The sequence below is a fragment of the Balaenoptera ricei genome, chromosome 16 (genome assembly GCF_028023285.1).
Source record: "Balaenoptera ricei isolate mBalRic1 chromosome 16, mBalRic1.hap2, whole genome shotgun sequence".
NCBI classification, from domain to species: domain Eukaryota; kingdom Metazoa; phylum Chordata; class Mammalia; order Artiodactyla; family Balaenopteridae; genus Balaenoptera; species Balaenoptera ricei.
The window spans coordinates 55,309,047-55,412,903 of NC_082654.1; the positions used below are offsets into that span (position 1 = coordinate 55,309,047).

General features: G+C 46.9%; 1 protein-coding gene and 1 non-coding gene across 6 annotated transcripts; one reads left to right on the plus strand and one right to left on the minus strand.

The window, feature by feature from the left end:
* Window positions 1-13,797: 13,797 nt before the first annotated feature.
* Window positions 13,798-91,521, minus strand: SH2D4B (SH2 domain containing 4B). 5 transcript variants are annotated; one of them, XM_059900288.1, is made up of 9 exons: window positions 91,248-91,521; window positions 89,316-89,702; window positions 67,926-68,085; window positions 66,690-66,837; window positions 52,989-53,136; window positions 39,513-39,729; window positions 35,330-35,454; window positions 17,874-18,094; window positions 13,798-14,279 (listed from the first exon to the last, which is right to left on the minus strand). In XM_059900288.1, the coding sequence occupies exons 2-9, from the start codon at window positions 89,497-89,499 to the stop codon at window positions 14,187-14,189; spliced, it is 1,296 nt and encodes a 431-aa protein (XP_059756271.1). In that variant the 5' UTR covers window positions 89,500-89,702; window positions 91,248-91,521; the 3' UTR covers window positions 13,798-14,186. The 5 variants fall into 5 exon arrangements, 3 of the variants coding, with proteins under 3 accessions (XP_059756271.1, XP_059756269.1, XP_059756270.1); XM_059900286.1 differs by having other exon boundaries at window positions 89,316-91,521; XR_009498006.1 differs by lacking the exon at window positions 13,798-14,279 and adding an exon at window positions 23,425-23,539 and having other exon boundaries at window positions 18,010-18,094; window positions 89,316-91,521.
* Window positions 64,690-64,762, plus strand: TRNAE-CUC (transfer RNA glutamic acid (anticodon CUC)). The gene has a single exon. It is a non-coding gene; the product is annotated as a tRNA-Glu (tRNA).
* Window positions 91,522-103,857: the final 12,336 nt, after the last annotated feature.

The following is a 103,857-nucleotide window of genomic DNA, read 5'->3' on the forward strand; positions in this document are numbered from 1 at the left end:
CCAGCGTTCAGTGGGAGTTCTGTAGGAGCAGTTCCACGTGTAGGTGTATTTCTACTGTATCTGTGGGAAGGAAGGTGATCTCCGCGTCTTACTCTTCCGCCATCTTCTCTCCTCCCCTCACTCCGGCTTCCAAATTTGTGTTTTGTTCTGATTTCTTTTCATATTTTAAATATTCACTTCTGTACCAGAAAAAAAATCTTAGGCAGAATAAAAGTGAAAGTTATAAAATAGATGAATTAAGGAGTGATAATTAGCTTTGCACAGTTTGATTTAACAAAATAATTCTTTTAAATAGAGAGGGTTCTCATGGGGCATTTTAATTATGACTTAACAGAATGTTGCAGCTTGAATTGACGTGAGGTGATCTTACGCACCTTATTCCTCAGATAGCTGAGGGAACTCAGCCTGAGAAAAGGAATCCAGGCCCAAAATCACACTGGGAGTTCGTGGCAAAGGCAGAATTAGAACCCAGACCCCCCCATCCCCTGTCCACATGCTCCTGCGTCCATGCGTAGGTTTACAGGCCGCGGAGAGGTGCGTGGGCTTTTCCAAGCGGTTAGTGCGAAACGCACACGTTGACAAAAGCTCCCTCCACTTCTGGACCACAGAGCTAGGTCCCCCAGGCTAAGCAAGCAGAGAGTAAGGCTTTTTCACCGTAGTATGCCTACATTACACCCTCCCTATTGCCATGGTCTGAGCTTCCCACCTGTTTTTCCTGGTGCAGGGGACGCTGCCTAGGCAGATACTGCAGGTGCCCCCTGCTGGCCAAATCGAATATCACAGGCCAGTCCGCCCTCCCTTTTACAGATTCTGGTGCTGTCTCCAGTGGTTTAAAACCTGTTCATAGATATGGGGCTGAAGCAGAGCAATTCTCCACATAGAGGGGAAGGAAAATGCTCCATGAGACTTTGTCCTGTTCATGCTCAGTTGCGACTATGGCAATCAGAACTGCACCCACAAGATCCTGAAAGTATGAAGCCCAGGTAGTGAAGCCCAGAGCAGTGCCTTGAAATTTAATGTGAACAGACATCACCTGGGAATCTTGTTCAAATGCAAATTCTGATTAGCTGGGTCTAGGATGGAGCCTGGGATGCTGCATTACTAACAAGGTCCCAGGTCATGCCAATGCTGCTGGTCCAAGGACCACACTTTGAGTAGCAAGATTGTAGATGGAAGTGCATGGACTTTGGAGTCAGAATGGTCTGAACCCCAGGTTTTCCACTTACCAGCTGTATGATCTCAGACAAAGATGGTTAAGTCATCTTGAACCTTGAATTCTATGTCTGTAAAATGGGCATGCCCACGCCTACCTCACTGGGTCTTGCGTGGATTGTATAAGTACCATATATACCTACCTAGGATGGTATGCAGTATGTCATGGATGTCCAGTAAATAGTGTCTATTACCATAATGTGAGTTTTCTCCCAATAGGTTCATGTCCTCAGCAGCTTACTGCTCGTGGGTACTGCTAAAAGGCTTTGATTTACGCAAACATGTAAATCATAGCATCTCAAACTTATGGACGTCACAGTTTCATTTATTAGACCCTCACTGCCAAGGTTAGATCTACTTATACTTGTAAACCCTGAGGCTTTTGGTCAGTTAGAGCTGAATCCTTAACAGTCGTCTCAGGCGTCCCTGATGAATGTACATCTCTCACATCCAAACTGGAAAGATACCGAAGAAGTAAGATTGATGCCTCATCGCGACACTGGAGGTGAGCCGTATTTCACATGTGCTCTAGGCAGACACTGGAACGTGACCTGCAGATAAAATCTTCAGAGAAGTGTGTAGGAAGAGACTTAGTGCTGCGAGCTGGAGGGTCTTGGTTCACATACTAGCATCAGTGTTCTGTCACTGAGCCACCTCAAAAAACCCTCTAAGTTATAGGAGCCTTAGTTTCTTCATCTGTAAAATGAGGTGATGAAAATAATGCATCCAGATTAAATGCAGAATGTGAACTGCTTTGAAAAGGATCATCCCCCTTACCTTGGTTCCCCTTATGTGAGGGAAGTTAGAATTCAAGGTAAATTAGGACCCTTTCTCCACAATTAGTTCTGGACCCAAGGACCGAGGAATTTAGAAGCAGCAGATGTTACAGAAATACTTGTTTGTAATTAAAATATACTGTGGTTTATTTTACATCAAAGAGTTTAGGTCACGAAGTGTCAAAAGCCCATTCCCCCCATCTGGGTTACATTTTGAAGCAAAGACTGATTGAACTAATGTAAAGCCATCTCCATAGCAGAGCCTGTAAAAAGCCTTCTGCCCTTGCCCTCTCCATCCCACCCCTGACTCCATCCCCAATAACTCCAAACTCCCAGATCCTGGTGCCCTTTTATACCTCTGCACCTTTTCACGTGCCTCTCCCTTGTCCTTTTCTTCAATCCTCCCCAAACTTCTGACTCAAGAACCAGTCAAGGCTCTTGCTTTCAACAGAATCTTTCCCAGGGTGACGTAAGCAGTAAAATCACATATCAGAGGCTATCAGGGAGCTGACAGAATCAGCTAGAGGCTGGAGAGAGCAGCTGGGCAGGTGGAGGGAAATTGAGGAAATCACAGTCAGAACCACAGCCAAGACTTCAGAGCAAAACAGCCAAGGGACGACCCCTCTGCTGCCACCACCAAGCACTGGAAGCCGTAGGTGTGTGCACCACCCATGCCACCCCCCTGGAAGGCTGGTCCTGCCCCCGCACTGCCGCCATCCCCGACCCAGGAAATGAAACTCAGCAGCTGCAGTGCAAGTCCCAGACAGATCTGTCCAGTTGGGTAAGTCTGGGGGACTTTGCCCTTCTTACCAGGAGGGCAGGAAATGGGGATATTGGGCTTTTCAACTCCTGTGGTGGAATCCTGCATTCCAGCCAGACACACTCAGGTAAAGAGCTCAGAAGCCAGGCAGCCAGATGGATAACAGATACAAGGCTACAAGTCTGGCATCACAGTGGTGCCAAAACTTCCCTGGCACGCTTTTCTCTGTGTCCCCGAGCTGTGCTCCCAGCACCCCTTAAACTTGATTGTGTGGTTTTATGGTTTTCTGACTAGGTTTCTGTGACTGCCTTAGGACAGACTCCCAGAAAAGCAGACCTTGGGAGGAGAAATCACGTACAAGTAATTTAGGAAGGAAGCTCTCCAGGGAAGATATGTGAGGGAGTGGGGAAACGACACAGGAGGAAGAGAAAGCCAAGCAAGGGGGAGATCTTGGGCGAAAGTGAAGCGGATGGTGCCTTCAAGCTGGGACCTCAAGAGCGTAAACTACACCTCAGAATTGGCTCAAACCAAGGCAAGGGGCTGGGTTCCCACACCTGATGCCCAACAGGCATTAGTTAAAGGCAGCCAGGGTTGAAGAAGGAAGGTATAAATATAATCCAAGGCACATCCTTGCAAAGTGGCTTCAGTTGCCCTAGCACAGCCCTCCAAGAAGAGCAGCAGGTGCGAGCTATTGAAAGCATGATGTTGACAGCAGCAACGGTAAAATGGGGTCTGAGGGGATGGGACGGAGCTCCGACGCTGTCTGCTCCAGTGACCCCACTAGACTGGGAGCCCCCTCGACAGCACTGCCTGTGACTGATTTGTCCCTACGTTCCCAGCACCCAACACAGGCAGGAGCTTAGGAGGCACTGAGGAAGTGTTCAAAAAGTGAATAAATGCTGGCTAGAAGGGGCATTTTGCTTTCGGGGTGCAAAATGAAGCAAAGGGATGAATGCAGACCCTGATGGGAGGCAAGAAGGCAAGGGTCCGGGAATTCCAATCTGGGATTTATAATCCCTTCATTATCTTGCAAGTCCTGGCCACACTGTCTCAGACAAAGGAAAGAAAGAATTCATGGAGTTCGCAAGGTCAGAGGGCCTTCGTCGTCAGAAAGGATTCCATGTTGGGTGAGCACTTGTCTCTAGAAGGGGAACAAGCATTTGGAGTTCTCAGACACAGTGGCCCACAGCTACCCATCCCCTTGGGAAGAGGCTAGAAGCTGGAGCTGACACAGATGGCTTCTGAAGTCACGTATGATACCCAGAGGACATGGGCGATTTGCCATAGCAGCTCACTTCTTGTCGCCTACTAGCAGGAGGAAGGCAGGACTGGACAGGCTTGTAAGCCCCTGACGGATGCGCTTTCACAGTAGAGTCCCCAGAAGAATTCATCCAGGCTGGCTCTGGAGAGAGAGCTATTTTTAATCCTATGCCTTTGAATTGTCTAACCTCAGAGAAAGAGCAGCAGAGCCAGTGGGGCGGGGCGGGGGGGGGCAATCTCCCCCTCCCATTTTTGGATAAGAAGAGGGTGCAGTGATTTAGCAAAGGCTTGATTTGGGATGCTAGAGACATCTGAGTCCTTCTAGTCTGAGGCATAGATGGTAGCCCCGGGAATGTGGCAGGGCACCAAGAGAAGGGACCACCAAGTAAGGCCCTCCCTTAGGGTCACCATGGCCCAGGTCATGTCATCAGCAGGCCAGTGCTTAACACCACCATTGGCCTCTGGAGTTAAGGGCCACCGTGATGGTTAATTTTATGTCAACTTGGCTGGGCCACAGTGCCCAGATATGTGGCCAAAGATTATTCTGGACCTTTTTGTCAGGGTGTTTTTGGATGAGATTAACATTTAAATTGGTGGACCTTGAATAAAACTGGTTGTCCTCCATGATGTGGATGGGCCTCACTCAATGAGTTGAAGGCCTGGATCGAATAAAAGACTGACTTCCCCTGAGCAAGAGGGAATTCTGCAGCAGACGGTCTTTGGACTTGAACTGCAATATCAATTCTTCCCTGGGTCTCCAGCCTGATGGCCCACCTTGCAGATTCACATATATAAGTATAAAGGCTACATGGAAATGCCCAGAAGGATGGAGTCAGGCAGTGTCACAGAGTCTCCACCGACCTGGATAGAGAGAGTTCAGAAAGCAGACAAACGTTTTCCTGTGTGGCTTACCTAGAGGTGCTCTGAAGCCAGGGCAAGACTATCAGCAGGTACAGTGTGAATCTTATGGCTGGGAACTCAAAGGAAATTTCTGCCAGGGTCCAGCAGGAAGACAGGACAGACCTCAGAGGTAAGGTAGGTCTAGATGTACCAGTGGGTATTGACTAGGATGGAACATCTCCTGAAAGGTAGACCCCCAGCAGCCCCATCACACACCAGGGTAAGTCACAAATCCCCCAGTGCTGTAAATCCATCCTGGGAAGAAAAGGGATTGTGAAGTGACTGACTTTAACCTGAAATAACCAAATTTTATTCAGAAAATGGGAACTTGATATAAATTAGGTTCAATTACAGAAAATTAAAGTGGCATCTCTTGCACAGCTACCTGAATTATGAAGATTGTAAGTGTCATCCATCATCACAAAGACAGCATGTCCACACTGTCCTGTGCCCCACGGCGGGGGTGGGGGGACACTTAACCTCAGTAACATAGACTCCATTTCCTTAAAATGGACTAATGCAGAGGCCCCAGCCCAGACCCAGGTGTCAGCATCTCTGGAGTAGGAATATTATTGTCTATTTGTTTGTTTGTTTTTAAGATCCCTGGAAACTGCTTTAGATCTTCCTGTTCATTCCCAGCATGTAATTCTGTGCATAGACAATTTACTGGCTGGGCAGACATAAGAAGACAATTGAGGTCCTTTCCCCCTTTGCTAGTTTGTTTCCTTTTTGTTGTTGCAAAGTTTCAGATACAGTCAAATTAGACTCTGCCTCAAGTCCAAACTGTAGTTGGGCTTCACTTCTTCCTTCTAATCTGCCATTCCTTCTAATCTGCCAGAAATTACACTAGAAATGTCATGCCATGCTCAGATTAACCAGTGAGGAAGTGACAGCAGTCATTTTGAATGGCCATCCCCTCGTTCTGCCGAAACCATAAAATAACTACACGGAGAAACTGGACAGAGCTGCCTGGTGGGTGGGACCCAAAGTCTCCACAGTGTCCCAGCAGCAGAGGCCTGGCTTCCAGCCCCAGAAGGACCCGTGCAGGAATGCTGAGCCACAGGTTCCGGTGAAGAGCCCCTAGGGATGCCCAGAGTGCACTGACTGCAAGTGTGTGCTTTCCTGATGAATCGCCCATGTCTCCTACCGTTACTTTGTCTTTGGAGACCCAAAAAAGGAGAAACTCTACACTGTGGGAAAAGCGAAGAAAGTTAGAAGAAGTGAAATAAACCTTTAGCTAGAGACTTCAAATGATCACAGACAGAAATGTACCAAGAATGGGCTCATTGCTAAGAATGAACCTGAGATGCTGGAAAGTCCATCAAAAGCAGCATAACCAAGGAATGTCAGAACGTAGAGGATGTCGAGATCCGCCATCCTGGGGTCCAGTGACCACCACCAGGCTGTCTATCTCCTCAGGCACAGAGGGAAATGTGAGGGTCACCTCGTGATGGAGGCACTGAAACACTACAGCCAAGTTTAAAAGCTGGAGGTTGGGTAATGAGATATGGCTTCTGCCTTCAAAGCGAGAGAAAGAGGTCCATTAACAGACTTTGCAAATGGACCTAGAAAGGTGCCAGTGGTGGACGGAACAGGAGAGCAGGCAGAGACACTATCTCTGAATATGTGAGAGGACCCATGGCTGGCAAGAAGAGCTGGGACACCCTCGGACTAACTTTGCCCCCAACCCAATACACTCTTGGCCCTTCCACCTTGGGGGGCTGACTTGTGTAGATTTCACCAAGAGTTTCAGACCCTCTGGCTGTAGGCTGGTTCAGCCACTGGGGTGCCCAGCAGAGATTAGAAGGAAGGAGGAGGGTGAAGGCAGGGTATTTATTTCTTGCCCCAGCTGCCTCCCTGCAAGGTCACCTGAGGCTGGCTCTGTCCCTGGACACAGTCCTGACCTGCTCACAATGGCCATCTGTATGCGTATCTCCCTCCTCATGCTGTAACTGCTCTCCCCGACAGCCCACCATCCTGAGGGCCTGTGGGGTAACAGCTGGGACGCCACCAAGCCACACACAGGCCACTGCACTTTCCACTGAGTCCCCTACACCCCCACCTTTGTGAATGAAACCTTATCAAATGGCCCTTTGTTGAGGCCCCCTCTTCTTTCCTGTTGGGGCCCCAGCTAATATAGGCACCAACAGCCTCTCGATCTTTTCTTGGCCATTCTCAGGTGTCTGTGGAAAAAGACAAATTACAGATGCAATGGAACAAAAAAGAAAATGATTCCATCTGCAGACGAAAAAGACAAGACAAAAAGCTTGTGAGAACCTATGAAATGTATCTCTAACTTTTTCTCCCTTTTAAGTTATCATTGTACTTGAGTACAATTGGTTAAAAATTAGTGTTCAGAGGCTTTTTAAATTGCTGGAAGAAATGGTACCTCCCTTAAACCAATAATTGAATTGCTTAATTGAGAACATAAATCTCATTGTGAATACTGATCGTTTCTCTTAAGGGCTCTGTGTGCTACACCTACCAGCCTGGGCTCCATTGTTTTATAGACGTGTCAGGTAAGTGCTTTTAACACAAAGTATTCCTCCCTCGGTATTACTAAGTACTAAAAGTTAAGTTGTTCCTAAAATGATTTTTGCGTTTCTGTTTCAGCTATGAGTTAGCGTCTGCTTTCTAAGGTTAAGAATGTTTCTAATGCAGAGCATCATTAACTAGTTTTCCAATGGTGCATATGTTCAGGGAGTCCATGCCTCTTGAACAAATTGCTAAGCGATTAATGGAAAATGATATTTTGTCAGGCAGACTTGGGGAAGTGTCTTGATTTATTCCTAAAGTAATGTGTTAGAGTCAGGCTCCGGGCTACTAAATCACAGACGTTTTTATGGATTTTAGTTATTTGTTTGAATACTAATTTTTGTGTTCAGCATACTATTTTGGTTGTTCTGTTTGCTTTTGTTTGCTTGTAAGCCATAAGTGGTCTTTACTTTTCAAGAGTCCTTAGAAACTGGAAATGAAGAGAGAGGTTCCATTAGCTCAAAGAACTTTCCGTAGTTCTGTTCAACAACCAACTACCAGTAGAAATACGAGGCTGGAAACAATACACATGCCACATATAAGGGGGTGGGCCCCCCACCTTATTAAATTGCCCAGCAGCTGCTCAGGGGGAAAAGAATCACTAAAGAACGGCAAAATGAAAGGCAATAATTACAGCCAGTCAGAGCAAGCCAAATGGAAAAACACACCAAAAATCCATGAAGATGTGAGAATAAAAAAGAAATTAACCAGAGTCATGCCAGCACAAACAGCAAGGTGTAATATCGATTAAGAGAGTCAAGAAAAGATAGATGAGGAACAAAACAAGTTATGGAAGGTCTAGGCAGAATTTTTGGGCAACACCCAAGTTATTGGTACAGATTGCTCTTGCCCCATAGGCTTGCAGGAGTGTCCAAGGCGCTTGGCTGATGACTGAGAATCTGAGCAGAATGTGTCCCTTATGATGAATTTGGCTGTGCAAATGTTCAGTTTGTGTGATAAGGGAGGGGTAGATTACCGTATGCTAAAGAGCCCCCCCATACACACACAGCCCGAGTTTGGTTCTGAAGGACCCCGTGGATCATAGGGGCTTTTAAAGCTTTTTCCCTAGAACATACACACACACACACACACACACACACACACACACACACACTTATGCACTTTCATGCCTCCATACCTTGGCTTGTGCGAATTTTTTCCTCTTCCTGGAAGCCTCTTCTATTCTTCTACAGTTTAAATTCAGATTCCTATTGGTGATCCCCAATGAGTTCCCCTTCCCTCTACACTCTGCTGCCACCTCCTGCCTGGGTGGGGGATGAAAGAGGGGGTGTCCACAGAGGGGAGAAGCCCCTTGGTGAATGGGTTAAGGGTCCACCATAGACCAGCTCGGCTACCTCCTCCTTCTACAGACCGTGGGTGCTCTTGAGGCCTTTTCTCCTTCAGCTCCCCTCTAGGGGGTCCCTTTGATTGCTGGACCTCTGACATTTGTGCCCCCAGGACAACAAATTTCCCTTCAGAAGAGTAGCTGGCACAACCATTTTTGAGTCTGTCTCTGGCTCTGCAACCTCACCTTCCTCCACTTTACACAGTTTCCTGGAGTAAGAGCTCATAGCCCAGCAAGTCCACGAGCTTACCCTGTGGGATGACGTTATAAATGGACATGGAATATTGCCCGCAACAGGTACTCATACAGCTGCTCTCAGCATGGTCAGTGGAAAGGAGACGTTCACCTCTTATTAAGTGTTTATTGTGGACCCCACGCTTTACAGGTATCATCTTTTTAAAGCCTACCAGCTAAAGCCCTCTTGGAACACACATACAACCAAAGTTAGATTTATTAGCTGGTTGAGGCAAGGGGGGGCACATACCAGATAATCGTGGGAGCTAGGAAAGGTCACTTGTTGAGATGGGGGAGCTGAAGTTGATCACAGAATGACCTTGGCAGGGATTGGTCAGAATCTGTAAACTAGGGAGTTGCTGGAACACCCAGGAGTTCTTCAGAACACATGAGTCATGCAGATACGCACCCATGTTCATAGCAGCGTTACTCACAACAGCCAAAAGGTGGAAGTAACCCAGGTGTCCATCAACAGAAGAATGGATAAACAAAATGTTGTATACACATACAATGGAATATTATTCAGCCTTAAACAGGAAAAAATTCTGACACATGCCACAACATGCATGAACCTTGACGAAATTATGCTAAGTGGAATAAGCCAGGGACAAAAAGGCAAATACGATATGATTCCACTTACATGAGGTACCTAGAGTCATCACATTAATTCAGACAGAAAGTAGAATGGCGGTTGCCAGGGGCTGGAGGGAGGGGAGAATGGGGAGTTATTGTTTAATTGGTTCAGCTTATCTGTTTTGCAAGTTACAGAACAGTTTTGCCAAAATGTGATTTTTGTTTAAATTCTCAGTTCCTCCACTTCAGACTAGCTGTTAGCAGAGCTTTTTTGACTTTATCAGTCTTGTTTGTTTGTTTGTTTATTCCTCTTAACAACTGAAAGTAGCAGATTCAGGATTCCAACCCAAAGTAGTCATGATGCTCAGCCTGGGCTTTTCAACCGTGGGGCTCCCCTAAAGGTGAAAGCAGCCCTTTGAAACTCACACAGCCCATTTGTCCCCAACCCATAACAAATGCGATTCGACAACACTGACTATTCCAGGCACCATAAAACACATAGGTAAATGGCATTACCTGGCCTCCAGGACCTCCTCACAGGCTGAAGGGCAAAACAAATACATACACAGTTAAGTGTAGGGAAGTATGGAACATTCTAGAAAGCAAAAGATCCTGCACCCTTGTAAAGTATCTGTATAACCGTGATAGTACTTGCTTACATTTGGTTAAAATTCTTTGACAAAGAAACCAGCCTCCTTTTTAATTACTAGAAATGAGATGAGTTCCATATTTAAAATGGGAACATGTAAAACATTTACTTAGGTTTCTCTGACATATAAATGATGGTGTCAAAATCTTTCCTAAGAGTAGAATTTAGATAAAGCAGAGAAAGAAAGCAAAAGAATCCCTCACCTATGCACCATAATTTAAAGCCAGGGTCGGCAAACTTTTTCTGTAAAGGGCCAGGTAGTAAATATTTTAGGCTTTGCAGGCCATATGCAGCCAAAGACTACGTAAACAAATAGCAAAGCTGTATTCCAATAAAACTTTATTGGTGAACGCTGAAATTTGAATTTAATGTAATTTTCACAGGTCATAAAATATTATTCTTCTTTTTAATTTTTTCCAAACATCTGAAAATGTAAAAACCACTCTTGGCTCTCAGGCTGTAGAAACACAGGCAGAGAGGCCGAATTTGGCCTGCAGCTCTAATTTGCAAGGCTTGCTCCTCGGATTGTAGCTGACAGTCAAGCAGCATCACAGCGCCCAGGAGCTTGTTAGAAATGCACAACTTCAAGCCCCACCCCAGAGCCGCTGAAGGACATTTTAAGAACATCACGTGTGTTCGTTTGCACACCCCGGTTTGAAAAGCACTGGTGTAAGTTCTCTGCAGACTCCAAAGCCAGCCTGATGAATCCCAGTGCTGTAATACAACTTCCCAGAGAATTAAGTGGCCATGGGAAAGTTCTGGACTTCTCCCTGCCTCACTTTCTCCATAGGTAAGATGGAGATGATAGCATTGTCTCCCTCATCATAGTTGTGAGAATTACACATACGCGCTCACGCACACACACACAGAACTTAAACAATATATATTTGTAGTTTAATCTCAGTCTCATGTTATGTTATTTTCCCAGCCACACTCTGAGACAGGCATTGTGGAGAAACTGTGGCCCAGAGAATTGGAGACACTTGCTTAGCGTCACAAAACAAGAGTCATTCTGCCTCCAAATTTATGCTGAGGATAATGAAGGATTTAAGGGTACAGGAGGGGGCATACTCCCCAGGCACTCAGGTCTTCCTGCCCCTGTGTCCCTTCTAAGGATCCCTTCTCAGTAGCCCTTTTCAGCCCGTGCTTCTTAGATATCCCCCCCACTCCCCAAGTGTGCAGGTCCAACTCTACCACACAGGGACCTCCCCGAATCTATACCCCAAGTTATCCTTTCGTCCCTTGAAATTTATCTTCCATTAAGTTGCACAGTGTTTTTTACACCTTCTCTTTCTAGTTATAGATTGTAAATTTTCCCTCTGCTGAGTCTTGTAGCTGGCTGACTGTTTTTCATTATATTTGTAGGGCTCAGGGAAAAAAAAAAAAAAAGACAATTCCTTTATTTGAGAATCCTGACATTTATTAGCATAATAAAACTCTCAAGATGAGATTGCAGTTTTCCAGACAGTAATCTCATTTGCAGGACAACTTACAAGGAATTTATTTTAAAGCCAGGTAAAACCTAAAATCTATGAGACATGCAGAAAGTGCAGGCCCCAAATAAAAGGAAATAAATGTATTAGGCATGGAAAACTCAGCTGTTGTCTCTCACATGTTAATTAGAGGTGACAGGAACAACAGCTTGGGGAATCAGGTTCTCAACCCATCTTGGTCTACTTTCAAAGCTGCTTTGGAGTGAGAACTTTCTTCTTGTTAGTTTCTTCTAACACCTTGAAATTCATCACATCGTATCCCCCTGACACATCCCTGCTAAGCATGAAACTGTTGCTGCTGTTAAAGCGGTTGTCATCAGCGATACCCTCCATTTGACAGAGCTTTCGTATTTATCATTTAACTGACCTGCCAAAAGGCCATCTATAGCGATGGCCATATAGAAAATTCTCTCCTCAGTTATACTGAACTTTAGTGAGGTTAAATAACATGAACAAAGTCACATGGTTGGTAAGTAGCAGCCAAAACTCTAATTTGATTCCTCTGAGTCTAATGGAAAGAAGGTAATTTTAATAATAATAATAACAATCAGATTTTAAAGCACTTTACAGTTCAGAAAGCAGGTTCCCTCCATCACTTTATTGCATTCATTCAGGGGCCTTGTGAGGCAGGTAGATAGGAGGGAGGACATGGAGTCAGCATGCAAATGGGATAGTATTGAGCACGTTTGTATGATGGGTCCTTACCCTGGCTTCCCCAAAAGGCTGAGCCTGCAGCAGATGCTTATGCGCTGCTGCTTCACTCAGGAGCATAGTCCCAGGGGAGCAGGAGAGAGAGAAAGGGGAGTGAAGCAGAGAAGGAGGAAGAACACACAGGAGGGGGTGGTACTGATCTGGCCACTGCTTGGCTTCATCGTGACTAGTTGCTCAGTCTTGCAGGACTGTCTTGATACGTCTTGCATGTGAAGAACTGCCTCTCAGAACAGTCCCTCCAGAAGGGAAGAGGAAGGGAGAAGAATTGATCACCATCCTCTGTCTCCCATTGATCAAAGGTTCCCCTCATGGGGAGTTAACCTCCAGCCTCTCCTTGGCTGCATGGTGTCTTAATGCCTCTGCAGTAACAGAAGAGTGGCCCATAGCACCACACGAGGCAAGGCACCATTGGCCGATCAACACGGTGGGGAAGAGCAGAGCCCATGCAGAACTGGTTTCAGCGGTGGCAACTGGAGTGAAACAAGTGGCCAAGGTGATCTGAGGAACAGGTGAGGCAAGGGGTGGAGTAGAACATAAGAGATGCTTGATACAACTATCAAGTAAGGTAACCAGTTCATTGATGGCCATAGAGTCCATTCATCCTTTTACTCCCACCAAATACAATGCTGCCAGCATTATTATACTAGTCAGTTTCAGGGTGAGATTTGAACCCAAGTCTTCTTGATTCTAGGGCTTAAAATAATCCTATGGTAACATGCCATATACAAATATATATATATATATATAAAATCTGTAAATGTAAAATACGAGTATGCACAAATAGACACCATCGCTGAAAGTTATTGAGTTACTGGGAGAGTCTTCTTGTTAATATGAAGAACATACTCAGTATAAATGGACAGTAGAATCAAAATCAAAAGAAGTAGGAAGGCAGAGGTAATCATTTGAGTAACCTGCATAAACAGGACCACATCCTAGAAAGCAAAGGCCTTATCAGATGTCTACAAGCCATTCTTGAATTTATAATTCCCCCTGGGACTTAGGCATATCTGTAGGAATACGTGAAACCACTGCCTCAGTATTGCAAAACCAGGGCCAAGAAATGATTCCAAGACAGAGGAGGGATGGCAGAAGAAGAGGGAAATACGAAGGCAGGGCAGTATCAGTCATCTCTTCTGGAAGCTGAGGCTCAGAAGCCTTAGGTAATTCCAATGATAATATCAATGAGAGTGACAGTGAATATCATTTAAAACACAGTATCTATGCCTTCCATATAAATCCTTTACAATATTTCTTCTCTAATCTCCATGACTTTATAAACAGTGACAAATAGAAAATAACTTACTAGAAATCGTTGCTGATGAGTGTTGGAAAACTTTCAGAAGAAGTGCAGTCATTCAACAAACATTTATTGAATGTCTACCATATGTTAAATTCAGAGTTCGGCACTGGAATTATTTGTATAATTAAGACATGATCCTTGTATTCTAGGAATTCAGTTTAGGGCAGCCGTGACAAAAAGGCTTCATCTTCTGAGGTTGTATCTAAATTTTTCAGGAAAGAGTTGCATCAGCTATTAGCAATTTCTGTCCTGGGCACTGGGTCAGGAGCCAGCAGCACATACACCATATATTTCATATTCCTTGAAATATACTAATCTACTTGTCCCTCTGGATGGTGGTGGATCTTCCAGAAGGCCATAAGGATTTGAGCTGGGAAGTTCTTGAGTTCAAAAATAGGATGCCCCACGGAGTCCAATTGAGAAGGGGGAAAAAAATCATTCAAACAACAGATGGTAGTCTGGTGGGCTGTCCCTCTGTCCACAGGGTTCCTGCAGCAACTCTCCCCCTGAAACAGTGATAATTTCCTCCTAAAAGGAAAAAAAAAGGAAAATTCACTTATAATCAAAAAAAGGAAATAAAGGTCCACCAGAGCGAGACCAGTTCAAGATAGAAAGACTAAGAATATGTACCTGCCTCCTATGCATTCAAATTTATAGAAATGGCATGGAAAAAATTGCTTTTAAAAAGAAATAAATCCATAAAAGCATGGGAAAATAAGGAGGACCACCAACAGAGCAAAAATGTTGGAGAATACTTGAAAATCAAAGGCAATACAGGATGAGATTGTCAGAGGAGTGAATGTGGGGCAGGGGCAAGAGCAAGTGTCAGTGGGACAGGCTGGGGAACTCCAGGTGGCAGAGGTCTTTGCCTCAGGCAGGTCAGGAAGTGAGGAGAGGCACGCAGTTCCTTGGGAAACCAAAGAGATCCAACTAGTTCAGACATCTCCACGCCCAAAGATGAACTACTCACCATCAACTCCATCCCTCACTTCATGAACAGACTGGATTTGGGAAACAGGGACTATATCCACGGATGGATAAACAGGAATTTCAAAGTTCAAAGATCCCCTCAAAGCCCCAAATTTATAAACATTTAAGGAAGATCATAACCATAAAAGAAAGATGCCAAACTCAACAATTGAAATGACTCCCAAGAAAATATCAGGTTTATAAAACAGAGTCTTTAAGAGATGCGTATTAATCTCCTCACTGGAATAAGAAGATAAATCATCCATGAAACAAGAATGGACTATTATAAAATAAAAGAACCAGTTAAAAAACCTGGAAATGAAAGGGATTTAAGTTAAAAAAATTTTTTCAGTAGAAGACCTGGAGAGCAGAATGGACGTAACTAAAGAGCAATTTAGTCGCCGGAAGAATTGACACATCAATAAGAAAGAGACATCTAAGTAGAAAAATGGACAAAAGACATTAACAGACAATTCACAGAAGAAATCCAATTGGCCATTAAACATATGAAAAAATCCTCAGTATCAGTGGTAATCAGAGGAATGCAAGCTAAACAACAGTGAGATACACTGCCCATCTTATGGGAAAAATTTTAAATGACTGATAATCCCCAGTATTGGCAGCAGTGTGGGGAAACAGCCTCATATAGTTTTGGAAGAAGCATGAATTGGCGCTACATTTCTGGAGGGCAATCTGGCAGATCTTTTCAAAATAAAATGTGCTTAGTCTTCTATCCAGCAATTCCAGTTTGAGGGATCCATCCTAGAGAAAGACTTGCACATGTGCCCAAAGTGACACATGCAAGCAAGTCTCTGCAGCACTGTTTGTGATCACGAAAACCTGGAAGCTACGTAAGTGACAAGCAAGAGGAGGATGGAGAACGAAATTGTAAGATACATCCATACCAAGGATGCGGTGCCTGCATGGACATGGAAAGATCCCACAGACGTATTTCAGTAACAGCCAGCACGTCCTGATAGCTTACACACGTCAGGTATATTGTTTTAGTGCTTTACACAGTGATATCTTATTGAAACCTCCCAGTGACCCTGAGAGGTGAGTACTATTCTTAAACCTACCTTACTGAGGAGGAAACTAAGGTCCCAAATTTGAATAGTTGCCCAAAGTCACACACAGTAATGAAGTTGGGATTTAAAACTTGGCAGCCCGATTTCAGGGACCATGCTTTCAAAAAATACATTCTATGATATATTAAGCAAGTTTTAAAAAATCCAATTGCTAAACTCTTGGTAAAGGATTATCCAATTTGTGTGAAAAATAACAAAACTATGGACATAAATTTTGTTATATACATAACAAAAAAATTCATGTACATAAATTTCTACATTAATGCCCAGGAAATACCTGGATAGGGATACAGCAGACTGGTAATTCAAGATGGAGGATAAAAATGGGGGTTTGAAATGAACAAGACTTTCGCTTTGTATTGTATTTGATTTTTCTTAGAATGTAATCATAAATTAATTGTGTAATTAAAATGTTAATTTATAAAAGCTGACCACCAGATCTCCACAGGGGCATAGACAAGATCTCTCTTTAGTGTTAGAAACTCAGTTGCCAGCCTCAGACCCTACATTTGGGAGAGCGTAAAGACCTCCAAAGACATCTGGTCTAGCCTTCCTATGCAGGAACCTGTCCATAGCATCTCTGAGAGACGGACATTCACCCTTCCAGGGACAAGGAGATCACCACTGCTCAAAGCAGCTTGTATTGGACAGAGAGAGCACACAACGTGGTTTAGAGGAACAAGCATAAGCTTTGGACGCAGACAGCCTGGGGCTTATCTCGTGGATCTAGCTGGTACCAGCCATGAAAACTTAGACAAGTTACTCAAACTCCCTGACCTTGGTTTCCTGATCTATGAAATGGGACTAATATGCCTCCCTCCCAGAGCCATGGTGAAGATTAAATGAGAACATGGATGAGAGCTACAGGCACAGCGATCGACACAGAGAAGGTACCAATATCCACACTCCCCTCCTTCTTCTTTCCTATAGTTGTTAGAAGGCTCTTCCTGATGCAAGTAGAAATCTGCCTTGATCCTGGTTAGCCTAGTTTTCTGAGCAGTCCTCTCCTCCCAGCATCTAGGTATTTATTTGTAATTGGGTGGTTTTCTATGTGCTTTACTTATAAGTTCAAGTTAAGAGCTGCCCTAGAGCCCTGGGGACATCCATGAAGAAAAAGTAATACAAATTCAAGAGTCTCTATTATAGCAAAAGCCCAGTGAGGCGGTCAAGTAATTCTGTGAACATTTCTACGCCTGCAAAGCTCAGGGAGATGGGGGACCCCTGAGCTGCCACAGCTCTGTCTCCCGGGATCCTGAGCCCCACCCTTCCGGGTCACCGAGCTTCACCTCTGGCTTTCTCCCAGTTACTACTAATGCCAACAGCCACGTTAACACAAAAGTGGTTTCTTTCTATATACATCATTTGGAAGAAAACATCTTTCACAATGTGAGGTCCACGACAGGGGAACAAATAACAAAAAGAGTTGTGGGAAACAAGAACATGCATACCACTTCACAGTTACAGGGCGCTGTTGGGTACATCCCCCTGTTTAACACTCCCAGGATCTGAGTTAAGTATTATTTACATCCATTTGCCCGGTTAGCAAACTAAAGCTCAGTGAGACTAAGGAAGCTGCCTGAGGTCACACACACACCAAGTGGCAAAGCTATAGTTGGAACAAGAGGCCTTGTAACTGAAAAGCTTCTCTAATCACAGGGTTGCCTGCCCAGCTTCAGCTAACTCGACGAAGCTGTCGGAGGCCTGCCTAGAATGTCCTCAAGAGGGACACCCTGGAAAAAGCTGGGGGTGAGACATGGGCTTGGACAGAAGGCAGGTCAACCAGCCCCTAAGTGTTGACAGTAGGGAGCTCTCAGGTACTCAAGGTGAGAAGCGGCTTGGAGACGAGGGTTGGAAGTGCCCGCATGAGTAGAGGGTCAGCCAGAGAAGAGCAGTGGCCCCAGAGCCTGGTCTAGACAACCTCTTGTCTCTTCTACCAGCACGGTCTAGATCCCTGTGACCCTAAGGACCTTCTGGGGCTGCTTGCTCACTCTCCATCCCCATCTCTTAGAATGCCCACAGCCTGCCTCTCCCTGCCCACCCCCATCAGCACCCCTAAGAGGGGTACCTTGTGGAAATCAATGAGATCCGTGAGCGTTGCATGGCGATTGGGGTCCACTCCCAAGAAGCTGTAAAAATCCGCAGAGGCATCCACAAGAAAATGCTTGAACCCTTTCTGCAGGCGGTAGGAGAGGGTGTAACCCCAGATTTTCTCACTGACCCGGACCAGAAATGCGCCCTCAGTCATATTCTCAAGGAGATCTTCGGCATCTTCTCGGCTGATAATTCCTGGTTTTAAAAGAAAAAAAGAAAAGTCAGCAAGATTCTGCAACCCCTTCCCCAGCCAGCCACCCTCCCCAGATCATCCCTGCCCCTCAGCCTTGGTCAAAGGTCTAGAGAAGGGAGGGGCCTCAGGAGCTGTCCAGCACTTGACTTATTCTACTGAGGAGACACCTTGGCCCAGAGCAACTAGCAGTAAGCCTGGGGGCAGAGTTGCTACTCAGACCCCAATTTAGCACGCTTTCCCCCAAATTAAGCCACACTAATTTGGATTAATTGGGTAAAATTGGGTAAGCAAAGAATTAGTAATGAGCTGGAATTATAGCATCTATCGATTACAAATACAAGTGAACAAGAATTGCCCTGTGGAGAGCCTTAAGAGTACTGCTTTAATGACCAGACCAGAATGACTTACGATTACTGCCTCGGTTATCTCTCTGGTACACATGAGTGAGCACCTGAAAACAGTATTTCCTCTTAAGAAGTAAAAACACTTCCTCTGTCTACCTGTGACACCAGGCAAACAGTTTCTTAATAGGGGCACATAATTAAGCTTCACTTCAGCTCAAAGAACAAAACCTTTTCAGGTTCTGCAGTCCTACACAATGTGGTTTCACCACAGTATGACAGTCAGGTCTGGCCTTGGAGGTGTTTGTACGTCAGTGTCAATCCCCCAAAAGGCTCTTCAGGAGCCGCTCTCCTCTGGGGAGTGAACGAGAAGCCATGTGCCTGGTAGGTCAGGCTCTGGAGGGGGCGGCGGTGGGAAGAGGAGGGGGAGTCAGGAGACCTAGATGACCTGCCCACCTCTTCACTCACCTACGTATGGGACCTTCAGACAAGCCCTCAACTTCCCCAGTGTACTTTGATGTTTAAGTGACAATCTTAACCTACCTACTTCAAGGGCACATTACGGCTTTCAAGTGAGACCAAGAATTGAAAATAATTTCATAAACAGAAGAGCTATAGAAATGTGGGCTCCTGCTCTCATCTGTTATTTGGGGGAAAGGTAAATTGCAACACAATGTCCTCTTACACACCCACTTGTTTACCATCTACATTCATTCAGCAGGATTATTTATTGCCAGTCACATAGCAGAGGGTAGAAGGTAGATGGGCTGCTCATCACCATGACCCTGAAGGCACTGCACGCTGTGACCTCCCCCCACTGCACCCCTGGTGCCATTGCCATGCTTCACTGTAGGGACACTCCCTTCCCATGTCTTTCCTACTTAACAGGAGGTGTGGCAGGACTTCCTTGTGCCCAAAGTGGAGGACACAGAAGCAACCACACTGTCACATGTCCCCCTTTTAAGACAGCCAACACAAATGGGGGCCACCTCTTTCCTCCTTGCCCAGGACTTATCAAGAGGCAATCAAGCCAGCCACCCCCTCCCCGACCAGGCTGTATAAGCAGAAAACCAGGGAGAGAGAAGGAGAGAAGAGGGTGGGAGGCACTCCCACCGCAGGGTGCCCGAAGAATCACACATACACACCATGCGGGAGGGAGAATCCTCCTTGGATGGCCTTGGTGGGTTCAGCCCGAGAAGCAGGGACAGCCAAAGGAGGACCAACCGAAAGGGCACGCCCAGGATTTGTCAGAAGACTCAGCACTGTCCCTCACCCTCCTCCCGGGCCCAATACCAGAGGACCTAGACCCTAAAGGTGTCCAGGGCAAGGAGGTAAGTAAGGGGAAACAGAGACTGAGCCAAGGGCTGGGAGGAAGAAGGACCAGAAGATGTCACCTCTGTCCCAACTCCAAGTACCTCAAGCTGAAGCCCAGCCTAGACTTGGGAGTTGGAGAGGAGGGGAGTGTTACAATGGGTGGGAGACTGAACAAACTTAAATATGACTTGACTTTTTAATATGCAAAAGTGACCGGTAACCCCAAAATGACAATGCCATGCATCTCTGCCATCTAAAACCCTTGAAGGGCTTCCCACTGACCTCCGTCTGGCAGAGTCTGGCTCAGGAACAATGGACACCAGGCTCTGAATGCCCGATTTGTCCCAGCTGACCCTGAATCCTCATTGAAGGATTCCTCTTTTCTCCCAGGAATCACAGGCTGCTGGTCACCTACACTCTACCTTTGTGTGGGTTAGAAAAAGATGTCCCTCTGGGTGGTTGAACTAGAAAAAGGTGCCTCTCTGGGCCAACATGGCTAAGCTCACTTTTCTGTATTTCAGTCCATTCTCCCCCAAACTAGCCCCCTTGGCTTCCCTTTATTCAGTGTACAACTTGCTTAACCCCATCAGGAAATCATTTTTATCCCAGGAGGCTGCTAGAATGTCCCACCTTTGGACTTTCATAATCATCTGTCCAGACTCTATGGTATATTAGTAAAGTGGCTGGGAATAGCTCAAGGACAGAGCCTGTGATGGCCGTGGGAGTGTTCTACTCAGCCTCCCTTACAGAGAGACCCTGCTTCGAGGAGCAGCAATGCTGGTGAGCTGACAGCCTCCAGCTGCTGGCCCTTCAGGATCCACTGTGCACAGTGGGTACTCTGTGCCTGACTCAGACAAGGGGTACTATGATGGAGCCCAGGGGGTACCAGAGCTGCCACGCCTACCCGACGTGGGACTCCTCTAGCAAGCAGTCTTTCCTCAGGAGCTCCCCATCAGCCTGACCAAGATGTTCTCTGGGCTGCACTCCCATATCAGGCTCTTCCTCCCAATAATCTGTCCGTCCTTCCCTCTCTGCTCCTTCACAGGTATCAGACCTGTGTACCATGTTCAGAAGACTCTCCCCATCTGTCCTGCTCTGTCTCCCCTTTATCCTTCACAGACATTTCCTCCAATAAAGCTCTTGGACTTCTGCTTCTGGAAGACCTGAACAGACACAGAAATCTTATCTTTGTATTCCAAGTGCCTGGAATGTTGGGGGCTTGTTTGGAGCGGTGATCATGCACATGGGCTAAAATCACAGCTCAAGGGCTTGATCAATAGGTGGCCTTGGGCAGGTCACTTAAGCCCCTCTGAAACCCAGTTCAGTGACCTCATCTATTAAGTGGTACTGATTATAACACCTACATCATACGGTTGTTTGAGAATTCATTACGTTAAGGCATGAATGTGCTTATCACACATGTGAATGTGCCTGAGAACATAATGACTACCCGATACAATGTAACTCATTTGCACTGGATACACTGAGTACACTACACACATGCTAGTGTTGGATGTTACCTTGAGCTGGTAGCAGCAATGGTCATAGTACTGCCAAGCTGTGCTACCCACACCCCGCACACACAGTCCTCTCCAACAGAGGCTGCTGAAGGTGACTTCCTCTGAAGGGGACCACTTGGGCCCCTGGGCCCCAGCCTGGGATATTCCTGGGAGACTCTCCAGGTATCTCAAATAGTAAGCATCTGTGAACTCTGCCCCCTCTTCGATACCTACCTGGGAATCAAAATTGTAATTTGGCCCAAGACCAAAGGTGATACAGCCTCATAGTTCAGGATGGCAAAGAATTTCACAGAAAACCTGACTTCTAAGAGAATTAACTGGTAGCTGAGGGCCGTGCAGGATGATTGTGAGGAGAGGCTGTTAGGTTTTCCTGCCCCATTCACTCTGCTCTCCAGCGGTCTCTCTCTCCTGGATCACCTCAAAGCCAAGTGTACTAGGAATTAGCATTAATCATATCCCATCCCATCCCACCTCCTCTCTGAAATACTCTACAACCTCCTGGCCAAGGAAAGAGGGGAGGGCCTCACCTCACCACTTCTGGCTGGGGAGTGAGCTCACCATTGGGATCACAGAAGCTTTCTAACTCTGCTAATGACTAGGATCTTCTGCTGAGGGATATGGCCTTACCAGATGTTCCAGGGTAAGTTGCTCTGGAATGATTACTGGAGTATGCAGCTACACGTTCTTTCTGAGCCAATTCTCACCCCCAGACAATAGGAAATGTAGTTTTTCCTATAGTTTTTCCAGAAACACTTTCTCTCCTTCCTTCCTTCCTTTTTTCCTTGTTCCTTCCTCCCTTCAATAAATATTTATCAAGAACTCTCGGGCTTCCCTGGTGGCGCAGTGGTTGAGAATCTGCCTGCCAATGCAGGGGACACGGGTTCGAGCCCTGGTCTGGGAAGATCCCACATGCCGCGGAGCAACTAGGCCCGTAAGCCACAATTGCTGAGCCTGCGCATCTGGAGCCTGTGCTCCGCAGTAAGAGAGGCCGCGATGGTGAGAGGCCCGCGCACCGCGATGAAGAGTGGCCCCCACTTGCCGCAACTAGAGAAAGCCCTCGCACAGAAACGAAGACCCAACACAGCCAAAAATAAATAAATAAATAAATTAATTAATTAATTAATTAAATTTAAAAAAAAAAGAACTCTCTAGGAACCAGGTCCCATGCTGGGCACCTGGAAGTCAGTATTAAATGAGAAAGAATTCCTGCCTTCCAGAATCTCTGATTCTGGACTGAAATCAAGACTAGCAGAATTTTTTTAAGGGCGGGGTGGGGGGGGGTGGGGGGTGGGGGGAGTGGGGGGGTGGGAGGGGTGGTGCTCCCTGTAACCAGTGGCGATAAAGGCTATAGGGCGTGGGCTCAGGGAGGCGACCCACCCAGCCCTGGAGCCCAGGGATGGAAGCGCCAGTTAGGCTGAAAACAGAAAGGTTAAAACAGAGGCAAGGAAAGGAGGGCAGTTTGCAAAAGGAATGAGCACAGGATTCTTTGTGGCTGGAGGGAGGGCTAAAGTAGGAGCTGGGGGGAATTCCCTGGCGGTCCAGTGGTTAGGTCTCTGCACTTTCACTGCTGAGGGCACCGGTTCAGTCCCTGGTTGGGGAACTAAGATCCCGCAAGCTGCGCAGCGCAGCCAAAAATTAATTAATTAATTAATGTTTTAAAAAAGTAGGAGCTGGGCAGTGGCAAGATGTGTAGAGGCTGGCAGGGGTCAGTCCCCAAAGTGCTCTCCATACCATTAAAAAGGATTATGGACTTAATTCTGAGGGCAATGGGGAGCTACTGATCTTTCCTAAACAGAAGAATGTGAGAATGTTCAAGGGTGGAAAATGGATTGAAAGGTATGGGTTGGAGTCAAACAAGCCAGGGATTTCAACTCACTGAGGGCTTTTTCACCTAAGTGTTGCTTCACACCTCCATTTCCACAGTTGTAACATTGGTATCCAGCTCCCAAGCCACTCGTCTACCAGAAACGGCTTCCGTTTTGAGGCAGAAAGGCAAAAGGATACACCAAGGGTCACATGAGAAGCCTTCTATCAAAGCCAGCACTGGGCAGTATCTGGGGACTCAGTGGCCCTCATCTCATTTAGCCTTCCTAACAGCCCTACCATCGTCAGTTCATAGCTGAGGACACTGAAGGCCAACAAGAGGAAGTGACTTACCCAAGGTCACAGAGCTATTAAGTGGTGGAGCCAGAATTTGAACTCAAGTCCTCGGACTCCAAGTCCAGTGCTCTTTGCTCTACACCAAGTTATCTCATGCAGAGGACAGCAAGTGCTGTGAAAGACACAAGAAGGAAGAAATTAATGAGGCCTGTAGAAGTCAGGGCAGGATTTATAGAGGCAATGAAGGGGGATGGGAAGTGCACCTTGAAGGCTGGGTAGATGCTAGGTGAGCAGAAAGGAGTGACGATGAGGTGAAAGGAGAGAAGAAGGGGTAAGTGAGTGAAGCTTCACAGTGAAGACCAAGAATGACACAACCATGGGACATTTATATAAATGTGACATAAGTTTAATCTATGTCTCAGGAGGTTAAGAGACATGGAGAATGGAATGAAAGGTCTAACACATGTATAAGCTGAATCCCAAAAAAGAGAGGAGAATGAAGAGGAGGGAATATTTCAAGAGTGAATGCTGAGAATTAGTCAAAGACACATAACAGTGAAATGGCACAAAGCTACTCAACGTCTCATTTTGTCAACCAGAGAGAAAAGGCAGATTACCTGCAAAGAATAAAAAATTAAACTGATGGTTGACTTCTCCGTTGCAACAATAGAAGCCAGAGGACAACGAGATAATTTTCAGAGTGCAGAGAAAAAAATAATGGTGTTTAATGAAACTCTTTCAAGATGAAGGGAAAAATAAAGACATCTTCAGAAAAAAAAAATTTGAGATTTGACTACTAAGAAAATTCTAGAGGATATACTTCAATTAGAAGAAATATAATCCTAGACAGAGAATCTGAGATGCTAGAAGGAATGATGAGCATGGCTACTGTAGGTCAATTTAAAAATATATATTGACTTACATTAAAATTGTAAGTTGAACATTAGTGTATCTATAATTATAATTGGTAAAGTCAAGATTATACATGGTGTGAACAGAATGCTGTATAGAAACTATATGTAAATTATTTGTCAGCATTTCATGCAAGTGTGATTATTTTCTAAGGCCCCTCTAGCTCTGGTTTTATGAAATATGTGAATGTAGTATTTTCATCAATAAAGTTTAATGCGCTAAGCATTAGTTTAAAATTTGAATGAGAACAATCTTAGGTAGATATGAAGTTATTTACCACATGTTGTAATGATCATGTTTTGAATTTATTTCAATACGCAGGATTTGAAAAATGTCAATACGTAACGAAAAGGAAATGAGTGCAATTAAGTCAATATATTTTTTAAGCAATTTTTATAATTTAGCAGACATTGCATCTTAATATAAGTAACTATTAAAATCGTGTCCTTGTGAAAAAAATAAATAAAAATAAAAATATATATTGACTTACAAAATAATAATAATAATGGGTAATTTTGAGGGTTTGAATAAGATAGAACTATAATACTGGACAACATCTTATCAGTTGAGAGAAGGGTGCTTGGAGTTTAAAAAATCTGTTTGTTTAGGAAGAGGGTAAAGATATATATTAACTTTATAATATATTAAGTATGCATGTTAAATCACCTGAATTAACCACTAAAAGATAGGCATTGTTGTTCTGTTGTTCTCCAAACAACAGAAGTGGGAAAATGCAATGAGAAAAAAAAATTTTTTTTCAATTAAGTGTGAAACAAGCTAATAACTGAAAAATAAATACACTATAGTTCCATTTATATTAAATTGAAAAACTCACAAAGCTAAACACTCTAGTGTTTGGAGATCAATATATAAACAATACATGAAGCAAGGAAATGAAGGACAAAATACTGAGGATAGGGATCGTATCTGGTGGAAGGAAGAGGGCTGCCCCGGTGAGAAGCACACGGGGGCTTCCAAGGATTGGTGATGTTTCCACTCCTTAAGTTTTCATTCTGCCCTGCTCTTCACCAGGGTCAGCGGCAGAAGCAAACAGAGGTGTAACCTGGAAACTGAGGCAGAATCCCAGCATACAGATGGAGGCCCTTGATGGGGACTAAGGGGAACAGGGCACTGGACCTGAGCGGGCCCACAGGTCCCTGATGTGCCCAAGGCTTCTCGGGAGGTCAGAGGCAATCTGACTAACTGCAGCGCCCTCCGTGGGGACACTGCCCAAAAAGACAGGGCCAAGGTCAGGGGACAGAGGCCCTTCAGGGCAGCAGCCCCCTTCCCCACGGTTGCATCAGGCGAGGGTGAAAAGGTGGGGCAGGCAGAAGGGAACGTGTACGCTGGCACAGCAGAGAAGCCCAGGCTCCCATCAGCCCCGCATTAACATCACAGGCGGGAGTCTGCAGCCAGCACACCTGTGAAGTGAAGCCAGCTGCTCCTGACCCCTGTCTGTTACTGCACCTCGAGCACAGTTCCCGAGCATTCTTCCTGCCGCCTCGCCTAATCATCTCCCTGGATTCCACGCAGATGCTCTCAAACGCCAACTACTCCACGTTCGCTATCAAAATATTCAATATTTGCTCCATCGGTGCTAACCGCTGGCAGCCCCAGGAAAGGAAAGGCACTTTAAGCATACCTGCAAAAGACCCTCTGCTCTAATGGACCCATAAATCCACATGTTAGCAAATCCTAAAGCAGACCCGGGATTCAGTTCCCAACCCCTCCGCCACCTCCGTACCTCCGTCCCTGAAATCGTTAGCTTGGAATTGAACCTCAGTAACCAAATGAGCTCCTTTTATTTCTGTTAGAGCTTCTCCCTGAAAAGAAAGGCAGGCAGGCCAGACAGGACGTTTTACTTTTTATGGGTCTCAATTTATCTGACATGCGTATTTCTTAAAGCTTTCACCAAAGCTACACCTCACCGGCCAACAACTCCTCCATTACCTTTCTCATTCAATTTTGTGACTTTCCTTTCTTATTGCCGTACTTTCCAGACGGTATCATTTAGGGGGCTGGAATTATTAATCGCTTCATTCTGGACAGTTTCTCAGAGCATCCTAAAGCCACAGAGATTGTGATGAATGAGTTCAAATGCCTTCATTTTTTATAACTCCAGATGAAATTTAGCCACAGTTAACTGCTGAGACAAGTGTTTCTCTGGACAAGCATCTTGGTTCCAGATATATTATGCACAAGAGGCCCCATTCCACGCCCATGACTGCCTGCTCCAAGCTGACATGCCAGGTTCAAATCACTGGTGCCATTGTTCATGACATGGTTGCAACCACCCAGCAAAACGACTTCTGAAACTGGCTACACAAGGGTCCTGTGTAGCACTAACCTCAACTGGAAGCATAAATTCATTATTTGATTCATGCCAGTCTCGCTTACTGTGAGTTCCACTAGGCCAGTTATTTTCCTCGATATGGTGGACATCAATTGGTCTTGCCCACTCAGGACCATTTGCCCTTCTTCTGGCAAGAGAATGGTGAGCTTCCTTTGGGAGGCCACACCATCCCACTCGGTCTATACAGTTGCAATGGGATGGACTCTTCCCTGCTCTGGGGATGGTCGTGTGACTCAAGCCTAGCCAATCAGAGAGCTCATCCCTCTGCCCATGGTGATTGGTTCAGGAGTGGGCATGTGACCAAACCAGAGCCAACAAGGCAGAATATTGGGACTAATACCAGAAATTATTTGAGAGAAAAGTATGCCCTATCCTCTGCCGGATTTGAACCTAGGAGAATGAATGCACACATGCAACCACAGGCTGATGCATTGCTTGAGAATAAAAACAACATGGAGAGCAACAGAGTTGAGAGATGGAGAGAGGCCAGTTGCTAAAAACTTAAGCTCCCTGGATCAAGCAAATCCTGAAGCTGGCCTGATGTTTGGGTTTTTCCAGTCACATAAGCCAATAAATTCTCTTTTGAGTATATCAGTACAATTTTTTTTCTGTTAATTGCAAGCGAATGTAAGTGCCATGAGGGGAGGGAAGTTAGTTTTGTTCATCACCACATGCCCTGTACTTAGTACAGTGTCTCACAGACAACAGAAGCTTCATATTAATAATCAACAAATGATTTAACTGCCTTACACAGGGAGCCTGCTCCCTGGTGCCCCTGCCCAGGGAATTCAACAACCCCAAACTCTGACAACTCCCTGTTTTACTCCATTCACTGCATTTACTCCATGAGGACTCCATTTATTGCATTTATTGTGGAGACTGGGATAGCATCCTTCAGGAATTCTATGGGAGGTGGCCCCAGCTGCAGGAGGAGCAGACACTTGCCCCAGCCAAGAATAAGGCATGGCAGCTGAAACAGCTGGCCCCACGGCCCAGAGATGGCTGGATGTCTCCTAAAGGAACAGCCATCTCTTCATCCTCAAGGAGACATCCTGGACTGGAAAGGAACTGACTCTCCTGGGCACTGCGTGCCCCAGGGCAGTTTCTTAACCTTTGGAGCCTCTAGTTCCTTACCTTGAGATGGCAGCAAGGCCACAGTGCGTCACAGGTAGGAGCGTGGACTGTGGAGACAGACCACCAGGGTTTGAATCCCACCACCCCCACTTACTAACAGTGAACCGCAGGCAAGTGGCCTCAGTTCTCTATGCCTCAGTTTCCTCATCTGTGAAATGGGGCTAATGCTAGTAGCAAGCACACAGTGTTATTATGAGCATCAAAGAAGTTAAAGTATGTGATGTGCTTAGAAGAGGGCCCCACATACTGTAAGCACCATGGACCTAACTGCTAGTATTATTACCTCTTCCAGAAAGTTGTGCAAAGGGTAAATGAGATACTGGATGTTCGATATTTACTGGACACAAAGCTAGCACAAAGGAAATGGTCACTAAATTACCAGGTAAAACATAAAAGCCAGTGTGAGCCCACACATGAGGCCAACCAACCACACCTCGGGGATACAGACCAGTGCACACCTGACGGAGGAGTGGTACCAGGTCAGATACCCCCTTCCCAGGGATGCCATCAGTCCAAGTGGTGCCTCTGGGCACCTCCAGATAGACACAGCCCCATGCAGAGGACAGGGCCTGGAAGCAGGGAAGAAGGGGTTGGTGATAACTTCACGAGATCAGAGAAATTATAGAAAAATAAAAGTGCATTTTCTTTGTACACTTAAATAAACTTGAAATGTGGCTACAGAAATGTTGGTAATGCCTTACTGTCTGCAGGGGGTTGACAGTGTATTTGTGATGATTACAGGAGAAAACACACGTTAATTGCAAGCCATGTTGATCCCCTGCAGGAAGTGTTTCCAGGAGGTTGAATCCTAAAGCAGGGGACACCCTCCTGCCTCGTGCACTCCTGGGGGCTGATGTGGGGGACTGTGAATCACAACACCCAAAAGCAGCATCACTATTTTAAACGAAAGCTGTAAGCAAATGATGCTGACATGTGAATGTATGAAGAACTTAATTACTAAACAGAAGGTAATTTGGGTCTAATAAACTTTTAACAATTAAGCATAAGTGTTACATAAGTCATTTCCAGAAAGCTTCTCAACTACTGTAGTGACCGTACTTTATTCTCTAGCAAATGTCAAAGCCGCCATATTTGTTTCTCAGATAAACAGAGAAAGAAGAGCTCACAGTGGGAAGGTGGGGGGAGAAAAGTCATGTAATCTGATCTAATCCCCATCAGACTGGACAACCCATGCTTTCACTGTCTTGACTGAAGAGCCATCTGACCTCTGTTTACACATCCCAGCAGTGGGTGCTCCCAGCTCCTGGAGGTAGTTTATTCCATCTCAGAACAGCTAACTGCTAAAAAGATGATCAGACTGAACCAATGTCAGCACCTTGTGATTTGATTTTCACCAGGTGCTCCATTTCTTGAGGCCACTGACCTTGAGGACATCAGTGGTTTGAAGACAGCAGCTGTGCCACCCACCCCAAGTCTTCCACCTCAACCCCATGCCTGTCATCACAAAAATGTGAGGCCAAGGGCTCTGGCATGAGCTGGAGCCCTGGGTGCCAGGGCTGGGATGAGCTGGGGGCTGGGGATTGGTGGGAAAGTAGCCTACAGGTCCCAGAGCAAAAAAAACCTAGAGGCAGTTTCCTGGGTCTAACCTATGATAGAAACTTCCCAGAGTTAGCAAGGTAGGAGGAACCTCTTGTAACCACCAGAAATATGATGAGACTGTCAGAAGTATATTAAATCAATTACATCAACAGAAATCAAGTTGATTGTCACTCTGTGCTTCTATTTAATCCTGATAGAAAATAAAAAATCACTTCTATCAAATCCAAGCCATCTAGGTCCCCCAACCCCTGTCCCTTCCCACACAGTTTAGTTACCCACACCTGTGCATCAGAAAACAATCTCAGCAAAACATCCAAACTAAAAGTGTTAGGTAGACAAGACACAAAGGGTCTGAAATCAGAAACATGGAATTATAGAGAGCAGAAAGGAAAGAGTTACAATCTTGGGGACACCATTACAGTCAATGCTTTCCTAAAGCAAAAAATAATTTCGCTCTTCTTTGTAATCTTTTTTTGATACCCTATAGCCAGTGCACAATTCTTTTAAAAAAGAAGGAAAAAGATTCCTTTATTTCTTAGTTGGAACAGCTTAAACAAGAACTTAAGAGAAAAGTAGGTCAACTGACCTACTTTTTTTATTCTTTAGAAATGTTTGCATTTGGGATCAGATTTGGTGGAAATTTTCCATTCCAAATTCTGCTCAGGAAAGGAAAATTAGCAATCTGACTTGACGAGATGGATCGTGACATGCTAACCGTCCTTCCAAATGACCCATGTGTTACCCCTCACAGGTTTTAAAAAAATTTCAAGATGGGTATCATATTATAATGAAAAAAATGCAGACTTTTACTTTTTTGTGGGGAAGGCTAAATATGTACCATCTTCCTTTTATGAACAGTCATTTGATGTCATCTTTCTCTTTACTTCCAAGTGATAGCAGTGGCATACCCTAAGGGTATGAAGCCACATTTACATGCTTCAAATCCCAATATGCATCTCCAAAGGCTACCATGTTTATTTATTCCATATAACAAGTGGAAGCATTTACTGCAAGTTCTAAACACTTTATAAATATTATACATGTAATCCTTATAACACCACCACTACTTTCTCTACCCCTGGTTTCTTCAGTCCTTGCTTCACATGGATTTGGTGCCTGGGTCCACACCACCCGGGTCCCCCACTCTGGCTGCCACCTCTCAACAGGTTCCAAAGCCTCACGTAGTTTCCTATCCTTCCACTGATCTTGAAAGCCGAGGACAAGAGCCTAACTGGCTCACTCCCTCCATCTCAGCCCCAGACACTCTAGCTCCTGAGAGTGACCCCAAAGACCAAACAGGGCACTCCCAGATTTTCCCTCAAGCTGGGCCAGGAGACCCGTGGCAGCTCTGCTCTGGAAGGCCCACGGATTGAGGAGGGGTGAGATTTAAAAGAAAGAACTCAGGCCGTGCGTAACAGAAGTTCAAGTGAATATACAGTAAGGGGTTGTGAATCCAGAGGAGGCACTTTTTCGCCCCAATCTCCCTGCCTGGCTAGCGGCATATTCAAGGGGCCACCAGAATGGAGGAAGAAAAACTGGGGTCCAGAAGCCCTGCATTTTGTCCCAGCTCCCGTGCTTCCTGCTGGGTGAATAAGGGTGATTTCTCAAGCTTTCTGGTCATCAGCGCCATCATCTGTAAAGGGCTAACCATGACCAGCTCAAGGAGAAGTTGAGAGTACCTGTGAGATGGTGCATGTCAAACCACTCTGCACGTCTACACAGCCAGGCAAACACGCAAGACTTCACATGTGCTGTCCCAGGGCATGCAGTTGTGGGGGACCGGGGTGGGGGGCGCAGCAAGCGAGACCCCATTCCCACTCAGCCCCGGCCTCCCCAGGCACAATCCTTCCCACCTCCTAGGGGCTGCCACCCTGCAGGACTCCCAGAAGGGTCATCCAGACGGGGTGCCCACTGCTGTGCCTCAGCTCCTGGACCACAAACAACATCACTAACAGAGACACAAATAAGGCGAAGAAGCACAACAGTCACTGGGAGAAGAACACCTCACTCCACAGCCCGCAGACTCCCGCCCGGGCGCCTGCTCTGTGGCCAGTCTCACACCCTGGCCAGCCTTCCCCATTCTCCTGACCGCCTGACAAAACTTTGGAGGTCCTGGGGCAATGCCAGCAGAATCACACTGCATCCCAGATGCTAGGGAGAGAAGGCTCTCAAGGGCCCTCGGGCCACCCATCTGAGGAGTCCAATAGCCATCCTGCTGCCCAACAGTAGCTGCAACCATCTTTCTTCTATTGAAGTGAAATGTGTCTCTTTAGAACTCCCAGCCCCCAAGCCCCTTTAATAATCTCCCTTTCTCCAGACAGAACTCCAGAGATTGGGGAGTAGTGGTTCTGTTCCCCCCTTTTGCAAGACAAACATTTCCCCAAATAATCACTAAAAATGACTGCTATGACTTCTACATCCTCCCCCCCGCCGCCTCATTCAAAGACATTCGGATGCGCTGTGGTCACAAGCAAGGTGGACAAGGAGGCCAAAGGGAGGGACCCGTCCTAGAACCCTGCAGCCCTGGGACCTGCAACACTCATCTCCTCCACGTGTGCCCTGAAGTCGCAGCATGGGAAGGTAGGAAGCAGTGCCCATTCCACTTAAGAGCTCTGCTTTGCACGGAAAGCCACCCCCAGCTGCTGGACCCCCGCAGGCTGCACCATCTACATGGTGCTTGTCAGAAAAGGCGTGATGTGAACACCCCACCTGAATGCAGCACAGGCCATCAGGAGATCCACTCCGGAGCCGCAGCTCCACCATCCACTGCGCCGCCGCAGTCCCCGCCAAGCCTTAAGGGCCAGTCGCAGCCAGCCAGTGGGTTGCTGCCAGGACAATGAACCACGGACCAAGTGTGACTGTTTTCTAGAGTGTTGTCTTTTCTCAGGAAAAGAAATGGGTTCTGACTGAGCCAGTGTTCAGACAGAGGGTATTCTTAATAGTTTTAGATACAGGTTGAAGTCCAAAAATAGATATTTTTTTCCCCCCAAAGCCAAGCTTATATGCACTAGCTTTTCTCAGGAGTATTTTTGTATACCAGAAGTCTCTCTTAGAACCGCTGGAACATAATAATGAACCGAGGAGAAACGAGGAATGACTTTAGCATTTTCTCTCTCTTTTTAACAGTGGGGACTTTATCAAGAACCCCGTGGTCCCAGCGGGAAGCCAGTTCCTCCTTCCCTCCCGCTCTGTGCTCTGAGCCCACTTCCCCAAACTGTCTCCCCAGGGAGGTGGGGTCTCTAGTGGCCCACCTCAGTGCATCAGCACTCATGCCAACGGCTCGTTATGGTGGACAGAGCACATTTGTTGGCTTGATCTTCATACGTATCCTGTGGAGTCAATGTTATCATCACAGATGGGGAATTTAAAGGACATACCCAAGGTCACAGAGCTGCTAGGTTCTAGGGGGGGCCCCAGATCTTCAGACTCCTTGTCTATATCATTCTTTGGATTAGACCTTGACACATCCAAATATGTTTGATAGAAGGGAAGAAAATAGAAGTCACAGTAGTCCTTTTTAACCTGCATCTAAAATCCATCTAAATTAACCAGGAATGCTTTCCCCAAGAAAGAAAAGATTTATATTGGGATTGCGATCGATTGCATTATTGGCTCAAATTCTCCTCCCCTCCCTGTCTTCATACCCTTTGACGCATGGCTTTGCAGTTCCTCACACAAAAGGAGCAGAATATTTTTCCCAGCGCCTCAACTCTGTGACATATTGTGGCCAACGGCACGAGGTGAAAGTGACAGGGTGCTGGTTCGGAGGCTAGACCTCTGGAGCCTAGCGTGCTGCCACGTGCTGTCTGGTTCCTGAGAAGAGCACGCCTGGGCTAGCCTGCCAGTCCCGGGAGAAGCCTGAGAGCTACACGGAGCAGAGCCGCCCCAGCGAAGATGCCCAACCAAGACCAGCTGGGAGCAGAGCCCCAGCCAACTTGCAGCAGACTCCCTGACAATTAGCCTGTGGGGCAGGAGGTTTCTTCTCTTGTACAGATTAACATGGGGGAGTCCCACCAAGGATGCTGTAGGGAATTGCTACGTTGGAAGAGAAGTTGGACCATACCAGGAGTTCCAGACTTTGGGATTTTAGGTATAAGTAAAAAGTGTGGAAACCAACATGGGGCTGCTCCCTTTTTGCTTTTCTGAGCAAAGGCAATATATAAAAAAAAACTACTGCTTACTATCACCATCAATTCATAAGACATAGGACATTTTAACACTAAAACTGAGGAGAGGATATCATCTTCGAGTACAACACAGTCCTTTCCAAGCAAAGATAGTTGGCCACCCTCCACATGTGAGCCTTTTCCTTTCATCTTGTCACAGATCAGTGAAAACTTTGACACACAGCTCTGGTCCGCGGATTAGCAACGTTCCTGCACGCTTTATGGTGGAACTGTCAGAAGAACATGAAACCAGTTACATAAATTTCGAGACTTAAATCATGGCTCTGCTTCTTCTGTGACAATATAAAAATTACATGTCTTTTTCATCAGGATAGAAAATAAAGCTAAAGATAAATGTAAGCACCTCTGCCGTGCCTTCTCCGTTGGCTGCCACAAGTACAGCAGAGCAGCCTGTGGTTCTGACAAACCCCAACCGTGACAGAACTATTAAGGTGCACTACGCAGGTGCCCAAGATGCTAGTTTTGTGCTTCCATGATTATGATAATATACGAATGAAAAGGAAAGCAGTGATGCAAACGGAACCTCTCACAGGGGCTACGGGGACACATAACAGGGACAGAGGTCAGAGGCAGGGAATCCCCGGGACACACAGCTAGGCCACACATGAACGTCGACTGTCGACTTTCTGAGCCATAAAGAGCCACCCCATCCTTCTGTTAGATTTGTGGAGGCCCAGGAGAAGGAAGGGGTCTGAAAGTGGATGGTGGTCCTAACAGGTTCTATTATCATTCCAAACTGTCCATACCACAGATGCCAGGCTGGCTCTGGCCAGAGAAATGTGAGCAAAAATGGCATACGTCAGTTCCAGGCAGAAGCTCCAGGAGCCCGTGTGTCTCTGGCCATGCCCCTCTTTTTCCCTCTGTCATGAGGTCACTGGCGTTTCCAGTAGAGGCAACTCCTTCTGTCTGAGGCCCAGATTAAAGTTCACGACCAACTCCCACTGGGCATGTTACATGGGTAAGAAATGAGTCTTGGCTGGCAGACGTCACTGAGACTTTGGGATCATTTCTCACTGTAGCATAACTAAGCACAATCTGACTGACACAATGGGGATGTTATTGAGGTGAAGAACTCAACATCAGTGGCAACAAAGAGGGTACATTTGTCTTGGATGCGTTTCTCTACCTGATCCCTGAGCAGGTAAGAAGCAGAGGTGAGGGTTGAATACAGAGATGCCTGAGACACAGGGCCCTGGCCCCTTTGAGCCCTCGGCTAACCGGAAAGGCTAGCGTCACCTCTCGTGTGGCGGGGTTTTCTCATTGCTCGCAGGTTAACCTCACTCATCAGGCCCTGAGGGGCCTCACACACCTACCAGGCCCCATGCGGAGACCGGAGATGCCGCTGAGGAGCCCTGGACGGCCAAGGAGGCTGCGCGGTGAGGGCAGTGGGCAAGGGTCATGTTCCTCCCTTCCCAGCAGAGGGCAGTGCACGTCCAGAGCCCTGGGGCCTGCAGTCCCCTGCACTCCCACTCACAGACGTTGTGCTTGGTCCCTGACCATCTCCACAAAGGTCACTCGGTGTTTCAGCACACGCCCTGGGGAAATCAAAGCTTGTGCCTTGAGCTCAACACACTCAATGAGCAAAGACAGGACAGACATGGGACCTCTCTCTACTCCACTCCCAGCAGGTGAGCCAGGAGCGCTGAGCCTTAGCCTTGGGAGACCGGCCAGTCTTTGCGGGGCCGGAGTGGAATTAGCAGAGTCTAAAGTCCTTGACTCCTCTGATTGTGGCGGCCCTTCAGGACCCCGCACCACCCCCAGAGGGAGGCTGAGACGTGGAAATGATCTGCCCCGGGGATCTGGAAAGCCACCCTACCGTGGAACCAGGGGGCGATGGCTTTGGTGCTCCTCTCAAAGCCAGCTCGGCGAGGCAGCTGCTCCTCCTTAAACCAGCGGACGATGACTTCTCTGGAGACAGGACACAGGGGCCGCTCCCAAGTCCTGCGGAGACAGAGACCGAGTGTGGGAGAGTCAGGGAGAGAGCGGAGGGCGAGAGAGGGGAAGGAAGGAGCGGGAGGGAGTGGGGAAGACCGCTGTGAGAGTGAACAATCCCGACGCCCACACTCAGGCCTGTGGAGAGGATTAAATGAGTCCAGGTACTTGAAGGCACTTTGCAGATTATAATGTACCAGCTGTTATTGATTTTCCCAAAAGAAAACTGTTGTCACTTAGCTTGAAAAAAAGCCACGCAGGTGCGAGTGCGAAATAGGATAGGAGGGGATGTCTGAGGGAGGGAAAAGGCATATTTGCCCTCTAGAATGGCCAGGGCATAGACATCAGCATCTATGAAGAAGGATCGTAATGTAATAGGAGCAAAATCATTAATATGTGCGTGTCCTCCGCCCTCCCCAAACCCGCGCTGAAGAGAACTCTGGTTTTGCCCCTCCCCGTCTCACCCACCCCTGCCGTCTAAGGGGACACCTGGCTTGGCCAGCTAGCCTTCCATGTTTTATGAGGCAGAACCAGGACAGTGAAGAGCCTCAATCTGCTCTGGAAACGGCTGAGCTTCACCACCAAGAAGTAAGAGGGAAGAGGACAGAGGAAAGGGAGAGGGGAGGAAAGAGTCGCTGCCCGGGCTGACTTTTGTTGGAGGAGCGGGTGTGGAATTGAAGATCCTGGGAGGGAGATGAACAGGGGCACTTGAAGAAGGTCTGAGTAAGAAATTAGATGCTTTTTGACATTTTCTCATAAGTAAGCCCAGATTTTAATTGTTATACTGTGGCTTCTGAACGTATACAGAGACGGGGCCAAGTGAGACCCCGCTGTACTAGAGCCACACTAACATGAAGCCCAGTAAGGGTTTGACAGCACATGCCCCATAACAACACACACCACTGTGTGTTGAGGTGATATGCAGCAAGATCACACGGCACTGCTGTGTGGGATGAAAATAGAGCTTCAGCAGACTTTGGGCCCAGCTTGAACAACCACAGCTTTTTCACCCTTCCACCTGAGTGACAGCAGCCTGGCAAATTCTCACACTGTCATCGCTGTCTGTCCACCTAATAGCACTGGCATTTAGAATTCACCACCACTGTCATCGTCGCTTATGAAATAAACGTCAGCACGAAGTCACGACGTCTTTGCATTTCCCCTGCACCAACAAACACTTTGATGCTGAGCCCAGCGCTTCCTGGCAAACCCCAGAATGAGCTCCTATTTTTACTTGCCCTAACATGAATCCACATACACACACACACAGTAGTGAACAATGTAGATTTTAGAAAAGATGCAATAAGAAAGACAGAGGGTGAGGTTCCATTGAACAGCTTAAAGCCATCATCAGTGGAACCGGTGCTCCAAATCCCTTGCTTCCCACTGCCACCTCTGCAGGCTTTTTTTAACCCCCCACCAGCCAGCTTTGCTCCTCTGTATCCGCCCTTGAGGGTTTCCCTCTTCTCAGGAACCTCAGGTGCTCTGCCTCTTTATGAAGCAGCACACTGCAGCCCTGCCCCAGCCTCTTCCTTCACACTTGCATTCCCCGATAAACAACTGTGCTCAGGGGGAAAAAAATATCCTCTGGTTTCTAGGACTCATCCTCCTTAGAAGGCAAGAGGAGGTTATAAATAACAGCAAGGAAAATTCGTTCACTCTTGTCCCTCTGTTTCTAAGCAGAGAATCTGATTCCCCAGAATATCAATGCTAGGACCAAGTGCTCCAAGAGGCGACCTGGTCAGAAGCCTCACGCCTGCACCTGGAACTCTCTCCTGGAACTCTCTCCCATCAACAATGTGTCTGCCCCCAGCATAACTGGGCGAGCGTGGGCCGGCCGCCGGTGCCAGCACCACAGTGCTGAAAGCAGTGAGGCCAGGGGGACCTGTTCCATGGGGCAGCCGCAGGAAGGAGGCTGGTGCATGGCTTCTGGTGCCTGGGTCTGCCGCTGCATCTGCATGGTCCCTGGTCCCCCTGCTCCACCCAAGGTGGCACACTGTGGGTGTCACTTCTCCTCTACTGACAGCCACACACAGCGAGCCTGGAGCCAGACTGCAACACAGTTCATGCAGCTCTGTCTTCTGGGCCTGAAGGAAAAATTATATGTCTCCTTTAAAAAAAAAAAAAAGCACAAGAGGAAGAAGGCTTTTCTAACTATGTCTCCAAATCCAGGAAACATAAAAGAAAATCTGACCTCATAAAAATCAAGAACTCCTGCATGACAGAAAACATCATCATAAAAGTCAAAAGACAAATGACAAATTGAGGGGAAAAAATGTTTATCACAAAGAAAAGCATCCCTAATATTTTCCCTAATATTTAAGGAGTTCCTAGAAACAGATGGCGAAAGGACCAATAACACAATGAAGAGGCAGGAAGGGAAATGAACAGACAGATAGAGAAATACCAAAGGCCCTTAAACATATATAGAATACTTCATCTCACACATAAATAGAAATGAAAATTTAAATTTTCACTGAGATATTATTTCTCACACAAAACAACAGTCTGACAACATACTGTTGGCAAGGCTAAAGGATGAGAGTATTCATTGGTACCACCCCTGTGGAGGGCAAGTTGATGGTAACTATCAATACTATAAGTGCACGTAGCCCTTAACCCAGTGGTCCCACTTTTGGGAATCTCTCTTGTGGATAATAGTAGCATGTGTATAAAATTAATGTCTACAAGGTTACTCATTAAGGGCACTGTTGGTAATAACCAAAGATTTCAAACAACACCAGTGTCCATTAATAGAGGTTTTGAAAAATAAATTAGAGCACAGCCATGCAGTGGAATACTATGCAGCTGTAAAAAGAAAACTAAATAAAAATCATCAGGTAAGAATCGATATGTAAAGACCTCCAAAATTTATAGTTAAATGGAAAAAAAATCAAGATGCAGAACCATGTGTATGATAGGCAAACTTTTATGCAAAAAAAAAAAAAAAAAGAGGGAGATACAACTTTTCACCTTGGCAGTTGCGAAAAGGAACTGGGAGGACACACAAACTAAGAACAGTGGTTCCCTGTGCAGGGAAGAGGGAACTGAGTAGATGGACGGCAAGGATGGGAGCCAGCCTTTTCTCCATGTATCTTTTTAAACTTTCTGGTTTGTGAATCATATAAATGACAAGGAAGGAGGGAAGGAAGGGAGGGAAGGAAGGAAGAAACGCAGATGTGGTCAGTTCTCCCTGGGCTGCAGGGAGAGGGAGAGGGGGTTTTATGAATAATCCTAAATCCCAATTAAAGCAAAACCCAGACAACCCTCTATCATCTGGGGCTGAATGGACTCTTCTGCAGGTTTATTGTGGTTCAGGGAGCAGCAGGAACTCACCATCCAGCCTCTGAGCCCTCACTGGGGCAGCAGACAATCAGCAATAATGAGGAGGGGAACCAGCCTTAGGGCTGGCCTGAGGTGGGCACAGGCGGCAGGTGGAGAGGCTCCAGTCAACCTCCTGATCCTCGGTCCCAGCAATCATGGGCAGTCAGTCACCTGAGTGCCCTTGCCAAACCACTCATCAGCCCAGCGTGTAAGGACCCTCCTGCACTCAACTGCGTTCATCTGCAACCGGCTATCAGAACCCGGGATGCACCAGCATTGCCTGTGGTTACAAAAAGCAGCAGCCAGTTCTGGTTCCAGGCTGCTGGGCCACATTTAACCCATTTGAGGTCTTATATTACAAGTTCTTAACCTGGGGTCTACGGATCTTTAAGAGCTGGAAATTATATGCAAACATTTTGGGGTATTTACATATGTGCATTTCGCAGAGAAGAGGGTACACGGCTTTCTTTAGATTCTCAAAGGAATCCTAGACCCCAAAGAGATGAAGCCTCCCAGAGCTCCAGAGTTGGTAGAAATCTCCAACCCCGACTCCTCTCCCCCACTCCTGCCCCATTACACAGACTAGGGCACTGAGGCCAACAGAGGGGAGAAGACTAGCCCCAAATTTCACAGCAAGTCGGAGGCAGAGCCGGACTGGATCCCTGGTGCCCTACGCCCCAGCCGAGGCCCTCCCCCCAGACACATCGCGCATGCGGATGCGGGATGCGAGGTCCGCGACCCACCTGCCAGGCACGGCCAGGGGTGAAGGCGGCCCCGGGCCCAGGAGGTGGTGGCAGAGTCTCGCCTCCTGCTCGTGGCTCTGGCCGAGCTCTCGGAACCTGGAGCTGAGGCCAGCGACCGTGCCCTTCTGGATGGCGCGGAGGGAGTGGCGCTGGTACTCGTCCCGGGCGCGCTGGGCTCGGCGCCTCCTCTCCTCGTCAGCCGCCTTGGACCGACGCACTGGAAAGGAATAGAGAGCGTGTTCACCTAGACCCGCAGCGCAGGCCATGCACTGAGCAAGCCAGTACATGGCCAGGAGCCCTGGGACTCACCCGGAGTCCCAGGATTCATCCGGATGCACCCACGTGCGCTGCGTGGAGGCTTGGCACCCGGCCATGGCAGGCCCGACCTGAGCCAGCAGCCCTGGGTTAGCCTGTCCCTGTGGGGATAAAGACACTCATGACAGTTTGGGGTGGTCCAGCTGTTCCTGTGGCCCTGTTCCAGAATGAGCAAGCAACTTTTGGATGGAAATTTACATCTCCATGGGTAGTTCTTCCTGGAGTGCCCTGCTCAGAGCAGCTTCTCAAACCCCGTGCCCCGCCCCAAGGACACCTGTCGAAGGGGTTAGCATCTCAAATACCACTGCCACCACCCATGCTGATGACAGCTTTCTCTGTGCCAAGCCCTGAGCTCCGGGCCCTCCCTGCAATATCGCATTATAGACACTTCCTCCAGCCACCAAGGGAGGAGGGCACATCACTATGTTTGCACAGAAACCCAGCCTCCGGGAGGTTAAGCAACTTGTCCGAAGTTAAATAGCTAATAAGGCGCAGAGCCAGGGTCGGAACCCAGGTGTGTCTGGCTCTGAAGCCCATGCAGCTCTCTACACCACTCTACCCCACTTCTCAAGCTTCCTTCCATTTTCCAATCAGGTGTATCTGACACCAGAGCCCCTGCTCTTTCCTACAAAAAGCCACAAGAGCATTTAAGAGCATCCCATCCAACCTCCTCATGTTACTCATGTGGAAACTGCTTTCCAAGGAAGGACACCGACTTGACCAGCTGGGTGAGTGGCCAAGCCTGGCCAGGAACCACCCTGTCTGCTACCACAGGATGAGTTGTTGGAAACTCTGGAGTCCCAGTTACGGTGCCCTTTCTCCTTGGTGTCCTGTGGCCTTGACAGCTGGTGGGTGAGTGCGTTGGAGGGAAGGGAGAGGATCCTTGGACAGCTCTGTCACGCCGCAGGTCCCAGAATGCCACGAGGCCCCTCTCTCTAGCCTCTGTCTTTTCATGTTCCCCAAGGCAGGGTGGGCATCTGCAAGTTGCTGCTTCTAAAACTCAAAAGGGAGTCCTGGGGCTGGGAAAGTGCCAAGAGAGGGAACAAAACCTGTTACAGGCACGGTCTAGGATTAAAACCAATTATTTTGCAGTCTGATTGCATCGTGTCAGGCCCCTGTCTGCCTCTAAAATCCAGTCCTTTTGTAGAGAACTCGTGGAGCTGGCCGTGTTCTTCTCGTTGTGCAAGACCGGGGATTGCCCTGGCCCAAGCAGGTCACCCTCCCCCCCACCCCGGGAGTAAAATCTTTCCCATAGTCTAATTCTACTCCAATCTCCATCCAATACCTGTGTAGCAAGCACCTACAACCTACCAGTCAGGGAACTGTATTCTGTTAGCATTTGGAGGATACAAGGCACATGGCCCTCATGCAGAAAGAAAGCGCTTCTCCTTCTCAAGTTGTCAAAGTCCACTCTCGAAACATAACATCCCCCAGATCTGAGGAAGGCAGCAGGAAGTCTTGTCCCTCAGAAGGTATTTATGGATGTGGAAGTCACATGCAGAGGATCTAATAAGCCGAGAGCTCCAGGGCAGGAGGGGAATTTTCTTTGGTCTATTCACTGATGCATTCATATGCATATGAATACATATGTATTCAGTCAGCAGGTGATAATATGCTTGGATGACTGTGCCCAATTAAGTACTTAACTCTGCCAGGCCCTGAGCTGGATATAGAGACAGCAAAGACCAGACGTCTTCCCTCAAGGCACTCAGAGCCTAGCTGGGAAAAGAAGACAAATATATATCTCTAGCGCAAGGAGAACAGGGACTGATGAAGTACTGTCAGAGTTTAGGGGCAGTGGCACTCACATTTCTGTGAGGAAGCCAGGGGCCACCACAGGAAATGGAGCATCCCACTGGGTCTGGAAAGGTCAATAGGAGTTTTTCCAGAAAAAGAAGAGGGAGGAATCCACCCCAGGGGAAAAAAAAACCTATATTTCCACTCCAGGTACTAAGAACACCATAGTGCCTGCTACCACGAGGCTCAAACAAGGCCAGGTTCCCCAGCACAGGCTTTGCGGTCACTAGACTACAAACCAGACACAGAAGCTTGTGCCCTATAAGGGCCAGTGACCTTTGAGTGTTGACAGCCCCTGAGAGACGGTCACACTCAGTGACAGAAGGAAGTCACATGCAAACTAGGAAGACAGATTTTTGGAACTTGGCTAGGAGAGTGCACAAGCTGTGGGTCACAGAGGGACTAAACCCAGCCTCCTAAAACCCAGCTCTAGCTTTGCCACTGTCTTCCTCGGAAGCCTTCAGTGGCTCCCAATGCACACAGGACAAAGGGCAAACCCCTTGGCCCTTAAGGAGCATCCTGCCCGCCCCACTTTCTTTCCCAGCCCAGTGGGCCTCTGAGCTCCTGCCCACGCTCTGCGTTCGGGCGCCACCAAGCTCCCCACCATCCTGCGAACTCTCCTCTGTGCAGCTGTGTCCACCGACTCAGACCAGCTGTGATGCCCAGGCAGCGGCCTGGAGGGCACTCGGAGGTGAGGATGCAGCTGAGGCTGCACCAGGAAGCCAGCCCTGCCGCCCAGCCCCGACTATGGAAAAGGGACTGATGTGGAGTCAGACAGGGTTAACGGCAGCTCCGAGAGGGCTCTCTTGGGTCTTTTTCTTTTCTCGTGTTCTTTTTTTAAGACATAACTGACATATGTAAGCTTAAGGTGTACGATGTGCTGATGTGATACACTTAATATATTACAAAATGATTACCACCATAGCATTAGCTAACACCTCCGTCAGGTCCCATAGTTAATTTTGTGTGGTGAGAACATTTAAGATCTAGTCTCGGCAACTTTGAAGCATGTAACATATTATTGTTGACTGTAATCCCTAGGCTGTGCATTAGCTCCCCAGAATTTATTCATCTTCTAACTGCAAGTTTGTACCCTTTGACCAACATCTCCCTAACTCCTCCCCACCTCCCCCTTCAACCCCCCCCCCCCCGCCCCCTGGCCCCTGGTAACCACCATTCTACTCTGTTTCTGCAAGTTCGGCTTTTTTAGATTTCACATATAAGTAATATCGTGTAGTATTTTTCTCTGTCTGACTTTTTTCAGTTAGCATAATGCCCTGAAGGTCCATGTTTGTTGTTGCAAATGGCAGGATTTCCTTCATTCTCATGGTCTTTATCCAATCATCCGTTGACAGATGTTCATGTTGTTTCTATAGCTTGGCTATTGTGAATAATGTTGCAATAAACATGGGAGTACAGATATCTCTTTAATAGCCTGATTTCATTTCCTTTGGAAATATACCCAGAAGGGGGATTGCTGGGTCATATGGTAGCTTTATTTTTAATTTTTTGAGGAACCTCCATACTGTTTGCCATAGTGGCTGCACCATTTGACATTCCCACCAACAGTGCACAGGGTTCCCTTTTCTCCCATCCTCATCAACACTCCATGCCAGCTTTCTTAAGAAAGTCCCTGAATGCCTCTAGGCCTCACTTTACACCTCTGTCAAAATGAGAAGGACGTGAACGTCTGCCACACTGAGTTATTATGAAGATTAAATGAAACATAAAATTCTATAAACTATGAAGTACTTTTTTTAAAGCAATGTCTTACTAAATCAGGCCTCTGACCTTGATCCTTTCTTCAGATTTCCCAAAGCCTGATTCTGGAACCTAGCTGCCTGGGTTCAGATCTCAACTTCATTTACCAGCTGTGTGACACTGGACAAGTTACTTAATCACCCTGGGCCTCCGTTTCCTCAAAAGTAAAATGGATGTAATAAGAGTCCCTACCTCATAAAGTTGTTATGAAGTTGTTAAGAGAGCTAATAATATAAACCACTTAGACCTGTGTCAGGTACATTTTAAGCACCATGGTAAGTGTTAGCTAAAACTTTTATTTTCATTAGCCCTGGCATTGCCATGTTCAAAATATAGCCATAAACAATTCTTGGCCAGTCCAGGAGCGGGCACCCTTGATGATCGGTCACATGGAATCTGGGTCTGTTTACAAGCAGTGCGGGATCTTAGCTCCCCGACCAGGGATTGAACCCGGGGCCACGGCAGTGAAAGTGCCAAGCCCTAACCACTGGACTGCCAGGTACTTCCAGCTTACCCTAAATTAAGCTTTGAAATCTTAAAAGGTTGCTTCTGTTCCTTCTCTGAATCCGGGATAGATTCGAACTGTATCATATGACTCTGCCATGGAAACCCTCAGCCAGAATTCAAAGTTTTTTCTTCTATCCCATTGAAAACAACCACAAGCATCTTGTGCCCTGAAGTGGCAAGTATCGGACAGTCTTTGTCCCCGGAGGATGCACTGCAGAGACGAGGGCCCCAACCGAGTCACCCGCTTCCTCCCACGGCCCAAGTTTCCAAGGCCTGCATTGCACGCAGAACAAAGCGGGGCCAGGGCCATTCCCACTTCTAAGGTAGGTTCCAGGGTCTCCTTTCTCCATCTGTTAAGAGGGAGAATGAACCTCATCTCTCAGAAATACATAAAGACAGCTGAGCAGCATGAAAACACTGAGGACCAGAAGAAAAGATGAATTTAGAGACTGAAAAAATGGACCAACCACAATGAGATTCCTCTTCACACCTATTTGGATAGCTATTATTTTTTAAATTTTTTAAATTAAAAAAAAAAGTGAAAGTAACAAGTATTGGCAAGGACATGGAGAAATTGGAAGCCTTAGGCATCGTTGGTGGGAATGTGAAATGGTGCAGCTGCTGTGGAAAATAGTACAGCAATTCCATAAAAAATTAAACATACAATTACCGTATGATCCAGCAATGCCAATTCTGGATATATACCCAAAAGAACTGAAAGCAGGAATTCAAACAAATATTTGTACAGCCATGTTCATAACAGCATGATTAACAACAGCCAAAAGGTGAAAATAACCCAAATGTCCATCGATGGATAAGTAAAGAAAATATAGTTTACACATACAAGTAACAGCATCCAGCCTTCAAAAAGGGAGGAAGTTCTGACACATGCTACTACATGGATGAATCTTAAAGACATTATGCTGAGCGACTAAGCCAGCCACAAAAGGATAAACATTGTATGATTTCACTTATATTCCACTTATTGCACTTAGAGTAGTTAAATTCACGGAGTAGAAAGTGGCGGCTGCCAGGGGCTACCGGAAGGGCGAAATGAGTTACAGTTTAATGGGGACAGAGTTTCAGTGTGGGAAGATAACCAATGTTGGAGGTGGGTGGTGGTAATGGTAGCACAACACTATGAATGTACTCAATGCCACTGAACTACACACCTAAAAATGGTTAAAATGGTCAATTTTAAGTTGTATATTTTACCACAATTTATTTGGTTTTTATAACCTTTTTGAGGGGGGAGGGCCGTGCCATACAGGATGCGGGATCTTAGTTCCCTGACCAGGGATCGAACCTGCGCCCCTGCATTGGGAGCATGGAATCTTAACCACTGGACCACCAGGGAAGTCCCCTACCACAATTAAAATGAAAAAGAAAAAAAAAAAAAGGACATTCTGGCTTGGGGAGCAGCGAGCTGAGAATGAAGAGGCCAGAGCACAGCAGGGTGTCACCATTAGCTAGAAATGTCCCCAGCTGTGTCCCTGCTGCCATCCCTCCGTTCTCTCACCTGCAGATCAGGGGGAAAGATCCCTTCCATCTCTGCTCTCCTAGCACGAGGATGCACCCACATCTGCCCAGCGTGGGACCACCTCCCAGAGCTAAGACACCACCCTCCAGGACTGCCTAGCCTGCAGCCCTCCTGCCCAAAAGAAACCAAGTCCCGCAGTCTGCGGAGTCCGGCCACACCCATGCCAGAGCTGGGAGTTTCAGCTGTCCCAGGCTCGGGGGTGGGGAGACAGCTGAGCATCTGCTTGGCTTTGCTCCTAACTCTATCTAGCCCAGGACAAGTTTTCATCTCTCTGGGTCTTAGTGTTCCCTCCATGGAAAATAGAGACCATCCCCCGCTTCGTCCAAGGGCTGCCAAAACTGCCAGGCTGCTCTGGAATCACGACCCTGCCTGTGCCCTAGCCTCCCGCTCAGTTCTCCAGTGCTGAAGAGAAACAGCAGGACTTGGGTTTCCTCTTGGCAGCATCTCTGGGAGCAGTTACAGAGCTCCAGAAGTATGGCCAGGCCAGTCATTGCAAGAGGCAGGGTTCTTAACACTTTAAACAACACATTCGGGCACTAAAAACACATTTATTCAGCACGTGTGTATAGTGCCTCCCTGTGCCAGCTCCGTGCTGTGCAGGCCCGAGCTGTGCATTGCACAACTCCAGGGGGCGCAGTCGCCCATGACCATCATTGATATGTACAGATGTTGTAACAAGTTCCTGGTAGATGGCAGCGTAGCGTCTTAAAGAATCGGCGCCTTTTTCTAATTTTCACAAGGTCACCGTGTCAGCTGGCTGCCTGGCTCCTGCTAGGGGATGTGGATAGAGCAACCAGCAAGACACAGTCCACGCCCTTGGAGAGCTTACTGCCTGGGAGAGGAAACACGCCAGCACATGGTGAATGGAGCTGTGTGGGGTGTGCACAGGGTGCCGCGGGGCCCCGGAGAGGGGGCACTTCATCCGGGCAGAGAAATCCTCTGGAGAAGGACATCTAAGCTGATGCCCGGTGGACACACAGGATTCAACAAAGAGAGGCCAAGGAGAGGCTATTCTAGGCAGAGGAAGCTCAGGGACAGAGGTCCAGAGGCAAGAGGGAGTTGGAGCATCCCTCTTAGAATGGCTGGGGGGGAAGCTCCTGTGGGGAGGGGACAAGAGGTGAAGATGGGGAAACAGAAAAGGCCATTTAGGAGACCAATAAATACCGGCTAATGAATTTTAGTGCTTTACCAAAGGGTGATGGACGCCCCTGAAAGGCTTTAAGCAGGAGAGCAGGATGCCCGTTTGCACTTTTCAAAGACTGACTTGGCTATGGTGTTGGAAATGAATCTAACAGGAACAAGAATAGAGGCTTGGAAACCAGAAACCTAGGCAAAGAGCAATGGGGGTTAATGTCAGGACAATGGGAAGGAGGGGAGTAAATTCAAAGAATATTGAGGAGGTCAAATCTTTACAACTTGGTGGTTTGGGGATTGGTAGTGAGCAAAAAAGAGAGACCAGAATGACAGCCAAGTTTCTGCCTCTGACAGTCAGGTGATGAAGCAGGTGGGGAAAGAGGAGGATGGAGTGTTGGATGTGTGGAGGGAGAGGTGCCTGTGGGATTCAGGGGGGAAGGTCCAGGGGCCACAAGGTTCTGGAAGATCATTAACTGTTGCTCTTCATGAGACCCGTCTCTAGAGCACTTGCCCATGGTTCTCCCTACCTCTGCCCAGATAGAAAAGACTCGGCGCTGAATGGAATTCAGATGAGCCACTGACAGCCTGCCAAGAAACCAAATGCTTCAAAGCAGCATCAATTTGTAGTAACCCCTTGGGTAAATAGCATAATGTCTCTGAAAATTAGTGAATAATCCTATATACAGGAAAAGGCACCAATAAAGATTTAAATCGTGTATGTGTGTAGACATGTTTAAATTCTGCTCCGTTTTCTGATGCATGGGGACCTTGGACAACTTGAATTACTATACCTACACTTTATTTCCTCATCTGTAAAATGAGGGCCTCGTAGGGTTACTTTGAGACATCAGTGAGATTGTACATAGATGGGGCTTGGACAGTTCCAGGCAAATGGAGGAGGCTCATTAAAATATGATCTATTGTTGTTGTTATGATCATGTTGACTGTGAGAGAAGGGGACTGGAATACCACCTTTAGGATGGGTCCAGCCCTGTTAAGGCACAAAGGGGTGAAGGTGGGGAAGTGGTGTAAGAACGGGGGCTGGGTGGAGTCAGGAGCTCTTGTCAGGGAAATGGGAAAAATGAAACTTTGTGAGAAGGGTACGTTTCCTGACCCCTGGGAGAAGGGAAACAGGTGGTCCGGATGCTGAAGGATATACATACAGGCCTCTGGTGACTCAACCTGCTGGAGCAGCCGTCACCTGGGGAGAGGACGGGTTTGGTGCCAAGACAGTGAGCTCTGATGAGCCTCGGGGAAACCCAGTGAGGCTCACCAACAGCTAAACAAGGCCAAAGGAAGGGGCTCTCTCTACCTGGACCCCGAGGCTTCTGAGGTCACCTGCCAACCCTCCTTGTTCTGCTTGCAATCCTGATTGCTGCCAACAGTGACCCCCTGTGGCCACCAGGAGGAACTTCAGGGGTTCCTTAAGACCAGAGTGCTCCCCATGCCAGCGTGAAGCTCAGAAAGACTTCACTTTGGGGACAAAATAAAGCGCCCAGGGATTCCTGAGTAATTCAAGAGGGGAGAGAACCCTAGGCAGGACATGAATCAGGCATGTGGGGACTCACGCTGGCATCATTCTGAGCTGTAAAGCCAAAATTATACGGCACCTGGAGTTTGGGGATCAGTTCAAACTTATGTCCAAGGAGCAACTACACAATTTCCCACCCCATCAGCAGAGAGAAAAAAAATCCTTCCGTGCTATCCTTCAGCTTTCCTTCAAGCCCAAAACTCTTCTTTGCCCACCCCGTCGGCAGACCCATACCCCATCTCCACAGGCCCCTTCAAGCTCTGCCTGTGTCAAGCGCACAGCATTTTAGAATCACTGACTTTAAACCCAGACTCCAGAGCACGTGCCCTTTTAGGAGCGAAGAGAACAGAACCAGCATAACTGGACTCCCTACTGGGCCCGAGCACATATTTTCTCAGCTCTGACCGAAACCCCACAAGGCATGCGACACTAGAGCGCTAGTTATGGGTGGTGGGGGGCCGCAACCGGGATCACACAGCTCAAAGAGGGAGGGGAGGAGTGAACAGTCACACAGATCCAATTTTTGTAAATGATACCGTTAACCAAGTCAGGCCGGCTCGTCTCTAAATCTCAGGGTGACTAAAGGTTACCTAACTCACACTCTTCCAAATTCACAGTTGAGAAATTATTAAGTGAATTTCTGCCTGATATATTCAGAGCTTCTCAGAAGCCAGAGCCTGCTCTGCTGTTTGAACTGAATAACTAACTCTGTAGTCAAGTGATATTAAAGGGAACAATTCCCTTTTTTTCTAACTTGGAGAATTTAATTTAGATGTTTTATCAAAAACTGCTGCTCCCAGTAGATTAATGGCCCACTATATCTTTCATATTAAGTTAATTGAGTGCAGAATGGCTTTCCTGGATTTGAATGACAGCCTCCAGAGTTTAGCTCATCATTCTTTAAGAAAGCATAAAATGAGGAACCAAAATCATGGGCCTGAATGATCACATCTTTTCTCTGTTCAGGGTAGCTTTTTCCATTTTCGGTTCCCACACAGTACATTAATTAGCAATCAGGCAGCACTGGGGCCAAATGATTTCCATCCTCCATCACCAATGAAACGCCAGCCCAGCCCATAACTTTCCATCTCATTGTGTAGCTACAAAAAAGAGGGACAATTCGTGAGTGACAGCCCTTCACAGCTTACAGAGCACCTGTGCTTCCTCCCTCTCATTTCACCCTCAGCTCTCCGTGATTACCCTCATCTTACAAATGAAGAAACTGAGAAACAGTGCAGAGTGAGAACTTGCTCGAGGTCACACACTAGGAAGCGGCAGAGCTAGGACAGGGCTCCCAGCCCGATGCTCCTTCCCCAGACCACAGTAGCCTCGTGTGACTTCACTCTGTGATCCTTCACTATTTTTTTCAGTATAAATTTTGTCCTGCCTTCTTTTTTCACCCATCTCTTCATTCCAAATTTAAACAAATGAATTCTTCGTTAGCTCTTGCCCATCTTATCTTTCTAGCCTCATTTCCATCATTACCCACCATGAACCCCAGGCTGCAACCACATCAAAGCATGTGCCGTGTTCTATGCACATAACGACCTTGCTTTTGCTCAGTACTGTTCCCTCGTCTGCGATGCCCTTGCCCGCCTTATTTACCTCCCCACTTTTCCCAAACCAAATGCCATTTCCTCCATGGGGCCTTTCCGAATGTACAAATATTTTGTAGCAAAATATTACAGGATTCTTGCAGCTATGTTTATCAAGGGTACTGGCTTGTAATTTTCTTTGCTTGTATTGTCTCCATCTGGCTTTGGTATGAGATGATGCTGGCCTCCTAAAATGAGTTTGGAAGTGTTCCCTCCTCTTCAATTTTTTGGAATATTTCGAGAAAGATTTTTACTAATTCCTTTTTAAATGTTCAGTAGAATTCATCAGTGAAGCCATCTGCTCCTGGACTTTTCTTTGTTGGCAGATTTTTTATCACTGATTCAATATTCTTTTTTTGTTTTTTTCCAAGGCCAGTATGTTTCTTTTATTATTATTATTTTTGTTTGACTTAAGATGGTTGAATGATTTCATTTTCATTTATAAGCATTACAATGATTCCCATGCAAAAACCAAGACCGTATATGCCTAATTTCAATCGGCCAAAATCCAACCCGTGAGACTGGACATTCAAGATCAAAATCAAAATGTGGCTTGACCTTTCCAATAGTAGACATCACGGTCATCCTTTGAGAGATCGGCAGGCCCCTGACCTCCCAAACACTACAGTTTGCCATGAGTTCATACCAAAACAGGGAGCCGATGGATGACTTGTAGCACCTAAACCTGGCAAGTAATTTCATTCATGAAGACAGGACACCTCTACACCAAGGCTGCCACCCACAGTTATCTCCTGGTTCCTGCTCTATAGAAAAACCTGCTTTTGAACAGGCATGGTATCTTCTATTTGGGGACTGATATTAATTTTTCCTTCCAGTTTTCCTCAAACCTCTCAGTAGAAGCAAAGAGACTTTACAAAAAAGCTTACCTCTATAATGTCAAAAGAAATACAGTTGACCCACGAATAATGCGGGGTCAGCGGCACCGACCCCTGTAAGGTTGAATATCCATATATAACTTTATGATTCAATATTCTTATTAGTAACTGGACGGTTCAGATTTTCTATTTCTTCATGATTCGGTCTTGGTAGGTTGTATGTTTCTAGAAAGTTATTCATTTCTTCTAGGTTATCTAATTTGTTGGAATATAATTGTTCATAATAGTTTCTTAGGATCCTCAGTATTTTTGTGGCAGTCGTTAGGTAGATGCAAATCAAAATCACGATGAGGTAGCCCTTCATACCCATTAGGATGGCTATAAAGCAAAACACCACGAAAAACAAGTGCTGACAAGGATATGAAGAAATTGGAGCCCTCACACATTGCTTGTAGAAATGTAAAATGGTACAGTCACTTTGGAAAACAGTATGGCAGTTTCTCAAAATGTTAAACATAGAGTTATCATATGACCCAGAAATTCCACATCTATGAACATCTATGTTCACACAAAAACATACTCAAATACTTAGAGGAACATCATCTATAATAGCCAAAGAGTGGAAACAACCCAAATGTCCATCAACTGATAAACGGATAAACAGAAATGTGGTATATGCACACATCAGAATTTTACTCAGTCATAAAAAAAGAATGAATGACTGATCCATGCTACAATGTGGATGGACCTTGAAAACATGCTAAATGAAAGAAGTCAGACACAAAAGGTCACATAATATATGATTCTATTTATATGAAATGTCCATAACAGGCAAATCCATAGGGACAGAAATTAGATCAATGGTTTCCAGGGGTGTGGTGGGGGGAGGAGTAACTGCCAGCGGGCAGAGTTTCTTTCTCTGGTGATGAAAATATTCTAGAATTAGATAGTGGTGATGGCTCCACAACTTTGTGAGTATACTAGAAACCACTGAATTGAGCACTTTAAAAGGATGTATTTTATGGTATGTGAATGATATCTCAATTTTTTTAAGTCTGTCTAATGAAGCTGGCAGATGATTAAGAAGTGCTGAGGACCAGAATGCTGGCCGGCAGAAGGCATCTCACATCTCTGCTCTCCCTGCTGTGGCCCTAGTTCTCTAAAGTGAACCATTGCAGCAGCTTCCTCCTCGCTCTCACTCCCAAACCCAGCCTGAATCATGTCACTCACCTTTAGAAGCTTCCAGTGTCCACCCATATTAATCATGCCTTTTTATTTTCTGTATTTTTCGAAGTTTTGACATCTGGGGCCTTGCTGATTCTTCAGAGGCTGCCCTTCCAAGAGCTAGCCAATTCCTAAAGCTAGTAAAGGACTCACCTGCAAGTGTGCCTTTCAAATGCAAACTAACCCATGCAAAGCCCACATTCCAACCACCTCTTTTATCTAGTTCTTACACACCACAATCTATCCATCTGCCGTAATCACCCCAGGGCCAGGTATCAGAGAACTAGAGACAGCCCCTGTACCCCAGAGCCTGCTGAAATGATTCATACTGGCCAATCCTAAGCCTGTTTACCCTGCCCTACCTTACCTTTTCCAAAGAAACCACAATGAAGGCTCTTGCCCACTTTTTCCCCTTGCTCCCTCTGTCCCCTGACTCACCCTCGTGCTTCCCCATGTGGCCCTGCCTGGCATGTCATGCTCTCCAGGTCTAGGAATCTGTGAGGAAAAACTTCTTCCTGCAAGACAGTCATTTCCATGTCTGAATGTCTAACCATACCTGATTAAAGCAAATCTCAAGAACATACTAAAACACCACCCTTCCTTCAAACCTGGTTCCACCCTCTCTTTCCCACCTAACTTCTTACCACCCCTGACACTCTCCAAGTTTAAGAGCCACCCCGTACATCTCTAACTTCCTAAGCACACCACATTCCTTTGTCACATTCTGGGTGCTCCTTCCCAAGGGCCCTCTCCAGCTTCTTTGTCTGTTATCCCTACGCCGCCACCAAGCCTCACTTTATAACTCCTCAACTGGAACGCCACCAGGATATAGCCACCAAGTGCTCCAACAGAACGTGTGCATTTTCCCTCACAGCCCTTAGCCTGTGTGTCTATCTCCTGTCTGGCCAGTGAGTTCCCCCAAGATAAGGACCGTGATCGCTCATCTCTGGATCCCCAGGGCTTAGCACAGAGTCAGAAAATTATCGGTAACTCAGTAAATGTAGGGTTTTATTCTTTCGTATGAGAAACCTCCCCAACAGGCAAGTAAGTTCCTTGCGGATGGAGCCCTTACCCCCTGGGTCCTTAGCAGGACCACATACATGGTTGACCCCAGGCAAAGGCTGCTGGGCTGACTGAGTGAACTGGAATGATGACTGAGCAGATAGACAGGTGGGAGGAGAGCGGGTGAAGAAGACAGGCCGGCCTCCCGGTCCCCAGGAAACAAGCTGTACTCACGCTGTTCTTCCCACTCGCGCTCCTCCTTCTCGCTGGGGCGGCTCTGCAGCTGGGCCTGCTTCAGGGTCCAGTAGAGTTCCTTCGCCCTCTGCTCTTCCTGGAGGCGAATCTGCTCTTCTCCTCGCTTCCTCTCCTCCTCCTCTTTCCTCTAAGATATCACGGGGACAGGATGATGTTAGGTGACGGTAACAGGGCACGGGCAGGGAAGGGCTGAGCTGTCAGGTGAAGAGGCGGGCCAGTGGTGCCCCTCCAGGCTCTGTCTCTACGCACGTGAAATGGTGATACTTACACCTAATCAGGCCACGGTAAGGATCAAATGGCCTGAAATATGTGAACGATTTGTAGACTCTAAAGCTTTCTGCAATAGTAAGAGGACTTTGGGCCACCCTTGGTCACACTTCCATTCTGGGGCAAGAGGGAGGGTAGGCATGGGGAGGGGCTGGCTCCTGGTCTTCCTGGAGGCCAGTTAAGCAGGATATGATTATATCTTAACCTTATTTTCAGAGAAGATATTTCAGAGAGAGAGCAGGTTTGGGGGCCCCAAATCTCCAATTATTGTCCTGCTTTCAAGCTCCAAAAGGGCCGTGTGTGTATTATCCTCTACCTTTGTTTAATCAAAGCAACATGCACACACATGTCAATCGTGCATTATATGCCAAAAGGCTTGTTATAAAAAAAATCAGTTCTCCAAACCACTTCACCCCAACCTACCCCACCCTCATCTACTGCCCAGAGGTCACCATCCTCAATTATTTTAGCTTTTCTTCATGTGGTTACATCCATGTCTGAATAATGCCGCTAATTCTTGATTTATCAATTCTAGACATTAACTACTACCTTTCTTTTTTGGTACATGAGTATTTAGCACTTATATTTCCCACACAGGTACGTACCCATACTTTTCCTCTCCTTACCCTCACAATAGATTTACATCACAATTTGTGGTTAAATCAAAGATGGATGCAGAACTAAATATAGTTCACTGTAACGCCAAATAGGGTGCGATTTCCACCAATTCTAAGAATTACATTTTTTAACTTTCTTATATCTCTAAAATATGTATGTCTTACAACTTACTACTTGCCTTTTTCATAGCCAACAGTTTTTTTTTTCTTCTTAAAATAATCATAGATTTTACAATTAATGGCATCTGAAATTCAGTAAAACATGGCAGCGTGATGACTTTTTCTTTCGAATAATTTTCTTTCCTGAGTTACTAGTTGCTTTTTCTTGAAGTAAAGTGTTGAATTTTTGCCAAACTTCTCTAAGATCTGCAGTAAATCTTTCTCTGTGTTTAACCAAGTGCTTTTTTTTATAACAGACAATACAGCAGTGATCTTTTCCAAGGGACGCCCGCCCCCCAGATGCATCTCTCCTTCCCCATCTCAGCTGGCTGCCATCTAGGTCTCCTGTCCGTCTGTCCTCTCAGGACTCGCCTCTCAGCCTCCCGTGAGTTGAAGCCCCTGTTTCTTTGTTCCATGTTTTCTTTCTTGTCCACGTCCTCATTTTGCAGCAACATAGTTCACAATACCTCTCAGAAAAGGATGCACAGAGAGACACTTGTCTGAAAATATCTATATTTATATATATATATGTATGTATTTACCTATATCTATATCTATAGATAGATCTATATATAATCTATATATCTATATAGAGTCTTGTCTGAAAATATCTATATGCTACCGTCGCATGTAACTTCTAGCTAAGCATAGAATCTGATTAAAAATAATTTTCCTGCAGAAGTTGGAAGACTTTACTATCTTGTCTTCCAGCATCCAGTACTGCACTCGGATTCTCATTCTTCTGCATAAGGCACTAATTTTTCCCTTTATCACTGAATTCTGAACCTTTTTTTTTTTTTTTGGCTGCGTTGGGTCTTCGTTGCTGTGCGCAGGCTTTCTCTAGTTGTGGCAAGCAGGGGCTACTCTTCATTGCAGTGCGCGGGCTTCTCATTACAGTGGCTTCTCTTGTGGCAGAGCACAGGCTCTAGGTGTGCGGGCTTCAGTAGTTGCAGCGCGTGGGCTCAGTAGTTTTGGCGCACGGGCTCTAGGGCATGCAGGCTTCAGCAACTGTGGCTTGCGGGCTCTAGAGCGCAGGCTCAGTAGTTGTGGTGCATGGGCTTAGTTGCTCCACAGCATGTGGGATCTTCCTGGACCAGAGATCGAACCCATGTCCCCTGCATTGGCAGGCGGATTCTTAACCGCTGCACCACCAGGGAAGTCCCTGAACCTTTTTAATAGATGTGCCTTGGTGTGGATTTTCTTTCATTGATTGTGTTAGGCACTCAGGATGCTTTCGATTGGAGATTCAGGTCCTTCTAGTCTAATACATCTCTGCCTAGAATTTTTGTGATAATTTCTTCTCCTCTCATTTTGCTTTTTTCTTTCTAGAACTCCTATGTGTCAACTGCTGGACTGCCTGATTTGACCCTATAAGTGCCTTATCATTTCTCTTTTATTTTCCGTCTCTTGTCTTTTTGTTCTACTTCCTGGCTGATTTCACTGACTTTATCCCCCAAACCTTCTACTGAATTTTTTATTTCAGCTAGCACATTTGTAATTCCCAAGCCCTCTTATTCTTTGGTTGTTTCTTTTTGCTTCATTGTGCCCTGAAATTGTGTCATGAATGCAATAGCTCATCTCTGAGGATTTTAGAGATTTTTCTCCCCCATATTCTGATTTAGATCTATTTCCTCTGTTCTTTGCTTTTTTGTTTTCTTATAAGTTTGTTTGATTTGGCACCTGTCATTTGTTTTGGAGGCTTTCCTGTGATGTCTGATGTTCCCTGACTGCTCACATTCAAGAGAGAAAGTAAGTATCTGAAACAGAGACTCAGAGTGTGTAGTCAGGGTTTCCTTGAGAGGTGGGCTTAACTCCAGGAAGATTGGATGAAGCATCAGCCATTTCATTGAGGACCCTCAAATGTAAGTATCTGGAGGTCCTTCCTCTGAGATTATTCAGTGTCTTCTCTGTCCTACCTGGGTGGTATGAGACCACCAGCATCCCAGGAGTCTGTGTGGGATGCAGGCTGCAGGTAGAACAGCCCTTAGACTCAAGCAAGCAGGACCCCTAGCCTAAGCCCCACACTTCACGGGAAACCGATGCTTTGAGGTGCCTTTTTGCAAATTTCCCTTTCAAGTTCCCCCGAGACTGGCCAGAAATAGTACCCCCAGGACTGGCAGGGACAGCAATGTGGTGCAGGTGAGATGCCCTAAGCCCAGACCAGGTCCCACATGAGTCCTAGTGCCTGCTTCTCCCCTTCAAGGTGCTCTCTGACCCTCTCCTCCACGCAAGGGATTAACCAAGTGCCCCAAGGAGCTCCAGGATTCATATTTATGGAGTCACCCTGGGGCCCAGTGGCCAGGCCCTGGTTCCAGAAGGGTGGCCCAGCAAGCAGATGAATCCTACTGGCCAACACAATATTTTTATCATAGGATCACTTGAGATTGCGCCACCAGAATAGAGCTAATAGACTGATTTTATGTAGTCCAAATTGTTAATTTGCTATAGACAAAAACACGACCAAAAAAAAAAGTTGCCAGCCCTGTACACCCTACAGGCAACCCTGGCTGCAGGTCCCACTGTTCAGAGTTCAGACCTTTGCTTGCTCCCCGTTTCCCACTTGCCCCCCATCTGCTCTCTCCACTCAGCCTGATACGCTGAGCCCCAACCTTGCCCTTGAAACTCCCCACCTCCTCCTGGTTAGAGGAAGGGATGAAGTAGCCTGGAAGAAACAGGTGAAAGCAGGCACCTGAGGGTCCAGCCACTCCACAGAGAAACTTGCCACCAATCCCACATTCTCAGCGCCATCCTTCATGTATCTGCTGCCCCCAAGTCCCGAGCCTGTGGGAACTCTGGACTGAGTCAGCTCAGTGCCACCAGCCCTCTTCCTGCAGGAGCCCTGCTGACCCCCGCACCACTCTCTCTCTGTCTTCCAGAAACCAAACTTCTGTGGACATTTTCTCATCTGTTCTTCCCTCCTCTCATTTTCTCTGTTTTTGTGGCTTATAACTTTTTCAGTCCATTGATATTTTAATGGATCGAAAAAAAAAAAGAAGACAGTAACTGTGAGTTTTGAGTCCCTCATTAAAATAAAAAAGGCAAGGATTTTGTTGCCTCTGAAATGGCACAGATTGAGGACTTTTCTCCAATTCAATGACCATTTTTTTAAATTCTAAAACATAGACAAAATTCCAACTTCCTATTGACCCACTCTCTAGGAGTCAGGAATTAAGGGCTAAAGAAGTTGAGTGGCTTCATCAGATCATTCACCAAATCCTTACTGAGCATCTAGGAGGCTCGGCCTGCTCCAGGCACTGGGGATGTAGCCATGAACAAGGCAGACACAGCCCCACTCTCTCAGAGCTTGCCTTCCAATGACGGAAAAATACGCATCAAGTAAAATAAAAAATATATCAGAAATAATAAAGCATGCAGAGAATTAAAGCAGGGTAAGTGATAGAGTCTGGGAGGCTACTGTAGGCTGCGTGACCAGAAGTCCTCTCAAAAGGGACTGATCGGAGACCTAAATAATAAGAAGGCTGATGAGTGAGTCTCAGGGAGAAGAAATTTCCAGAGCAAGGGAACCACAGGTGCAGTGGCCCCAGCATTGGAAACAGGTTTGGCATGTTTGAGTAGAGAATTATCCACTGTGGCTGGAAGGAAAACAAACAAAATTCTATCTTCAATGAGTTTGAGACGCCATCTGACATCCAAGAGGCCTGCCGTGGGCAGTGGGTCGCCTGATCCCAGGACTTGAGGGTGAGTGCAGGCTGCAGATGCTGACTGAGAGGTCCTCTGCTCGGGGGTGATGTTTCTCAGTCACGGACTTGATGTTATCAATGCAAGAAAGAATATAGATCAAGAGAAAATAGCCAGGGCGTCTTGGGGCGCTGAGCCATTTAAAAGTTGGGAGAAAGAGCTGGAGCCAGGAAAGGAGACTGAGAAGGCAGACCAAGGGGTAAGATAAAAAACCAGAAGGGGCGACGTCCATGGGGGAAGCCAAGAGAGGAAAGCATTTCAAGTAAAAAGGGAGTCGTAAGCTGAGCTCAGGCTGCTGAGACATCACAAAAGATAAGGACAGAGAAGCAACACGGGACAGCAGGACATGGTCTCAGGACGTGATGGGAGATCTTGTCAACAGCAGCCCTAGTGGCGCGATGGGCAGCCATCCAGGCAGCGTGGCGGAGGCAGGGGAGTGACCGCAGACAACCCTTTCAAGACATTTCCTGTAAAAAAGGAGCAGAGACAGGAAGTGGCAGCCGGAGGGGTACGTGGGGTTAAGATAGAAATGGGGAGGGAGGGTGTGTTGGTTGGCTGGTTTTAAGATGGGAAATACTAGAACAGAGAGTTAATGACTGATGCAAAAGTGGAACCCAGGTCTGTCTGACTCCAAAACAGAAGTTGAATCTTACCCCAAGGCTGTATTTCACCTTCATCAGTCACTAGCATCTCAGAAGCACAAAAATGAAGCGTCGCACTGGCACAGCACTTCACAGTTTACACAGTGGGTTTCTATTCCTCCCCCAGGAATCCCTAACCTGACTGTGGTCACCACACCACGCAATACACAGGGCACCAACCAAGACAGCTTCCACCCGGGGACTCTAGATCCATCATCTGCCCCCAGGAGTCTTCCAGACAGGAGTGGATCTCAGGGAAAATCCAGGCAGTCAAGGCATGTCAAAGCCAGAGGGGCTTCAACCCCCTAGTCCTACTCCCTTGTAAGGATAAGGGGTGTACTAGCTCACCCGGCTGCCATAACGAAGTACCATAACAAAGCTGCCATAACAAAGTACTTGTAGATGGCCATCTTCTCCCTGTGTCTTCACATGGTCTTTCCTCTGTGTTCATACATGTCTGTGTCCAAATTTCCTCTTCTTATAAGGATACCAATCATAGGGAATTAGGGCCCGCCCTAAAGACCTCATTTTAACTTAATTTCCTCTTTAAAGACCTTAGCTCCAGGGGCTTCCCTGGTGGCGCAGTGGTTGAGAATCTGCCTGCCAATGCAAGAGACACGGGTTCGAGCCCTGGTCTGGGAAGATCCCACATGCCGCGGAGCAACTAGGCCCGTGAGCCACAACTACTGAGCCTGCGCGTCTGGAGCCTTTGCTCCACAACAAGAGAGGCCGCGATAGTGAGAGGCCCGCGCACCGCAATGAAGAGTGGCTCCCACTTGCCGCAACTAGAGAAAGCCCTCGCACAGAAACGAAGACCCAACACAGCCATAAATAAATAAACAAAATAAAAATTAAAAAAAAAAAAAGGACCTTAGCTCCAAATATAGTTACATTCTAAGATACCAGAGGTTGGGACTTCAACATATGTATTTTAAGTGGACACAATTTAGCCCATAACAAGGACACTGAAGGGTCATGACTGGCGTACCATAGATAAATAGCATTTGACCAACCACCTCAAATTAAATGCAGTGTTCCTACTCCAACCAGCTGTGGTGACATGAAGCAGCAAGGTAAATGGCAGTGCCCATCCCCCCGACCCCAACCCGGCAACCTCCATTCTACTCTCTGCTTCTACAAGTTCAACTTCGTTAGACTCCACATTTAAGTGAGATCATGCAACATCTGGCTTTCTGTGTCTAGCTTATTTCACTTAGCGTAATGTTCCCCAAGTTCATCCGTGTCGTCACAACTGGCAGGATTTCCTTCTTTTTTAAGACTGAATAATATTCCACTGTACATACATATATACTACTTCTTTTATCTATTCTTCTGTCTATAGATACTTAAGCTGTGTTTGATGAAAAGGCACAAAGTTTCAGTTATGCAGCATGAATAAATTCTGGACATCTAATGTACAGCATGAGGACTATAAATTAACACTGTATTGTATATTTGAAATATTCTCAGGGTAAATCTTAAGTGTTCTCATCACACACACAAAAAGTAACTAGGTGAAGTGATGGATATGTTAATTAGCTTGATTGGGCAATCATTTCACAATGTACATGTATATCAAAACCTCACATTGTACACTTTAAACACATACGATTTTGATTTGTCAATTATACCTCAATAAAGATGGGAAAAAATTACTACCAATAAATAAATAAATAGACAGATAGCTAGACGGATGGTAGAGCCACTGTTCACTCAATCCTTTTCTCCTGAGATTGAGACAACACCTAAGAGCCAGAAACCTGCATCAACCTCCATCTCAAAGGAAAACAACTGGTCACTTACTGTGACAAAGGCAAGCTCTTCACAGGGATGAGTCGACAAAAGAAAACGCTTTCAATTACAAATAAAGAGTACTACCTTATTCTCGCCCTGGTTTTGCTAAAATGCTCAACCTTCACAGCTAAAATTGCCTGAAAACTTTCACTGTTGCTACTTTCAGAGTCATCTGGCCCATCTGTGATGACTGAGGAAAAGGCCATCTTTCTTAGGCTTAGCAGCCAAAGGCCAAGGCAGCCGAAAGGCAGATAGGCAAAAACACTCGCCTTCCACCTTAGGAGTCGATTGCTTTTTTCTGGCAAGCCCAAAGCCCTCTGAGCTGTCCAGCTTATTCAATCCCCCTTCTCCTGGTAACCCATCAGTCACAGCACACCGCAGGAGCCCACAGAGGCCTGGCCCGTCTCACCCCAATGGAAAATGTCACGGAGACAGATGCTTTTTCTGGAAGGCATAGTTGTTTTTGTTTTTAGCCTGGCCCCAATGATACCATTGTGCCTTGTGGGATGATGTACTCCCAAACGACAGGGCCAGGCCTGTGTCATTTATTCCTCCATCGCCAGTTCCCAGCACAGGGCCTAGCAGATACTGGGTGCTCCGTAACACTGACCGAAAGAGTGAGTGAATGAACGAATCGACGACGAGAGGGTTTGTGATGATCCGTGATGGGGAAAGGGTAAACCACACCACGCTGTCTTGTTGATGCCAGCCTTGTCCAAGAGAAACTCAGATAAAGCCTACAATTTTCGAGAGAAAATGGAAAGTGGAAGGTTTTCCCACCGGTTATAACCTGATTGGGAATAAGGCAGCGATAGTTTCTCTAGTTGTGGAGGATGTCATGAGGTGGCCAAAGTGAACTCCAGCCTTAAAGGAGAAAAAGCAAAAAGAGGGTGGCCTTGAATAGAAAACAGAGAAAAATGAGGGACTTCCCTGGTGGTGCAGTGGTTAGGACTCCACGCTCCCAATGCAGGGGCCCCGGGTTCAATCCCTGGTCAGGGAACTAGATCCCACATGCATGCTGCAACTAAGAGTCTGCATGCCACAACTAAGGAGCAGGTGAGCCACAATTAAGGAGCCCACATGTGGCAACTAAGGAGCCAGCAAGCCACAAGTAAGACCTGACACAACCAAATAAAAATAAATAAATAAATATTAAATAGAAAACAGAGAAAAATGAAAGGACAACTTAGCTGTACCATGTCTTCCTCATCAGGGAAACTGGGAGGAGGCGGGAGGGGGCAGGAGACTTGGAGGTGGGGAAAGGAGGTCACAGGCCCTGAGGGAGAGGGAGAGAGCAGGATCCTTAGCCCATGTTCTGTGGTCGGAAGCAGAGGGAGAAGCATCCAAAATCAGTCTTATGAGTTACGAAAGCAGGGGAAAAAATGCAAATTTTATCTGGCCTCATGATCTCCTTTTTTCTAAAAAAAAAAAAAAAAAAAAAACTTCTGTGTAAATCTCATTCAAATGGTGCCAGCCACAACAGAATGGTTTTTAAAAACATGTTTTTAGCTGTCTGTATCTCCTATTTTGAAGTTCCCTCTTTAACCCACACAAGGTTCTGGGATTTTTTTCCCCCCATTTTCTAAAAGGAATTTCCTATGACCAGGAGAATTCGCAGAACGCGCCTACATCCTCAACACAGGCTGCCCAAAGTGAGCCCAGCCAACCTCCCTCCACCACCAGGCTTCTCATCCAGGTTCTCTCCTCTCCTCTAGCCCCCACCCCCTCCCCCTTCTGGGTGGTAAAAAACAAAAATAAAACAAACAAACAACAACCAAAAAAACCCTCAGCACAGCCATTCCAAGCACATTCTCTCTCCTCCAAGTCTGCCCCTCCTTCCCAGGTCCCCACGGTTAGAGGGTGGTGCCCTCTACCCATCCCTCAGCCTGGGGCTCAGACGCTTAGCTCTCTGCTCTCCCTCATCCCGACATCTAATTGATGCCAAGCCTTGTTGATTTCACCACCACCGTTTCTCTCTGTCCATCCCCTTCTATCTCTCCATAGTCACAGACTCTGTCCAGACCCTTATTTCCCACTTTGACCACTGCAAAGATCTCCTAACTGGCCTCTCTCTCCCTGCAAACTTTCATCACTTGAATCACACCCTCCCCACCAGTTATCCTCGTAACACTTGATCCAACCATGGCCCTCTGTATCCTCACAGGTCTGCTTTGCCCACAGAAAACAGTCCACCTCCTTAGCGTAGCATCCAAGGGCTCCACAGCCTACCTTTCCAGGTTTACATCTGGCTCCACCCATCGTGTGCTTTTTTCTCTGCCCCCAGCGGACCATTCATCGTTCCACAGATCTCCTTTCCATTTCCTGTCTTTGCTCATGCAAGACTCCTGGAGGGACCTTTGCCCTCTATGGTCCCCTGGGCGTGGTTAGGGCTGAGGGCTGCTCATAGAGTTGTCTCTCCCCTGGCACCCTGTAAGCTTTTTGAGAGCAGGGAGTTTATTACTACCACCACCACCCTCCCCCAAACAACCTGCACTTAGGTTCTCAGGGGGAAAAAAAAGTATTAAATTAGATGAATGTTATCGCTGCATTGCTGCATGCAAGACTCACATTATGTTAGAATCTTGGTGTTGAAAGACACATAAAAATTATCTAAACCAATTTCTAGCCCGATGCATGAATCCCTTTGGCAAAGCTGTTGCAGTTATCTATTGCTAAGTAACAACAAGCTATCAGCAAATTTAGTGGCTTAAAACACACCGTTATATGTGCTTGTGATTCTGTGGACTATTAATTCGGGCAGGGCTTGGCTGGGTGGCCCTTCAGCCCCACATTGTGTCAGCCAAGGTCAATCACTTGGTTGAGGTCATTGACTGGAAGAACCACGAAGGCTTCACTCACGTGCCTGGTGCCTCGGTGCTCCTCCATGTAGCCTCTGTTTGGCTCTAGCCTGGGTGTCCTTGCAACCTGGGAGTCTAGGGCAAGGAGGGCTTCTCATGAGGCAGCTTCCAAAAGTGAGCATTGCCAGAGGGGCAAAGGTAGAAGCTACAAATCTCTTACAGCCCGTCCTCAGAAGTTACACAGAGTCACTTCCATTGCATCCTACAGACCAAAGCTCGCCACAAGGCCGGCGGAGACTCAGAGTACCGGAAGCAGACCCCACTTCTCAAAGGGAGGTGAGGCCAAAAACTTACCGAGAGGCATATTTAATCCACCACAGAAACCTTTTCAGATACTTTCAGCCTACGCGTAACCATTTCCTGTGATGAAGAGCTCGTCACAATGCAAGGGTAGTTCATTTACGGACAGCTCTGACAGAAAATATCCCAGCTCATAAACATGGACTGTCCAGTGCCAGAGTCTGATCTGATGTTCCTTAATGAGCCCCTCCAGGGCCTCAAAGATGCTACCTGCATTTCTGAGCCTCCTCAAAATGCAGACATATCCATCAGGGTTGCTATGTATATTAAACACATATTAAACACATCCACACTTAGAAAATTAATTTTTAAAACACAAACAAACACGTAATAACGATAATCTTCTTTGGAAATAACACCAAAGCCTGCATTTGGGTCCCTCAGTGAACCTGATGCCTGGTCACATAGCTTTATGATCCTTCCATGAACCCCGACACAGAGCCAGCCCACAATTTATATCCGTCGATCACTGAGGTCCTCAAGGAGAACATCGACCAGAAAATCTCTGCTGGGAACTGAGCCCCAAGACCCCAGCTCCACTGAGCTACCCTCCCAGCATCTGGGACTCAGCTCACCTCTAGGGAGGAGGGAGTCCAGAGATTGGAACAGGTGACTTTCGCTGTTGGAGACATATAAAAAGTATTGTTTTTCTTCCCCAGCAGATTTAAATAATCATATGCAAAATCCAACAATACAAACTAAATACCTCTCCACTGTGGATTAGATGTGAGTTACTATTATGGAATCATAATGTTAATTTCAATCAGTGTGATAATGATTATTGTGGCTATGACAGGAAAGGTCCTTTTTCATGGAAGATCCTAGCTGAAGGATTAGGGTTTGATCAGGAGGCAGCAAACTGAGGCTCCCAGGCCAAACCTGGCTGACATGCATTATTAAAAGTCTCACTGGACCACGCCACACCCTTTTGTTTACATACTGTCTGTGGCTGCTTTTGTGCTACGATGGTCTGGGTGAGTAGTTGTGACAGAGGCAGACTCAAAAAGCCCAAAATATTGATTATCTGGTCCTTTACATAAAATAGTTTGCTAACCCTTGGGTTAGAGTTACTATGTCTGCCACTTTCTCTCAAATTGTTCAGCAAAATGACAGCAACCAAAAAGTGCATACATGTATCTGTATGTGTGTGTGTGCCTGCGCGCATGGAGAGAGAAGGAAAGAGAGTGAAAATGTGGCAAAATATTAATAATTGGTACATTTAAGTGGATAATATGTGAGTATTCATTTTATTATTCTTTCCACTTTTCTTCAAGTTTGAATCTTTTTTTAAATAAAGTGTTTTAGAGTAAATATTGCTTCACTTAAAAACTCAAAAGATGGGAATTCCCTGATGGTCCAGTGGTTAGGACTCCGTGCTCTCACTGCTGAGGGCCCGGGTTCAATCCCTGGTCGGGGAACTAAAATCCCACAAGCCGTATGGTGCAGCCAAAAAAAAAAAAAAAACACTCAAAAGAATCTCCTAGAAAAAAATGCAACTCATAGGAAACTTAACTAAGGAGACCAGTAACAATATAAATATATAACTAGCAATTGCAATAAGTTTAAAAATAATGAGCACAATCACAATAGCAATAAAAAATATTAAACCTAAAGTTTAATCAGAAAAGAAATGTAGAGCACCTAAATAAAACAATAAATTTTACCAAAGTCCAAAAAATAGAAGCCCACAGGTACCTATGTCATTGAGAATGTTTGGGATTGGGTGGCCAGTGTATTTACAGGTGTTAAAAAAAAAACCTATATCAAAGACAAAAAAGAAGCTTTGAATAAAAGGAAGAAAATACCACATTCCTGAACAAGAAGATTTAATTGTTCATATTATAAAAATGTTCATCCTCCACAAATACAGCAATAGCACTGATGCAATTCCAATAAAAACCACCACGTTTTTTTTTGATGTTGGGGGGATAGTGAGAAAATATTTCAAAAGTATCTCTAATAGGAAAAAATGGATGAGATTAGCCAAGGACATTTTAGAAATGAAGAGTAATGATAGACTCTGACTTTAATAGATGGTAAAATTTATGTTAAAGCTGCATATAATTAAACAATTAAATCTGGCTCAGGAATAATCAGTCAAAGAAGAAAAATCCACGAAAAGATCCAAAAGTAAGTAAGAAGTAAGAATCGAGGCAACAAATCCAGTGAGAGGAGAGAGGATGGTTTACATAGTAAGTGATGTTAGGATAACGGGCTAGCCATTTGGAAAAAAATAAAGTGAGAGCCATACATCATACCACACTCCAGAGTGAAGGAAAATTAAGTGCAAAGAAATGAAATAAGGAAAGATATATAAAACAATGTAGATTAGTATTTTTATAAGCTTGTGATGGCACAGATCTTTCTATGCATAAAACAAATAATAAAGAAAATGATTGATATAATTGGCTAATAAAAATTTTAACCTTCTGTACATCTCAAACCACTATAACCAAAATTAAGAAAATAGCAACAACAACACTGAGAAAAAATATTTGCAATAGAAATGATATTAAGGGGTCAATGTCCCCATTATCTAATCATTATGGGGGGAAAAGTTTTTAAAAATTCAAAAATGAGCAAATGCCATTCATATACAATTCACAAAATAATACAATTGTTGAGATTCAGCATGATTATCATTTTTTTCTTTTTGTTTATAGTATTTTCTGAGCTTTCTATCCCCCCAAAATATATTATTCCTGTAGAAAAAAAAAAATCTCAACATAGGAAGCAGGAAAAAATTTTTTTCTGTTTCAGGAAACCTAAGCTTCTTGCCAGAGGACAGTAAAGCTCTCTCAGAATGAGTAGATATGCAAGGTTACAAACAACCTCCTATCCTGGGCAAAAAATATACATTTTTCATGTCCTCGAATCCTCCAAAAATCTCAGGTAGGGTGTTGTTACTACCCTAATATTACAGACAAGAAAGTGAAGACTCAGAGAAGTTCAGCAAGCTTCCTAAGGTCACACAGCAGTAAGCAATAGAGTTGGAACTGGATCCCAGGCTGGTCTGACCACAAACTCAGCTCTTTTCAGGCCTCGTTTCAGGACCCTTGGGTTGGGATGCAGCGGGCTGAGTTCTGATCCTGGCTCTGTCCCCAACCACCAGTACACACAGCCTTGGCAAGTCTCTTCCCCTGTCTGACCCTGATTTCCTCATCTGTTCAAGGGGAAGTGGATTGGCCCAAATGGTGTGTCAAGTTCCTTCCTGCTCAGACATGCCAGATTTTTGTTCTCATAAAGCACTCATTAGCCCAAGGACTGGTCCAAACCAGAGATCAACCCCAGGGGCCTGGGGGCTGGAGCAGGTGGCCTCACACAGATGCCCAGGCACTGGCTCACCTTGAATTCCTCATGGATGCGCTCCTCCAGGACTTTGGCAGCCTTGCGGTCCTCCATCTCCACTTTCCACTTCTCCACCAGGATCCGGGCTTTCTCATTGGCCAGAGCATCCCGGAACTTCTTGGTGATCTCTGCCTCCTTCTGTCTCCTTCCAAGAGAACACCAGCAGGTATCAGGAGGTATGGGAAACTGAAGGACCACATGCCAACAGAACTTCAAATAAAAACCATGCGCAATGATTCTTGGTCTATCAGAACGGCAAATATCTGAGGTTCACAAAACTCAATGTTAGCAAAGGTGGGGAGTATAAATCACCAGAATTGCTCTGGAAGCCAGAAAATAAAACCTCAGAAACCCCATTTCTCACTCAAGTTTACAAAGGTGTAGGGAAAAGCTCATCAGAGGGTTTTTATAACATAAAAAGTGGCAAACAACCCAAATGTCCCTCAACAAGACCAATAAATTGGGTTTCTCACATAATGGGATACTATACAGTAATCTTAAATAACACTGTGGATCTATATTAATCAATTTATGAAGGTGTGAATAAAGCAGTTTACAAAGCATGTATTGCCCAAATGCTCACCATGGTTATCTTAGGTGGTGAGTATTGAGTTGTTATTTAATTGATTCTTTACAGTTTTCAATGTTGTTTACATGTTACAATTTTATGATTAAAACACTGTCATTAAAAATTGGGGGAAAAATGTTGGAGTCGACTTCATACAGATTTCCAAGTCTGGCAAAAAATATGTTAAATGTGGTTTATGAAAGAAGTCTGACACCCCCCAGTATCAGTAGGGGCTCAACTGTCCATCTTGCGTGAGAAATGGAGGTAACACGACGAGGAACAAGCAGATTTTAAAAGTGAATTCAAATGGCTCTGCTGTCCTCGGGACAACTCAGTGAGGAAAGAGGCAAAAGGATACAATATGCATTATCTCAGTAAATCCAACCACATCCATACAGAAAAGGCGTTGTGATACCCAAACCACAGATGTGAAAACTGAGGCCCTGGATCAGCTCACCACGAATTAGTGGAGCCAGGATTTGAACCCACAAGGTCTACCTGATGTAAGACTAGTGCTTTGGTCCCCTAATCTTAGCAGAGCTCCACACAGCCAGCCAGCTGCCTGGCACCTCCTCCCTCCCACCCATAACCTATTGTCCTTAATTTGAACCCACCCCAAGCCTCCGTGTTCAGGACCCGCTCCAGTACCCATTGGCACCTCTCACCAGAGCTCCTCCGCCTCCCTCTGTGCCTGCAGCCGCGCCCTCTCTGCAATCAGCTCCTCAGAAATCTCTTCATAGGGCTTGTCTCCAGGGCCTTCTCCCATGACCCAGACCCAGACTTCGCCATCTGCCCCCAGGAGCCACTGGATGTGCTTGTCACTCGCTGCCTCACAACACAGGAAGAACAAGGAAAGAAGGAAAATCAGGTCTGAGTTGTACTGAGTCAGGAATGACCTGGGCTGGCCAGGGGTGCACAACCATCACGCCACCCTACAAAACGTGGTCATCTGCAAAGAGGATGCCAGAGAGACATTGACCTGAGTGCAGGTCCATGGCCATCTCCCTCTCCCACTCCCTCTAGGGAACAATATGTCAGCTAAGTCAGCCTGCTGGAGCAGGTGTTCAAAGCTGGAACTGGTGTCCAAAGCCCAGAGACCCTGAAATCTTCAGCACAGAAGACATCAGGTGACAGCACTTGCTGAAGGAAGACTTGTGTCGCTCCCAAGCCAAGGCAGTTAGGAGCCCGGAGTCTTCTCTCCTCTCTCTCCTCTCTCTCTCCTCTCTCTCTCTCTCTCTCCCTCCTTCCCTCCATCTCTCTATCTCTATCTCTATCTCTATCTCTATCTCTATCTCTATCTATCTCTATCTCTCCTGTCCATTGGCTGGAAATAAGGAATTGGAGATGGTGGCATTGCAAGATGAAGCAGCTGGCCCCTGAGTCTCCCTGACCCACATCAGCCTGTAACCTGAGCAAGAAATAAACCTGTGTTGGATGAAGTCACTGAGATTTTTCAGTTTGCCTGTTCTAACAGATTCCATTGATAACCATGACTAAAATGGAAATCTAAAGTGGGGTACTGGCTGAAACAGGAATATCAACTAAGTGTCACTGCCTTACCAGTGATGTTTAGCAGGCTGAATGGCTGGAGATCCACGTGATGCAGGAGCAAAGCATCTGGTAAAGTTATCAGACACTATCACTTAAAAGGCAGACCCTCCTGCCTTCTGAACCCGTCCCCCCTAAGGGAAGATATTGGAAAATAGAACTTTGGTAGTGGGTTGGTTGCTAGGAGCTGTGTTTGGCAAGATGTTAAGTTCAAGGAAGAATTGAGCACTTTGCAAGTAGAAATGAAAGGGAATAAAGAGAATATAGAAATCTGGGACTTTGTAGGTTTGGAAGAGCCATCTCTTTCTAGGGCCCAAATTGCAAGAGATGGGATTTTTAAAGGTTTTGCATGACTGGCCCAGTAAAACTTTTAAGGTGAGTAAAGGGCCCTAGGACACAGATCTCTGTGATGGTCATGAGGATGTGCTCCACGGACATCCCACAACAGGGAGCGTAACTGACTGCGCACTCCAGCTCCTATGCCCTTGTGTTTGCCCAAGGCCACGCTTCCAGAGGAGGCGCCCAGCCTTTGACTGAGCACGGCGGGCTGGTTCCTGGGAGACATGGGACTCCTCTGATGGGCAACTTCCCGGAGGCCTTGACAAACCTTCCCTGGACTGCGTGTCTGTCTGGAACACCTCCACCCCACCTGCCCTTCCCCTCTCCTTCACTCAAGGTCACGCCGGCACTGCAGTGTGATGCCTCTCCCAGCCTCCTCCAGCTCTCTGCCCTTCTTCTCTCACAGGCGTTTCCTGAACAAAACCCTTGTGTGATTTTCTCCCAACCTTGTCTCTGCTCCTCACAAGCACACTCAGAGTGCAAGCTCTCACACTTAGTTTTCAAAGAGCCTAACGTAGATGACCTTCAGTCGAAAGGTAGAGGCATCAGGGTAAAGAGGCAAAGAAAAACAGGCAATCTGCGAAATATGTCCAGAGAAGAATCTTAGATGTTGCTCCTGGCACATGGAAGCAAACAGATCAGAAGCCTCCTAAGTCTCTGAGTCTGGACTAAAAAAGCCTCTGATTGTTCAAGACTTAAACAACCGTTGGGCACCCAACCTTGATGACCAGGGGGCAGGTTTCAAAGGCTAGATTGGTCCAAGGAGCGTGCGACCCTCAACACTCACTCTGGATGTGGCCAAGGGGAATCATGAACAAGAGGAGCCTCCAGGGCACAGACAGCACCCATTCAAGGCCATCCCTTCAGCGCCAGGGCAGGGGGACCTCGCAGAGCCTGACCTGGAGGATTTCAGGATGCCATAGACTAGTGATTGAGTGGGGCTCACACATCCCCCTTTTCCGTAGCGGATATTCTGACCCTGCTCCCCCACTGTATATCGTGTCTTAAAGGTGGGCCGTGTTAGGATGACATGTCTTTTTAGCGATATCAGGACCTTAGAGTGCCTAACGCAGAACATGTGCAGACTGCAAACTTTGGGTTGATGCAGTGACCGGGTGAGACGTGCGGGCATCCCCTTAAGGAGGTGGTGAGTGTATTTATGCAGAGAAGAACAACACAAGTGAGTAACCAGAAGGACAGTTTGTGACAGTGACCACGCTATGTCCAGCACCCCAGCTCCACTCCCTGAGCCCACCGGATGACCACTTTTCTCAGGTTCCCTTCAATTCCGCGGGGCCACATGACTGAATTCTAGTCTGTGGAACGTCAGGGGAAGTGATTTGTGCCACTTTCAGGCTGAGGCTGGTTGCAATCTGAGTGCCTTTTCCACATTCTCTCTCCCATCCCTTCAGTGGGAGATAAACGACTCCAAGATGGTGGAGAAAAAAGCAACCTGATCCATGAGTCAGTGTTCGAAAGCAAGCCAGGCAGACAGCTACCTAATCCACATCAAACCGCGACTTAATCAGAAGTAAATCTTCATTATGTTAACCCACTGAAATTCCAGCGTTTACCTATTGCAGAAGGCAGCATTAATTCCCCCGGCATTGGTAAATTTTTAGTATGTTAAAGCAATATAGTAATAGAGGAATATAAGTTTAATTATGACTGATAGAACCAGGGAAGCAACCACTACTAGAATTGTAGACCTTCCAAATTAATAGTGGGCAAAAGTAAATATAAGAGGCTTACCAATCCTGCAAAAATACTTAAAGGGGAAAGAGAAAACAACAGAAAATGTGCAGTTATTATAGCAGGCACTGCCAGTTACCTCATCGCCCATTCCAGCCACCTTCCTGCCTTACTAAAAACCCCAGTTTCTTCTGGGGAGTAACAGAGATCCCTTGGTTTCAGAAGAGGCAGGTCTCTACCCCAGCCTCAAAGGACAAATAAAATTAGTCTAAACCCATCACGTAAATTTATTCTCATTGGCAAGTAATCGATCTAGGATTGACCAGACATCCCCGTTCTTGACAAAGGAGATGCAGGCGGAAGTCCCAATGACGGGGACTCATTCTCTGAACAAAAGGTGAAGACTTCTTAAGGTTGCAGACAAATACTGTTTGATTCCACTCATACAAGGTACCCAGAATAGTCAAATTCATTGAGTCAGAAAGTACATTGGTAGATGCCAGGGGCCGGGGGAGGGGGGGGTAGGAGGAGTGGGGAGTTAGTGTTTAATGGGGACAGAGTTTCAGTTTAGGAAGGTGAAAAATTCAGGAGATGGATGATGATGAGAGTTGCATAACAATGTGAATGTACTTAGTGCCACTGAACTGTACAGTTAAATATGGTTAAAATAGTATGTTTTATATTATGTGACTTTTACCACAATAAAAAAACATTAGGGCTTCCCTGGTGGCGCAGTGGTTGAGAATCTGCCTGCTAATGCAGGGGACATGGGTTCGAGCCCTGGTCTGGGAAGATCCCACATGCCGCGGAGCAACTGGGCCCGTGAGCCACAACTACTGAGCCTGCGCATCTGGAGCCTGTGCTCCACAACAAGAGAGGCCACGACAGTGAGAGGCCCACGCACCGCGATGAAGAGTGGCCCCCACTTGCCACAACTAGATAAAGCCCTCACACAGAAAACGAAGACCCAACACAGCCAAAAATAAAAATTAATTAATTAATTAATTAATTTTTTTAAAAAAAAGGTGAAGACTTCTTAGGAGAAGCCCGTTCACTCTTTACTCGTTTACCTCACCTCCTTCTTCCTGCCTGGAATGAAGATGTGATGCCAGGAGCTGCTGGAGGACTTTTGCAGCCATGAGGAAGAAAGCCACATGCTAAGGATGAGTAAGTGGAAGGATGAAGGAGATGGGGCCTTGATGATCTTGCTGAGCAGCTAAACTAATCTATCCATTGCAGTACACCTCCAGAATTCTTATCATTTGAGAAAAATAAGGAACTCCAAGGAATAAAGTTCTGTAATTATTAAATGAAATGTGGTAATATAAATAAATATGAAAGATTTATTTAATTAGGCAACTATTAATCGTGCATTCTGTTACTTACGGCCAAGCACATCCCTAACTGATACAGATAACAAATGAAAAATAACACAGAAGCCCTAAACCCTAAGTATATTCATTAACACAAAAATGGGAACAGAATTAATTTCCCTATTAAAGATCTGAGACTGTCAGATGTAAATAAAAAGTAAAAGACAAACACTGCTTTGGGAAAGACCCTAGGTGTTCTCCTTACTGGCTGCAAATAATAATAAATCCTTCCTTGGGGGTGGTGGGATGAATTGGGAGATTGGGATTGACATATATACACTAATAAGTATAAAACAAATAACTGATAAGAACCTGCTGTATAAAAAAAATAAAATAAAATAAAATTCAAAAAAAAAAGAAAGGAAAGAAAGAAAAAAACCCACTATTTAATGTCATTAATTAAGTCATCACTTTCTGACCCTACTTCTAACAAGGCATATTTCATTATAGCTTCAGTGTCAATTTTCTCTTCTTTTACTAAATTAAAATTCCACTGGACTGGTCACTAAATTAAATTTCTACTGGTGAACATTCTAACCCTGTAATTCTGGGCATAAGGGTGTTTTACATGAGAGCTGTCCTTAGAAAATGCTGCCAGTTATATTTTTGAATTTAGGTTAGATAAAGTATTCCCAAGTTTTCCCCATCATGGAAAAACAATAATAATAATAATAATAATAAATCCTTCCTTCTGATGGGGAAAAAAAAGTAAAATCCAATTCTGTACTATTTAAATAAAACACACATGTAAAAAAGAAAAAGTTTAAAAATAAAGAGCTGGTTAACAATAGACCATACAAAGGCAAGCAAAAAGAAAGCAGAAGTGGCAATGTCAAACAAAGTAAATTCAAGGACAAATGTGTTAGACAAGACAAAAAAGAATATTATGTAATTATAAAAGATGCAACCCACAAAGAAGACATAACAGTCAAAAAACTTTATACAACAAACAACATAGCAGAAAACTGCATAAAACAAAAACTCCTAACAGCACAATGAGAATTTGAAAATGTATATATACTCATGGTGGAGAGTTTCACTATATTTATTTAAGAAGCTGGTAGACCAAATCGATTTTAAAAATTAATAATATAGAGGATTTGAATAATATAGTAAACAAATTTTACTTAACAACTACAGAACTTTACTCCTTAAACATTGACAATATACTTTTCTTCTTCTGATCTTGCAATTATGAGAAAATTTTATAGACCGCATCCTCAAATAATAATACAAAACTTAGAAATCAATGGGGTAAAATAGCCATCAAGAAAGTATCTCTTAGAGAACCCATGGATCTTAGGGGAAATCAAAACTGAAATTACACATTATCTAGGGGGAAAATTGTAGCAAAAAAAAAAAAAAATATGGGCACAGATAACAGTAAGCTCAAAAGAAAAATTATAAGCTTAAAGGCTTTTCTTTTTGATGTCCCCGTGAAGATAAAATTCTCTTCTCCAAACACAGTATAGATGCCTCCATTGACTCTATTCCAAACAGAAGTGTGAAACAGTGAGCAGGGTGGGTGCTCCCATGTGGGTCCTGAAGCAAATAGTGGTCACCAGAAATGAGACTCCTACAGGGTAGAGGGGAATCAAAGTTCTCCAGGTGAGACTGGGACCTGAGTAGGATTGAGGTCAGATGCTGGTAATGTGCTTGGCAAGTTCATGAAACAGCAAGGAGACCACTGTGGCTGCAGCAGAGGGAGCAAGAAGGGAAACTGGAAATGCAGTTGGAGAAGCAGCAGCTTTAATTCATTCAGTGTGGGAAACAGGGGACAAGAAAACCTGTAGGCCAGTGAGCATTTGTAATAGTCCAGGGGACAGACAATCATTTCTTGGACGAAGATGGTCCTGGTGGAGGAGGTATAAAGTGGTTAAGATTTAGGATATATTCTGAAGGAAAAAGCAATATTTGCTTAAATTTTGGATATGAGTTGTGAAAGAAAAAGAGCAAGAAAACTCTAACTTTTCAGCTTAAGCAATGGAATGGATGGTCATATTACTGAAAAGAGTAACATGAAAGAAACTGCTTGGATAAATCAACATTTCTGTTTGGGCCAAATTAAGTTTGAGACGTCTATTAGACATCCAATAGGCAGTTGAATAAAACAGAGTTCAGAGGAGAGGCTGGAACTAAAATATCATTTTTTGGAGGCATCAGTGTATAGATATTTAAAGCCACAAAACTGGACGAGAGCAGGTAGAGAGTGAGTGTAGAAAGAAAACAGAAGAGGTCGAAGGACTGAAGCCCAGCACACTCCAACACCTAGATAGGAGAAGGACCCCCAAGGAGATGAGGACAAAGAAGGCTTCGAGGCAGGACAACAACCAAAAGAGAGCAGTATCCCAGAAGCCAAGTGGAGAAAGAATTTCAGGAATTAAAGGGAGGTCAACTGTGTCAAAGGCTACTGATGGGTCATTGGGATGAAGACTTGAGAATTGACCATTGGATTCAACAACATGGAAGTCACCAATGACCTTGATAAAGGTGGTTTTATGAGTCTGTGAAAAGGAACATTTGGACGCTTGGAAACTTTTAGAGGAAAATATAAATGCATATCATTATTACTTTGGGGAAGGGAAGAACTTCTTCTATGAGACATAAAAAGAATAAACTATGAGAGACAATGTTGATATATTTGAATACAGATTAAAGCTTAAAATTTCTACACATAAAAAATACCATAAAGACAATTAAAAATCAAGTCACCAACTGAGAGAAGATACTTGAATACACATAACTGTCAAACGACTGCACCAATTAATAAAAGCAATAGTAACAGCTAACATCTACAGAAGGCTTATCTGCTAATCATGGTTCAACATATTTTACATGTATTAACTTATTAATGTCTAGAACAATCTTTCTCTACTAGGGTCCTGTGAGAGAAATAAGCCCTATAAAACATAATTTGAATGGCCATTTTTTTTCTCAGTTCTCCCAAGAATGGTATATAGATAGTACTAGTCTAGATGCATTGTAGAAAAGCTAACTCATTGCATACAATGTATCCTTTAAAGCATCTGTTATCAAATAATTTGCTCTCAAGACCCCTTTATAGTCTTTAAAAATATTGAGTATCTCAAAGAATTTTTGTTTATGTGGGTTATATCTATCAATATTTATCATATTCAAAATTAAAACTGAGAAAATTTTTTATATATATTTATTTAAAATAATAGCAACTTGGGACTTCCCTGGCGGTCCAGTGGTTACAACTCCGCACTTCCACTGAAGGAGACATGGGTTCAATCCCTGGTCGAGGAACTAAGATCTCACATGCCACAGGGCGTGGCCTAAAAAAAAAGTTACTTCAAAGTAAAAAGTTTAACGATCTTTAAGCAAAATAAAATTAAAACCCATTGGTTTATTTTGCATTTTGAATGGATCTTTTACTCATGTGTGATTTTGCACAATTCCTCATTGGTCCTTGGAAAATATTGGTTCACTGATCAAGCAGATCTTCCAAATGTGGACCCATTTTATTTTACAATATCATAAAATTGTTTGTTAATATTACTATGAACCTCAGAGAAAAGCCTTTATGTATTGGGAATCTAATAAGTTCATTGTAGCTGATACAAGTTTTCCAAAAATTCTAATTTTTGCTTGAAACCTGGAATTTTATCACTGGAATAAATTTTATCCGTTGTTTTCCTTTAAGTGACAGATTCACTTTATTCATTTGCAAATACCCAAGTCTGAAAAAAGACATAGTTTGTCAGTCTTCTTTCAAGTAAAAATGGCATTCCATGAATAAAGAGGCTAGTTCAGCACATAACTCAAAAAATCACACAGTGCCTTTCCTCAAGACACCCATCATACTTCAGAAATGCTTTATGCATCCTTCCATTTTGTCAAACAATAAAACGAATAAGGTTTACTGTTTCATCAAGGAGTGAAACCATCATTAATTTTACTGTGAGTGTATGATGATGAAAAAATACAGTCATTTCACTCCTACAAGACTGGAAAGAATAAAAAAGTGTGATGACAAATTCTGATTGTTGAAAAGGATATAGAGCAATGATAATTCTTATAAATTGTTGATGGCTGAAGGCACTGATACAACCACTTTGAAGATATTTGGCAAATATTTAGTAAAGTTGAACATGCTACACATTATTACCAAGGAATAGCACTTCCAAGTACACACGTGCCCAGAGAAACATGAACAAGAAGGTTCATGGAAACATTGTCCAAAATATTAAAAATCAGGAACAACATAAATGACTAATCAAGGAAAACAGATAAATAAATTATAGTATGTTCTTATAATGCAGTACTCTATAGCAAGAAAAATAAATAGGTTTGAACAACACAGACATATCTCCTTAAAAAATGCAGAACCAATAAATTAAATTAAATTCAGATTGCATACAGTATAATGTCATTCATATAATGATTAAGCAACATACTGCTTACAAAACATATATTATAGTATGGAAAAATATAAGGATGATACATGTTGAATTTATAATAGGCTTGCATATGGGGAGGGAGATGGGGAGTGAAATTTTAGAAAGGCATTAAAGTGGGTCTCAACTGTATATGAAGTACTTAAATAAAAACAAAGAAGGCACTAAGTTAACACTTAATAAAGACATGATGGGTCCATAAGTACTTATTATATTATTTTCCATTTTACCTATATGTTTAAATATTTTATAATGAGAAATTTTAAAAGCTTTATTTAAAAAAAGATGTGGGACTTCCCTGGTAGTCCAGTGGTTAAGACTCCATGCTCCCAATGCAGGGGGCCTGGGTTCGATCCCTGGTCAGGGAACTAGATCCTACATGCATGCTGCAACTAAGACCCGGCGCAGCCAAATAAAATAAATAAATAAATAAATTTTTTAAAAATATGAAATAAAAATTTTTAAAAAGATGTAACATGAATAAACTAAGTTCTCAATCTAAGACATAAAAAAAGAACAATAAAATAAAAGCAGGAGAAAATAATTAATGAAAAAAACTAATATTAGTGAATGCAAAGCATATATATTATAAATACAACCAAACATTTGTTCTTTGAAAAATGTAATAAAGTAGGAAACCACCCAGCATGCTTAAATTAAGTTAAAACATATATATATGTTATATGTTATATATATGCCATACATATGTTTTTATATATATATATGGACTATGTATACAGTATATATAATATATATGGCATTAGGAATAAGACAATGTAAAACAAGAACTGATTAAAAGAGAATATCATGTGCTATTCTGTGTTAATAAATTTGAAAATATAGATATAGGTATAAATCTTCATGACCTTAAAGTAGACAATGGTTTCTTAGATATGATACCAAAAGCACAAACAACAAAGAAAATATATATCAATACAATTTGGACTTCATCAAAATTTGAAATTTAAAACTTTTGTGTTTCAAAGGATGCCATCAAGAAAGTAAAAGGGCAATCCAAAGAGTGGGAGTAAATATTTACAGATCATATATCTGATAAGGAACTTGTGCCTGGAGTGTATAAAAATTCTTACAGCTCAATAATAAAAAGACAACTCAGTCAAAAAATGGGCAAAGGATCTAAATATACATTTCTCCAAAGAAGATATATGGATGTCCAATAAGCACAAGAAAAGATGCTCAAAATCTTTACTCATCAGGGAAATGCAAATCAAAACCACAATGACATAACACTTCACGTCTCCCAGGATGGATTTAACCAAAAACATAGATAATAACAAGTACTGATGAGAATGTGGAGAAATTAGAACTCTCATACACTGCTGGTGGGAAGGTAAAATGGTGCAACTGCTTTGGAAAACAATCTGCCAATTCTTCAAGTTATTAAAGTTATCAAATGATCCAGCAATTCCACTCGTAGGTACACACCCAATAGAAATGAAAACATACATCCACACAAAAACTTGTACGTGTGTTTATAGAAGCATTATTCATAATAGCCAAAAGTGAAAACAACCCAAATGTCCATTAAGAGATAAATGGACAACCAAATGTGGTACATCCATATAATGGAATATTATTCGGCCATAAAAAAAGAATGATACTGGTACATGCTACATTGTGGATGGACCTTGAAAACATTATGCTAAGTGCAAGAAGCCAGTCACAAAAGTCTAATATTATATTATTCCACTCATATGAAAGTCCAGAATAGGGAGACCCATAGAGACATAAAGTAGATTAGCAGTGGACTTCCCTGGTGGCGCAGTGGTTAAGAATCCACCTGCCAATGCAGGGGACATGGGTTCAATCCCTGGTCCAGGAAGATCCCATATGCCACGGAGCAACTAAGCCTTGCCTGCCACAGCTACTGAAGCCCACGTGCCACAACTACTGAAGCCCGCACGCCTACAGCCCGTGCTCCACAACAAGAGAAGCCACCATAATGAGAAGCTCACACATCGCAACAAAGAGCAGCCCCCGCTTGACGCAAGTAGAGGAAGCCCACTCGAAGCAATGAAGACCCAGTGCAGAAAAAAAAAAAAGTAGATTAGTGGTTGCTAAGGGCTGGAGCAGGAAGAAAGGGGTCTGGCAGTTACTAGTTAAAGTGTACGGGTTTTCTTGAGGTGATGAAAATATTCCAAAATTGATTGTGGTGATGGCTGCACATCTCTGTGAATATATTAAAAACCATTTAGTTGTACACATTAAATGGGTGACTTGTGTACACTTTAAATGGGTGACTTGTATGGTATATGAATTACATCTCAATAAAGCTGTTTGTGACAACAAAAACTCTCCTGGTAATTTATATGATAAGGTAATTTATAGGGAAAAAAATCAGTTAGGGTATAGAGGTCTAAACAACATATTGACCGACTTAACCTAACTGACGTCTATAGAACACTCCACACTACAGCAGAATACTTTCTTTATCAAGTGCACACAGAAACAAGGTTGACTACATTCTCAGCCATTAACTTTCAAATGTTTGAAATCATTTACGGTATGTATTGAGAACCCAACCGTGGTGGCCAGATAATAAGCACATCTGTGAGATGATAGGATAAAAATAAATGCTCCCTGAGGCCCTGTCATCTTGAAAGGACATGAGGGAAACAGGTGTGGAAATGTACCCAAAGAATTTAAACCCCAAAGTTGAATGCAAACTCTGGTTCCAAATGCAAGAGTCCTAGGAAGCTGTGCTAGTTTTTACGTGAGAAAAACCTGGAAAGCAGCGATGCTACTAGCCACTGGGAGAGATAACAGAGGGGCCGGCAGCCGCCTGCAACCTGCTGCTTCAGCCCGGCTCCCCCGAGTGGGGCTGAGACCTGGCGTCAGGTTACAGGGAGTCAGGAGGTAACCAGCTGGTGGCCTTTCTCAGAAACTGCCCCTGCTGACCTCCTGGTGCAAAGGGAAGCAGTGAGGTGGACAGTTAGGGAAGGAGGGAGGTGGCAGGCATGATCACCTCTGAAGCAAGGGGAGGAAATTACACCCGGCCAGCTCAGCCCAGCATGCCCACCTGGGGCCTTGCAACAGGCAGGAGAAGGGCTTCCCTCCAGCCAGAGCTGAGCAAAACTCCATCTGTTTAAAGAGCCCATGGGCTGTAGAAAACAAACTTACGGTTACTAGGGGGGAAAGGGGGAGAGGAATAAATTGGGAGATTGGGATTGACATATACACACTACTATATATAAAATAGATAACTAATAAGGACCTACTGTATAGCACAGGGAACTCTACTCAATACTCTGTGATGATCTATATGGGAAAAGAATCTAAAAAAGAGTGGATTATAAGTATAACTGATTCACTTTGCTGCACACCTGAAACTAACACAACATTGTAAACCATCCATACTCCAATAAAAAATTTTAAAAAATAATAATACACAGCCCATGGGCTTTTGGCAGCAGCCGGGAGAAAGTTGCAGGGACAGGAGAACCCCATCCCCGTGGGCCCAAGCTCCTCGGGAACCTGCAGAAAATCTGTCCCTCCACAGCCATGCAGGAGAGAGAGTATCTCTTTCTCTGGATCCCCATCAACATTACTACTAGCAAACTTCTTTAACTTTTGCTAGTATTATTGTTTTAATTTGCAGTGATGTACTGGTAGTTCGCTAGTGAGGATGAACACCTTTCCACATGGTCATTGTGACTCGAAGTTGCACTCCTGTGAATGGCTTGTTCATGTCTATTCCCCATTTTTCTACTGTTTGTCTTCTGCTAACTGATTTAGGAAGTTTCTTTATTCTCTGGATACAAGTCCTTTGCCTGTTATAAATGTTGCAGATATTTTTCTCTCATTTATCTCCTGCTTTGTTCTCTTTTTAAACTCCGTTTGGTATCTTTTATCAAGAAGATTTTTTAAATCTAGTCATATTTATCTTTATTTTTCCTTTTATTTTTCTTGTGGTATCTTATTTTAAGAACACCTTCGCTCTCCCCACTATTCTCTCATATTTTCTTTGATTACTTCTATGATTTTGTTTTTGCTTTTTCTGCACTGGTCTTTAATCACCTGGAATATGTCATTTCACCATGGGAGCAGCTGTGAGGAGGAGGAAGACGTGTGCACTGCAGTGGGGGGAACTGGAGCCCCAGCAGGCCTGGACCCGATTCCAACTCCACCTCGACTCAAACGGAGATAATAACATATTTCATTAATTTGAAGACACACACCTTAACATTTCTGAAATCAGGATGTATCTTACAAACAATGGTGTATCGTGGTTTAATTTACAGCTTTCTTAGTAATATATAAAAACAGTGTGTCTTTCAAGCTATGGCATCTTAGATTTCATGAAATACAAAGGACCCAAGCTCAGGTCCCTAAGGGGGTGGGATAAACAGACACTTAAAGGGCCCAGGACAGGTCAGACACACAGGAGGCAAGGCGTTCCATCTGGGTGAGTTCTCCTTCATTCCAAAGAATGCAGCGGCTCTGAGGCTTCATTCTTCCTGCAGCCCTGGCCCTCCCCTTAGCTTCCAGAACCTGAGCCTACTCTCTGGGAACCCCTCCAGGCTCCCCTACCAAAGGCCTTCAGCTGGACAAGGCCACACCTTCAGTTCTCTCCTTCTAGATACAGGATGCTCAGAGCTGACAGTTAAGGCTGATCTCCCTCCACAGCCAAGAAAACGGCACTCTCACCCCTGGGGACACCCACACCTGCTGGGCACCAAGAGCCCCCCCATGCTCTCATGGCAGCTTCTGCTTGGCTCCTCCCACTGCCCGCCTGGTGAGTCTGGGGCTTTGCAGCTTCTGCAAATGCTGGCACTGGAGACGGGGAGCCGTGGATGCTGGCAGAGCTGCCTCGGCCAGAACCACAGCGCCGGCTGGGGGAAGGCAGGGAGGAAAGGGAGTGAGCTGGTGGCCTGCAGAGGCCCCCAGCCAGGGCCAGCGTGGGAACTTTGCACAGTGGCCCCTTCAGCCTTACAGCCACCCAGAAAGCCCTTCCCTCTTCACGGAAGAAGGAACTGAGCTGCAGGGAAGCCGAGTGACGCCCCTCAGCGACGCTGAGACTGTACCACGGAGGACCTCGCTCACCAGCACTGCGGCCCCACCTTTCTGTCCACCGTATGGAGGCCCAACAGGGCTGAGGAGGCAGAAAGTGGGCTCTCCCCCTCAAGGTCAATTCCACACACCTGGGCAGAGCACCAACTGCATGGAAGGCCCACCCTGGGTCTCAGAGTCCAGGCGGGGGTAGTGGTCTGGCCCCTAGCCCCTCTCTCCTCACCCTAAGGGGTCCCACACCCAGCTGCACAGTCACAACCAGGGTGGTCCCAGGCCAGTCCCAGGCCATACACTATGCAATTCCCCACGGACTAGTCCTCCCACCCACCATAATGCCACATCTTTGCTTCACCTGTAGGAAAGCTTACCAGCATCCAAGAACCAAGAGTCTCCTTTTACTGGAATAACTGAATTTCTTCCAATTTACCCTAAGAAGTAACCACACAAGGAATAATGATTTGACAGACACAGGAAAAGTCCCATCCCCACCCTCATCCCTGAGACTACAGAAAAACTGAGGTTGGCCAAGCAGTGGTGGAGCTGGGCCCATAGCCTGGGTCCCATGGGAACATTCAGGAAGAGGCTGAACAAATTCCAAGGGCATCTGCCACCAGAGGCAGACGGAGGCAGTGAGGAAAGGAAGGAGGTGGACATGGCTTGGCTCTTATGTGCCCCACATGGTGGCGGGAGCTTTCCCACTTGTTGAAGAAGCTTTTTGAACCCTGCCAACAACTGCTGGGGAAGGGTTATTATTCCCATTGCACAGGTGATGTTCCAAGGTCAACCCAGTAGACCAAAGATGAAAATCCAGGGGACTTGGTTCTATTCCACCACGCTAGAGACATGTTGAAAATAGCATTAACCCAACCAAAAGGTGGAGAAGTGATCTGTGACACTGTCATTTCCCACCCTTCAGCCCCTCAGGAAATGAGCTAATGGAGCATCCCTTCGGGTGTGGAAGTCTGGAAGAACAGGCAGGATCTGCCTGCCCCCCACATACACCCTGAGAGCTGCAGTGCCTATCTACAGGTGACGGGCGCTAGGACGCCTCTCTGGGGTCAGCTGGATGGCCTGGTGTCACCACAGATACACTTCTCATGACATTCCTCTTGCCTGACTCCAGGGCTCTCGCTGGGAAGCTGGCAGCACCCCCATTGCTCATCTGTTGCCTTCACTGGTCCCTCGGACCCACACTCAGCCCCAATTTACCTATTATCGTGCCACAGGGGACTTTTTACCTCTTGTCTACCTTGCACAGGACTCTGGACACCCTCCCGCACCGCCAGACACCTCTTTTTCTCTCCCCATCACATATACTCTGTGAAAAAGATCATTCTCCCTCCCCACAGAATTGTTCTTTGAATATTTGCATATGGACAGGAAACACCTTCTTAACAGAAGGGATGGGACACGACTGGTGGATAATCCGGCACCGTAAGAAACCAGGGGGGCTAGATTCCCCAGCCCCCTCCCCCATGGCACTGTCCTAGAAGCACTGTCCCACTGTGCCCAGGAAAGGGGCCATGAGCAACAGCTCCAAAGAGCTACAGTCCGGAAACCCAGGGCATCCATGCCCCTGATTCCCCAGTGTTCCTACACAGTCACCACCCTCTAAGTGGATCTACTGGAAAACTGTTGGAACTAACAGAAAAATTCACAAAGGGAGTTGAAGAAAATCAGCATGCCTACCACCATATGACAGCAAGAACAGGGACGGTGCAGGAGACGGCTTCAAATGTGGATTTCCCTTCATGTTTAATAACTTCTGTGTGACGTGCTGAGAATCCGAACAGCAAGGGGTGTGCTGCTGGGTTGGCCAAAGCATTTGTACAAGGGGGCAAAGGGGGAATGCAATGTTCATCACTTTCCCCTCAGAGGGAAAAATGTGGGGTACGAGTAATACAAAGTGGAGTTAGTGTCCAAATAATTATTGTTATTATGATTTGATTATGAAACCACTGTTGGCATAAAAAAATAAGTCTTGAAAGATAAGTAAACAAAAAAATCTAAAATTCTTGATTATGCCAACAAAATCATGGAGATGGATATTAAAATATCCTTAAGTTTCTCATCTTCAGTAGATAATGATTCATTCCTTATAAAGATAAAGAAAATGGGTTCAACTATATCTTTAAAATAAGTTCTAGGGGCTTCCCTGGTGGTGCAATGGTTGGGAGTCTGCCTGCTAATGCGGGGGACGCGGGTTCGATCCCTGGTCTGGGAGGATCCCGCATGCCGCGGAGCAACTAGGCCCGTGAGCCACAGCAGCTGGGCCTGCGCGTCTGGAGCCTGTGCTCCGCAACGGGAGAGGCCGCGGTGGTGGGAGGCCCGCGCACCGCGATGGGGAGTGGCCCCCGCTCGCCGCGGCTGGGGGAGGCCCTCGCGCAGAGGCGGGGACCCAGCGCAGCCAAAAATAAATAAATAAATAAATAATTATTTAAAAAAAAAAAAAGTTCTAAACTAACATATGCCATTTAATATACATGTTTCAATAGACTCCCTTAAAACAAAATGGTATCGAAAGGCGGGAGGGGGGGAAGAAGAGATACAGGGAAATGTACACTAAATGGATGCAAAGGAAAAAAGCAGCATTGGTCAAACTAAAATCTAAGTCAAAATCCTAAAACAAGAAATGAAAAAGAAATGAGTTGTAAGTATGTATGACAAGGTGACAGAATTGCCATTACTTATATATTATAGATTGTAGTTCAGCTTCTACAATATATCCCAAAACACAAGCATACTGGGATTTTTAGACTTTTACTGAAGATTTTCAAGGTCTAGGGAAGGGGTCACACTGCACAGCTCACAGTCTTCTACTCAAAAGGGAAATCCTTTGATACCCGTCTCTTCTATCAAGCCCCACTGACACAACACGCATGCAACGGTTTTAGCAGCTCCCTGCCCACAGCTCCCCCCGACCATATCCCTCAGCCTTGTTCCAGACGCTGGGATGGAGGCAAAGCCGCCACAGCCATGGTGTCATGGCACGTGCAGACTAACAGAGGAGACAGACCATAAACAAGCAAACAGATACATGAAAAAAGAGGAAGATGACGACGACAAAGGCAAATCCATAGAGACAGAAAGCACATCAGTGGTTGCCAGGGGCTGGGGGAGGAGAGGATGCAGAGTGGCCGCTTAAAGGATACGGGCTTTCCTTTTGGGGTGATGGAAATGATAGAGGTGGTGGTTGCACAACATTTTGAATGTACTAAATGTCACTGGATCGCACGCTTTAAAATGGTTAAAATGGTAAATTTTATGTTGTGTTTTCTTACCACAAACAAACAACAACAACAAAAAACCCCCGATACTTTCAGATGTGGTAAGTGCTTTGAAGGAAATCAGGCCAGATGTTGTAAGAGAGAGAGACTGGGGTGGGGTCCTTGAGAGCAGGTAGTCAGTGAAGAGCTCAACATTTCACTGAGAAATGAATGAGGGGGAGGACCCAGCCTCATGAGGATTTGGGAAAAGAGCATTCCACACAGAGGGACCCAAAAGGGTGGAAATTGGGTTGGAAAGTAGGCAGAGGCCCCCGAAAAGCATTCGTGTTTCTTTGAGTGCAATGGAAGCGACGGAGGCAGGGAGATGCCTGAGCTAATCAGTGTGTTAAAAGGACACTTTGGCTGCTCTGGGGAGAAAAGTCGTAGGGCGTGAGCCTGAGGCAGGGGACCACTGAGAACATGGGTGCACTGGGAATGTCTGTAGGCGAGTACTGCTTCCCACGCCCGGAAAGGAAACACACCGAGGCTCGGAGGGCCTGGGCCCAGCAGGCAAGGTTGCCATGGTTACTGGATGGTTCCCAGGAAACAGAGAGAAGGCAGATGCCCAGTGAGAAGGACTGTGTCACACAGCTTTCATTAGAGCGTGGACCAGGCCCACCTGGGCACCCAGTCCAGGGCAGACGCGCAGCGGGAGTGGCTGAGAGCTGAGACAGGATGCTGGATCAGGTGTCTCCCTCCAGCCCCAGGTCAGGGCTGCTTGTGGGAGCGCCACAGGCTGGGCGGGCAGAGAGAGGCGGGCCTAGCAGGTGGGAGCTGCCTCTTGACCCCAGCTGTGGGGAATGGAAGCAGTGAGGGCTGGACAGTTGGACCTAGAGCCCTCCACAGGCTGGACTGGGGCCGGCACAGGGCTGGCTGTGAGGGTGAGAATAAGGCACCTCCATGAGGCTGCAGGTTTGGTTTGTGGCGTGGCCAGTGTCAGGCACGTGAGAGAAGAAAGCAGGAAGGAGGGTGGGGAAAGAGGTCTTGTTCCCAGGCAGATGACGTCCAGATGGATCAGGAGATGGTCACCGAGGAACCAATTTAACACTGACAGAAACTGCCAATCACAGCAGAACCAGCGAAACCAGGTAGGGAAGCTTCCTGGGTCACAACAGCAGTAGAAACACATGTGTCCTGAGTCCTGTGTCCCAGGCGACACCCAGCTCCAGCCCCAAAAAACTGGGATAACTGGGCCAGCCCAGAAGGGGCCAAGGGTTGTAAAGGCTGCAGCTCCTCACACGGGGTGTGGGTTCCTGCGGTGGCAAAAGGGCATGAAAAGGGGAAACGATGTGGAAGGTCATGGTAATGCTGGATGGGCGTGGCTTAAATCTAGCGAGAATGTAACGTGATAACCGCCTTCCCAGAGTCTCAACGAACAACACAAATTCCCGCTGGACCTCAAGATTTGTCAGAAATGTGACAAACAGCAAACATGACGGCAGATGGGAAAACAATGTAAGCTGAGGGTCTGTATCTTCCATGACAGGGCAGAACACCAGAAGCTTCTCAGCAAAATATAAAGTGAAAGCAAAAAGACACACCTGCATGGTCGGGGGAGTGACGTGTGCCCAGCCACGACCGTCATCTTTCACCCCAGCTTACTTCTGTGGACCCCAAATGTGTGTCCCAGGACCAATACAACCCCTGAGGTTCTGTAAACTGGAATAATCCCTATCACCCATGTTTACACCTACCCTCTGCAGGAGAAGCAGAGAAGTTCTCAGGGACAGGGTGCACCTCACCCTGCTGGGCCCTCAGGACAGCAAGGTCAGGCCCGCTGGGGGCTGGGAAGTGTCCTCAGAAGAGAGAGGGTGGGAGGGAGGTCTCGGGGGACAAGCAGGACTGGGGAGATGGATGGGCAGGAGGAGGTGCAAGGTCATTCCAGTCTGACCGCAACCGAGTAAGTTGTGCTCAGGGATGCCAAGGGGCTGGCACATACAACGGGACACAGCAGATGCTTCCTTCAGGACAGATTGGAGGGAGGGAGGCAAAAGCTGGGAAGGAAGTGCCTGTGAAAGGAAGGAAGAGAAAAGATCCAGCCAATGGAGTCCGTCTCCACACACCCTGTCCTGAGCTGCTGTGCGGCTGCTTTGCCCCAGGCCACCTTCCTGGCACTCCCGTTGGCATGTTCCCTGGGATCTGATCTGTCTACCCATGGACTCGAGGGTCAAAGCTCTGTCCAGTTCACCACGGTCAGCGCTTAGTAATGTTGACTAAGGGATTGAATGAATAAATGAATGAATGAACAAATGAACACATGAACAGATCATCCATTGAATGGAAGTCCCAAGTTCAGAAGTGAATGAGTAGAAAAACATCAGCCAGTGGACCAAGGTCAAAGTCACGGGGTGTACATCCCGTCTCCAATCTTAGCAGCTAGGTGACTTTGGATGGATTGTGTCACCTCTGTGAGCAGTGGCTTCCTCATCTGAGATGGGGTCACGGGGCTATGGGGGCATTCAGTGAGGACAGGCACATGGTAAATATTAAAGGTCACAGACCAGGTGGAGGGTTGTTCATTGAGATCCTAGAACAGGAAGCAGGCACTGTGCACCCCAGGCCCACAGTAAGAAGCTCTTCAGCCTCTGGGGCCGCGCCTGCCCCTCAGGGCTTCCCCATCTGCCCAGACAGCTCCACACCAGGACTGAAGCAAAGAGCTGAGATCTGAGCGGGATCCTGACCTGGAGTACACACATTCCTCCTCTCATCCATGCTTTATAAATCAGAAAATTAATTATCTGGAAAAGAGTCTTCTGCACCAGAAACCCAAATGAGTTTAATGTATAATTTATACACGACAATGTAGATGTCAATGTGTGACAACTCGCCGTAAAAACATTTTTGCAGTTAAAGCTTTAGGCGTCTGTCCTCCTCTCGGAGGAGCCACCTTACAGACAACATGAGGCCCCAGGGCTCAGGCCGGGTGCGGCAGGAAAGGCAGCCTGTCATTTTCAGTGATGCCGCTGCCAGGGCAGCCCCACCCTTGGCACCAGCCACATGCAGTCAAGTCATAGCTCTCCCTCCTTGGGGTCCTACTGTGTCTTGTTCAAAAGGGGATGTCACGCTCTGTGCCAGCTCTGTGCTAGACCCAAGGATGGAAGACAGAATGGAGGATGTGCTCACTCCTGTGGCTTTGAGTCCCCTGGGAGAGCCAGGCAAGCAGACGATGAATGACACTGACAGTGTGGCAAGTGCTAGGGCAAAGACGGGTCCTATGTGCCGAGGAGCAGGTACTTCCCTATGCCAGGAGCATTCCCAAGAGACTCCAAGAGGCAGGGGCTAGAACTGAAGGAGTCTGTCAGGAGGATGAAGGCGGGAGAACGTTCCCAATGGGAAGAATCACATGTGTAAAGACAGAGGCTAGAGCAAGACGTCCAGATGGGTGCCAGCGTGGCCTATGGCACGTGGCAGGGGCTGTCTAGCAGTGAGCCTGGAGTAGAGAGAGGGAGCCAGGTCACCAAGGGGCCTGTATGTCCAGTCCAGAAACAGGACTTTGTCCTGGACTGAAAACTTACAAACAGATCAAGTCTGCACTTCACTCTGGTCAACAGTATGGAGACCAAGAGGAGGGCTGTTGTGGGGAGTGAACGAGAGAGAAGATGAATGGGCTTTGCAAACTGTGAAGTGCAGCATCCACGTAAAGTGCCCTCCCCAGCAGGATCTTGAGTCCTGCAACAACTCAGCAGCCTGCCTGCTTCAGGTGCGCCTTCACTCACAGGCGCCCCAGTGACGGCCTTGACTGGCATGTCACTGCAGAGTAACCACCTGAAAGGTGGGTTGAACCCTTGCTTCTTGTCTGCAGTTGCTATTGCCATTGGGCTTGGTCACTCTTAGCGCAGGACATTCCCTGACACCCTCTCTCCAGAGGCCCACTGGGGCTCCAGCACAACCCAAAGCATCCTCTCACACAAGGACAGGGAGGAGGGGCACGGGCACTGTGCTGGAACCACTATGCCGCACACGCAAGTGAGGGAGGGGCAATGTGTCTTTGTTGCACCCTGGCCCTCTGTCCAGAACCACTGGTGAGGTTCAAGAATATGGCCTCTCCCCACCAGGCAGTCACCAACAGGGTCTGAGCACAATCTGAGATCCCAGTGGTGTCTTCCCAGAACCTGGGCCCTCCACAACAAGACAAAGAAGTCCCCATGCCCCAGTGCCATCAGGGTCCCCAGGCAGTTCCCTGTGCAGCCTTGGAGCCCTACAGACCTGGTCAAAAGATAGACGCCCAGGCTAATGGGACAGGATGCTCACAGAACAAGGGTTTCAAGCCCCCAGCCCTCATCACACCAGTGGCCATTTTAAAGAAGAACATAGCCTGACATCGACAACTCTTCTACCTCCCGGGAGGCCAGGGGTCTGCCCCTTGGTGACTCCCACCCACATACCTCGCTTGACCTTGGGGGGCCTGAGGCCCTCGACCTGGGCCAGGGTCTCCCAAGCCTCACGCTCCCTCCAGCGTCTCAGCTGCTCCTCTCGCATTTTGTAGAAGAGGATGTGCTTCTGCACATCACTGAGCTCGGCCAGGAGCTCGGGGTCGATGTACATGTCGTGCAGGATCTGCTGCAGCATGGTGTCACCTGGGGTGCACACGTCAGGAGGGACACTCCAGGCCACTCCTCGCCCCTGGCTCCTCACGCCAGGGTCACTCCCAGAGCCCCTTCTCCGTGAAGCACCATCGCTCTGCCTCAGCTCCCAGCCAGCAACGAATTCATCTCCTCTGTCCAGGACAGCCACAGGGACCAGGCAGCAGGAAGCAAAGAGGCAGCCAGGACCTGCAAGGGGGATCCAGCACCAGGAGCTGTCCAGTCCTTCTACTGGGTCACCAAGAGCCACATCCCAGCAAAGCCTGTGTCTTGACCTCCCCTGGGCTCTGGGACAATGGAAGAGTGAAAGCCTCCAGCTCTGCGGGCAAAGCCCAGGCCTGGCCCTTCCTGGCCCTGGCAGGTGTCGAGTGATCTGTTCGTGGAAGGTAACGATGACACCAGCTATATCAATGACACTGCCCCAGCCAACCGGGAACTGATCTCTCCTCCACAGGTAAGAGGAGGAGGAGGAGGCAGCTTTGCCTATTAATTCCATGTCTTTTGAGCCAACGTCAAACAGGCCAGAGGAGCCAGCCAGGAGCTTCTAGGCTGCCCGGCCTCTCGCTCTACCTGCTCCGTCATTGCCAATCTTCCTCTTTTCCAGGACGTTGGGCTACTGAGGTAATGCTTCTAACACTCGGCCTTGGAGGAGAAAAGAGCTGTCCTTCTTTCTGTGTTGCAGCCAAGGAAGAAAGCAAAATAGAATCAGTAGGGACACCTGAGGGGCTTGATCGTGGAATTCAAGGACATGAAGGAGGCAGGCATCCTCTGCCTTTTCCCTATAATGAGGTTCTAAGGCTATGCATGTGCTGACAGATTAACCCTCAATTTGGGGTCAATTTTGGTCGTTGCTTATCTTTTTTGTTGTTGTTGCAAGTACGTGGAGAAGATCACAAACAAAGAATGCAAGTGTGTCTTCTCTGTCCTCTCCATGCCCTGAATGTGAAGCACCCTGGACAGAGCAGGATGTTGCTTTCCGCTTGGAGGGAACCCACCTGTCTTTGGCCGTGAGGATGGGTAGGTGCTGCTCATGCTGAGACCCAAAGTTCACCCTAACAGCTGCTCAGAGCTACTTCCAGCTGCCCCTGTACTCAAACTGGGGTTCAGAGAAGGTAAGCAACTTGCCTATGGCTACCCACCCTGGGACTCCATCCAGCTTTCAAATATGACAACCACTGGATACTGTGAATCTTTTGATGGTTTGTAGCACTGTGGCCTAGTTGGGCTGGTGACCTTCATGTCCCCTTGCCTCCCCGTGAGGACTAAAGGTGGATCAGGCACCCAAAAGTGATGGAACCCAGGTGTGAGTGGGCGGCGGTCTTCTCCTGCAAGGTTGACCCACAACAGTAAGGATTAAGCGGGTTCAGGTGAGCTTTAATCCCACGGGGTCACAAGAAGTGCGAAGGGCCAGGCTGCCCCTCCCCCGGGTCTGGCTGGCTTGTCCCCGTGTGACCCAGACCTTGGAGGCTCCACGCAGAGGCTCTTGCCATGCAGCGCTGTGGCCCTGGACCCCACCCGCCCTCTTCTCTCTCCTCCCCACCGAAGACCTTTCAGGGCTCGGCGTCCCGGCTCGCGCAGTTTCTTAGACTGAGGCCATCCCAGCCTCCGGCACAGCTCTTATCTCCCTTGTCCTAACTGTGGCTGGGTGGGAGCACGGCGTCCAGAGAGGAAACAAGGGGAGGAAGGGCACGAAGGGCACGAAGGGAGTCTAGCCTCCCGCTGGCAGCTTCTTACTTTCTGGGTCCACCAGACGCCTACAAGAAGAGGGGAGAGACAGCACAGTACGGGGCCGTGGGGATGGGCTGGCTGCTGTGGGCGTGAGGTCCAGTCCTCTGGCTGAGCGGTGATGGTGTCATCCTTGCGGTGGTGACACCGTTGAGAGAGGGTGGGTGGCGGCCGGATGGGAAGAGCCCCGCTAGCTGCCCGTTTTCTGCAGCAGCCGGCGGAGCGCTCCCTGGCAATCCCAGGTCAGTGGGGCAGGAGGCCGAGCGCGCTGCGCAGCCGCGGGGCGGGCTAGATCCGGTTTCCGGAAAGACGCTCTCGAGCCGGCGCGGGTGGGAGCTGCCTGGCCCTGATTGGCGCCACCTCTGGGCTGGTGTCCGCCCACCCATCGCCCTCCCCCGGCGGAGGAGGCCGCTCAGCCGGGCCTGTGGCACCCCCTGGCGGCCGATCCGAGCGGGAGCGGCAGCACGTGGGAGAGGCGGGCGCCGGGAGCAGCACAAGGGCGGCTACGCCCGCCGGGATGCGCTGGGATCCGGGTGCGGGAGGACCCGTTCCCGCCATCCCCGCGGTGCGGCGGGTACACGATGGCAGTCCAGGGCCCGGACCCCAGCCCGGGAGCCGCGCAGAGCAAAGGAGCGGAACCGCGGCGGTTCCGGCCCAGGCAGCTTCCGGCGACTGGAAACGAACGAGATGAGGGGGCCCCGGGGTATTCACACACGGATTTCTGCCGCCTTCCAACTGATTTTATTTTGTTTTCATTTTTTATTGGCCGATGTGATGTGTTTAACTTTATATGCTAACGCAGTTCCCTCTGGGGGCGGGGTACACGCACGCAATGTTGTTATGAAAGTGACTGGAAACCACCTGAATGTCCCTCAGTGGGGTGGGGCGGGGAGGGCGCCTGGGGAGGAACAGTAACGTTTGTCACAGAGAATGAAGTCCATCTGTCTGCTTTGGCCGGGGGAAATGTCCAGGGCAGAAAAATGAAAAGGCGACACGCAGAATATTGTGCACGGTGTAACCCATTTTTTAAATTCTATGTTTGATTATTTTTGTATGGGCAAAGGAAAACATATGAAAGAACACACACATGGTTTCTTCCTTCTTGGAAGGGGGAGGAAACCCACTTTAGACAATTCTGTATTGCTTTATGCAGTGACTAAGATACATAATTCATGTGGCTGAAATAAATGTATTTCAGAAGTTCTAAAATGTGACCCAAGAAAATTGGCCTCTGGAGTTCAGTACTCGTGGGGCAGGATGTGCACAGCCTTGTCCACACTGGCACCCACCCCCAGAGAGGGACGCACAGACAAAGCCAGACCTCCGTAGCCTGGGAGACTAGAAGGCTGGCAGGGATAAACCGTTCATGTTGCCAGAGTTCCTAAGCTGGAGAAGGACTTGGAGACATTTCTCCGAGACAAAGGAGCAGGAGGCGGGGAGAAGAGTCAGCAGAGTTTGGCCAGAGGCTAGGAGGGAGGTGATGAGGACTGTAGCGGCATTGCCAGTGGGGACCGAGAGGGCAGAATTGGGGGACATTTCCTTATCCCAGAGCCTCCTATCAGGTGTCTCTGCTTCCATCTAAAATCATTTTAAAACTTAGATCATGTTATTCCTCTGCTTAAAACCCTACAGTGGCTCCCATTTTACTCAGAGAAGCCCAAGGCTCACAGGATCTGCCTTCCACCCTCCCTCCCACCCCCTCAGATAGCCCCTGGCACCACCACTCCCGCTTCCTTGTGCCGGCTGTCCCTCGGCCCAGAACCCGGCTAGCTCATTCACCCCCTTCAAGTCTTTGCTCAAACTTTTAACTCCTCCGTAGTCCTGATCCCCCATTATTCGGCTCTATTTCTTACCGTATCACTCACTTTGTAAAATACCATTTTACAGTTTGTTTGGTTTTGTCTCTCTCTCTCCCAACTTGTAACAAGCACCACAAGGGCAGGTGCTTCGCTGATGTCTACAAGAGCACTGTTTGGCCTGCAGCAGGTGCTGGATAAATACTGTAGCTACTGGAAACAAGAACGGATGAAGGAACGTTCATACTGGAGTTGACCAGAGCCTGTGCAAATGCTGGGGAGGCGTCCAGAATAGGGCTCTGGAGAGAGGTTGCTGGAGACTAGTACCTGGAAGTCGTGGGCAGATGGGCTAAGTCTGTGGGGCATTAGGTGGACTGGCCCGGCCACAGGCCGCCTCCCCTGGCTGTCCCCCCATGCCCTGACCACAGGGCTCTCTCGAAGGTAGGGTCACGTGTTGGCCAGAGGACCCTGTCACCTCGGCCTCAGGCAGCCCCGAGCACAGGCACCACGAAAAGATAGGCCGCTGGAAGGCCCTCCTTACATTCCCCCCGCCTCCCCGGCACACAGTCACTTGAGGAAGCTGGTCCCAAGAGCACATTTAGTATCTTACCTGGTCTCAGTTTTGCAATCCAAGGGCTCAGTGAAAGTCTAGAGGAATTTCTGCTTTGTCACCCGTTAAGCTCCACGGAAGAATCATGGCCATAAAAATCAATAGTGTCCCTGTATGAGTGCAACAACTACTTAGAAAATACAATGTAAAAGAGATCCCATTCACAATAGGAACCAGATATAAAACTCTGGGAATAAATTTGATAAATATTGTGGGGGACCTATATGAAGAAAAGTAAAAATCCTCACTGAGAGCATACCTAAGATTTAAGTTGATATAGAGACACACCACATTCACAATCAGGAAGACCTAGTACCATAACATGTTCAATTCGCCTCTGTGTTACTAGCCTCCAAGACGGTTCCCGATAATCCCCGCCACCTGTTATCTGTGACCTAGCGTGGCCGCTCTCACACATATCCGTGTTGGTCTGTGTGATCAATAGGATACGCCAGAAGTGATGATCTGTCACTTCTGAGATTAGGTTATAAAAGACTTTTCTGCTTCCCCCTCGGGTTCTCTCTCTCCCTCTCTCTCTTCCCCTCTCTCTCTATCTTTCTTTCGTCATTCACTCTGGGGAGACCATGTCATGAGACCCACATGTCAAGGAACTGAAGCCTCCTTGCCAACAGTTACATGAGTGCGGTTGGCACAAGACCTGGTCAGGGGAGACTGCGGCCCCAGCCAGCAGTTTCAGTGCAACCTCGTGAGAGACCCTGAGCCAGAATCCCCCAGCCAAGCTGTTCCTAGATTCCTGAGCCTCAGAAAGGGTGTGAGATGTATATGTGCTGTTTCAAGCTGCTAAACTTTGGGGTAATGTGTCATGCAGCAATGCATAACTAATACAATCTCAAAGAATTCATCCGTTTAATACAATTTCGAGCCAAACCTGAAATTTAATTGGGACGTGGAGGAGAGACTCAATAAAATGATCCACAAGTTAGCTGAAAGAATGAACAGATGAGAACAGCCGAGAAAATATCGTGGAATATTGAACTCTATACTGCCAGTATTCAGACTTCTAAAACAAACATTTTGGTTCTGACAAAAACAGGTAGATTGAAGTGAGAAAGTCCAGACAGTGAGCCAAATACATATGTAATTATTTCGTATGTGATCAAAAGAAAGTTAATAATGGGGTGGGGAAGAATGGATATTTGTTCAATAAACAGAGTTGGGTTAATTAGCTAGATCCTTGCCTATTACTTGTGATTCTACTATACAGCCATTAGAATTAACGTTGAGAATATCCGTTGGCATAAAAGTGTACTCATGATGTATTACTGGGGGGAAAGCGTGTGTAGGATAGTCCCAGTTTTACGTATCAGGAAAAAGAGTATTTTAACCCTCACTGCCTTCTAAGGAGAGTAAGCAGGTCCTATTGAAAGAAAAGGTCTGTGAACTTCTGCAAACCATGCTAGGTTTGGGTTTGCACATTTAGGAGGCCAAGCTGGGGTGAGCTGCGTTACTCCATGTAACACAGGACTGAAAATCAGGGTTCCTGAGCCCAGAGATGGCAGTGGAAGAAGCGAGGGGCACGGCCACACAGCCGAGACTGTGGACCACCCTGCCCCAGGTCTCTATCAAAATGATTTAACTCACAAAACGCTTGCTGTGAGGTTTCTTATTTAGAAAAGAAAAAAAGTGAACTTTATCCAATTCTGCCAGGACAGACGAGGGACATAAAAGGGACCATTAAGGGACACAGGAGTGGGAGGCACAGGGGCACGAGTGCCAGGAATTAGCAGAGTTCGTGGGAGAGGGCTTGGGGCTTTCCCCACCATGGAATTGCTGGGATCGGAGTACCTGTGCAGGGTGAGGACACCAATGCTGACATTTGTAAACAAAAAGACAAGAGCACAAACACGTGAGTTTATGAGCTCAGCTTCAGAGCCCAGGGTTGCAGCCAGCCAGGCCTGACCTCCTGGGCAGAGCTTCTCAAGTAATCAGGGCGCTGCACAGGGCTTTCGTCAGAGTCATCTGGCCAGGCTCACAGTAGGTGACAGTGGGAGTTGTTTCCTGCTCCTTAATACGGGACCTGCTTCCTCACTAACTTGGTGAATCAATATATTAGGCAGGGGTTGTGGGTGTTGGTAGCTAATTCTGTGTCCCCAGACGCCTTCTGGTTTAAAGGAAAAAGTCCTGAGTCCCGCACAATCCCTGGGCCAGGGATTGATACACAAACACTGGCAGAAATCGGCTGATTTTCTACTACAGTTCTAACTTGGGGCTGCTGGTACTTGCGTCTCCCCACAGGGGTGAGGGTCTGTGTGTAGTAGGGGAGATGGGCCAACCTGAAGAGAGGCGGAGACACTGATGGACAGAAAAAAACACTGGGCAGTGTGAAGTCTGTTCCAGCCCCCAAGGCCCCACTCCCCTCTGTGACTGTCCCACCCTCCCTCCCTGTCACAGGAGTCCCCTTCTGCTTAACCTTGTCTGAGTTACGGTCATTGCAACCGGTGTGTCCTGACCACCGCAGTGGCTTGGCTCGCCCTCCATTTGTCTTGCCAAGGATGCTGCGGAAGTGGACAGGACGTGACACTAAGGACCTGGGCCAGACCCTGTCTCAGGGCCCCTCCTGCTGGCCCATTTCCCACAGGAGGTCCTCCTGGGCCCCGATCTCTCTCTGATTGCAGCCACCCCATCTCCTTGCTGCCCAACACCCCTTCCATCGCCTCCCTGAGGAAGCCAGTGACACAGCAAAGAAAAGGCGGTTTCCAGAGAAGGACAGTCCTCTGCTCACAGGATGCCGAGTCCTTTGGCCTGCACACAGCTGGTGCAGTAGGCAGCTCCGGGTCCTCAGGTGGAGGGACTATTGAGCCAGCCGCCCCCCTCTCCATCAGCCGGCTCTCTGACGCAGACAGATGACCTGTACTCGCCTGCACCCCTGCCCCCAAAACCTCTCCAGGAGCCCCAGTCCTGATAATTAGAAAATACTCTACTCCATCCAAATTCCCCTGGAACCAGGCCACTCAGCACAAGTATAACAGATTTACTCAGTCTCAGCCCAGGACAGATTCTTATTAACTCAAAGGGCAGGAGGAAACTCTGAGGCTGCAGATGGCAAACAGGCTTCGATACTGGCAGCCGCCCACACAGCCCTCCCCAGGTCCCCTGGCACCTACTAAAGACCACAGAGTCGGCCAGCCCTGCCTGCTGCCCCTCTCAGCTGCAGAGTCACCTCCAGACCACAGGCCCAGCCCCAGCAGGTTCTAAGGCTGTCCTGCCCGGTAGAGAGGAGAAGCAGTGCCCTTGCCCTGTAAGCAGCTGAGAACTCCAGTGAGCCCTGGGCCCCCCATCCCCAGGCCCTCCTCAGAAGAGCAACCAGAGATTACTGCTAATATTTCCTACACACCCACCGTGAGGCAGCAGGCACTGTGCCAAGGGCTTTCTTCTCCTAGCTTACTTAATTCTCAGAACAAGATTATGAAGCAGGCAATTTTATTATCCCAAGGTCAATTTTATTGTCAAGGTCAAACAGCTGCTAATGCTCCAGGACTTAAACCCAAGTCTTACTGAGCCCTAACAGGTTCCTGCCCTCCCATCCTCCACTCCCACCCCGTGGACTCTTGTTCTGAGCTGGACAGTCCTTCTGGGGCCATGCAGCGGTGCCTTACCTCCCCAGTGGTCACACCTGGAGGGCACAGACAGGAGTTCGTGTGCCGTCTGCCCCCTCATCTGCTCACAGACCACATCTCTAGCCCCGCGGGATCCCACACACCCACCCAGCTTGATGAGGTGCCCTCCGCCTTCATACTGCTCTTGGGAGCAGCTAGAAGGCTGAGTGGAGGCTGTGAGATAGGGAAACAGCCCACCACAGCCTGGGCCCTCAGGTCCCTGCAAAGGGGGACTCCAGCCCCAGTCCTCACTTCCCTAAGCTGTGGGTCTCGGGGCACAGACCACTGGTGTCCTCCGATACCTGGCCTCGCCTCTTCTTCCTGGACACACAGCGAGACCTTTTCCAGCCCTGGTAGTGTGACGTGGCTTCTGAGTTCTGGCCGATAGAACGTGAGCACAAGTGATGTGCAAGCCATCCAGGCCTCTTTCCTAAGATTCTCCCTCCCGGCATCTTCACCCTCTTCCCCAGCCACCAGATGACTAGACTAGAGACTTCAAAGACCTATCAGAGGGTGGAGTCACAAAATGGAGGGAGTCTGGGTCCCTGAAAGACTGTGCAGAGTGTTTGCCAACCCAGCCCCTCTGCCTTCCACCGGAGACTGTGATGTAAGCAAAAAACATTTATTTTTCAAAGCCATCAAAGTTTAGGGGACATTTGCTGTAATGGCTAGTCTATCCTGACTCTAATGCAATGGTCCTCTAACTTGAGCTTGCATTCAGATCATCAAAGGGCTGGTTCAAACAGAGATTGCTGAGCTCCCTTCCTGAGTTTTTGATTCCACGGGCCCGGAGTGGGACCACAGAATCTGCATGTTTAACAAGTTCCCAGGTGACACAGTGGCTGCTGGTCCAGGGAGCCACACATTGAGAACCACTGCACTATTAACCAAGCTGCAGTGTAAGAATCACTATCCTCACTTTACAGAGGAAACAGTCCCAGGTTCCTGGCTCTCTCACTAGCACTGTGCTGCCTTCACACTGTGCCACCTCAGTGAATGTCCCCTCCACACACCTGCCCGCTTCTGTGCTCACTGATTGTGTCTTTTGAGTGAGTATCCTCAGAGGGAGAGAGAACAGTCCTTGGACTAGACATCCTGGGCTGTAAACCCAGCTCTGCCCCTCACCAGCTGTGTGGCACCAGGCAAGTCCAGTTTCCTCTCGTGTCCAGCAGTGTTGCCCACGGTAGGTTTTTTATGAGGCTGTCTGACTGTCGCACTTCAGTAGCAGATACTTGGAACAGCAGGAACAAATGTGGGTCCTAGATGAGCCCATTCCAGCCTCACCTGTATTGCTGCCTCCAAGGCCAGTGGCTGACACCTATCCTGGTACAGCCTTGGGGTGGAGGAAGTGGTGGGGGGGGGGTGTAGGAAAAAAAAAAAAAAAACACAATCGAAAACTTTAAATGCACCTTTGCCGGGTGTAAGAATTGTGTTGCAGGGAGGAAGGAGGGGAGTTCACCAGCTGGGGGCTGGGCCTCACACCCTAGTTTCTTAGAACATCATTACAGATTCATTTTTATATGAGAATCCTACAAAGACCCCCAGCCCCTGCAGCTTCCAAGAATGGTTTTGAGATCTGCAGAGAGGGGAGGTAAGCTCACTTCAAAATGCAGTTATTCGAATGCACATGAGAGGTTTAACCTTTAGAAGAGGTGACCAGATGTTCTGTTGACTGTGGAGGAGCCGATTTCATCCTCAGAGCCCAGGTGATACCCACACTCCTGGATTTGGCCCCTGGGTGGATGGTGGTCCCCTCAGCTGAGATGGGTGAGACGGGGAGGAGCAGGCCGGGTGTGGTTGGGATTTAGGGTTGGAGGAACAGAAGACAAGTTCAACGTGTCTGCAGGAGCGGACGGGGACATGGGTCTAAAGCGGCTTTGCTGACATTGGGCTCTCTGGGCAGCAGACCACCTGAGCCACCCAGCCCCTACTGAGAGGGCAGCCAGTGCCCCCGGGAAACCTCTCACAGTGGCTGACCCTTACGGAGGAGACACCCTAACCCCTGGGATTCACTTTTCACAGTGAGAAATTGGCTCCTTTAGATTCCCTGCCTGGGTCCTATTTTTAAAAGTGAACTCTGCCAGGCAGAAACTAACACAGTATTGTGAAGCAATTATACTCCAATAAAGATCTCTTAAAAAAATAATAAAGTGAACTCTGCCAGACAGACAAGAGGTAGAAGGAAATTTGGAATAAGCAAGAAAGCATGGGTGTCTCCAGTGGAAAACTGCATGGTTTAGAGCACAGCCTTCCAGTTGCCTTTGAGCTGTTTTACAGCTAAGTTGTGGAATTAATGCAAAATACTTCTTGTCTATGGACACGCATATTGTGTATTTGAACGAGGCCCCATTGACCCTTTCCCTCTGAAAAAAAAAAAAAGCCAGTCTAGGGCTTCCCTGGTGGCGCAGTGGTTAAGAATCCGCCTGCCAATGCAGGGGACAAGGGTTCGAACCCTGGTCCGGGAAGATCCCACATGCCGCGGAGCAGCTAAGCCCATGCGCCACAACTACTGAAGCCTGTGCTTCAGAGCCCGTGCTCCGCAACAAGAGAAGCCACTGCAATGAGAAGCCCGCACACCACAACGAAGAGTAGTCCCCGCTCGCGCGCAGCAACGAAGCCCCAACGCAGACGAAAATAATAAATAACATAAATAAATTTATAAAAAACAAGCAAACAAACAAAGCCTCAACATTCCTTTACTCCATATAGATTTACAGTCTACTGCGATTTCTCCTTTGAACTGGTTGTTAATCTTACCAGTTCCATCACTTAATTAATGGGTTATATAAAATCTTTGACATATGCATATGTAACATTTAGATGAGTGATGTCGGGTTTTGTTGTTGTTGTTTTTTAAAAATAATCTCTAACCAAGGGCACAGGAAGGACCACTGCCCCTCTCAGGGATGGGAAGATTCGCCATGCAGCACAACTCCCTACCCCAGCCCCATCCATATCACCCCCAACAGGAGGCATCCAGCCTGGGTTTGCACACCTCCAGGGACAGGGTGCTCAGTCCCTCCCAGAGACCAATTCTCCACATATGGGACCACAGCTGTGCTGATTTTTAAAAATAGAACGAAACAAGAACAAATCTAACGCTAAAAAAACCCACAACCCTCTCCCCGACCCCCAGCTGACAGAGAATGACTGCTTGGGCCCAAAGGATCACCTACAAACGGCCTGCAACCCAGGGCACCCTGCAAAGGCACAGCGAGGCTGAAATGGCTGGGTAGTGAGGGCGAGGACAGAGGGGATGACGTGGCCCAGAAGGTGCAGCCACAAGGCGGAGCATGCAGGTGAGACTGCTGGGCTAACGCTGCCTTAGGACAGAGTCGTGACTGAGGCACTATTTACTGGCTGCCTTCCTGACCTTGGGGCTCTGAATAAAACCCACGTGGTCTTAGACACAAAGATTTTCTCCTGGGGGCCTGGGCTAGCACAGCGGGGCTCCATGCACATGTCTTGCGCGCACACACACACACACACACACACACACGCTTCCAGTCCTGCTGAGGCTGCCCTGCTTCGGGGATGCACACCCTCACTTGTCAGAGGTGGGAGATGCACGGACCACCTCCTGGACTCAGCCCCTCACTCTGAGGCCTCGGGTGGGTCCCAGCACTTCCCTGAGCCTCTGTTGTCCTTACCATGAGTGGGACCAGATGGGGTCTCCCCAGCCAAGACCCTCCCCATCCTGTCCAAACATGTCATCTTGCTGGTTTCAGAGCATCTATTCCGGCCCTTTCTTCTTTCCCGTCCAAGCTCCTCTAACCCCTGTTCTCCCCCAGATCATCCCTCCTGGAGCCCTTGAAGGCAGGCTGTGGCCCTCTGCTGGCTCCCTCGGGCGGCCTCTGCAGATGGCCTGGCCCCCTTGACAGGTGGGGACCACTCTGCTTCCTCTGGGGGCTCCAGGAACGACTTCTTAGGCTGTGTTGATTTCTGGCAGGATCCACACCCCAGGCAAGAAGAAACCCCTTCTCCCCCCTCCCCACCCCCATGACACAGAAAGCAAACAAACAGACCTTGGACTCCAGATGCCTGCTGAGCTCCCCACAGAGCTAAGCCTTGTTCCTGAAAGGACAGGGAAGTGGGTCTTTTCATTTCAGTCTGGCTGGGAACTTGAGCTGTATTTCACATAACCCAGCCAGCTAAGCCTGGTGAGGACTGGTAGTTACAGGTAAAATTTCTTCAATAATTGCATTAGCAGTAATTCTGGGGGGCACCTACTAAGTAATCTAGACCTATGTCAAAACGCTTTACCCACCTCATCTCATTTAATCCTTGAAACAACCCTGTGTTGGGGTGTTTTTAATCCCAATTTTACAAAAAAAAAGACTCAAAGAGGTTAAGTAACTTGCTAAAGGCCACAAGGCTAGTGAGTAGTAGTGGCTGCGGAGTCGATAACACCTGCCAAGTTTACCAAGCTCTCATCTACACGAACTCATCAAATGCTGCCAGAAACTTTGTGAAGTAAAGAAATAAAATGATCTCCACTTGACAGATGAAAGAAAAAATTGAGGCACTAAGGTGTTTCGGGTTTGCGTGTGTGTGTGCGCGTGATTTTTGTTTGTTTCCGAGTCCCAGCTCAAACTCAGGCTCAGTGCTCTTCCCACTGCAGCACAGGCCTTAATTCTTAATCCAAAGCAGTATGCCTGGTGCTACAGAAGAAACAGATACACCGCAACCCCACCCGGTCTCCCTGGGAATGCAGCCCCACAGGGCCACGACCCCCTCTTCTCCCTTCCCCACTTACCCTGGGTTCACTGTCTAGTTTTGCCTCTGGCACGTAGCTGCCTGTCTGGGGAAGTGGCCACATGGGCAGGCAGAGCCCACCGGAGTGTGTTGCCCTTCTCCAGCAAGCAGGCAGTGAGCCATCTGTACCCCAAAGCCCCATCGCAGGCTTGTCTGCCGGGCTCTGCAGCTCCCTCCCTGGCAACCTCGGGGTGGCACTGGATCTCCAGGGCATGTCCTCATCCGTACACAGGGATGCCACCCAAACCGCTGCTCTCCCACACGACCAGCTATCTCCGAAGGCAAAGGCGGACTGCAGGGCCACCTTGCTGAGCCTCCCTATGGAAGCTGTGCTGTTGCGGCCCACAGGCTACTGGAGGAGACGTCACCGCCTCCCTCCCAACTACCCCTCTTGGCCCAGAAACAGCCCGTACATCCCTGGCGCTCAGGCCGCCCTCACACACACCAGCCCCGAGTAGCCGCTCATTATGAAGCCAGCCCACCTCCCTGGAGAACTTGTTTAAAAACATGTTTTTCTTATAAAACCTTCTAGGAAGTAATTCTAATAACAAAATACTGTGGGGTTCTCATAAGCCCTTGTAAGAGCAAAACACCCCGTAACTGAAACGTCCACCCACAGGAGTTAATGGGAGGTGGTTGGCAGCCTTCCCCATGTCCATCTCCTCCCATAGGAGCCTGGTTTCCCCACCACGTGGTTTCAGTGGGATGGACAAGCACAGGGGGATGGGGCGGGGGGGGGGGGGCTTCCCTCAATGGGACCACCATGCCGTCCTCACCAGAGGCTCAAGGTGGTCCGTGGTGGGGTCTTGCCTCCCTCTGCCTTGGGTGATGGGAACACTGTGACAGGCAGAGCAGACAGGGGAAAGGAAACCGGATCCTCGGCGCTGGCATCACTGAGTCACTCGGATCAAACCCTTAAAGTCACCCCACCTCTGGACTTTCCAGGTTCAGGAGCCAAAAGCCTCCCTTCATTGTTTAGGCCAGTTTCAATTGGGTTTTCTGTTACCTGTGACTGTAAACATAATCCCCGTTCCAGAGCAAGGTTCATTCACTCATGGCGGTCCTGCAGTGGACTGTGAAAACACACTGTGGATGCGTATGCGGCCACAGAGAAATATTTCTGAGATACACCGAGTAAAACTCATTGTAAAACACAATTCTCATTTGGGTGGAAAATTCTCATTTGAATATGCATGGACGTTTCCTAGGAGGATACTTAATAGTGGATGCCTCTGGAAAACAGGACACATACTTTTTACACTCTGCTTGGATTGCTTCTACTTATACTGAAAAAAACAGATTAGTTTAAAAGCTGTTTGAGGTAATAAAATTACAGTCCAAGGGGATAATTTAGTTTGGTAGTTATTAAGCCATGGTTTTGAAGCCCCTGCTGACGTACAAGATGCAGAGCATGGGAAGAAAGCAGAGTGAAGAAATAACTCTTCCAGACCTTTATAAGGCATACAGACTTCCTCCTTTTATAAACCTGGAGTCTCTAAAATTGGTAAGTACACCAGAACAGTATCCATTTGAATGTAGCCTTAACTTTCTCCCTCCCAAAGTTATACTGCCATTGCCATTCTATAGTGCCCACGTCAGGTTTTCCTGAGGTGCCCTGGAGACCCCAAAAGCATTTTTGAGAATGAATCTACCTTTACTGTAGTCTTTGAGGAGGAAAAGCCAGGTCTTACTGAGTTTACAAGGAGCTAAAAAGGACCTGAAGTTGTATAATTCTCTGGATTTTTGGAGAGAGCACCCAGATGAAGGAGAAAGGAACTGCAGGAGGCCCAGTCTGCCCTGGAAGGCTGGGAGGCATTCTCTTGGATGACAGACAAGCACGT

Excerpts from the sequence above, each read along its gene's own strand:
- SH2D4B (XM_059900286.1), bottom strand. The coding sequence starts at position 90,009 with ATGGAATTAATAGGCAAAGCTGCCTCCTCCTCCTCCTCTTACCTGTGG. Across the intron at positions 68,086-89,315 it reads GCCCCCCAAGGTCAAGCGAG|CGAGTGACAAGCACATCCAG; the intron begins GTATGTGGGTGG and ends GTTGTGAGGCAG. Across the intron at positions 53,137-66,689 it reads GCATCCATGAGGAATTCAAG|AGGAAAGAGGAGGAGGAGAG; the intron begins GTGAGCCAGTGC and ends GTGATATCTTAG.